General features: G+C 32.4%; 15 protein-coding genes across 19 annotated transcripts in view; 6 read left to right on the forward strand and 9 right to left on the reverse strand.

The window, feature by feature from the left end:
* Positions 1-686, reverse strand: part of LOC145586671 (tetratricopeptide repeat domain-containing protein PYG7, chloroplastic-like) — a 5,020-nt gene extending 4,334 nt beyond the window's left edge. Inside the window, exon 1 of one of the 2 annotated variants that reach the window (XM_081643559.1) lies at positions 282-686. In XM_081643559.1, coding sequence (XP_081499685.1) covers positions 282-518 — 237 coding nt within the window. In that variant the 5' untranslated portion in view covers positions 519-686. The remainder of the gene's footprint in view (positions 1-281) is intronic. The other variant, XM_081643562.1, reaches the window with a different exon arrangement.
* A 4,841-nt stretch (positions 687-5,527) lies between these two features.
* On the forward strand, positions 5,528-6,130 carry LOC145584402 (uncharacterized). The gene has a single exon (XM_081641249.1). It carries the CDS (start codon positions 5,528-5,530, stop codon positions 6,128-6,130), a length of 603 nt encoding a protein of 200 aa, XP_081497375.1.
* A 5,664-nt stretch (positions 6,131-11,794) lies between these two features.
* Positions 11,795-13,275, reverse strand: LOC145585553 (cyclin-U4-1-like). The gene is made up of 2 exons (XM_081642254.1): positions 12,888-13,275; positions 11,795-12,241 (listed from the first exon to the last, which is right to left on the reverse strand). Exons 1-2 carry the CDS (start codon positions 13,220-13,222, stop codon positions 11,929-11,931), a joined length of 648 nt encoding a protein of 215 aa, XP_081498380.1. The 5' UTR covers positions 13,223-13,275; the 3' UTR covers positions 11,795-11,928.
* Positions 13,276-22,679: 9,404 nt separating this feature from the next.
* Positions 22,680-28,512, reverse strand: LOC145585554 (iron-sulfur assembly protein IscA-like 1, mitochondrial). The gene is made up of 3 exons (XM_081642255.1): positions 28,207-28,512; positions 24,159-24,276; positions 22,680-23,098 (listed from the first exon to the last, which is right to left on the reverse strand). Exons 1-3 carry the CDS (start codon positions 28,391-28,393, stop codon positions 22,993-22,995), a joined length of 411 nt encoding a protein of 136 aa, XP_081498381.1. The 5' UTR covers positions 28,394-28,512; the 3' UTR covers positions 22,680-22,992.
* A 1,227-nt stretch (positions 28,513-29,739) lies between these two features.
* LOC145586672 (pentatricopeptide repeat-containing protein At1g02150-like) lies at positions 29,740-32,918 on the reverse strand. The gene is made up of 2 exons (XM_081643564.1): positions 32,415-32,918; positions 29,740-31,401 (listed from the first exon to the last, which is right to left on the reverse strand). Exons 1-2 carry the CDS (start codon positions 32,784-32,786, stop codon positions 30,163-30,165), a joined length of 1,611 nt encoding a protein of 536 aa, XP_081499690.1. The 5' UTR covers positions 32,787-32,918; the 3' UTR covers positions 29,740-30,162.
* Positions 32,919-33,692: 774 nt separating this feature from the next.
* On the reverse strand, positions 33,693-42,095 carry LOC145585555 (dol-P-Man:Man(7)GlcNAc(2)-PP-Dol alpha-1,6-mannosyltransferase-like). 2 transcript variants are annotated; one of them, XM_081642256.1, is made up of 20 exons: positions 41,967-42,095; positions 41,795-41,880; positions 41,644-41,685; positions 41,495-41,540; positions 41,003-41,089; positions 40,660-40,715; positions 40,104-40,221; positions 39,590-39,648; positions 38,645-38,716; positions 37,871-37,934; positions 37,565-37,668; positions 37,328-37,399; positions 36,956-37,042; positions 36,798-36,865; positions 36,406-36,474; positions 36,233-36,315; positions 34,894-34,990; positions 34,341-34,406; positions 34,143-34,236; positions 33,693-34,046 (listed from the first exon to the last, which is right to left on the reverse strand). In XM_081642256.1, exons 1-20 carry the CDS (start codon positions 42,001-42,003, stop codon positions 33,963-33,965), a joined length of 1,491 nt encoding a protein of 496 aa, XP_081498382.1. In that variant the 5' UTR covers positions 42,004-42,095; the 3' UTR covers positions 33,693-33,962. The 2 variants fall into 2 exon arrangements, with proteins under 2 accessions (XP_081498382.1, XP_081498383.1); XM_081642257.1 differs by lacking the exons at positions 33,693-34,046; positions 34,143-34,236; positions 34,341-34,406; positions 34,894-34,990 and adding an exon at positions 35,363-35,958.
* A 2,105-nt stretch (positions 42,096-44,200) lies between these two features.
* On the forward strand, positions 44,201-47,812 carry LOC145586675 (ras-related protein RABD2a-like). Its single transcript, XM_081643566.1, has 8 exons — positions 44,201-44,383; positions 45,208-45,280; positions 45,932-45,979; positions 46,067-46,114; positions 46,286-46,357; positions 46,464-46,619; positions 46,717-46,820; positions 47,502-47,812. Exons 1-8 carry the CDS (start codon positions 44,370-44,372, stop codon positions 47,593-47,595), a joined length of 609 nt encoding a protein of 202 aa, XP_081499692.1. The 5' UTR covers positions 44,201-44,369; the 3' UTR covers positions 47,596-47,812.
* A 359-nt stretch (positions 47,813-48,171) lies between these two features.
* On the reverse strand, positions 48,172-52,965 carry LOC145586674 (RGG repeats nuclear RNA binding protein A-like). Its single transcript, XM_081643565.1, has 7 exons — positions 52,424-52,965; positions 51,572-51,860; positions 51,419-51,484; positions 51,157-51,289; positions 49,680-49,838; positions 49,534-49,587; positions 48,172-48,513 (listed from the first exon to the last, which is right to left on the reverse strand). The coding sequence occupies exons 1-7, from the start codon at positions 52,629-52,631 to the stop codon at positions 48,334-48,336; spliced, it is 1,089 nt and encodes a 362-aa protein (XP_081499691.1). The 5' UTR covers positions 52,632-52,965; the 3' UTR covers positions 48,172-48,333.
* An 11,881-nt stretch (positions 52,966-64,846) lies between these two features.
* LOC145585557 (nucleoside diphosphate kinase 1-like) lies at positions 64,847-67,150 on the forward strand. Its single transcript, XM_081642258.1, has 4 exons — positions 64,847-64,997; positions 65,261-65,309; positions 65,765-65,996; positions 66,817-67,150. Exons 1-4 carry the CDS (start codon positions 64,947-64,949, stop codon positions 66,929-66,931), a joined length of 447 nt encoding a protein of 148 aa, XP_081498384.1. The 5' UTR covers positions 64,847-64,946; the 3' UTR covers positions 66,932-67,150.
* Positions 67,151-69,933: 2,783 nt separating this feature from the next.
* Positions 69,934-75,053, reverse strand: LOC145586676 (uncharacterized). Of its 2 annotated transcripts, none has more exons than XM_081643568.1 (9): positions 74,490-75,053; positions 73,618-73,727; positions 73,168-73,236; positions 72,870-72,985; positions 72,736-72,790; positions 71,475-71,595; positions 70,884-70,931; positions 70,694-70,788; positions 69,934-70,346 (listed from the first exon to the last, which is right to left on the reverse strand). In XM_081643568.1, exons 1-9 carry the CDS (start codon positions 74,569-74,571, stop codon positions 70,245-70,247), a joined length of 798 nt encoding a protein of 265 aa, XP_081499694.1. In that variant the 5' UTR covers positions 74,572-75,053; the 3' UTR covers positions 69,934-70,244. The 2 variants fall into 2 exon arrangements, with proteins under 2 accessions (XP_081499694.1, XP_081499693.1); XM_081643567.1 differs by lacking the exon at positions 74,490-75,053 and adding an exon at positions 74,022-74,226.
* A 2,070-nt stretch (positions 75,054-77,123) lies between these two features.
* LOC145585558 (ribosome production factor 2 homolog) lies at positions 77,124-80,316 on the reverse strand. Of its 2 annotated transcripts, XM_081642259.1 has the most exons (7): positions 80,186-80,316; positions 79,905-79,981; positions 79,614-79,817; positions 78,086-78,331; positions 77,753-77,995; positions 77,538-77,603; positions 77,124-77,408 (listed from the first exon to the last, which is right to left on the reverse strand). In XM_081642259.1, the coding sequence occupies exons 2-7, from the start codon at positions 79,971-79,973 to the stop codon at positions 77,280-77,282; spliced, it is 957 nt and encodes a 318-aa protein (XP_081498385.1). In that variant the 5' UTR covers positions 79,974-79,981; positions 80,186-80,316; the 3' UTR covers positions 77,124-77,279. The 2 variants fall into 2 exon arrangements, with proteins under 2 accessions (XP_081498385.1, XP_081498386.1); XM_081642260.1 differs by lacking the exon at positions 80,186-80,316 and having other exon boundaries at positions 79,905-80,138.
* Positions 80,317-81,883: 1,567 nt separating this feature from the next.
* On the forward strand, positions 81,884-86,953 carry LOC145586677 (uncharacterized). The gene is made up of 5 exons (XM_081643569.1): positions 81,884-82,414; positions 83,340-83,750; positions 84,293-84,385; positions 84,871-85,010; positions 86,285-86,953. The coding sequence occupies exons 1-5, from the start codon at positions 81,974-81,976 to the stop codon at positions 86,721-86,723; spliced, it is 1,524 nt and encodes a 507-aa protein (XP_081499695.1). The 5' UTR covers positions 81,884-81,973; the 3' UTR covers positions 86,724-86,953.
* A 7,077-nt stretch (positions 86,954-94,030) lies between these two features.
* On the forward strand, positions 94,031-100,255 carry LOC145585559 (uncharacterized). The gene is made up of 4 exons (XM_081642261.1): positions 94,031-94,609; positions 94,900-94,985; positions 95,744-95,905; positions 99,867-100,255. The coding sequence occupies exons 1-4, from the start codon at positions 94,241-94,243 to the stop codon at positions 100,030-100,032; spliced, it is 783 nt and encodes a 260-aa protein (XP_081498387.1). The 5' UTR covers positions 94,031-94,240; the 3' UTR covers positions 100,033-100,255.
* Positions 100,256-108,225: 7,970 nt separating this feature from the next.
* LOC145584405 (ATPase 7, plasma membrane-type-like) lies at positions 108,226-117,458 on the forward strand. The gene is made up of 19 exons (XM_081641251.1): positions 108,226-108,324; positions 108,860-108,997; positions 109,136-109,270; positions 110,333-110,512; positions 110,620-110,826; positions 110,931-111,050; positions 111,132-111,251; positions 111,379-111,501; positions 111,587-111,691; positions 111,874-112,018; positions 112,115-112,279; positions 112,368-112,606; positions 112,716-112,748; positions 112,902-112,983; positions 113,081-113,241; positions 116,376-116,588; positions 116,753-116,935; positions 117,050-117,234; positions 117,422-117,458. The coding sequence occupies exons 1-19, from the start codon at positions 108,256-108,258 to the stop codon at positions 117,456-117,458; spliced, it is 2,640 nt and encodes an 879-aa protein (XP_081497377.1). The 5' UTR covers positions 108,226-108,255.
* Positions 117,459-122,233: 4,775 nt separating this feature from the next.
* LOC145584406 (phospholipase A(1) DAD1, chloroplastic-like) lies at positions 122,234-136,206 on the reverse strand. The gene is made up of 4 exons (XM_081641252.1): positions 135,116-136,206; positions 134,601-134,908; positions 122,384-122,483; positions 122,234-122,258 (listed from the first exon to the last, which is right to left on the reverse strand). The coding sequence occupies exons 1-4, from the start codon at positions 136,204-136,206 to the stop codon at positions 122,234-122,236; spliced, it is 1,524 nt and encodes a 507-aa protein (XP_081497378.1).
* Between the last annotated feature and the right edge of the window lie 7,973 nt (positions 136,207-144,179).

The following is a 144,179-nucleotide window of genomic DNA, read 5'->3' on the forward strand; positions in this document are numbered from 1 at the left end:
ATCCACTCCCCCCTATAAACTTTCAAACAAGCATTTAGCAAAAACTCCCCCCCGGTTGGGACCTCACCGAGCTCGAATTCAGATTAGTCAGAGTCTTGTAGGCTATGAGTTAATGGATAAGGTCCCATCAAACAAAGTTATCAACCATAATAAAGCAATTCAAGCAAAGTACAGCAAACACTCTCACAACAATAATAATATCCAAACAATACATCATAATAACCAAGCTACATAATAAAGGACAAATTTAAAGAAAATTAGCAAAGAACAAGAGCACTTACATTGCGTTGAAGCTTGATTAAACCATCACAAGAGCTCAAATTTCTGGGATCATTTGATGAACAAGATAATAACTTGAATTTGGAAGGAGATAATGAAGCTACCAATACAGAAGAAGAAAAGGAAGATTGAGATAAAAACATGGAAGAAGATTTTCCAGTAGAGGGAGAATGAGAGGGAGAATTCACCAAAATTGGGACGACATGGAAAATTTTATCAGAAATTGAGGCAGAAATCATGGTTTATTGTACTGGGTATTTGATTAATTTTTGTGGGTGTTTGAAATTTTGCAGAAAAATTGGGGAAATTTGGGAGGTTGAAGGAAGAGATTGAGGAGGTAGTGGTTAGAGTGGATAGTGTGTGTTAGTGTTATAATGAGGTTTGATTTTCCATGGATAAAAATGTGGATAGCAGGTAATCCACTATTCTCTGTTAATTTATCTTCCATTCTCTTTTTACCTCACTCAAGAAAGTGAACTTGTGGTTGTTACTTTGTTCCCTAATCCATAACCTATTAGAGCAAGATTAGCCCTGTCTTATCTTAAGATTTTTTTCCCATGCCACGTCATATTTTAATAATTTTTATTATTTTATAATTATGTTAAGACTCCTTAAGATTCAACTAAATTTAGATTTTCATTCCTCAGACTCATTTAAGATTTCTTAAATACGTATTATTGTTATTTCTCTTTTTTATATATGATATTTTAATAGTATAATTTGCAATGGTGTAGTAAGTTACATATCTTACATAGCTGAAAAATAATATCAAACCACTAGATACAACATTATAAATAATAATGAAATTACATGAATTATATATACATAATACCATAGCTGTAAAATTTACATTTTCTTATAATTTAAATTTGTTGATGAAAATAATAGCAAATAATAGAATACTTTAGATTAATATAAATACAACAAAAAATAGCAAATAATGGAATACTTTATATTAAAATACAACAAACAATTTTATAAATAAAAATAAATACAACAGTCAATTGCAATTAAATTTACACTTTACATTTTTGTCCAATAAAATTAAACTAAATTATTGTTAACAATAATATTTTTCAACAAAAAAGTTGTGTTTTAATATACGTATATAGAAAAAAAATACAGTATAAAGTATTAAATGAGTCTTAAGTAGGGTCTTGAATTTTCAAGACTCCATTCAAGACTTTGTTAAGAATTTGCTTCATAAATGCATAAATTTTGTGAAGTCTTGTCTTAAGACAATTTAAAAGTGAGTTGCTGATGTCATGTATAGTCTTAAGACCTAGGGCTAATCTTGCTCTTAACTTTCGAGTGCTGTAATTAGAATTAGAGTCGACTAGTCGAGTTGGATCAAGGGCGGTTAATTGGCAACAGTTACCTAAAAATGAGATGAAAAAGCTCTCACAATAAATGTTGTTGTATTTTCGAGACTTCTATTTAACTTGGAACACTTCTCTTACAAGCTGATCCAAACATTTGTTAATACATCTATGATAGATTAGATGACTTAAAGGGTTTTTTTTTTAGGGTTCAATTAATAACTTTTGTTACTAAAAATGTTACCCAACACTGCTTCATTTGCAATATGATTTATCTTGAATTAAATGAAATGGAGTCTTAGATTTAGGATTATATGGATTTCATTACACATAATATATATGTTGAAAAAATTACAATTACCTCAAACTTTATTTTTATTATGTAATTAAGATTATATTTAACCAACAAAGCGATACCTTAACCTGTTATTTTATCTCTAAATGTCCTCATACTCAAACATCTTTTACTCCTAGCCCATCATGAGTTTCAGTGGAAAAATCAGTACTCATATAAGTCATATCCTTTTTGTTTAATGTATTGGTTAATAGAATAAGATAATGTTTAGGGCCTTCAGGCCCAAAACTTCAGGTGTAAAAAAAAAAGTGTCTTAAAATGGGCCTCATTCTTACTGGTCCACTAGAAATGACAATTCTAGCTAGTATTTACTTCAACATATGGACTACGGTCCATTGAGTTTTGGGATTATTCCAACGTATTTGATATGATTAATTGATTATTTACATATGACTTACGGAGTTAATCCTCTTCACGAGGGGTTTTTTTTTTTTTTTTTTTTTTTTTTAATGTAAAAGTATTATATGAGTACTGATTAGATGAGGTATGACCTATTATTAAATAATCTTCTGTCCCATAAATTAAAAAAAAAAAAAATACAAGTATTATGAAATACTTACTACGGAGTAACTATTAAATTTCGAGTATATGATATTTACATCTCTATCAAATTAATAATTGCCTATATCCTCTGTCCCCAATTTTTTTTTTCCTTTTTTTTTTTTTTTTTTTGTTCCATTCCAAATTATGGGTCAAATTATAAAATCTTTGGCCGTAAATTCTCATTAATAACAAGATACTTTGTATGATATAGTAAAATGCGATTTTGTTGGATTCGTGTCATTGTATATTTTATTACGAGTAATATATATATTAAGTTAATTTTATAAAATTTACGCATATGAAAATGAAGTTATATGTGTTTAAAAATATGTCTTACAAACCATAAAAAGTCAAATAGAATAAAAAAAAAAAAAAAATACTAGTAAAAACAGAGATAATATCATACAGATTCGCTATACTCATCTCTATATGTAAACATTGAATGTGCCAACGTGGGTTATAGAAGAGGATAGCGGCTCCAATTGTTTGGTAGAGGACGAGGTCATTTCCTTATTTGTCACCTAGTTGGTTGATAAGTGATATCCACTTAGCACGCAACCACACTAATATTGGAAAACACTACGTGATGTAATCTCATCTCATCTTTTAACTTGTATTTTTCTTCATAAATGTGCATTACTCCGTATTATTCAACACCACCATCAAATGGTAATTTATACTGTACTCCCTTCATCCCTAATTTACATTCCTAATTTTAGTATTTATTCCTCATATAATAGGGAGAAGTATGAATGTAATTTAGGGACGGAGGGAGTATATGGTAGTAAAACTTTTGAAGAAAAAGAGATAGACTTGGACTTAACTAACATCGTCATGAGAATTTTCTAATTAGTTCATGTACAAAATTATCATTTTTATTAGGAAATTTTAGAATTTAACACAAGTCAAAAATCCGAAATTGATTTTTAACACTCCCATATAAAAAAAATAAAAATAAAAATAAAAATTTAACACCAGATTAATTTTAAAAAATAGATTTTATCACCACTTAACTGATTCTGTTTAGGAATCCGTTAAGTGGGGCTATAAAGCCACGTGTCGTTTTATTATTGGCCTTAAAAAGAAAAAAAAATTTAAAAAGAAATTTTTTTAAAAAAAAAAAACAAAAAACCTAAAACTACCTCAGCCATCCCAGTTGTACCACCGCTCTCCCCCAACCCACCACTGCCTTCCTTGAACCCACCACCAGCGACGCGTTTCCTCCCTCTCCCTCCCCCAACCCACCTAAACCCCCCTTCTCGCAACCGTAATCGGCCCCAAAAACCACTAAACCCAAAACCCTCCTTCCCTAAAACGGCCACTAATCCGGCCACGAATGGGCTGGTTTTGGGGCTGAGTGGCCTTAACGGGCCGATTTCAGCCATTTGTGGCCGGATTCGTGGCCATTTTGGGGAAGGAGAGTTTTGGATTTGGTAGTTTTTGGGGCCGAAATGGCTGCAAGAAAGGGAGAGGGGAAAGGGATGCGCTGCCGGTGGTGAGTTTGGGGAGAACAGTGGTGGGGCTGGGGTAGTTTGAGGTTTTTTTTTTATTTTTTCAAAACAAATAAAATGGTGACACGTGTCACTGTGGACCACACTTAACGGAATTTTTAGATGGAAACCGTTAAGTGGTGGTAAAACCCATTTTTTACAAATTTGTCTGGTATTAAATTTTTTTTTTAATGGGGGTGTTAAAAATCATTTTGGGATTTTTGTAGGTGTTAAAATCTAAAATTTCCCTTTCATTACGACCTTTCTTACCAACTATCAAAGGGCCGCCTTACAGAAATTGACTATATATCCCATGACTAAGTATCAAGTCTTGCAAAATTAAATAACGCTTATTTATGTAGAAAATTTTCACACAATTTGTTCATCATCTTATGAAGAAATCCAATGCAACATATCTCACCAAAATTATACATTATTTTTATTTACTTCAAAAAAACATATCACCAATTAATTCAAACACTTAACTAATCAAAAAAGTACACCATACCTTATCTTAACTTTTAACTTCATCATAAAGCCTTCATTAATAAATCTTGGTCTGAAAATTCAATTTCTAAACAAAGTACACCTACTTATAAGAGAATCTCATAGTGCAAGAAAAGGCCAATTATTGAAGTTTCCATTAATACGTTAAGTAATTAATTAACACCATGCAGCTACACAATCTACATCAATGCTATTTTTATCAAGTTAATCGAAAAGGCATACCATATATTGCTTGTAAAATTGGACAATAATATATTGATATGATATCCAATTAATCATTTGTTAAGCTAATAAACACCCATTATCAATCTTTTCTATTGGTGCATAAAATTAACATGGACAACAAACCCCTAATAAATTGTTGAATACAGTCCCAGTAGCTCAGATTCTAAAAGCATCCAGCACGTTCCAGAAGGCTCCTCCAAGAAATCATTGTCCTAGCTGGCTAGGTTGTTATAACAACCTAGGTTGTTATAACAACCTGAATTCTGTTATGGTGTATTATTTAGAGCTAAGATATTATGATGTAAAATATCTAAACTATAAATAGCTGTATTCTACCCATTTTTATGATTATCCAAAAATATACCAAAAATTCCAGAAAGTTTTCTCTCGTCTTCATTCAAACTGTTCTTCATTTTCTCTGTTTCTAACATGGTATCAGAGCATTTCGATTCCTGATTTCTTTCCAGAAGTTCTTTCACTGCATTTTTGATCCTGTTTCTTGCTTAATTCTTTGCTAAAGTTGTGTTGAAGATCGTTAGATTCTTCTGCAAATTACAAAATCAGCTTGTAAGTAGTTCTTTGCTTGATTTTCTGGAGATTTTCTCTTATTTTGAAGATTAATATCGTCGAATTTGGAGAATATTGATTTGTTTGATTGAGGTTTTAGTTCGTTTGATTGATATAATTGAGGAATATTATTGAGGTTTTCCGATCGATTACTTGATTTTGTCGAAGAAAATTGTTGAGGTGTTTGATTCAATTGATTGATTTTTGAAGCATCTGTTTGAATTCTCTTATAACCTACAATTATGGCTGCTAGTTCATCACAAAACACTGATCCTTCTTCAGATCTTGCTTCACCATACTATCTTCATCCTAGTGATTCTCAATATAAACTTGTTCCTATGAAATTTGATGGAAATGCCTATAATGACTGGAAGAGATCTGTTATGATTGGTTTATCTGCTAAGAATAAACTAGGGTTTATTGATGGAACAATTGTCAAGCCTGATGTAACCTCAAGTTTATTCAAAGCATGGGAGAGGTGCAACTGCACTCTCATTTCCTGGTTCATTCAAGTCCTAGATACTCACATTGCTAGGAGCATTCTATACTTTGAGACTGCTAGAGATATCTGGCTTAATCTTGAAGAACGTTTTGGTCAGTCTTCTGGAGCGCAGCTCTATTCCACTCAGCAACAACTTGCTGAAATTCATCAAGAGGATTATGAGAATATTTCTACATTCTACACCAGGATCAAGATGCTTTGGGATGATTTTGATGCTAATGATCCGCTGCCTACTTGTCAATGTTCTCATTGCAACTGCAACATTACTAGGAAAATCCTCAAGTCACAGCAAGACCAAAGACTAACTCAGTTTCTCATGAAGTTGAAAGAAGAATACAGTTAAGTCAGAGCAAATATTCTGATGCAATTTCCTCTTCCTACTATTTCTCATGCTTATCGGCTGCTTATGCAAGATGAAAGGCACAGAGATGTTTATAATTCCACTCATTCTTCTAATACTGAAGATGCCATGGCTCTTGCAGATTCACACAAAAGAAGATACTATGAGCAGAATAATTCTCACAGAATTAGTAATCCTGCTGCAGCAAATCAGAACAACTTCAATAGACCTGGTAACTCTGTTGGTTTTTCTGCTCCTAATAATTCTGGATCAGGAGGTGCTAGAGGACCTTGGAATCAGTACAATCGAAGGCCTCCTCCATATTTTTGTGAACATTGTAAGATCACTGGTCATACAGTGGACAGATGCTGGAAAGTACATGGATATCTTAAAGACAATTGGAAGAACAGAACTGTTGCAGTTGTTGCTCATAATGATGATCAGAATGCAGATATCTCAGAGCAGAAAAATCCTGTCATTACAACTGAGAAATACAATAAGTTGTTGTCTCTACTGGACAAGCAAATGACTGCTGAAACACAAGAGAATAATAATAATGCTGCTACAGCTCTTGTTTCAGGTACTCTTTGCTTACTATCTTTAAATAATCAGCATTGGATTATAGATAGTGGAGCAATAGACCAAATGACACATAACTTGAGTTTATTTGATGAATATTTTCCTGCTACTAATGGTCTAAACAATATCACTATACCTGATGGGAAACAAATTGCAGTTAAAAATAAAGGAACAGTCACTCTTGGTCATGACATTCTTCTTAGGGATGTTTTACATGTTCCTGGTTTCCAATTTAATCTTATTTCTGTTCCTAAACTCTGCAAAGACATGCAATGTGAAGCTTATTTTTCTTGTGACAAATGTTATCTTCAGGGGCCTTCCCTGAGAGTGCCACTGCTGCTTGGTAAACTGGTTGATGGTCTATATTGCTTAGATCAGTATTTTATTGCTGCTGCTCAAGATTACAAGACTATTGATTCCAGTCTAGCTGTTGCTAATATAGCTAGTTTATCAGTCTTAGATTCTGCCAAGTTATGGCACTTAAGACTAGGACACATGTCATTTTTACATCTTAATAAGATTAGACCAGAGGTCAATGTCAAGGCATATCTTGATAGTTGTACATGTCAGGTTTGTCACTTTTCTAGACAACCTAGACTACCTTTTGGACATAGCCAAATTAAGACTGCCGGTGTGTTTCAGTTGTTGCATCTAGATGTCTGGGGTCCACACAGAGTAGTCACTCATCATGGTTGTACATATTTTCTTGCTATAGTGGATGACTTTTCCAGATTCACTTGGGTGTTCTTATTGAAAAATAAATCAGATGTTGCTAAGATTTTCAGAGATTTTTCTGCTTTGGTTACTAATCAATTTAGCTGCACAATCAAATCTGTAAGAACAGATAATGCTCCTGAGCTTTGTGAGGGAGACATGAAACAATTTTATCTTTCCCATGGCATTTCACATCAGTCTAGTTGCACAGACACACCACAGCAGAATGGTGTTGTTGAACGCAAACACAAACATCTCTTAGAAACTGCTAGAGCCCTGTACTTTCACTCTAAAGTTCCAAAGAAGTTCTGGGGTGACAGTGTCCTCACAGCCACTCACTTGATAAATAGAATTCCCTTAAAATGTCTCAATTTTTCCTCTCCCTTTGAAATTCTTTTTGGTCACACTCCTAACTTGGGTTACCTTTGAGTCTTTGGATATTTATGCTATATTTCTACTTTGAAACAAGGTAGATCAAAGTTTGATCCAAGGTCAGAACCTTGTGTCTTTATTGGGTATCCTAGTTCACAAAAGGGTTACAAGGTTTTCAATCTGAACACTAATAGAGTCACAGTTTCAAGGGATATTATTTTTTATGAAAAAAAATTTCCTTATCTTTCGGATTCCCATTCTACATCTCTCATTTCTAAACAAATATTTTTACCTCTAAACACACCTCTTCCAGATATTTTCTTTGATGATTTTCCACCCTTACAAATATTAGATACTTCTTCCCCTCCTTCTCCTTCTCCAGATCCTCTCATTTCTCAACCTGTTACTGATTCTGCTCCTGCCAGAAGATCTGATAGAGTCAGATTTCCCCCAAAACATCACAAAGATTACATTGTTACTACTCCTAAGAGACACTGGTGCAACATGGTTCTGTTTTCTGCTCTTCCTGCTTCCCACTTAACTTTCATTGCAACTCTTGATGCTTTGTCTGAGCCAACTACCTTTGCTGAAGCATCTCAAAGCAATGATTGGATTCTGGCTATGCAAAAGGAGCTTGCAGCCTTAGAGTCTAATCACACTTGGGATTTGATTGATTTACCTAAGAACAAAAAGGCAATTGGGTGCAAATGGGTTTTCAAAATCAAGTTAAAAGCTGATGGTAGAATTGAAAGATTCAAGGCTCGACTTGTTGCTAAAGGTTATACACAGAAATTTGGTATTGACTACTCAGAAACCTTTTCTCCAGTTGTAAAAATGGCAACAATCAGATGTATTATTGCTCTTGCTGCTTATCATGGTTGGAGTTTGTTTCAACTAGATGTGAATAATGCTTTTTTACATGGAACTCTTGATGAGGTGCTGTATATGAAGGTCCCTGATGGTGTTCCTAATCCTACTGGGAAAGTATGCTTGCTCAGAAAGTCATTATATGGTCTTAAGCAAGCCTCTAGACAATGGTTTGCTAAACTCATGGCAGAGCTTAAGTTCCTTGGCTTTTCACAATCTAATTGGGATAGCAGCTTGTTCCTTCAAAAATCTGGTCTTCATACTACTTTGGTTACTGTCTATGTTGATGACATCATTGTTACAGGCAGTGATATGGGTGTTATCAGTTCATTGAAGACTCACTTACACCAAACTTTCACTATCAAAGATTTGGGAAAGTTGAACTACTTCCTAAGTCTAGAAGTTGGGTATTTATATTCTGGCATTTCTCTTACCCAACAGAAATTCACCAAGGAACTACTTGAAGCATCTGGGATTTCTGATTTCAAGAAAGCTGTTACTCCCTTGCCTTTACATCTGAAACTTTCAGCTGATGATAGTGACCTCTTACCTGATCCAGAATATTACAGAAGAATGGTGGGAAAGCTTAATTTCCTAACCAATACAAGACCTGACTTGGCCTATACTGTCCAGGCTTTGAGTCTGTTTCTTAAGCAACCAAGAACTTCTCATTTACAGGCCTTGAATCACACTTCACACTATGTTGTTGCAACTGCAGGCAAGGGTATATTGCTTAATGGTACTTCCACCCCCGTTCTCCAGGCATATTTTGACTCTGATTGGGGTCTTGTCCTGACAGTAGGAGATCTATTACTGGTTAGGTTGTTATGCTTGGCAGTTCTCCTATTTCTTGGAAGTCCAAGAAACAAGGAACTGTCTCTAAGTCTTCCAGTGAAGCTGAATATCGTGCCATGGCTGTTGCATCAAGTGAGATAACTTGGTTAGTTCATTTGCTTGAAGAACTTGATGTTGATCATTTGAGGCCAGTTGTCTTGCATTGTGACAATCAGAGTGCTATTCATATAGCAAGGAATCCTGTATTCCACGAACGTACGAAGCATATTGAGATCGATTGTCATTTCACTCGTGACAAAGTGCTTGAGGGATTAATACAACTTACTTATGTTCCTACAGCAGCCCAACTTGCTGATGTTCCTACAGCAGCCCAACTTGGCATGATTTCACCAATGCCAAGTTTGAGGGGGGATGTTGAATACAGTCCCAGTAGCTCAGATTCTAAAAGCATCCAGCACGTTCCAGAAGGCTCCTCCAAGAAATCATTGTCCTAGCTGGCAGGTTGCTATAACAACATGAATTCTGTTATGGTGTATTATTTAGAGCTAAGATATTATGATGTAAAATATCTAGACTATAAATAGTTGTATTCTACCCATTTTTATGATTATCCAAAAATATACCAAAAATTCCAGAAAGTTTTCTCTCGCCTTCATTCAAACTGTTCTTCATTTTCTCTGTTTCTAACATAAATTACTAAGGTAAACTGTTAAAATTCATTGTAACCCAGTTGTGAGTGTCTCACATTAGAGAAAAAGGAGAGATGGTTCCACTTTATAAAATAAAGGAATTACTCCTATTATTCCCAATTGGTTTTAGTATGGAATCTCCTTAGCCTTATTTGTGAACCAAATTCTCCTCTTTGATCGGATTGTCCAGACCTATTTCGTATTATCTCAAAAATTTAACATAAATTATCATACCGTATGAACTATTGATCTATCCGAACATATCACCCTTGTTATGCTATACAACCATCTAATACAAGAAATTACATATATAGTATTGAGGAATGTGTGAATATTTTATAAGGGGCCATGACATATAATATTCTCTCCGTTCAACAATGATGTTATTGTTTGGAATCTTTGATTTTTTTAAAAAGGAAAGAATCTTCTAAATTTCTCTTAATCTATAAGAACAAATATAGTCATGTGGGATCTAGTTTGATTCGTATTGGTGAGTAGATTATTAATATTTAACTTTTATAATTTTTGCTTGTGTGAGATTAAAGATATTTATGGTAAAAAATGGATAAAATTTACATTGATTTACGAAACATGAACATCGTTTTAAAATGGAGAGAGTAGTATACTATATATATGGTTAGTTACAGTCATTATCAAAAACTATCTATTAGCACATGCAAGAGCTGGTAGTCGATGTACAAGCACATGCAAAATGTCCCTTACTCCCTTGTCAATAATAAACCTTCACAACCTGTCCATAATCAAACCTACATTGTCTTCTCTTCCCTACCCCAAATTTACCTCTCAACCCCACTTATTATTATTCTTCTTCCTTGTATTATTCTCCCTTCTGTTAATTTATATCCTTTACATCTTATAATCAAATGGATCAGATCACCCAAATAGTTATATCTTATGATAATCGTGTTGGCTTATATATGGCGCTGTAAAGTCTCTCCAAATTAATATATATATATATTATATATACGGAGTAGCTCTGATATTCATTCTTTAACACCTACTGGCTAGATGAAAAGAAATAAATTAGACGAACTTTTACAAAGAGAAAGTGATGTTCGTGCTCTAAAGCTAGTTTCTCAAAACAAGTAACTAGTGACGACTAATGACCAAAATCTGTATCAATGTTACAAAATTGAAATATTCTAGCCAATGCCGCACCCTATCTTTGGTTTGAAACTAATTGTAACATTGATAGTGTGATCTATTGATATGTGATGTGAGCCAGTAACACGACAGCTAAAAAATACGAGGAAATTATATTAGTTTTAAAATATATGTTAGGTTGGTTGCTTGTGAAAAGTGATATATAGGTGAATACTTTGCTTAAGGGCTAGGTGCAAAGAGGAGCAAAGGTGGTGGGTACATATGGATAAGTCTCCCTTTCAGCACAAGCAGCTAATGAAGTGTGGACCAAAATAAAAAGGTTTAGAATCTGAGCTTGGTTGAGAAATGAAGACAAAGTATCTTCATACAATTTGGTATGAAAGTGAGACCACATTAAAACCTTTTGAACTTTAATTTCTGTAAAGAAAAAACATAAATTATATACTAAAATTTTCAGATCCAAAAATTTTCTAATTGAAGTAACCTAAAAATTGAGGGTAAGAATTAATCTTAGAGACAAATAAACTGTTGCAAAATTCTCATGTTGCTCATCATTTCCACCAATAACCATTTTAAATCAAGAAAAAAAAAAGAAGAGACAGAGATTATCTCTACAAGCTAAGTACAAATTAAGTTCTAATTAGTAAAAACCCGGATTAGCTAAACAGCTAATTGTCGTTGTGGTTGTTGTTGTTGTTGATGAGACGTAGGCTCATCGTCGTTGAAACACGAGTGAATCATCATAGTAGATGATTTACCCATGATTAACGACGAATTAGAATCGGATACAACAACATTAAGAGGGGGTTGTAGCAGCAACATTTCTCTTTGAAGATAAGAACAGTAGGTGTGAAATGTGTTGGGTGTCACATTTAAATGAAATCCCAAACCAAACAAGAAATCAACCTCTAGGAAGTTCATTTCTGTGATGGTTATACCTCCAATTTTGGCATAATATGCATTGTTGTAATACCTGTAAATTAAAACATAAATTAAAGTTTAGATTTAAGTCAACAAAGAATAATTAAACTAATTAATTCAAATTTATTTTCAAATTTGGTATAATTACAATCCAAAATTTATGCTTAATAGTGGGCCTCATTATTAAGTGCCTCCCATGTGAAAGGATCATATAAAAGATTTTCTTCTAATTTTAAAAATTTAACTCATTTGAGAAAAAGACAGATTAATTTTAGCTGGAATTAGCTGGTCCAGCATTTCCCAATTTCTCACCAAAAAAAAAATTATGATTTTACTACTAATTTCTAATTACAATTTCACAAAAAATCAGTTAATATTCAAAAAATTACATGAAATGATAAATTTGGCATGTTATAATAAATTATTTATTCCTGAAATTCCAAAAAAAATTGAAAACTAAAATGCAAAATCCTGATTAAAAAAAACAAATTCAATTTGAAAACAGAGAGCCAATGATTTATAAACATTTAAACCCACAAAACCATAATTCTATTTTGTTCAAAAACCCATAAATTTGAGCACATAATTAAACCATTTAAACATAAGTTTCTCAAAAAATAAGAAATGAAAAAGAAAAAAACAGAGGAAAACAGAGTAAACCAAAATTTCAATTTATACTAAGAAATTGAGAAACTTACATGTCATCCATGAATTTGGCAGAAATCATGACACTAGTGATCAACAAACGATGAACATTGTAAGAATTGATAGGCAACAATGGCTGTCGTTGCGTAAATCGATCGAGGTAAACATAAGCAACAACAAAGCAAGAAGGGCTGCAATTTGCATACTTAAAAATCCTTTCTAAGTAACTTTGAATAGAGATTGTAGGGCGAGTAAGGCCATGGAAAACAGACACCTTTTGAGGCTCTAATCGTCGCGTGATATCGTTCGACTCCGCGACTCGTTGAAGGAGAGAAGAGAGGAAGGTGATCATGTTTGGTACTGAGTTTATGTTCTCTAACTCAGCCATTGTGAAATGTATGTGGTGTTTTTTTTTTTCTCTGTTTTGTTACTCTGTTTGGAATGTTAAGCAAAGACCCTTCTTCTTAGGGTTTTATATATGTCCACATAATATTTAATAATATAAAGTAACTAACCGGTAAGTTGGTTAAAAAGAGTAGTATTCATTTCTTTTAATTTTTATTTTTATAATAAAGGGCTTGTGTGAATTGATTTTTTTTTTCCATTTAAAAAATAAATAGTCCAAGAGGAAGGAGTGTTTGATACTCTAACAATAGATTATACTCCTGTTTTTTAAATGACACACTAATTTTCTCGCAAAGTTGTAGAAAAATTATAATGTATATAGTGTATTTTTATAGAATTTTTTATTAGGATATATAACAAGAAAAATAAATACTCTGTAATTAATAGGAGCGAGAATAATGAGAAAAGACTAAGAAAATACGAAAAATAATTAAAAATATAGAAGTAGTGCTGTAGTGGAGACTCAAAAGGCGAGATATATTTGAAAATAGTAAATACATTTTTATAAAAGGAAATTGTATCACTCGAACAAATATAAAAAAAGGTTTAAGAAAAATATATCACTTAAAAAAAAATTAAAAAAAAAAAAGAACTAGAGGAGTAAAATCACTGTTAGTGCGTGCTTTCTCTCTCACAACCGTAAAAAAGCGGAAAGTTTTTACGGAATCATAAAAAATTGAAAAGTTTTCAATTTGTTGAGATTAGTTAGTTTGGTTGTACTATATCACATTTGTAATGGATGTGATTTTAGTGTGTAATGATTTGCTTAATTCAAAAATTAACTTGTGAGAGAGGGAAAGAGAAAAGGTGGTAAGTGGATGTGTGGATAGGATGATTAGCTAGAAAGTGGGTGATCACTTTAATTTGTTGTATGAAAAAAGTGTTTATTTTAGAGCATTTTTTGTTTTTTGACGGTGTGATTCTATTTATTCATACAATATAACATGACTATATTTATTTATGAGACATTACTATGTATGTCCTATGTTGCATGTGAACTTAAATCGAAAACATTTTACAGAGTAATTCAAAAGAAAAGAATCATTTTTACATTCTATGACAGGAAGAAAATTATGTATGTCAATCATGGAGGAAGAAGCACAATAATAACTAATAAGGACCCTCCAAAGACAATAATTAATATAAATAAGTAAAATAATGATATTACTAATGGAATAATCCTCTCATTAAGGCAACTTTATTCCATTGGAAAAAAAAAAAAAAAAATTGGTTTAAACTAAGGTGCCCTAGATTAAAATTTTTAAGTTTTGGTTTCATCGGCTCTAACAGGTTTACTAAAATTTAACCGCGGTATTTTAAAGCTATTTTATCAAGGTATTTTAGCTTTCATCTAAATCTAATATGACTTTTTCAAATATCTATTTTTATTCCATATTTTAAAAGTCTTATTTTGGCGTATATGATATGAACTTTCTAATTAATATGATATGACATCATTTTATCTTAATAAGATCAGATAGATATGTAGTTAATAATTCTTGAAATAACTCAATTATGACATAACGTAAATAATAAACGTGAAAGCCACAAAACACCACCCGTCCAAGCGAGTTCAAAACTAAAAACCCTTCCATTCTATTCTTTACATACAAATTACAAGATTTATATTAGCAAACTTCATCATATAAAACACTAAAAATGGTAAAAATGAACTTAATTATGAAGTGTAAAATTTGAAGTAAAATGCATGTGATTACATGTGGGAGTAATTGTGACAACAAAATACAAGGGGTACGTACCTACACTTGTAAAGATACCAATTGCATGTGAAAGTACAGAATCTAACACGCTATTACATCAATTAGCCCTCTATCATATATACTTTGGACTAACCTTTAATTTTGTTATAAATATTTTCCCTTTATAACATTGATTAGCAAATGTTCTTGTATTATTATGCCTAATAATCTTAATCATATAATTAATTAATTAATTAAAGTGATCCAAAATATAATCACGTGACAAAGTATCTTTATTACTTAACACATGCATCTATGTTTATTAATTTAATTAAACTTAATTTAGGCTGATTTAGGAGCAGATTTCAGGTAGGCTGTCATGTTGGAAGATTAAGGAGGAAATATAAAGTGGTAATAATTGTAGAGTAATTAATTTAAGGTAAAAGCTAATGAGTGCTTCTGGGCGTTAGATAAGAGAATTAAAGTGAAAATATTAGAGTAAAATTAACATTAATTACACCAAACGACGCGTGATTTTGTCATGCATTCCTAACTTAATATCATTTCAACCAATATAATTACTTCTTATCTAACGCCGTGAGATGCTTGTTAGCAAGATCCTTAAGTTAATGAATGAAAAAAAAAAATTAATTTAATTTTACAATTAAAATTAAAAGGGTTATGTTATGTTTATAATTTCTGAAAAGTTTGTCCTCTTACAGAAGTACAACTTGATGCCAATCCCAATTCAACAAGCATCGTCTGACAGTTACAGCTTATTTGTTGGGGATTGCTAACTGTACTGATGTACTCCCAAGTTTTTGCAATATACTCATATTTAATGTTGGATTAATAATACTCCAGCATTATAGAGTATCATAATACGAATCACCGTCACTTGTAAAATTACAATTCATTCCATATATAGACCCTGTTCTTTTTACTTTATGAGCAGGGTAGAATAGAGCAAAAATTAGTAGAGTAGATATTAACTGAGCAATAGAGTTGATTTTAGCCCAATAAAACAGGATTTCCAACACACTGCAAAGCAGAGCAGGACGGAGCAGAGCATAACAGCTCAAAAGAATATAACCATAGTCCAATTGGTTATAAAGGACACCGTGTAATTTTGAATTAAGAAATTAAAATCCTACAAATTTCACGAAGATTAATGTTCTAAGCGGCTTTTACCTTTCAATTTTCATGATCTAACACATTTTTAGTTGTATCAAAGCTTTTTTCACCATCACTTGATGTCATGAACAGTCACATACTAAATGCTAGGGCTACTGGCATTCAGTTGAGTGTGAAACTATATTCATGATTCACATTATATCATACGCGAGCCAAAATAAGCATGTACATAGTTATAGGGACAATCGCACACTAATAAATGCTACTCATATTCATTTTGTTATATACGTGTAAATTCATATTCACAATTTCCATTACATACACACGGTATTCATATATAGTAAGCATGATGTGCACATATAATTATTTACTTATTTACAGTAATTTAGTATCCACGTGTTTATCATACCATGCCAATAGATCAATTGGTGGCATATTTGGCTTGTTACTCTTAAAAGTGGAGCTCATCCAAACTATTACGCGCTAAATGTTACTTGTATTCAGTTATGCGTGGAACTTTGTATATGATTTAATTTATATTATTGCACCCAAAATAAGTATGCATGGAAATAGATGAACTATATATACCCACTGATCACCTTATTGTACCAATTTGTTGTAAATTAATCTGTAACAACAACTAATAAGTTACGAGATGGATTTTACAATACAAATGCATCCTTCAAGTAGCATCGACATAAAATCACTTTAAATTTGCTCAAAATTTCTTAATTGTGGACAATCATCCATCATATATCATATCAAAAATAAATGAGTGAATAAATAGAATTCTTAAACATTTTCAATAATAATTAAATTTTGGAAGTTTGCAAACATTATGGTAGATATTTTGAGCAAAATTAACGTTACTATCTATCACAATAAGAGTAATAGGGCCGAAGGCGGGCCCATGCAGGCTTAGCTAATTTAATTTGTACGTTGTCTTGAGCTGCTTTTTATCCCTTTTTCATGAAGGCTACACTAACAGCTACTCTATTTTAGGATCTTGACTCTTGTCTCTTCAACAATTTTTTTTTTTTTTTGCACTGAAATAAAAGATGTTGAAGTGATGGTTTAATTCCAATGTAGAATAATTAATTAATCAATTATCTCAATATTGCTAAAACGAACTAACATTGTCTTGAAAAGGATTTATATATTCATGTCTTCTACATCTTTATTTATTTATTTTTTCTTACAAGTACATTTTATTTAAGATGTGACTTGAAAAGTTGGAAGAAAATGAAATTGATTTGAGGAATGTGTAAATATTAGGGGAATGTATCATTATATGGGTTAGGTATCCAACTCGATATGTATTTAAAGTTTGATATTTGTTTATTATCGTAACTATTGTGAGGGATACATACCATATATTTTAGATTCGTCATTGATATTAACTTGTTCCATATTTCAAAATTACTTCGTACAAATTTTGTAATAATATGCAATATTAATGAATTGTAATGTTCCGTCATTTGTATTCTTTTGGTCCGTGATTAGTTATGAAATTAAAAACAAATAATAAGTATTATAGGGCTACCTTTTTTATGATATATAGTAGAGACGCCAATAATAAGATTGATGAATAAATTTGTTATGGTGTTACTAAAAATTGAATAACATCCACCAAAAATACTACGAATAATAATTGATGAGAAAATTAAACGTATTAAATAATATAACAATTATGAAGATATATAGTGACAACAAATTTCAGGAGGAAAGATTACACCAGGCCATATACAAGGAAAATAATAAAATTAATTTCAAAATCTATTTCAAAAGTATTGTCGGGTCATTTCGAGTTCTAGAATTTATTAATTAGAAACTTATTTTTCTTTCTATTGTTAGTACATCACTATCACATATTCATAATAGTAGAGACTCATAAGGAATAATAACATAAATGATAATGTAATATATACATACATTAATTGATTAATATATGATAAAATTACCCGTATATTAGTAGAAAAATTATTGTCATTATTTGCCTGGATTTTATAGTAGTTATACATACATGATAAAATTGAATGAGGGTTGTTACAAAACGTGATTGAGTTGGATTTTGAAATACCACGAGAAAAGAGTAGCTAGCTTAGATTATAATCTTACAAAATTTAATTTTAATTATGAGTAACTAGATAACCAAATAAATAAATAAATAAATAAAACTATAAAAGAAAGAAAGAAGATTATACTTCGTATAATCGTATATTTATAGAAAGAATCGCAGCTTAATAATATGGAGGTTGACACCTAATGGCATGGGTCGTAAATCTCAACTATGTAGTTTGGCAACCCACCATGTAAGACGTGTGATTGTGAATTTTTGTAATTACTAGCTAGCATTATGACATGTATGAATTTACAATAAATGATGCCCTAAGATAATGTTTTTTTTTTTCTTTTCAATATACTAAATTACCCATTCATTTGTTTGACCCCTATCTTGGAAAAAAGACAAAAGGGCCAAATTACATAGACTCAAGAGTTGATTCTATCAATATGAACACGATGATTAGTAGGGTTATTCTTAGATCAATAACTATACAAGAATAGTGGTTATTAATTAGTGCAACAAGACATGTAATACATACACAATAACTATACATTATAGATAATCACACCAACACATCAGATTAGGTATATCTTCACAACGTCTGCAATGCAAAGATGAAGTTAATTTCCAATGTTTTATACTAATTGGAAAGAAATTTTCAACATAACCCCAACGGTAGGCAAAGGGAAAACAACTCACTTGTATATTGAACTTGAGGACTATACGTCTATACTAACTCTAATTATTGTTCTAATCCACTTTCCTTATTTGAAACAAATTCTTTTCGAAACACTAAACACAAATAATAATAAGAAAATTTATACCAAATTCTCATTCATTACTAAGACATTCATTTTTAATTTTTTTTTTTTTTTAAAAAAGAAACAAAAAAGCTTCATAACTAGTCATAGTATTTTATGTTTTTTTTTTTTTTTTAAACAAGTTTCAAATATTTGAATTCTCTATTATTTGTAAGGGTCACAAATGAGTGTATTAGTTTGGGAGAGTTGTAGCAAAATGGAAAGTAATAGAGGTCAAAAGCAAAGACCAACTTGGCGGCACGTATATGTATATACATTGGTGGGAACATCCAAAACATTTGAGGATGACATGTCTAGCAAGCAAGGGTGCCTTCCTTTTGGTAGAAAATATCTCTTTCGACAAGAAAATCAATTGATATTTGTTACTCTATCATATTATTCATATACTACTTCATAATTAATTTTTTCTAAAAAAGGTTTTTTTTTTTTTTTTTTTTTTTGAAAATGAAAAATGAATTCTATATACTCAATAATATGAAATACTTCGAAAATCACATCAACGGATCAATGACAAAGATTATATTGTAAGTACTTATGATAAAGTATGTAAGATTAATATAGTTTTTGTCCGTATATTTAAGATACTCTTGGTGAGAATTAATTGCAATAACATGTATAGAGTATATATAGACACGTCAATATATATAAATAGTTAATGCACTTTTAAATTGCCTCAGTGGACTTTTTATAAAGTAGGTACAAAGTATGATATTTGATAGAGGTAATTGATTTAAATTAAACCAATTGATGAAGTTTCAATAATCAAACAATTGAAGCCTACAATATAATGTCATTTTCACAATGCACCGATTACTTAAATTAGTAATCATCATATGTAGTAAAAAAACTCTAGCAAAAATAATGTGAATAGTTATTTTGCTTAAAGTTAAGTAAAAACATTATCAAACTAAGTAAAATGATGGAGAAGAAACTCAATTCAAACGGCTTCAAAAAACCTCAAAAAAAAAAAAAATCAATCAAGCATTCAAGCATCATCTATAAGCTTCTAACTAAGTCGTAACCAAATATAATGATTGATAAAACACGACTACTTCATCATACACAATTGACCTAAAAGGTTGGTAACCCTACTAAAATTATGATAATTACTTACCAACATATTAAAATTTCTTTCTTTACATGATTATTTGTAAAGGTTGATAATTAAGTTTTGGAATCACTATTTTTCCATCAAACACCTCTCACAATGCAAGTCCACAACACACATATTTTAAACCTCATAAATCCAAGGAGATCGATATACGTCTACCAACTTAATTAAAATTATAATTAAGTAGCTAACCAAATTGAAATTGGCCAATAAAATAAAAATGAATATAAATAAAAATTATTTGAATTAATTTGACTAATTATATGTTTTTTTTTTTTGTAAATTTATGCTCCGGCCCTCCATAACGTAATGTGAGGCCTCCATGCTTTGTTACCAATAAACAAAACGTCTCTCTCACATTTCTAATTGTTTTCATGTTTGGTGATATTTCATAAACATCCTCATTATTTTGAAGATCAAATAACATTGACATAATGTTTAAATTAATAATTTAAAAATAATATATGTTGATTGAGACCAAAACAAATCTAGCCACATGTTATGGAAATACATTAATTTATACACTATATAAATTAATGGTGAAGTGGTCATATTGTTGTTGAAAATCCTATTAAACGTGACCCATCACGTACACAACCTAGGTACTTCAAAAAAAAAGGATCCCTTTTTTTTTTTTTTTTTTTTTCTTCTTAGAGAGAATATTTGAAGGGGTATCTACCATTCCCAATACTCCACGTTAGGATTTTTGGGATGTATTTTCAGATTATGTTGTACGAATTAAATTAGAGGCAAAATGGGATCAGTTATAAAAGGAAAATACTAGTAACTAGTAAATAACTTTATATTTTGTTTCTTTTTCTTTTTGGGTTGAAAACATAACATATAACATACTTTCTTTGTTAAAACAAAATGAAAAATTAATTTAGAACGAACTAAACAAAGTTATGTATGACAATAGTTAGTTTTGGCGTATATATGTTATGTCAAAGAAACAGTTTTGGTTTGTACCATGCATGCACAGGCTAAATACTGTGGTAAAGTCTTGGTTGTATCTTGTGTATGGTACAATGCAATCGGTTGTACATACAAAATAAACAGAAGAAAACCATATTAAACTATAAGGTACCGTATCAATTGGGGTGGGGGGGGGGGGGGGGGCAAAGAGTTAGAGAAATATGATTGAACATAATAAAAGTTGGTAATTGGTATATGCTCCTTTAAAATCCAAACTTAAAATGAATCTGGACTAGTGTATGTGTTATGTGCATAAATACAATGCACCAACAAGTAGCATGAAATCAAAGAGCCGCCCAAAACCAACTGGATGCTAACTGTAAACAGACGAAACCATGCATTATATATGTTTATTATGTAATTAATAAAAATGATCCTATACTATGAAATGAATTTATTGATGTTACTTGTACTACCATTTAGCCACTCAGAAAAGCAGCCTTAGAACGTGCTCAACATGTAGTGCTGCATGTTTTCTACTTAAACAAGGAATTTTTAAACTAAAATGTTGTTCAAACCGACAGAAGTTGTTTACCTTAGCCAAATTTAGAACTTTGAAATTGTGGTAAATTAGGCCTATTTTGTAAATTAATGACCATTTCTTTCCCTGTTTCTTGGGAGGGGTTGTCGATCTTGACATTTTATAGGCTCGGATCAAATAAAATACTACTTATGAATGTTCCTTGTACAATATTTACACTATTTTTATACATAAATAAATGATGTCGATGTTTGATTGTGTGTGATTATGTTTAATAATAACTTTGTTGAACTCTTCTAAAATAGTGGATGATCGCTCCAAAAAATAATTTTAAAGTTAGTATTAGACTCTACAAGGGAAGGGATGCACCGAGGGAGGGGAGGATCGAGGGAAGGAGTGGATTGAGGAAGATTCGAATTTCATACTATAAAAATTCGACGTTTAATTTTAGCATGTTATTGAAACTTTTCTATAATTAGTCAATTTAGAAGTTTTAGTTTTCGCGTAACTTTGATGTCAAACCTAAGATAAGGAAGAAATATACTACGTACATATAATTGCGACTGAAAAGTAAAAAAAAATTGAGATAAAATCAAATAGTCCAGTAGACACAAAGTCATGTGATCTTTCAAAGTTAAAGTCACGAGGAGTGAAAGATACACAAAATATGCAGACATTGCGGCATCAATCAAACACCTTCAAAAACAGCCACCCAACAATTAACTGGTAATTAACTGTAAACGGACCACTCTGTGTTTCTATTTACATTATTAAACACATTGTTATAATAATTCCCAACAGTCACTTGTTAAAGAAGTGAAGCTCTTTTAACCATTCTGTATTTATTTTATTATTAATTCATGGCATTGAAAAAATAAAAATACTTGTATAAAAACAAAGAATTACATGTAATATAATAATGAGTAAACTTATGTAAACAAACCAATATTTCTGGATAATAATCTTCAATATATAACCTCAGCTCGTAAAGTTCTCACAGCAGAATTCGATTCTACTATAATCGCTCTTGTATCTTATTCATCTCTTGTTAGAAGCAAGCATACTTTGGAAGAACATGAACATATCTGTTGTACGGATTTAGCTGTCGGATTACTAGTACAATAGTCTGGAAGGAGGAAGGGGTGCTGTTAAATTTAAAAAAAGGTAATGAGAAATCCACTCCTCCAATAAACTAAGCAGGATCATCAAATAAGCTGATCACAAAAATACATGTACAACAGGTTTTTATTATTCTGTATATACAACCAGCTGAACTTCACAAAATCACCAGAAGAATGTACATACATTACTTTGTGAATATACTAAAAAGAATGACAAATTTCTTCTTCCTGTTGCTGTCAGATTCTTTTTTTAGGCTACAACAAACAGCCGAACATCAAAAAAGGAATCTCATTTCGAGTAACAGTTAAGCAGATTACTTAAAAAAGTAGTCAATCATTAATTGTCTAGCCGCGGCCTTGTTTAGCAGCATCTGAAGTGCTAGTTGTCATGAATGATTCTCCACATCCACATTGTCCTTTAGAATTTGGATTTATGAAAATAAACTCTGACCTGCAATGTTAATGTAAAAAGGAATCAGAAACAAAGCTGTAACACAAAGTGAGACAGAATGCATAGCAGGGCAAAAGTTATTTATTTAACAAGGAATTAAAGTTACTAATAAGTCTAAAACGTCATACAAACTGCATACCCATTATCTTAAAAATCAGTATTGATAGTGCTACGAGTCCTTGACAAATTAAGAAAGAATATTTATTAAACAAAAAACGAAGATTATTGAATTATACTATCTACTGCGTGTGCCATGTAACAATTTTGGAAATACCACTGATAATTGCAGTAAATCAGATAGAAGCTTCCTCAAGACAGCTCATGTGAAAATTTCATATACCAGGGTTACCCACTATAAAGTATAAACCAAACAGGAGAAATGCATACGAAATCTGACACAAGCTATTGAAACTTGAAGTTGGAACATGACTTACATGAGTCTTTACACCACTACACCTAGTCAAGATTTTAACCTATCAAGATCACAGTGAAACAGCCACCTTTACCCCTTTCATCCATCCCCTGCCCCACAGCTCGTAGATAGAGATGAAATGTTCATAATACATCAGCATCCAAAATGAATCCTCTGAAGCAAGGTTTGGAGAGGTCTAAAGGGATGCAGCCTTATGCTTCTAGTCCTAAGTATTACAGAGACTTTTATTCTAAAAAATTACTTCGTACAATATAACTTCATCTTCTTTATTAAGGTAATAAAGGAAAGCATATTTGTGCAAGTACAGGCCAAACTCTTCCTTAAAATTGGATCAAAAGTAGATAGATTCATATATATAAATAATAATTAATGGTCACATAACAGAAAATAACAGCAAAAACATAGCACCAACATTGACACTAAAACTAAGAAGAGGTGTATCAAATATTATAAATCAGATTTCTGCTCACTCTCATCAACCAGGCAGAGTGGTGCCAGTATATTTATTATATTGGAGCAAATATTAAACAGAAAGTGTCGAAGTTATGCATCCAGTCACAAGATACAAACCGTGTATAGAAATAAGTTGCAGCTCAGTCCGTTGACTGATACTTTAAATATACACACCTGAGCTTGTCATCAACAAAATCCATTTTCGTGCCTATGACATGCATAAGGGCTTTGGGTTCAATAAGGATCTTGACTCCCTTGTCCTCTATTAGCTCATCAAACTTCCCCTTCTCATCTGAACATAAATGCATAGAAATCAATAATCCTTAATGAGAACCACAAATCCAAATTCAATAGCAATTGTCTTAGTTACATTCTTTACAGTTTCAAGCTAGATGATATTAACAGTAGTCAGCAACAAGATGTGCTCAGCTAGCTATTTCTTATAGAAAGAACTTTCATCCTCTAACAAACATTTGACAGTTATGTTGCGCACCATTTCACTAAATTGCAGAGACTAGTTAAGTTTCAGTCAGATTATAGCACACACACGAGGATTCTACTTTCAATCTTAAGAAAAGGTTCATATAAGTCTTAGAAATCATTAGGTACTATAAAGAAGATGCCAATATGACAAAATGTGACCAAATGATGGACAAATAGCTTACATCTAAGTAATGACAAATGATGGACACATAGCTTACATCTAAGTAATACATCTAAGGGGCAGCTAATATGCTCCAGCTAAGTACATACATCTAATTAAGAGCTTAAGTGCTTAACATGAAGTTACAATGCACTCCCTTCGTCTCAATTAATTTGTTCTAATACCCAAATGGCATGACTAACAAAGAGACTGAAAAGTAGAGAAAAGAGAAAAGTGGGTGGATGAGAGGACTGACTATTGGGGGAGGAGGTAAAGAGCAAATAAATTGGGACGCACTTAAAAAACAAAAAAATCGGAGCAAATGTCATATCGACAAAAGGAATATATGATTTCAACACAAATCCCAATGAATTAATAACACATGCCCATCCGTAAACATACGGGTTCAATAACAAGGAAAAAACTTGTTGGTCCATTAGAAACAAATTGATGATTCCACTGTGACATTGGACTTAATGATGGTTAAAATAAAGTATTAAAAATTCAGAATGGTTGAATTTGACCAACAAAATACCAGATTTACGATTGGACGGTGGTGGTGCTGATGGGAAGGAGGATGACAATAGTCGTTATGGAGTCGTGAGTAGAGGAGGGGGTCTGAGATGATGTTATGAATTACTTACCTTAATTTTATAAGAGCCTAACATAAAAGAGTTCTGAATTATATTCTGCACTTGAACCAAAAATAGAAAGAAAATAAAATCTACTAGAAGTCTTAGAAGTTAGAACAGTTGACCAACATAAAAGAGTTCTGAATTATAAATCTTTCTTTTACAACTAATTATTACTAAAAACCATAAAAATCTACTAGAAGTCTTAGAACAGTTGACCAAGCCTTTTGTATTTGTTGACAAAGGAACATCTGAGAAACATTTATAGTCAGACAACATATGGAGTTATGGACATTTGTCCTCTCTGTACAGCAACTACAAGAGCACTTTGTGCAATTCAAAGTTTGTAATTCACAACATTGTAAATTCACAAATTCCAAAGCAAAGAAACATAAAGGATGGGGAGGCTCAAGAGAGTAGTTTTATTCTTAACGATATATAATAAACTAACAGGAATACCCATATGAGCTTGCATTTGTTCAGAATGCTTTTACATTTATTGATATTACAGCCACATGTAGCCTTCAATTAGGGACTATAGCAATTGCAAAAGCTACTTTGCCACCATCTACTCCAGTCTTAATCCATAAAATAAGTTTCAAATTATCTCTTGCAGCTTTCCACTACCAATGCAACATAATTCCAAAATAACCACATAGCTAAACCAAACTCATTCTCACGACTTTACACACCTATTAGTAGGCTTGTTATAGTTTCAAACTAACTTATATGACCCCGGGAAACACCCCATGCATTCACTTTGATTTTGGAAAAAGTTTCCAAAATTGTCTCAAAAGCGCGGATTATAGGCTTGAGTTTTGGACAATTTTAGACTTTTTCGACCCAAAGATGAAACAGGTTGGGGTGCGTCCTATGGACCCCACAACACTCCTGGAGCCATTTGAGTGGCTGGAACTGTGCGCTTTGCCTTTGAATTGCAATATAGGAGTTTGTAACTTACGCTCCCTTCATTAAATCAAGGCCACCATGGGCCTTTATTTGACCGATCAGTGGTCATATATGACAAGCTTGAAATCAAGCTAGGTAACACTGCTATCTATTCCCAAAACAAAATTAAATGTCTGAAGAACCCTACTTCTGTGAAGTTCATAACCATAAATTTGGCTCCAGCCCCTGATACTAGATCTCCCTTTAATTTATCTTCAGTTTCTTACTCCCTGCCTAAACCATTCAAAAACTCCTTTTACAATTTTTCATTTCTATGGTTTACCAGGAACATAGGAAGCATCGAAAATATCATCTACAGAGTATTTTCCTATTCCTAACTTCAAACCAAAACTTTTCAATTCAGTGCAAAGCCTCATTTATACTGGTGTTACATTAATACTCCAGCCAAATTTCGTTTCAAAAGTTCCCTATACTCAACAAATCATGGTACTAGCACTAAAGCCCATCACATTGCCAAGGGTCAATATTAAAGCGAACTACTTTTAAATTAATCAAGGATATTACTGACATATTGTTGCTAAGTATGTAAATACAGCAATATTATGAAGAAATGAACAGGATTTTTCCAAACATTTGGCTTCTCAAAGTTCAGTTCTCAAACATTCATCTAATTAATACATACAAAGCTCATTTCCCAAGCATCTATCTTACACATTTTAGCCTCTCATAACGAAAATTAAACAAAGAAACATCTCAATCCATACAGTTCAAACTTCCAACAACAATAGTTCCATCATTGAACAAAATCACCATCTGTTCACTCTTATTCACACTCAAATGTTTAACATTTTCTTACTTATTGTAGGTTCCCAAGAAAAGAACAAACTAAAGGCCAATTAAGATTTCCAAACCTCAATATCATAAAACAGAAGTCAGAATCCAACAGTTATCTCGAAGCTTTCTCCAACAAATTCAAAACTTCTAAGTTTTAACATCTAGAAGATCATGCCTGTCCAAGATCCATATGACTTAGTAATATCATGCAAGTCTTACATCTATGCAGCAATCACTAGGTAGCATAGATAAGTAGATAACCTTAGCATACACAATACACCGTTACTATTATCCCAGAATTAAGACTAAAATGATTGTGCATCTAATTTTCACATCTCAACTTTTAACAGTCAGTAAAGTAATTACTCTCCAGCATATATAGTTTCCAAACTTGAAGAACCTATGTTCACTAGGTACATGCACCAGGAAATTGACCTTGAAAACATAAGTTAGCATCCTCAATCATTGTAAAAACTCCATATTCATCAGTTCAACAGATTAAGAAGCAGACAAACAGCATCGCCAGCCACTTCACGTCTAAATTGAATTCAAAACGTCTTCCAAATTTGAACTTCCACTTGCAGTACATGCTTGTCAATTAGGACTATCCAATTAATATAGAGGGACTCTTGCATCCTTTTTGGACCCTACGCCCGCTTATAAGACATCAGCAACAATCAGCAGACACCACACCATTAAAACAAACTAGACAAGATTCTCCCTTTCTTAACAAGAACATCACCTCTTCTTATATACCATAAATGACACACCTAGCATTGCACCTGAATCTCCTTCTTCAGGCCACCCACCACAAAAATTTTAATTCAAGCTTGCATCATACTAAAAATTTTATTTCCATAATCATGCTATCTAGACACAATCGATAAAGCCCAAGCTGGCCCGAAAAGCCCGTTTCTTTGACCCCATACCCAATCTACCCCTTCCCCCACCCCCTTCTTCAGCGCTAACAATACCCAATATAGGATTTGACAAATCAATCAACCCCAAATCCTCATTTTTCATTGTCTCATCAAAATCAAACATAAATCCTAAAACCCAATTAAAAAAAATATATATATAGAATTGGGCAAAACAAAGAATCTCAAAAGCCCAATTCACACAACAGATTAAAAATGATAAATAAAGCTAAAATCTAGCCAATCTGCAAATACCCATGAATCAAAACAAAGGAAAAAAAGAGTACCAGCATAATTGAGGGTGTAAGACAAGCCGTTGCAACCGCGAGCTTTGACGCCGAGGCGAAGGAAAGGGCGCTGGCGTTGTTGGAGAAGCTGGCGGATGCGGGTGGCAGCGGTGTCGGTCAAGGTCAGGGCTTGGCGGCGGATAGATGGGCCAACTCTTTCCGCTGCTTTTGCAAGAATTGCTGCCATTTTTGTGACTTCTCCTTCTTGTTTGCTTGCCTCGAAGATGGAGAATGGAGATTGTGTGTCTACCACAAGCCTACCGAATTTTTTGCGGTAGTTTGGTTAGATGAATTTAGAGAATCTGATTTTATTTAAGGCGGTTACGAGAAAACTCAACTCCTACGCTAGCTTATTTGGTTAAAATTTTGGCTCGTTACATTCGATAAAGTTTTGACTAATTTTTTTTGTGCTTAAAGAGTCAGAAGGACAATTGATGAAAATCGATCCCAAGATCTCTTAGAATCGAGAGGTTAGCTCTAATCACTTAAGCTATCTCTCACTCTTTATATTGTTTAGACTTTTATTATACGATATATTTGAGACGAAACTGGCCTTAACAGCACGAACTTTTAACTAGGTGCAAGTAACAGCATGAATTTTGACTAGGAGTTATAACAACACAAACTTCTTCATTAGGTGCACAAAATATCATAAATGAAGCTCGATTACAAAAATTTGGTCGAAGACATGGTATCTAATATTTTATTATCATAAAAAATCGTTTGGTATTGCGTGCCTCGATTTGTATGCGGAAAAAAAATATTATCAAACGAGGTTTCGGAGGTTGAATTAGTCAATTTTGAGATCAAATTTAGCAAAAAAATTACAAAAATCATCGATTTGCATGTTATAAAAATGTCTCATTGAGGTTTTGGGGACCTTGAGGACTAAATTTGATATTAAAATTTTCAAAAAGTTAATAAAATATTAAAGATTCCACATATTCAATAAAATTTCTGATCTTAGGTTTCATTTATGATATTTTGTGCACCCGATAAAAAAGTTAGTGCTATTACGGTTACTAGTCAAAGTTTTTAGATGTTGCTCCTGAAAACTTTCTTTTACTTGTATTATTCTTTTATTTTTTTTATGAGCGTCTTAAATTTTTTGTACAAGATTAACAAAAATGAAATTCGTGAAGATAAATTTGTGTGAGTTTTGTAAGTAAGTGAATAACAAAAAGTCATAAAAATTTTAGTGGAAAACTGATGTGGCAAAGTCTAAAGAAAGGAGTCGAGTCTAAGGGATAAACTTACCAAAGGCAAGAATTTTGTTATCATGCCTCTCATAATTTCATATTCTAAGACTTCTAGTATTAAAGTCGCATGAATCTTGCAAGTTAAGAAATCATTGACATCATTTGACAACATCAACATTTAAAGGATGCAAGACTTTCTTCTACTATCCTGCAATAACATAAAGGCTATTTTCAATTAACCTTTGATAAACGTGCCTCTTTGTGATAATTCAACGCATAACTTCGTATAAATTCCGATACTCCAACATGATAATCCAAGGGCCAAAATCATTGATACAAGAATTACTTTTACTAAATTTCAAAATTGTGAAGGATACACATTTAACTAATCCTTCATTTTGGAAGTCCGAAGTATCAGTATATTTCAAGGTTCTGCAATGAAAGAGCTCATATACATGACTAGTAAACTACATAATCCATCAACCATACTTTGTAGCCCAACTCAATTTAGAAAACTACGCAACCTAATTACTCACAATCCAGTAATTTGGAATTTTTGATACATATTCAAACAACATTCCCCCGAGAAAATGGAGGTTGTGAGAGGTAAACTGATAGCCTATGTCATCTCATCATGGTAGAAGCTGCAAGAATCGTGTGACTCTGACCTCCCTGTGCTTAGAAAACTAGCTCTCACAACAATGCACCTCATGCACCGTTCATCTCTATACGGAGTAACTGAATTTCAGATTATTAATTACTCCGCAACTGAGAACAGCATTTCAGGTTCTTCGCTCTCCATCTCTTCAGCATCTTTATTAAAGACAAACTGCCCTTCGTCCATGCCAATATCAATGTCACTAAGTCCAACTAGAAGTGACCTATATGATTCATCTTGTAAACAACCAAGTTGCTTCAATAATACAATGAAGTCCTCTTTGCTGGTATGGTCAGCTTCTTGTTCACATAGCTCTATAAATGCAGACACATTAGGAGGTTTAGGCCTCCAATTTGATGGACTGTCAACTAACACCGCTTCCCGGAAGCAAGATAATGCTTCAGAAATCCTTCCCTCTTTGATATGACCTTCACCAAGAATCTCCCACGAGCCTGAATTTGGCTTCCCTCCATCTTCAACCATGTGGTCAAAGAAATTCTTGACTTTCTCAAAAGGTTCTTCCCGAACATACCATCCCATGAGAAGATTCGCAACTTTAGGGTCATATGAAGCCTTCACTGAAAGCCATTCTTCGTAAATTTTCTCAGCTCCCTCAATATCAGCCAACCTGATAAGTGAAGAGATCACAGAATGATAACCCCAATTTGGGACATTTGAAAAAGTTGATTTATATGTGTTCCAAACACGGTAAACCTCTTCTTTGTTTCCCAAACTACCATAGAGACTTATAAGATAATGGTAAGGCATCCTGTCTCGTCCAGTGATTCTTGTTTCGAGGTCTTTAAGGCATTGTCCTGCTTTTTGAAGCATTTCCAACTTGATATAAACAGCAGCTACTGTGCTGTAAGTAGTCCAATTAGGAACAATTGTTGGTTCCAACTTCATTTCTTCAAAAACTTGTTCCATCCCTTCAGCAGAACCATACGAGCCTCTTGCAGACACCCAAATATTGTAAGAGTACAGATCAAGCGGTATGCCTCTCTGCTTCATTTCAGAAACCAGTTTCTCGACTTGGTCATATTCGTTGATTTTCATGTAAAAAGTCATCATCACATTAAAGGGAAGAGGGTGATTAAGGTAACCTTTATCTCTCATTCGCCCCATCAAGGATTCTGCTTTGTTCCTTACTTTTGCACCCGCATAGGCATTGAGGAGAGCTCCAAAAATTCGGTTGTCTTTGAGTGTCTCAGGTACCCTTGCAAAATATTCTTCGGCACTTGCAACTCCACGAACTTTGGCTATTAGGTCTAGTTGGATAGCTGTATCACTGCTGGTTATTTTGTATCTCTCTATTCTGTTACTCATCCATTCGTAAACCTGGACATGTAAAAAATTTATTAAGCTACAATTAGCCCAACAAAGGTTCAAAAAACAGGAGCCAAAAAGAATTATACGTGAGCATTTGAATAAACCCTTTTACAAATTTCCAATAAATACATGCTGAAGAGCATGGAAGGACCAAATAATCGAAAATTGAACAGCTACATGGCAAGCGACAATTGCCCAACATATAGGTATCTGGGGCCATATGGAAGGAAGTTAATTTGATTGATCTGGAGCTAGAAGTACAGCTTTCCACATCTAAAGTAGTGCACATGAAAAGAGTTTGCTCTAGGAGTAAGAAGAATCAACCAAAAACCCCTTCCATTTAGGGAAGCCTTATATTGTATAACTTCCACATTAACACATAACTTTCGATATACCTGATATTCCTTACCCCTCCTCCTGTCCTCCGAGAAGAGGAAACTGTCCAATAGTAATACTTCCGCGATTTCTATGCTTTTTTTTTTTTACGAGCATATATAGGAAATGCTCAGATGAAATGACAATAAAGCAGCATCACCAGACCAATTGCCAATATCGAAGGGTACAAAAGTCACATTATTGTAGTTTTATGCTTTTATTAGTCAATAAAATCCTTATACTTGTGTTTCAAGGACAAGTCCAAACTTTAAAATTAATCAAACAATTAACCTAAGCATATCCCTAACCCTAACCTAATAAATTCGAAGTTCTGAACCATAAACAAAAGTCAGTGATGTAGACAAGATTCGACCACGCGTACCGAGTCTTTACCAACTAAGCTAGTTACCATCCACGCAAATGAGGATAAGTATATACAACTGTTACATTACTCAATCTTTGCAAATTTCTCTTACCAACATGCCCACAATATATTAATTCAACAACCTCAAAAAATGTTATTTCTGTATCAAAATTTACCACCACAATCTAAAAATTCAAATACAACTATAAGCAAACAAAATTCAACGCATAAAATAATTTAAATAAAACCCAAATCCAAAGCTTAAAAAAAACAAAAAAATTACCTCAAGAGCGAGCTGAAATCTCTTAAACTTCCTGAGCTCTCTAACAATTCTACAAAGTTCCCATTTAGTTAACCTCTTACCTTCATTCTCAAACTGATTCAACACAGAAGCAACCCCAAACTCTGGGTTATCCATCAAAGCAATCTTCCTATAAATATTGTTCCATTTTGGCATTGGTCTCTTTTCATAGTCCAAAGTTCCATGACTATAAACTTGAGGAACAGAGCATTTTACAGAAAATTTATTAAGGGGTTTAACACTTGGAAAAGAGATAAAGGAGCGAGACCCAGATGGGAAAGAGAGAGAATATGATGAGAAATTTGAGGAGAGAGAATGGGGTGTTGAAGGTGAGAGTGCAGATTGAAGAATCATCTTTTGGGGTTTTAGGGTTTTTGATTTTGATTTGATTTTGAGAGGAAATGAAGGAAATTTGTGTTTTTGGTTTGGTAATGGTGAGAGCTGAGTATTGAATAAGGGGAGAAGATAGAGTGCACGTCATCAGTGCTTCAACTTGGGTGTGGTTTTGGGCTCTTTTATAGTTCTATGACTTGGAGACTTCAAAACTATAGAAATAGAACCCCTTGGGGAGTTAGGGTATATACCAAAATTGATAGTCCATCCGATTCGGATTAATCGTAACAGTGTTGAAATTTGATGAGATAAGATCAGATCAAACCATAAAGAAATACTTTTGATTCGAACAATTAATTCAAACCATAAAAAATAAAGTGAAGAGAGCATAACACAAAAGCATAGGTTGTCCTATTGTAGGATAAAAATTGAGCTTATATAATGGTAATTGAATTTGAAGCTAATGGAATTTTCTCCCAAGATTTTTTTTTCTTAAAAAAAATGTCTAATTGAAGAAACTTTGAAAATATTTTCATATAAAATGGAGTCAGAAGACTGATTATATATTTGTTTACAACAAAGAGTGCGATTTTTTTTTTTTTTTTTGAAAGAAAGATAGAGCATATATTAATTACGAAGAGAGGTCCAATTCCGCCAAGTAATATAAAGTAGAGTTTGTAAGGTTTGTGAAACAATTTAATGTATTTTTCTAATCCTAATAATAAAGTGTTGCAATTATTAAAAAAATGAATGAAAAAGAAAAGTGACGTAATTATTATAAAATGGAGTATTAATTTTGGTTTGCAAATACTCCGTTTGATTTTAAGATGAAGATTACGACTTTACGAGTATTAGTAGTAATAATGAAATTTCAAGAAGGTATTGAAACTTTGGGTAAAGGAATTTGTGGACATCCAATATGGAGTATAAAAATTTGCTTTATGAAGTCAATTTTATATTGGGTATTTGACACATCTACAAACTTTGTTGTTTGTTCTAAAAAAATAAAATTAAAAAAAAAATAAAAAAAACTCTAAACAAAAGGAAAAATTAACATTGTCTACATTAAGTAAGACTAGAGTCATATGACATGGGGAAACCAGAAACAGCTCTACAACTCGAAACTTCACAAGCAGCATTAGGAAAAATGCTTAAGAAAGAGTGGGAACTGATGAATCGATTCCTGGAATGAATTCATTAAAATTTACATCCTGGGAAATTTCGGCCCAAAATTTCCATGTTGCTCATAAATCCGTGAGCATACACCTTGGGTTCTTTCACCTGCAACATATACATAAAAGAGTCGTACATCATTTTAAATAGCCTTCAAAGTACATCGTTTCTAGGTTGAATCTTGCATCATTGAAAGTTTCCTACCAGAACAACAGGTGGAACACTCTTTCGAAGGTTAACCTTGGAAAATCCTTCCACTGCGAACAAGCATTGATATCCATCAATATGGGAGCGCTCACTGGCAAAAAAAAAAAAAAAAAAAAAAAAAAGCATTAGAAACATCAGTAGAATTGAATAAATTGCTTATATTGAAGTGGCACATCCAGAGAATCAGTTACTCACTTCAGAAGGTAGGTGAAATTTCTATGATAATAATCTTGAGAAGCTAAATTCTCCTCTTTGGAGTACCTGCATCAAAGAGCACAGAGGAGAAGTTAAAATCCTGTACAAACAGGATGTCAACAATACATACTTCTGCAACGATTCTTAGCACCCACCTCTCCCCCACATATAACTATAAGAAAAAGGTGTCAAGACGTTGGGTTATGAGGGGGTGTCGATGAAGCTCACACCTCCAGCAGTCCAGCCAAGAACAATATCAATCAAGAGATCACAAAACATGTAACACTTTCTAATCAAGGCTACAGTTTTTAGGAAAATAAGGGCTACCAAGAAGAAAATTGTGGAGGGCGTCAATTATCATGAGATTAGAAGCATGGGGCGTGCATGGCTAGCAGAAATTTCCAAGACATAATTGATTGTCCTTGTATTTAAGAAGGAATAAGGTGAAACTCAACTTCCAAATGAAAACAAACACCCTCCCCTAATAGGGTACGAACCATATGCCTTTCCTAATAGAAAAGTATAAATGAATGAGAGGCTCAGCAAAGCGTACCTCCACGGATGACCGCTTTCACAGAAGCGGGTAATTCCATTCATGGCTGAATAAGTGTCTATGTGAACAGAAATTTCACCAGTGCGGTTCAGATGACCTGCCAACACAACCGAAAGTTTCAACATGAAAGTCTGCTCTAGAAGCAATGGGAGTTCATTCATATGAGTATAGCTGAACATGTTTGATAGCTACCACGGGACAGAATCCGGTACAAAAGATATTGGCCACTCTCTCCCTAGGGAAAAGCTACTTACAGAACATCCCCTTCCTACCAAAAGAAACTAAGATACCTGTTCCAATACCCAGGGATATCAACTAAGTCCCAGCCTTCTAACCACAAATTATAACCCTACAATTTGATTTTTCCAAAACAATTTGCTTCAATGGTCAGCAAATTGTACTTGATTGACTACAAAGAATCAAAATGGTGTAGAAACTGTAGATGAAATCAGAAGAGGTTAAACGGGTAATGAATTAACAACTTCGAACCTAAATCCTGCTACAGACAGCCTATAATGGTCACTCTTCATCAAGAGCAACTGGCACTTATAACCCTTCTTCCCAGGTTGAACTACCCTCTTTATTTGGCAATTGGCCATGGCAATATATGTCATGCAAAATGTAAATTTGTCTGCTCAAGCCAACAAAAAGTTCAACACAAAAGTGGTAATTACACAAATTACAGCATGTGAAGTTCATGAAGCTTTCACGGGACATATATAAAACTTATAGCCATTATAGGTCAGCAAAATAAAAATAGCAGGACTTTTGATTAAGGCAGTGGAAAATCAGTTTAAAACCTTGAAAAAAAAAAAAAGGGTATGGAAAAAATACTTTACACTTGGTTCAGTCCAGAACAGAGATAAATGAGGAGCAGCCTGATGGGGTCTCTTAATGATGATTATGATGAACTTTCATTTTATAATTTGTAGTGGTTGAGAGGCCATGCAAACAAAGATCATTTTCCTTCATCTCTCTCCTACCCTCACACCCACCTCCCCCTTTTTTAACCAATATTCTCCTTCTCTCCTCCAACTGTAAACAGCTGAAGATAAGCAATGAGATCTGAAAGTAAAGAGCACAACATGACACCATGAACACTAGATAACTGTGTTACCAGCAATTAAGACAGGAAAAGTAAGCCAAGACAGCCAAGACATGACAAAGAATAGCTTTTGTTGTTAAAACAAAAACAGTAAGATTGGCATAAAGAAAGAGTAAAATCTCCTCTTTGTGTAAATTATGTGATTAAATGTTCCTCTGACACAAGTTCATCCACAGGAGAGAGAGAGAGAGAGAGAGAGGGGGGGGGGGGGGGAGTGAGAGAGAGAGCACAAACCCTTTTCATGAAGCTTCCTTAGAGCATAGCCACTGGGATAATTATGGTATGATGCCATGAAAAATAATATTGTGCACCCTAAACTACAGAGTGGATGATAGAAAAAACAGAATGAGCAAAAGTGTTTCAGCTATAACTTTCTAATAACTTGCTACTTCTATCATAGAATTTACCTGATTAAGAATAGGCCAAGCATTCCAAAATAAATCAACCTCCAAAAGCTCTTTTTCCTGTTATTGTATCTGTAACACAAAAAAATAATAAATTTAAAAAAAAAAAAAAAAATACTATCAAATATACGAAGGAACAATATGCCATTATACCTAATACCTTAGAGACTTCATTTAGAATAAATTACATGCAAATTGCAAAAACCAAATTACAGCCTAAATAAGTAGTTAAGACAGCACACTTTTAAGTAATAAGACAGGCAAGCATGTATTCCATAACAAAGTCAACTGCGGATTTATTTTCAGAATTTAAAACACAGATCAATCTGCTAGACACGTCCAAATTTTACTCAATGAAATTTATGTAACAAAAGAGATAGAACCGAAAGCCATACATTCTGCTTGCTGATATTGCAGCAGTCATGTTAAAAACTGGAATAGAACTAATGACAAATCGTAATTCCTGCAACATTTCAAATTCACTGTACTCAGATCCTGTAGATAGCTATAAAGCCTATAATTAAGCATATGAATACATCCAAGAGAAGCATACCTTGTGAGGTAATTTGGAATACAGGATCACAAAGGACAAAACTGGGAGCAGATAGGGTAAAATCCTCCTATCAAGTAACAGACCAAGCTGTAAAAGGAAGTCTCAAATAAGATTACAATAGTATAAGGGATCTAGAATCAAAAGAGTTGTAGTTGAACAGAAAAGCTAGCAGATAACCAATTACAAGGTATACATGCAATTATGCAAAAGGGCTATACAAAAAAGTAAAAAACTAACAATCAAAGGGACTTCTCATTGCCCATGAAACTTTCAAAACCTAGTAATGATATCACTATGCAAATCGAAACATCATGAAAATATGAAATTGTATGGATTTGCAGAAAGAAGTATATTTTTCATATTCACACTCACCAGAACGAGTGGATATGCCGCAAGCAGTGACCTGGGAAGTGCTGAAGTGAAATACCAGTGAATTGAAGAGACCTAAGGCGATAGTATTAAGGACAAACTATGGAAACAAGGATTCAACTAGTGTATATAGATGGTCCTAAAGCTATATGGATCAGTGACACCCAGCCTACCACAACACAGCCAAAACAGAGAACAAAGAAGAGGGTGGGGGGAGGTATTTTACTGCTGGAAGGATACACCCCATTCAGAGCTCCGATTTAACACAGAGTTGAACCAGAAAACTTCAAATTCTGGCCAAACAACCCGTCTCCACATTATTGAATCAACTAGAACGGTAAGACCTGCAAATATTGTGCACAAAATCAAAAGGTTAGCCACTGGTTGATAATCATCAAACACCCTGTAGGTACATTACTCGTTTACATCTTTATTTGTTCCTGGGAGGTGTGTAAAAGGAGATTAATGTCAAACTTTTAGCGAGGATGGGGAGCAGGGGTAATTTGTGATGCTCTATAAGATATTATCAGAGGTAAAGTTACTTACCTATGGAAAGTATAGCTGCCGTGGAACAGCATTTAATTGCTTTCCACAATGAGACTGATCTGCTCTGCCATTGCATAGAAAATTTTGGTCAGTAAAACAATGAGTGAAACAATTTGTAACTTGTAAATTCTAATTTGCAAACCACCACCATAGGTAAAAGTAAATTCAGTTTAATGTTTTGAAATTTTCAATAGCTAAAGCATCGCAGCTGTTAAGGCTAAGAATGCAAGTCACTTAATATTCCACTAAAATTGTGCAATTGTCCTTGTAATTGCTAAGATCTGACAATTAAATAATTATCTGCCAATAAATTTAGGGCCAGAAATGCAGTCGATATAATTCAAAATATGCAGCGACGCAATAGTTCATTAGAAAAAAAATCCCTCTTGTCAATTGATCACCATTTCACTTCTGATTTAGAATACACATAATTTCTTTTCCTTACAACAAAGCATCATAAATGATATTGTACTATGAAAGACAAAGAATGTAATCTCTTAAAATTTATCCTTACCGTTACAATGGCAAAGAGCTTATTTCAATTAGATATATGATGGCAAGTTAACTGTAAGTTCAATTGGAAATAATTACTAACATGCAAAACTGATGATGCACGAAAATACATGCCAAAATCAAAAACAGATAATTGAATAGTGCTTGTTCTTCAACAAGAAAGCATATACGATGGATATCTGAAATAAATAAAAGATAAATAATAATCACAAAAGGAGAAAAAATGTATTTAGAGTTCTTTAGGGTCTGCCGAAAACATACCAACAAAAGCTGAAGACCGATGGGGCAGGCTAACAGTAACACATCACATCTGAAAATCAATGTTGCAATAACCTGACATAGAGAGAGCAGAACGCTTTATTAACCCAAAAAAAGAAACCAGGGACCTGTAGGGGCCCAACAGTTTCCAGCATGGCTTCCACTGTACACAACTACACAAGATCTAGGGGAATTCCAGATCTACGCAGCCTTACCTCTAAACAGCGTGAAATAGTAGAGAGATAATTTCTTAAACAAGCTCCTAAAATTGGGAAGTCAACTAGTCATAGGATAGAGGGAGTAAAAGGATGGATTCACGGAGCCTATACTACAAATCTAAGAAAAAGGAAAACTGACGTTACACAGTTAAAAAATGAGTGCATCCATGACCCATAGAATATATTGTGAAATGTTTGAAATACCATATAGCTAAAAGTAAAGGATTATAAGCTCATGTATTATCCAAGGAAAGAGAAAAAATAGTGAATCAAACAGGTAGAGAAACAGAGGCACACCTAGAACATTAATAATCAACTGTTCTACAAAGGTGCTAGGAAAAAAATTTGATGCCCAATTCAGTAATGGGTGGGACCCCAACCTAAACATTCTCCATTTCTTTCAAAATTAAAAGACGACAATCCTTGCAGTATCTTTTGCTCCTCCATCCTAAAAGAAAACTTATATACTCCAGAGAAAATCTTGCGCTAGAGAATTTCTTAGTTGGGTCAACCTTAAATCATCATATGCTAAGACTGAAAAAACTAATGGATAAAAGAGGTTTTCCAAGCATTTGTGTTTCATGGATCCTGTTAAATCAAAATATTGTGCAGCCTCAAGCCCTCAAGGACCATCACTGAAAATTGAACCTTTTCAGGCTTAATATCACCGGACATTGACCATAGATGATTTATATCTCGGGATTGAATGTACACGGCAGGAAAGACGCACCAGAAATTGTAATGCTGTATAACAGCTCCCCTTTAACCAGTAACCATACGCCATATTGACTGCAGTACAAGTGACACATCAGTTCAGGAAGTGAAGCATTCAGCTAGTAACTTGACTAGTAAGCAGATGAAAAAAACTTAGGCATCCATATCTCAAGCATATTTTGGATTCAAATTTCAAAGGAAGAAATTAAAGAAAAGAAACAAGCTCCTTATCCCATGCAAGGAATCATGTGAAGTAGAAATGACCTCAAGGTCCTTAAATGTATGGTAATAGGATTTTAATCATATCACCATCACCCAATGCAGTTGACTACTAATCATGTACTAGTTCTTTCCAATTTCCAGTCCAAGACTACCCAAAATTAAATGAAGAATCATAAATGATAATGTTCACCTCCATTAGAAAGAAAAATGATGAGGAGAAAATTAGACTTGAGTGAAATATGAGGTTCACCTAGGTCAATGATGGTAAAGGAGAGACATAGAAAAAGATAGATATAAAAGGTACTCACCTAAACCCAATGCCAGTATGTTTGGAAGAGGACGTGTGCTGTAAAATAGCAAGTGAAACTGAAGAGCTGTTAACAGTACAAAGAAAGCTTCTACTTGGAGACCAAACTTGCTTCGGATCTGTAATAACAAAGCAAAGTTCAGAGTAAGTAATTGGTAGAATTCAGTTTTAAGATACGGAACCAAAGCAGAGATTTATAAAATCTAAGCTAGTAACAATGGTCTAAAGCATAAGTTCATAACACATGGGATATTATATGCAACTTATTTAATTTAGCATTCAAATTTCAGTCGATATGTTGGCCTCTCGTCTAATATACAATAATTAAGGACACTGTTTAATCAAAAATCTCAAGAAATATTTAATATACTACATGAAGGCGCCCACCACTTTCTAATTTTATCATCACTTGGTTATTAGATCCATGTGATTGACAAACACATCACAACTTAGATTTAGTAGATGCAAAGGTAAACAAAGATCAAAAGACAAAATGCACACAAGTAAAATCAAATTAAGTTTATAAAAATATGTAACAGTAAGAAGAAACTACATACCTGAAGCCGGAAAAAGCGTAAGGTGGAAAGTATGATGCAGCCTAACACCAAACGAACTAGACAGAAAAGAAAGAATCACAAAATCCAAGTCATGGACAAGACTATATAGGACTGGTGAAAGACAGATATAATAAAATATCAAGAATTACATGAGTTATTCAAAGACAAGCACAACCAGATCCAGCCATCCAGCAATATATAGGTAGTTTCATAATTAGTGTGTCGTGTAAACTAGACTGAAGAAATGACAATTTTTTAAAACTGAAAAAAAAACATTCATAGTAATTGACGAAAGAAAGAGAAGACGGACTTCAGCTATGTATTAAAGATCAAAGAATCTCACCTACAAAGAGACTATAGATCTTAGGCAAATGCAGAAAATTGATGAATGATACAAACGGAGATGCCAAAATTGACACAACCCAAGCACCTACCAACAGAAAAAAAAGATAACAATGTTAAGAGAAAATTTTCTTGAAACATAACCTATGAGTAATCAAACTTTGAGACTTGAATAAACTGACGAGTTATTAGTTTATTACTTGAATAAATTCCTCTCTTTAAAACATCTTATGGGGGATTCTCAACCCCGCCCCCAATCTAGGTAAAGAAACAATCTTTAGCAGGAGCACTTAAATATTGAAAAAATTTACAGCTTATGATAGATACTTTTCCCCAATCATTTTGCAATATCAAGAATAATGTGATTTCCGATCCATGAAACAATAACAATTGTTTAAAATTGCAAAAAATCCATGACTTTGGATACTAATAATACACAAATTTCACTACACAAAACAATGATCAATAGGCAATAACAAACATCAAATCTCACCAATGAAAGTCCTCGGAACGACACCGGGAAACTCCAAATGATCATACTGTTGTAAGTGAATCATTAAACATTAAAATTAATCAATGAAAAAGAAAAATTAGCATAATCACTGTAACCTCAATGCACAAACATCACCCAAATCAACATACCTCAGCCAAATGCTGTCGATTATATAGTATATCATGCATTGCCTATTTAATCAAACAATTACAACAAACAATTAAACCAAAAAAATGGATAAATTGGGTAAAATTAACAAAACCCACAAATTAAAATTCTGGGTTTTAAGTGTTATAATACCTGCATATTAAAGCTTTCTTCAACTTTAGTATAAGGTATGGCAAATACAAAGAATGCAGCTACTGCTCCCAAAATCAAATCATACCCTTAAAAATTAATACAAATTCATGTGATTAGCATAATTAAAACCCTATTAATCTTAAAAAAAAAGGGATCATAAAGTTAATTTTACCGTAATTATCAAGGAATTTGGCAGATTTGCGAGCCATTTGAGCAGAGGCTTAAACGTACAGTGAAAAATTGAAGGAAACGGAGTGATGGAATAGTGTTGTTGTTGGGTCGAATTCTGATGGTACTGGATGGAGAAGGTCTGGCGCATAGCTCCTATATGCAAACATTGCATATAGGATGGCAATGTAGTAATAAAGTTGAAGTTGTAGTTGGAGTATAAAGTACCATTTGATAGGTAAATAGTACCATTAAAAGTTGTAGTGGTATAAATATTATGCTAATAGTACAAATAAGTATGTAAATGGTACATCAAAATATTATACCATTGTGAGATATAATAGTAGTACTTAGATCTAATGGTACAATATACATGCATAATAGTACAAAAAATGTACCACTGTAACCATAAAAAGTACCATTCTGGATGTCAAACCTCAGCGCTTTTCCACTTTTGCCCTCCTATATGCATTTTTGCATATAGGGACTATGCGACTAGTGGGACTCGTACTGGATCACCCTTTACAACGAACTATAACAGTGAATTTTTGAACTATTTTTTTATGTATAAATTTTGGATTTAATTAAATTTATTGAAATTTTGCATATAACCGCCTTTTAAATCTTGTTTTCTTTTGCACATAACCCTCTTTAAAAGAAATATTACAAAATGTCACCAACTTCAAAAGATTTAAAAAAAAATGTTGCAAAAGGTAAGATTGATTAATACTATTTAGTAGATCAAAGTCAATTTATATCCATGATAATAATTTTACAGATGTTTATATACCAAATTGTTTTACTTTTACAAATTCATATACGGAGTAGTTTTTATACACGCTAAATTGTCGTTTTAAAATAATTTGGAACAATGACAACTAAAGTTTGATGCTCCAAAATTTTACACAATGCACCATGTCATCATGTATTCATGTGCAGAATTATTAACTTAACAATACATTATACATGTAAACATATTACAAAAAGTTTTGGAATTTTTTTTTTTTTTTAATTATGAGTTTTTACATTTGGAGTGCTTATTTGGACCAAAAATAAATACATTTGGAGTATATATTTTGCATTGTTTCTTTTTTATTTATTTGTCATGGTTACGTAAATCTTGCATTTATTGCTATTAGTTGGAAGCAGAGGCAAGACAACACCGGTATGAAAATGTATATATATTACAGAATAAACAAATATATCAATAATAAATGCGTAAATAATTTAATAAATAGATATCGATGCTCGTGAGTCGTGAACACTTTCTATTTAAGGTCGATTTCATGAAAATAAAGTTTTCTTTCTTCTCATTGTTCCTTAAAATTGATTCTTATAGGATCAAGTATATCATATCTCTAATACAAGTACACTTCTAGATATTTGTGGATCATTACTCCATGTTTAAGAAACTAACAATATCTTTATTATTTCTAATATATTCACGTCATTATATTTATAAATCTAGTGATAGAAGAAAACACAGAGTAATAAATACTCCCTTCGTCCCTATTTGATAGTCACTTTTGGACAATTTTGACGGGAATTAATAAACATGAATAAGAAGTAACAAAAATATATTGAAAAAGTAAATTTACATTGGGTATGCAAAAAATAGAGAGAGAAAGTAATTAAAGTACATGAGAAAGCAAATTTACATGGAAAAGTTAAATTCGCACAAATATTTTTGCAAATTGGAGAGAATTTTGGTAAAAAATTAATATTAATAATACTTGAAAAAAGCAAATGTGACTTACATTTTGAAGCACCAAAAATGAAATAAGTGACTATCAAATAGAGATGGAGGGAGTACAAGCATATTAAAATTGACTTTTATATTTCTTTTGTCTTTTTTCTATAAACGCATAAACTCTTATCCATCTCACATGCTGATGTTTATAATATTCCGCAATATCCTCATATAGGGTTATAACGAATAACAAAAAATGATAAATTGTTAACCAATTAAACCACTCTACTCATCGTAGTTTGACTTCCACACAACTTCCATTAATTAGCGACGAAGTAACTTTATCTGTGCGACACAAGGAATAACAAAACGAGGCAACTACTCTTCCACACCTCAAATTCTAATTTTCTTTCAAAAATTCCAAAATCAATATTTTAATTTTCATCAAAATACAAATAATACAATAAAATTAGGATTACAAGACGTCTCTTTCGTGCCATCTTCGTTACTTCCCTCTTGTTTATATTAACTCCCTCACCTTCTTATTCTTCCTTTCTCTCTCTTCAATTCTCTTTCTCTCTCCTCTTTCTGCTGACCTTCCTTTCGTCGGAGATCCGCAATTTTCCAGTCGATTTTCGCCGGCGAATTTCTTATTCCGGCGAGTTTTACGCGTTGTTTCCTTTCTTCTTGATCCTTCTTCAATTTTACTGTTCAGTCATGAATCCCGAGTAGTAAGTTTTCTTTTTTAATTCTTCGATTTGATCCGAATTTTGAGGGTTTTGGATTGTTTTGATTCGTAATTTTGTGGAAATTAGTTGATTGTGTGATTTTGTTGATTGAGGTTTTGATTGTTTTTGTTTGTGATTGAAATTGTCGGTTGATCTGTGGTGTTATCTGTTAGATTTGGATTTTGTTTATTTTTTTGGTGAAAGATCGCTTGTTTGAGTTGTTGGCAAAGGTGAATTTTGGTTGAATTTTGAAGTTGGAAGGTAGGAGGTATGAATTAAGGAGAATTCAGTTCATAAAACATCTGTTCAGCGTAATTATTGTTTGTAATAGCAATGAAATTCATGATAGAAGGCTAAATCCTTGAAAACACTCTATTTCGAGGCGGAATTTGAACTCTTTCGTGAAATAGGATTTGGTTGGATTTTAAGAAATATTGGGAAAAGAATAGCATTGTGTTTGATTTGTGGAAGCATTGAGGACGTTTCGTAGTCGGTGTTGTTTGTCGGAGTTAGACTGTACATCCACCAGGCACCAGCTGCTAGCTAACTGTGAACGGATGTCGAGTTTGAAGTTATTGAAGACTCGGAGAACTATTAAGGGCTTGTCTAACTAAGGTGGAGAAATGCAATTTATTGGGTGAAAAAGTCAGTTGATGAATTTGATGTTCAATTATAGATAAAATATATACTATAATGTAGGTAGAAGCCGCTCCCTTCGGCGGCCCTTTTCTTCTTACTCAGTATTTTGTCTTGAAGTTTAGTGATGTTGCAAGCTTTTTAATTCTTGTGCTGTCATTTACCTTGAATGGTGATGCTTTTGATTGCAGTGATTACCTTTTCAAGCTTTTGCTTATTGGAGATTCAGGTGTCGGAAAATCATGTCTTCTCCTGAGATTTGCGGTAAGCTTCATAAGCTCATATTTTATGATCATTTTATGGGCGTTTATGCCTTTTCGTTGTAGTTGCTAGTTGTTGTTTTATAATATATGGCGTCGGACTTAGAAAAGTAGAATGCGAACTGTGGTGTGGAAGTCATTTCTGTGCTTTTATTATTAGGAGACAGAGGCTTATGAATTTAGTATGCCATTTGTTTATCAATCTGCAACTCTGCAAGAGAGTGCTTCTGATTTGCCCTCCTTTTCTTTCCGGCTTTTTGTAAGTTTGTAGCCACGTCTTCACATTAATATTTCTCAAAACTTATTGTGCATGTGCTATCTATAATGTTGAAACCTACCTCTCTTTTTTCCCCATCCGTTGGACCTTTAACTAAAGCGTCTGCTGTCTCAAACCCCAATTATAGTTATTTGGCTATTATTGAAATTCTTTGATGCTCAATTTTTTGATAAATGATTCCCTAATCTTGACTTTACGAGTTTTATATGGAAGGGTGTTATGCCATCTTGTGTAATTGTGAATGTGATTTTGCCTTTCTACCCACTTGACTTACACCTCGGTTTTGTCGTGAGGCTCTTGCAGCTGTCATAGTAGATATATATTGTGCACAGCTCACTGATTGTCTGTTCTTACATCCACAATCTATTGTTGTTGCAGGATGACTCATATTTGGAAAGCTACATAAGCACTATTGGAGTTGATTTCGTGAGTGTTCTCTGACCCAGCTTTTAGTAGTTGATTTGTTCTTTATCTTACTAGCTTGATCTTATATAGTTATATTTGTGAATGTAGAAAATTCGCACAGTGGAGCAAGATGGAAAGACCATTAAACTTCAGATTGTAAGTTTATTTTTCTTCTGTCTGACATCTTTGTTCTCTCAAAGGAAAAAAAATGCATTTACTTATGGAGATAATCAAATCCTTTGAGTGGCTTTCTTGGCATGTACGTACATGTCTAGCCATCCCTTAAAATAAAACATCTAATGTAATAATGCTTTCTCTGACATCCAGTGGGACACTGCTGGACAAGAGCGTTTTAGGACAATCACTAGCAGCTACTACCGTGGAGCACATGGAATCATTGTGAGTTAAATAGCTATGCTTTGGCTTAGGTGCCTCTTCTAATTTTTTTCATGATTTTAACACCCCAGCTGATTTACTAACTGGAGTTTTATGTATGACATCGTAGGTGGTCTATGATGTGACAGATATGGAAAGTTTCAACAACGTGAAGCAGTGGCTAAATGAAATTGATCGTTATGCTAGTGACAATGTTAACAAACTTCTGGTTGGAAACAAGTGTGATCTTGCTGCCAATAGAGCTGTACCATATGAAACTGCCAAGGTTACTAAGCTAACTCGTGTTTTGTGATAGGATTATTTTCACTGATCAGCTTAAATGGGATTTTAACTCTTGATTTGCACCTCTCTGTCTTATACAGGCTTTTGCTGATGAAATTGGCATACCTTTTATGGAGACCAGTGCAAAGGATGCTACTAATGTAGAACAGGCTTTCATGGCTATGACTGGCTCTATCAAAAACAGGTATATACATTTTCCTGATCTTACTTACATTATTGTGGTTGCATACTTGCATGTATAGTTCTCCCCAGGAATGAGCCCTTGGTGAAATTTACCATGTGACTTAACTAATTTGCAAAATCTTATGCTTTAAAAATGGGAATTTTAAAAACGGTTTTCTGTAATTAGTTGCTCTTAACAAGTATTTTGCACATGGTATCAATGTTTGATGAACATATATACTGAATTTAGAAAACCTTACATAGGTAGGATAAATTATGAAAATGATTTTAGAATTTACCAACTTTTCTTCAAACAGTACATTAATCAAGTATTACAACATGTTATGATGCTTACCATCCCTAGCCTATATTCTTTAATGTGATGAAGCACCTGGTAGTGCTTGTGTAGTATTATCTGATCTTTTCTGATCTATTGCGAATTTGTCCTTTTGTCATTGAGAATTATTCCAAAATAATGATAGTGCAATCTGATTAGGGTTTAGGATAACCTATAGTGGAATGTTACCTTTTGCTTTATTAATTAATAATCTCAATATGATTAATGGTATTTTTGAAGTATCTACTTTTTTTTATGCATCTCTTTTTCTCTTCTTTTCGTGCTTCTTTCTTTTTTTAATCTTTTCTTTTTTTAAGAAAAATTGTTCAATAGATGACTTAGTTTTTATATACATTTTGATGACAGGATGGCCAGCCAACCCATGAACAATGCCAGGCCTCCAACAGTTCAGATCCGAGGTCAGCCAGTTGCACAGAAGAGTGGGTGCTGCTCTACTTAGGGGAATATTATATTTTGGTGCCACATTGTGGCATGTAAGAATCTGATTTTGCTGCAATATTATTTGAAATTCAACATTCATCAACGCGGTCTTATCTAGGTTCCGTGTTTTTAGCGGTTTGCAATTTGTTAACTTGAAGATTCTCATTCTTTTCTACAAGTAGATTTGTATAAAAATGATGGATTTTACTGAAAATTTTAGCATGAATTTATTTACCTATCATCAACTTTCTGCAGTTTCTATTCCTCTGTAAAAATGATTGATTTTTAGAATTTCTATTCTACCTAATGTGTACATGAGTTGCCATTATATTCCTCTGTAACCTTCACCATACCTTAAGAATTGAGGTTGCTTATTCGCCTGGTAATCTACCAGTAATACCCTACTGCCGCATAATTTGCAAACATTTAAGAAATGAACATACATGTATGATTGAGGGACCAAAAAGACTAAATCTATTTCAATAACAAAATTGAGCGAATGATTTTGTGTTTTCGTGCCTTATACTGCCTTCTAACAACTAAGACCCATAAAAGCAAACATCAAATACAAGAAAAAGAAAAAGAAAAAAAGAGGTAACAGAAAATAAATATACAAATTGAAAAAACATGAAATTTTTCCTTAAAGTTGTATTTGGTACAGGACACTCACAGCTGGAAGTCCTACTCAAAAAAGACTTAAAATCAAAGGGCATACAAGTAAAAGCCCACAAAGAGACCAAAGATCATAGCTACGGCCTCACTTGCCACCTAAAGTGGGGAACTCCCCAGGATCTTCAATAGCTGGAGCAGGCGAATTGTACACCCTGTTACCTCCACCACCATATCCACCACCTCTTGAGCCACGACCACGTCCCCTGCCACGACCTCCAGATCTCTCCCCTTCAGCAGGCTTCAGAAACTCGTTAATGCTGACAGACTGCACCATGACAACATAGCCAAAGCTGCTATGTCAGCAACATGACCTCAAAACAAATGAAAGCAAAAGACAAGAAGAAAGAGAACAATGGTCAGCCAAAGACTTTTATTAGGTTTCCCACTTGAGAATTATTGATTTTAGCAACAATTTAACGAATTTGGGATCTTTAGGGTATCTAGTCAATGAAAAAGATGTTTCCTGGTTTGATCCCACATCAGGGAGTAAGCCACATTTTTCTAATTCTCAAAATTCTATGATTCCACAGCAAAATAATCTGGGTCAACCAAAGACATTTCCTAGGTTTTTCCACATGAGAACTATCAAATTAACAGTATTATACGGATAGTGGGATCTAAAAATTCCCGGGTCAATGAAAAAGAAATTTCCTGGTTTGACCCACAGATATGAGTATGCCAATTTCTCTAATTCTAAAATTTCTATGATTTCCCTAGTCAACTAAAACAGAGATGATAGATTCCTTCCTAGTGGCCAGTGCTAAGTTTACATACTACTAATGGTAAGTTTTTTTTTTCTCCTTAAAACTCAATGTCGTCCACCTACTTGAACTTGGCTCTAAGATGGAGTAATATGACTAAAAAACTGGCTCATAAAGCATATTAAAATGCTGAGCCACATGACAGGCAAGATTGTCTTTCCAACCAGCAAGGCAATCCTTGGAGATGCCTAAAGATTATCCATGATTTACTAACAAGTAATAACCAGTGAAAAGCAAACAAGCAAGGATGCACAAGGACAAGTCTTATGATGAAAGTGGAGAATACATGTAGAAATGTATGACAAGCCCTACTTTCAAAAAGACACCAATAGCCATATCACAGTTGCTTTATCTTTACATCCTAACAAGCTACTCAACTGTCTCCACCCAAACAGACACGAATCAAGGGGGCTTGACATAAATGGAATGTAATGTATAGAGTAAATACTGTAAAGAGCCTAGTAACCTTTTTGCAACCAAGAAAATACAGTGAAAATGTAGCATACATATCTCAATAACATTACCTTCTTCACTTTCTCCTTTTCAAGTGATTCCTTCTTCTTATCCTTGTCAGAACCCTAACAGGGAGAAAAAGAGAAGATGAGAAAGGTGTAATACGCGTTAATAAAGATTAAAACAAATGCACTTATGTTGGTATCAGGAAGTTTACCAATTTAATGAAAACTGATTCTTCCTCTTTCTTGTTTGAAAGCTGCTGCATGGACTGGAGATCTTTGTCAACCTCCACCTTCCGCTCCTCAGTCTTGAGTGCTACTAGAGCTTTCCTCTTCTCTTCCAGCAGCTTCTCATACTCTTCAAGAGTCATCTCCTATTAACAAAACATTATAAAAACACGAAGTATGTTCAACATTCAATCTGCAATGATGACTAGTTTATAATAAGCCTCTTAGACCCCTGACTACCTTAGCTCACAGTATTGAATGATTTTCTGTCTAAAAAAACTTAGTATGTTAAATGAATCAGCTAACTATCAATCAACCTTACCAAATACATCAGTCTTTTCACAATACTCAAGTAATAAAGTGGAAAGGTGGGTTTTGTTTCATAATTGTTGCCATATTCTGATGCAACTTCTTCTCACTCACAATCCACACTTATGTCCCACATGAGGTGGGTCTTGCAAGATAAAGGAAGTGAGTACATTTAAACAAGGCAAAAGGCATTTCCTCGGCAAAATTTTAGCATGCTACAAGCGCAACATCTTTTTTGTATTAAGATCCAAGCAAACAATTGATAAATCACACCACATAGCTAAAGAAAAAATGCCCTACAAAACATTTCTTTTTCATTCCTCTTAGTTAATTGAAAATTTTCTTCCTGGAGTTGATTATATGAATACTTCATGGCAAAAGCCAACACACATGAGTTTTGCATTGTAAGAATTATTATTTTTATAAAAAATAAAAATAAAAACACACTCAATGAGCTACTAATACAGAGTACCAGGAAACCTCGGATGGACACCAGATAACATTTTGTTTTTACTTTGTTGGCCTTTTCAGTAATCATGCTTACATTACCCTATTCTTTTCCAGTATAGTCATATTGTATGGATATTACCTGACCATCGAAAGACCCTATATCGGATCACTTTAATGAATGAAAAAACCTCCCAAGTAAAAAATGTATGATGCTCCTCTATGACGTTTGTTGAGAAAACCATATTAGATGGGGAGGGAGGTGATAAACCAAAGGCAAGATACAATGATTTTCGAAATCAACATCACAAGTACTTGAGGATTCTAAGCTCAAAAATATCCGATAAGATGATTTATCCTCTTCTAATCCTTTTATATTGAAACAGGATTTTTATAACTATGATATCTCACCTTACCTTATAAAACAATTTGAATAGGTAGATTGCATAATCACACTAAAAAACATGGGCAATAAATGCAAACTGATCTTCAAACAATAGTCACCAATACTAATCCGTAAGCAAAGACAATGTATGCATTGCAGGTAAGGAAATGCGCAGTTAGCTAAATTTATATAAAATATCCTCAAGCTGAGTAGATGGGGGCAAAAAAGCAACTCCTGAGTATTACCAGATCAAAAATTTAATGAAAAATAAACTCAACCTCAACTTTATGAAAAGAAAATAGTGGCACTAAACTGACATATACCTTTTCTTCTGGTTCCTTTTCTTCAGTCTCCTCTGGCTGGCCCTCCTTGTTGCCTTCAGCAGCATCTTCTACAGCTGGAAGATTCTCAGTGTTCAAATTCTTCTCATTTTGTTCTCCAGCTTCCTCAGTACCACTGATAGTCAATAGCATATTTAGTAGCAAACATAGCAAGAAAACAAAAAAAAAAAGCTCTAAAATCCAGGAACAATATTGAAGTAGTAACATAGGAGAAAACAATGCTGCAAGTGAAAAGAAATCTCACGGAGCAACTTCTTCTGATTCAGCACCCCAGTTTCCACGGCCAAATCCCTCACGTTTGACCTCTTGGCTGGAAGGAATAGAGGGAATGTATGTTTGTCAGCAAGAAATCAACAGGAAAAGGACACAGTTACACAGGCAGAGAAGGAACACTTACCCACGTCCAGTCCCACTTCGACGTTCATAGGTTCTTCTTGGTCGGTCTCCATCTCTCCCCTCCTCATTGTTGAAACCACCACGGCGACCACCACGGAAAGGGGCACGCGGCCCCCCAAAAGGTCGCCTTTCCCTTCCTTCTTCACCCCTGTCTCCTTGACTGATCGCTCCAGTGTTGTTAAATGCATTTTCATTGCTCGAGTAGTCTCTATTGTAACCACCACGTCCACCACCACCACGACCACCTCCACGGCCTCCTCCACGTTGGTTCTCACTCTTTGCCTCCCGAACTACACCAAATACACAAGAGCCAACGTCAATGTATGGAATAAAAAGCAAAGCCCAATGAGGAATGGATAATAAATACCAAATAGACTCATTATAACCACAATAAACATTGGATTATAACTCCAAGGCATCAAATTGGAGTTCAAAATTGCTTACCACAGTTCAAACAATACTTCAACTAACTTCTCAGTTAAACATGAAGATCTCCAAACATAATTAGTTTCCAAACTCAATCAAGCACACACCTTTTAAAACACCAAATGCTCAACACAAACAATTACAAACAAAAGATTAAAACCAAACATACAAACACCACAAGATAACACAAAACACAATCCAAACCAACCACAAATCCAGAGATTACATACAACAACACTGCAATCTCCAAACTTACAACAAGCCACTTCCTAAAATCATATCATATCAATCATCAAACACCAAAAACAGCATAAAACAATCCAATTAACAACAACCCAGATGCTCAAACCTAAATTACAACCAACAAATTACCAAATCAATAAACCATTTGAACAAAGTATAGCCACAAAATCAATCAAAATCTCACCAGCTCGAGATGGGGGCAAAGGTTTGGAGGGCAATTTCGCAGCCTTTTGTTGCTGCGATTGAGCACCACCCTGAGCTGGGGTTTTCTTCGGCGCTACAGCCGCCGCAGCAGCCGCCTTCTGCAGCTGAGCTGAAGCCTTTTCAATTAGCTGCGAAGGGTCATCGTTATCGTTGTCACCCAACAAATCAAAAGGGTTCATAGTCGCCATTTTTTCAAGATTTGAATTGGGTTTTTAGCAAAAATTAATAAAATGCTACAAACCCCAGAAAATCAAATCAAAATTAAGAACAAAAAAAAGGGGGAAATTAATTTGTTTTCGATACCATTTGGGAAATTATAATTTAGATTGGTGGGATTTTTTCAGGCAAAAAATGTCACATCCAAAGAGAGAGAAGAAAAGGGGATAGAGGAAGAAGAGGAGAGAGAGTGAAGAGATGAGTGACGAGGCTCTAAAACCCTAGCCGCAATGTGAGTAAATTAAGAGAGAGAAAGGGAGAGAAGAGAGAGAAAGTAGAATCTCAACAATCTGAAATTTATCGTGTTCTATGGAGCTCAATTTTGCTGTCAAATAATTTTGAGTCGTATGTTTGTTCTTGTTTTCACTGTTTTTTTTTTTTCTTTTTTTTCATTTTTGACAAATTGTGGTAAATTCGTGATTATTAAAAAAAAAAAAAAAACATTCCTATAAATAGAATATACTATAGGTGTTGATGATGATACTAACAAAATGAACGATTAACAATAAAAGTGTATTATATTTCAAAAAATTAATCATACTGAGATAGAATTTAATAGAACTAACAAAAAAATAAGATGTCGAAAGGGACATATACTAAAATAAAGAAATGATATGACTTTCTCAAAAAAAAAAAAAAAAAAAAAAAAAAAAAAAAAAAATGATATGATGATCCTCTCTAAGTTTGAATATTAACCTTTTTCACGTTGTGGTTTATAATTTGTTCAAACTACCTCTGTTTTATATTAGGGAAATTCTACATGGTGGCCTCAAAGTTTTAGTTTTTCTACATGGAAGACGAAGTTTTTTCCAACTCTCTTAATTGACCCCAAGGTTTTGAAGAATTATGCATAGTGCCCTTTTTTTAGGTTTTTGGCTAACCTTTACAATTAAAATGGTTAGCCTTTTTTTATTATTAAAAAATAATTAAATTATATTTTAAATAATAAAAAAAATGAAATTTTAAAAAAAAAAACCCAAACCCACGACCACCCTCCCACCACCACGTCCACCATCCACAACCCCAACCCCCACCCACCAAGCCTCAGCCAAACCCCACTACCGGCGCCACCTCGACCACCCTCCCTTCCCCAACCACCATAACCCGACGACCATAAACAGGCTAAACCCGTAACCCAAAGTCCCAACCTCCACCCTTCGAAAACCCCAAAAATTGGCCGGAAAAGTTCGGCCGCCCCTCCCCCACACCTTTAAAAGGTCAACGCTAGGGTTTCGTGTGTGTGAGGAGGGGCAGTCGGACTTTTCCGGCTTCTTTTAGGGGTTTTCGATTAGTGGGGGTTGGGTTTAAGAGATTAGTTAGGGAAGGGGAAGGGAGGGAGATCGGGGTGGCTAGTTGACGCCGAGGGAGTGGGGTTTCGATTCACGCCGGCGCCGTCGAGGAAGGGGGTTAGGCGCGCCGGCGTTGGGGGCAATGGAGAAGGGGGTTAGGTGCGCTGGCTACCGTGGGTGGCTGGCTGGTGGTTTTCTTTTTAAATTTTTTATTTATTTATTTTATTATTTTTTTCACATATGGCTAACCAAAAGCTAAAAAAAGTTAGCCAAAAAATCAAAAAATGGGCACTATGCATAATTCTTCAAAACTTTGGGGCCACTTTAGAGAGTTGGAAAAAACTTCGTCTTCCACGTAGAAAAATGGAAACCTTGAGGCCAACATGTAGAATTTCCCTTTATATTATTTACAACAATTTGACATATAATTTATGGAAAGTGGCTAATCATTGCAAATAATATAAATCGGAGGTACTATATTCAAACTATGACATCATTAAATACGAAGTGTATAGCTCCATTTTCATGGTAATTTATAAAGTATACTTATTAGTCATATATGGTACAATGATACTTTATGATATTGTTACCAAACTAGCAATTAAAAATCTAATTCTAAATTATACTTAAATTCATGCGTAAAATTATCACAATAGGTAATTCACTATTTAAGTTGACACGATGTTGTTAGCCTAACATTTTAACCACTGTTTAAGTTGCTCTCCTTTTGCTTTGTGTAAAAAAAAAAAAAAAAAAAAAAAAAAAAAAAATTGATAGCTTGATGCCAAAATCTTATATATATATATAAAGGGGAGTTTTTTCCCGAGTTTTTAGAGAGCCACGTAGGATTTAATTTTCTTAGAGCGCCATGTAGGATTATAAATTTTTGTTGTAGCCAATCAAATAATTTTCTTTTAGAATTAAATAATTCAAATGCCACATAGGAAAAATTGACAAATGAAATTTTAAAGTTTAAATAATTATATATTATAGTATTATACATTATCAAAAATTAGAATTAAAAAATTAAAATTAAATTACCTTATTTATGATAAACATAATAAGTATGAACGTAAATTTGCTTTACTTAAAAAAAAAAAAAAAAAAAAAAAAAAAAAAAAAAAAACACTACCTTATGTACGATAAACATAAGAAGTATATGATAATGATAATTTTGCTTCATTAAAATAAAATTACTTTATCATTACTATGTGGTTTTTTATATAAAAATACATGTATATGAAAAAATATTTTAGGAAGTTAATTTTAAGTAAAGATAGCTATGAGCCTATGGTCATTGGTTGTTGATAAGATGCGTGGGATTATTTCCCAATTGAGGAGCAACGAAACCGTGAAGAAGAAAGGGGGTCTGACTTTGAGGATCTTTATATCTTTTTCTTTAATTTTAATTTTCTTTTTCTTTTTATTTTATTTTTATTTCTTTGCCTTTTCTTTTCTTTTTCAATTTCTTTTTCCTTTTTCTGATTTTCTTTATATTTTCCTTTTTAGTAAGTTAGTTCTTTTATTTTCTTTTTCTTTAATTTTCTTTCATTTTTATTTTCCTAGCTTAGTCTTTTTAATACCCATTTTTTGGGTTCACCAAGTTGGATTATTATTGAAGTTTTCGTTTTTTTTAATCTAATAATTTTTCTTAATTATTATATCATCAAAATATAATAGTATAAAGGATAATAGATAATGACAAATTTTTTGTATAAGCTTCAAAGATAGATTTTAATAATAAAAAATTAAAAATATTTCATAATCTTATGGTAATACCCTACTATTATAAATTGACGTATAATGCAAAATCAATCGACATCAAACAATTTCGTGTTAGTAATTCTTGTCAAATTTAAATCATACATGGTTGGGTAATTCATAATTTAACTTATATATATAATTGTTACTTACATTATATAATTGTTACTTACATCGTGTTTTTATTTGAAATACTTTATGATTATTCGCTTATGATTTTATGTGCTATTTTTTTCCAACAGATTTAATTTGATCAGAGAATTAAATTCGAGCAAAAATAATTGGAAAATCAAAGTACGAGTTTCTCGGCTGTTTCACGACAAACATTCACTGTGACGAAAATTATTGAACCAAGTGTACTTAAGGTAAGTTTTGATGAAAATTATTGAAACAAGTGTTCTTAATTAACATATGTTTTTCATTTAAAGTTTTGAAAAAAAATTCTTAAAAATATAATTATTTTATTATTCTTTAGAAAGGACAAGGAAGATGCAACAATGAAAGAAAATCATACAAGTCACATAGTTAAGGAAGATGGAAAACGTTCTCATGATGAAACTGATAATTATAAGGAAGATGACAACGATTCCACCAACAACTCAAGCATATTAGGTATAAGGTATGGGTTTGGAATGACCAAAACTCATACCCTGTGTTTGTTTCTTGAAATTTCATTTTCCAAACCCATACCTCAAACCCCCAAGGTATGGGTTTTTGAAACCCAAGGGGGGAGGTGGGTATGGCTCATACCCATACCTTTAGGTTTAAAATTAAAAGGAAAACTATCATTCATAGATAAAAACCAAACACATGAAATCAAGTATCAAGTTTCAACCCCATACCACCCAGGTTTCATTCCTCATTCCAAACCCATACCATTGTTTGAACCAAACATCCCCTTAAAAAAGTGAAGGTATATACTCTTTCAGATATTTGTTGCTTTGCTAGATATTTTCTTTTTTTTTTTGACAAAAATTTTGCTAGATAAATAAAATACTATTGAATTTACTAACCATTTATATATGTATATATATTGCAGGCTTAATTTCCACGATCAAAACTTCTTATATAAAGATTAAATAAGTTTAATGGGGCGAAAGGATATTTAAACTTCATAAGTATCATCCATAGTTTAGTAATTAAATTCGTTAGATAGTTATTAGAAATTTTAGATTTATGCCAATAATTTATTCGTGAAGATTTTTTTTTCATATTTTTTTTGTATGGAATCATATTTGTAGCCTTTTGAACTATGTTGTTATTTATTATTTATTTATTTATTTAGATGTTTCTTTAATTATTATTACCTAATCTATTACTATTAAATAAAAAATTATTATCTAATAAACTCTTTCATCATTGTTGACCTGACAATTATAGGAGAAGTAAAAAAAATAATTTTGAAGCAATATTTCAATAATTGTTTTAAAATTAGAGTGACACAAATATAAAAAAATAATAAAAAAAAGGTGACACAAAAAATGATAGCTATGAAATATAAAATGAATATACTGTACTTTGTAATTGTATTCAAGTTTAATTATAGTGGTGATAAAGAAAACATATAGTAATTTGTATACAAGACTATTTTAAATACCTATGTATGCTTCACTAAAAAAAAATAAAAATAAAAAATAAAAAATAAAAAATATGTAAGCAATCTTAGCACCGTATAGAGTTTTCATGAGTTACCTAAATTTATATTATTAATTAATTGAAATGATAAATTTTAATAATCTTTATAATTTAAATAAATTTAACAATTTAGATAGTGAAATACACTTTTAAAAAAATATAATAATTATAATAGTATAAGTATGTCATATAATCCTAACTCATCTCTATATAGGAATATTTGTGAATGTCAGGCAGCCACGAGTAAGAGTTTTACTTTCTTTCTTCCTTTTTTTAAAAAAAGATTTATACTTAAGATAATTAATAATTCAACCATTTGATTGTTAATTTTACTCTCTTCAATCGTTTAACAATAAAGTTTTAAAAAATTAAAGGGCAGTAGCTAAAGGAGAATTTTATAAAATATAAAGTATGAAAATTTAAAATAAAATTAAAAAAAAAATTTGACTCAAAATTTTTAAAATGAACCCGTGCATCGCACGGGCTTAACACCTAGTATAAATATAAAATCTAATCTAATATTCTAATATATATATATATATATATATATATATATATATATATATATATATATATATATATAAAGGGGAGTTTTTCCCCGAGTTAAATTTTCTTAGCGCGCCAAAATATATTTAGATAAAATTCCTAATATCAAAAGATAATATTTTATATTTAATTAATTTAAACTGAAAAATCTCATTCATCAATTTTGCTTACGTGTCATTTAAATTATTTAATTCTAAAAGAAATCAATAATCTCGTATTTAATTGGCTACCACTAAAATTTATTATCCTACATGGCGCGCTGAAAAAATTAAATCCTACGTGGCTCTCTAAAAACACGGGAAAAAATTCCCCTTTATATATATATATATATATATAAGATTTTTTTAAAAAATACTAACAAACCGTGTATCGCACGGGTTTCATCTAGTATAAAATATATATGCATACACCTATTTTAGAGGTGATCAATATCGGTCCACCCTGATCCAGCCTAAAAATAAGGCGGGTTTGGACAAGCCAAAAAAAGTATTTTTGGTTAAAAACCCAAATCCGGCCCGAAAAATTCCACTACTTTTTTACAGATTTAGGCACGGGATACGGTGTTAAGGCCCCGTCTGGCCCGATTTTTTTTATCACCTCTAGCCTATTTACAACTCTACACGCGGTCACCGTTGTTTTTACCATATAGCTCTCCTAATGTCCTCAACTTCTGATGATGATTAATCACGTCATCGAATTGCGGATGTTCACGGTTAAAGAAGACTTATAAAATCATTTTTAAAGCTGCAAATGTAAAACTGACAAGGCGCTATAACATGTCATTTAATCATTTCCTACATGTTGAGGATCAAGCTCATAATTGGAGAATCCCCATTTATCAACATTTGAAGGCATCGTAATTCGGATATTACAATTTTATGCCGAAGATGAGCTCGCCTTCAACTGCAGTTATGTATTAGATTGATAGTTCGGTGTTAAATCGACAGTTCGGTGATAGATCGACATATCAACAATTGTTAAATTTCGAAACAATGTGAAATGGGCCTGGGCAACTCGAACAAGGAGGAGGAGAGTTAGGTCCACAAACAAGGCTTTGGAGCTTTCATACTAAAACCAATTGGCAATAGTAGGAGTTACTCCTCTACCTTATAAAGTGGAACCACATCTCCTCTTTCTCCAATGTGGGACACTCACAAGTGATACGCATTGGGTTCCAACACTCCCCCTCACTTGTGAGTTTCTTAGAATTTAGAGCACACCAGAAGGTACAATATAAATCCTCTTTGGGAATGAACATCCAATAGAGGGCCCTTAACCAGTGGCTTGACAAATACCCAGTTATAAATGGCCCAACAAACCTGGGCTCTGATACCATGTTAAATTTCGAAACAATGTGAAATGGGTCTGGGCAACCCGAACAAGGAGGAGGAGAGTTAGGTCCACAAACAAGGCTTTGGAGCTTCCATACTAAAACCAATTGGCAATAGTAGGAGTTACTCCTCTACCTTATAAAGTGGAACCACATCTCCTCTTTCTCCAATGTGGGACACTCACAAGTGATACACATTGGATTCCAACAACAATAGAACTGAAGGATACTCTATTTCTAGCTGCACAAGGTAAGTTAACAATCGAAGAAAGGAAATAATTAAGTTCTCTAAAGGTAACTAAGTGGTGGCCTGGAGACCCGATTTTCTTATGTGTATTGAATGTCTTCTTCTTCATTTGTTGACTATTACATCTTTAACGAGGGTGATTTATGTGATTAAATGAGTTGAATGGTTATCTAAAGTGTTTTCATTTATATGATTTTTCGTAACACATAACTTAGGAAGTATCACATATTATTATGACGTGGCGGTATCTCAAAGTCTTTGATTTTGTGAAAACAAATCGATCAACTCATTTATCTATATAGTGTCAGGATTCAAACACGACTATTGATTTTAGAAGTTTCCCAATAAAAAAAAAAAATGAGCATTTGGTAGGAATACAATCTATGTCAGGCTAGGATAATATTATACAATGAAGACGAAGATGATAAATTAGAAGGTGTCAATATCACATATGGCATGTTTAATTTAAAAGATTCAAAAATAATATTTCTTCCGTTTCTTAAATATTGCACCATTTGTCTTTTAAAGAAGTTTCATAAATATTGCACCATATCTATTTTAGAAAAAAAATAAATTTGTGTTCACACTTCAAATACCCTATATACTCTTATCTTTTAACACTTGATTCTTTAGTTATGTTTACAATCACATGTGCAAATGTGTAATTTTACCTTTCTCTCTCTTCCTTTATCCCACTACGAAAAAAATTGTGCCCAAACCTTATGATGCAATATTAAAAGAATAATAATGGAGGAAGTATATAGGATTGGGATTTCAATTTGAAAGATTTAAAAATTAATGATATGTACTAAATTGAATTATTATTATTATTATTATTTTATAAAAACACAAGTCTAAGAGATCAAGGACTAGTCTCTTGATAAGCTGACATTTTTTTTCCCCACACAATTTTAGAAAAAACAATATAATTAAATTTGACAAGATAAATTCAAATAAGATAAGTTCATACAATTAAAATTGAATCAGATAAATCATAGATTTTTTTTAAAAGAACTGGTTTGGTAGGGTGGTAGTTATTACGTACATAACTACAGAGTAGTTAACGATAACTTATATGAGCACTTTAACAACTAGGAGTAACGATTACTCACACAACAATGAGGTAACACGTTAATAGAATATGCCAAACACATCCATAGCATGACAAGTTCAAGTGTGACACGTTCCAACCGCAATTGACACACATTCATATAAAGAAACCTGCAATACCCCGTATTTTCATACGTATTTTTCTTAATTAATTATTATTTTCTAAAAAGAGTATTTTAGTAAATTTATTATTTGGAGCCAAAATAATATTTGAATTTTGGCGCCAAAAGTATTTTGAAAACTAATCATTATTTTGGATAAGATTTATTATCCATTTATCCTATTCTAAAAACCGGATTATTTACATATTTCGGATAATTTAATTAAAGCAAAATAATTTTTTTAATTAATTAATTATTATGGCCGAAATTACCTAACAACTAGCTAGGATTTTCGGATTTTCCATGTATGGAAAATTTGATTTTTCTTGGTTATTTATTGGTAAATAATTGGTATTTAATTAATTAATTATTTAATTATTATTCTATATTATTTATACAATTATTTTATTCCTTAAAAACCGAGCAAAATATTCCTAAATATATCTAGAGGAATCTGAAAATTAGAGCTATGGTAAACTCCATATTTTTGGCCCTCATGAAATATTTTGGGAGAATTTAATTGGTAAAATTATATTTTTAACTATCTCCAAAAATCTCCTATTTTCCTTAATTCTAATTCTCCATCTTTTTAATATCCAATCATCATATTTTCTTGCCATTCATTTTTCTTAATTATTCCCCAAGTAATTCCAATTTCCTTAATATTTTTCATGACATACATACCTTCCATATTCAATTATACACAATCTCTTTAATATCAAAACTTTCCTTAAATCTTTACTCACTTCTCCAAGTAATCCCTTAAACCCTACTTACCATAATTCTTCCTACATTTTCCTACCATAATTCATACACATGCTAGCCTATAAATACCCCTTTAATTCATGATCAAACCTCACACTAATTCTCTTCTTTTCTTCTCCTCTTTTTACACAAATCATCCCGTTTATCTTTAAAGCCAATTTTCGGGCACTTTTGGTCAGATTTTAGGGTATTGCTGTTTCACTTAAGATTGTTTCTCTCAAAAAATCCTTGAGGTTAGGCTCAAGAATCACCCAATTCGGAGTTATATCAAAGGAGTTATAGCCTCTGCAAGTTCTGCCTATTCTTTCCAACGAAAATCCAATTCTTCTCTTTTCCTTAGTTTCTTATCTTTTCTTCTTCTCTTCTCTTATTCAATTATTATTATCATTATTATTATGGGAGATTTATAAAAATTATTATGAGTAGTTTTAATTATATAAAATTAGATTTTTAATGATGTTTTTGAAAATTAATTTAAAAGGTTCATGTACATATAGTTGGGAGGTTTTAATTTAATTATTTGTGATTATTTGTTAACCTTATATTGATTAAAGTTATATCTATTTGTAGGGTGTTTTTGATCAAGCTATTTGAGGGTTCTTTTGAGGTGTTTTTGGCTAAGCAAGAATCAAGGTACGTTAGGTGTTTAGATACCTTGAAAAAAGATTGATTTGAATGAGCATGTTTGAATGATTTCTTGTGATGATTGAATTAAATTGAATTGAATTATGATGATGAAATAAAAGTATGTTTAAATAAATTGGTTTTGATAAATAAATTGGAGTATCGATTTTATATCATGCTTTAAATGATTAAAATTATTATTCATGTTTGAAAAAGGTTTGATATTGAAAAGCATGTTGAATTTAATAAAGGAGTTTGAATTAATTGAAATTATTGGATTTAAAAGAGGATTTATTGAATAATTGAATTAAATTTATTATTAATGCTTTATAATCATGTTAGTAATCCCACTATGCGGATTTGGTTTATTGATAAGTCCTTGGACTTTGTATGACTGGGTCTTTCCTCAAGAATAGTCTTGTAACATAAGGAGACTAGCTTGTGCATACTTGGGAGAGGAATTGGTTTATTATTGAGGAATTAATTTTTAATGTGAGGAATTGGTTTTAAAATAACTGGTATTGGTTTTATTGATTATTGATATTGGAATATTAAAAATCGGTTTTGAATCATGAGTTTGGAACTATTAGATTAACTATTGGAATTGATTTCAAAAGCATGTTTGCAAATAAATTGAGTTTAATTATCTTACACTTACCGTACTTAGCATATTTTGCTAATCCGTATTTCTTATTTTGTTTTGGTTCGCCCTGTTTACCTTAATAGTAAACAGTGTTGACTAATTTCAGGTGAAGTCAATAATTGAGCATATGGAGTCTCGGGAATGGTTTCACCTAGATTAGGAAATGTTGGTCTTGTGTTTATTTTTGAGTACTCATGACAATGGTTACTATTTTTAGTCTATTATTAAATAAAGAAGAGTTTTGAAGTTTCCACTGCAAAGTATTGGTTTTGTTTAGTAAGTTTGAGTAGCGTTGCGTAATCACGCGGCGGTAATACGCCTAAGTCTATCTCTACGGTATAATTATACGTATTATACTAGTATTTTCATATAGGGAGATTTGGGGGTGTTACAAAACCTTAATTATGGTATATTATTGTTGTTATAAAATAAAAACATGTGGGTTAATACAATTTTAGACATGTACTAATAGTTCAAATGCAAACGAGAGGTTGAGAAATTTGATGTTGAATGGTGTCGAGTGACTTGCCACCAAATCAATATTAACATTACAAATTGTATACTTTGGTCCCCTCATTGACTATTGATGGATATTAGTATAATTTTCTAGTCTAAGAATTTTATTTGTTTTCGTATTGGGAATTTTATAGGAAAATTCTATATGGTAGCATTCTATATTCAAAATTTCTATGTGGTGGCAAGGTGTTTGTTCAATTAAGTGACACTCAACTTCTTAACAATACACTTAGTGACCTAATTAAACTATTTCGTAGCTAGCTCTCCAGTTAACCCCTAATTACTAACATTTTTTTAAAATGACATAATTAATCACTAATATACCCTTTGTTAAACTAGTAATCAAGAATCCTACTACCCCTCTATCATTAAAATCACATTTATATCATCTCAATTCCTCTTTATCACTTACGTATTCATCTTAATCTCATTATAAACCGAATCTTTCTTTTTGAATCTTCGAATTTGTGGGTAAAATTCTAAGGGTTGATCTATGCGACATGCAATTGGATTTATTTATTTATTAAATTAAATATTTTGTCTATTAACGGGTGTAATTCAGTTTAGTATACTTATTGTTCAGCAAAGTTCAATTGTACTACAATCATTGCCAGTGCAACAACTAGCGAGAGCTCGCATACTCGTTCAGAATCACCGCAAGTGTAGTAGCAAGTGAGCGAGAGCACGCACAACCTGCAAACTTGGTAGCCCTGAGCAATAGCTCACTAACGAACGAACTATAGCTCACTCGACTTGAAGCCCCACAACAACAACAACATATCATTGAAACATAGATTTCGAAAGAGGGAAGTTGATTAGAGGGGCTAGTTAATAAAATCATGTAAGGTTGGAAATTATGTGTTAAGTGGTAAGTTAGCCACGAAATAGTTTAATAAGATCACTAAAAGCCTGTTCTGATTTATTGAACTAAAATGATTGGATCTGAATTGAACTGAATTGTTTATGAGAAAAGGAAATTATGAACTGAAATAAAATGAAATGAAATCTATACTTCTATACTTTATTAGTATTTAAAAACTCAAACCAAAAAGACATGTGTCCTCATCCTATTACACTTCTCCATCTTCTTTTCCAAGCCAATGTGCCACATGTCATCTTATATGTTTAATTTTTTTTTTATTACAATATCTTTCTTCACTCTTTCATTAAACCCTTCATCTTCATCTCCCCTCTTCAATTCAACCATTTTCTTTTCTTATTTAATTTTAGTTCCCCTCACCTTCTTTTTCACAAAGCTTCATTTTGAATCAAAGTCTAAAAAGATAAATTTCTTTAATCATGGTTTTTGTTACACATTACACCCATACTAATTTATTGATATTTCATCACTCATCTCTCAATACAATTATCTATGAACAACCCGTGCATTGCACGGGACAGAAGGCTAGTTAAGTTGAAAAAAATAGACCCTAAGTATATTATTAAAAAATTGAGTGTCATTTAATGGAACAAACGTTTTGCCTTAGCACCACATTATTTTTTTCCCCAATCGCTCAAAATTTTCAAAAAAAAAAAAAAAAAAAAAAAAGAAAAAAAAAAAGCACAAGGGATATTCCAATTGTAAACTAGGGTTAGGGTTCAGTATTTGCTTCCCATTCTCTCCCATATATATACTCTTCCTTCCGTCATTTTCTACTCTCCACCATTATACAACCTTTAATCTCTACATCTTTGTACGATTCTTAAAGCAAATTCAATTATGGAGCAAACTTTCATCATGATCAAGCCTGATGGTGTCCAAAGAGGACTGGTTAGTTTCAATTTTCACCCTTTTGATTCAATTTTTCCGATTACCCTCATTTTTTTTTAATTTTTTTTTCTGTTTAATTGGGCTGTGAAACATGATTAATCATTGATTTGATGTCTAATTCAACTAGGTTGATTGAATTTTGAACTGGGTTTTTGAGAAAATAAGTTTTTCTTGTTTAATAATTTGGTTGTAAAATACAGAGTTTGAAGATTTTAGTGTCAGATTATGAGTTGTGATTCTGAAATTGTTTTTTAAACGTGTAGGTTGGTGAGATCATCAGCAGATTTGAGAAGAAGGGTTTCTCTTTGAAAGGTATGATCTGAATTTTACAAACTTGGACCTATAAACAATTGTTATCTCCTCTGTTTTCAGTATTATGTACAGTAATTATTTGCAAGTTTAATTAAAGGGTTTTATTAATACGTTGCTAACACTAGTGATATTAGCTCAAAGTGTGTATATTTGATGCCTGTAATTGTCTCCAAGAATACAGTTATGCTTTTTTATTGCTGCCCCATGTTTGATTTGAGTGATTTCTATATGAATAATGGGTTGACCGAGACTCTCGAACCTGGAACCGATTGGATGAAGTAGAAATTATCTCATGAATCATTGCATGTACTAGTTGTTAGTGGAATTAAGGTTTATAAATAGGATTTGAAATGCTATACCTTTGGTTAATGTGTCTAATTACTCTACTACTGCATGCTTAAATGCTTAAGTTTTGGCTGATTTAGCTGCCTATTGATGTTTGGTCTTATGTGTAGCTTTGAAATTCGTGAACGTGGACCGCCCTTTTGCTGAGAAGCACTACGCAGACTTGTCTGCCAAGCCCTTCTTCAACGGTTTGGTTGAGTACATTGTTTCCGGGCCAGTGGTTGCTATGGTCTGGGAGGGTAAGGGTGTTGTTGCCACTGGAAGGAAGCTCATTGGAGCTACCAACCCACTTGCTTCAGAGCCAGGAACCATCCGTGGCGATTTTGCCATCGACATTGGCAGGTACTTAAGTTGCTTATGCATTAATATTTGCTTAGTAACTTCGATTTTGAAGTATTTCCTGTCTGTTTTTGTCTGTGATGAGAAGGTTTTTTTAGTGGTATTATGCTATCTTCAATGTGTTTTACCTGATGTACTAGGTATAGTAGTGACTTCTGTGATGATTGGTAGTCCTCTCTGCTTAAGAAACACCTGCATATTGATAATTACCTCTATATCACCAAATAATCGACTCTTATCATATTGATATTTGACTGACTATAAGAAAATAGTCTATACGTACGTATAATATTAAAATGCTAATTAATGAAATGTTGTGTGGTTTGATTTTCTTTTCATTGTGTCACTTGTAGTACTAACTGCTAATAGATCAATGCAATATAATTTTGCACTTTTGCATGATTAAATATGTAGTTAGGCACAGTAAGAGTGGTACACTAAAGTAGATTTGGATTAATGATCATCTTCTATTTTTGACCGACACAGGGGTCTTGATGAACGGCATTTATATTGTGTAAACTAAAATTCCCCTTTATTGGAGATGTAATCATTGAACAAAACAGTTAAAAGGACTCTTTTGTTTGATTGAGTCATTTTTACCAAAAAGACTCTTGATTGTCCTGTATCTCCTTGAGCTTTGATTGTACATTTCTTTTAAAGTTAGAGCTTTGTATCATTGTAGTTCAACAATATTCACTTGTGTGTTTTTCCTCATTTTTCCGGGGGAGGTAGCTAATTTTTTTTTTCTTTTTCTTTCCAACCCTATGATTTACTTTATTGTTCCCGTGCTATTTGTTGATCGATGAATCTATGATTTTTGCAGAAATGTCATCCATGGCAGTGATGCTGTTGAAAGTGCAACAAAGGAGATTGCTCTTTGGTTCCCCGAGGGAGTTGTTCACTGGCAAAGCAGCCAACACTCATGGATCTATGAATAGATCTATACCTGCTTAAAATGGTTTACTTGCCAACCTTTCATGTGGAATTTGAACTATCTAAGAGTTGCTATTATCTTGATAAAACATATTTGCCAAATTAGACATTTTTGGTGTTGGTTAATCTTATTAGACAGCTTTTTTTGATTTCGGTGTTCTGTTTAGCGTGTTACTATGTGTTTTGCAGGAGCATTTAATGACATACTATTTTATTGAATGAAATATTCATCGTATTTTTTGCTCTATAAATAGTTTATGCAAGCCGTTTGCGAGTTGACATCTTAATGTCTTGGTGTTTCTTCATCCAGAGCTGTAAAAACCCGTATAAAAAGTTTCTCAGCATGATTTCGTTGCATTAGAAAAAGTAAACCTTGATTCGGTCTATCACCTCTTTCAAAATATAGACTTCAAAAAGCTTCTATTTAATGGCAAGACCGCTAAGATTATTGTTATATCTAACTCTTAGATGATTTTTTTATTTTTATTTTTATTATTTTTTTTTAATATTTTTTTTGACATATGCTTAATCAACAAAACATACAAATTAAGTACTGGGTAAAAGGTTTGTTAACAAACTCGAAGGAGCTTGTATGGGGACGAACAATATGAATTTGCATGGCAAAGAATACTCAAATAACTAATTAACTGATTTTTTTTGGAAAATTTGCAAATTGCAGTCATTTAAAAAAAAATTGCAAATTGCAGCCTAAAATTTCGTATAAATTGTAAATTGCAGTCCGATTCAACTTTTTCATCGGTTTACATGTCGAAAAATCTCCGATTAAGGTTTTAGGGGTTATTTTAGTCCTTAAGGAACCGAATTCAGCTCGGAATTAGCAAAAATTAACGTAAGTGTTTCATTTTTACAGTTTCCCACAAATCGATACATTTTTGTTACGCAAAATAAGGCACTTGCGTTATTTTTTTTGCTAATTCCGAGCTCAATTCGGCTCCCTAAGCACTAAAATGGCCCCTAAAACCTTAACCGAAGATTTTTCGACATGTAAACCGATTAAAAAGTTAAATCGGGCTGCAATTTACAATTTATACGAACTTTTGGGCTGCAATTTGCAATTTTTTAAAAATGGTTGCAATTTGCAAAATACGAACTTTTAATGGCTGCATTTTGCAAATTTTCCATTTTTTTTAATTGGTTTTTTTATGCAAAAGTACTAAAAAAAAGGGCCATGAGTAAATATATTTAGCAGTTGCTGTGGTATTATTGTTTCAAAAAAAAGAAAAAAAATAAAAAACACAGTTGCTGTGGTATTTAGTACGAGTAGTACAAACTGGAGTAGTTGTGTTTTCAGAAGCATAGATTCAGTTTAGTATTGCAGCAGGTGGTACGAAGTAGTACAATTTCCTAAATTAGGTTTTAGTCTTATTGTACCAACATAATCTAAGAACAACATCAGATTAACTCATCATGGACTTGATTTCTGCGGTCCTTTAACAGTTGTAAGCTTTCTGAGCACAATTTTGTAGTGTTTCCTTGTGTAAGTTAATCTCAAGAGCACGGTGGGCTAGGCACCTATAATCTGTGCCAATTCATTCCCTTGCCTCCCTGCGTCGATCATTACCTGCACGACAGTTGTGACTTCATTGGATATGATCAGTTCACGCGGTTCTTATATTTCAGTTACGAGTTGTTGAGCCCTCAAAGACTATCATTCCTGTATTCAAAATGTGCTGTTTAACGCTACAATATGCCAATCCATTTTTTGCCAATACATCTGAATGGTTAGAAATTGAAAGTTTGGTTTGCACCTTCCCGTCGAAGCCTGGAAGGAATATATCCAGTTCTTGAGCTAAAGTGTGCAATCACTTTGCCTCTATCATTTTTCGTTTTCAAAATGCAACATAGCATATACGGATATACCAATATACCAGAATGATGCTTGTCGGTTGTCACCTTACAAGCAGGGTTGATATATACCACTTTCAGGGAATGTGCAGACATCAGGTTTATCTTTAGTTCTTAAAGTAGTCCTGCATGCAAGTATCCGATCTGCTAGATTTTCCAGCAATGATTTGGGTAATTTCACGGAAACGTTGAAAGGAGAAAAAAAATTCAAGATTTGTGAAATTTGTGATGATTTAAGGAAGAAAATTTGGCACAATATTATGATTTATGAAATCAGATGCGAGAAAATTAAGTAATAGAGTACATGTTTGCTGGAATCAATGTTGAATATTGATAGTGGTAGGTTGATTTAGTTTCTGTTTTTGCCAAGGTTCCGCTAAGAAGCACAGTAGGTATCTGATGGTAACTAATCTGTATCATCGCAGTCTCATTGCATACCGAAACACAGAAATCCTGCATCGAATTGGCTTTCTATGTTATCAAGCTCTGCAGTTTAGAGCAGGTCAACAAATCACCCCTCACACACGCCAATCTCTGTATGCCCATCCTATATTACCTCTTCCCAGTAACGTTTCTGAGAAACTTGTCTGTGTTTCAAAGCCAGAGACCCTAAACTTGGGTCAAGCTAGACGTGAGCCCTAACACGAAGAACACGCACGCATTCAATCCCCAATCCTACAGACCCACAATTCTTGCAATTTGCATTGCACAATAACCAACAATAAATAAAAATACTCGTAATATAGTTAGCCCTATTATTAATATTCTAGCTAAATGATTAACATTCACACCAACATGCAAGGACAATATAGAATTTTATACTTCTGAATGAGCAAAGAATTCTGATTAAAATTCAAGAGATGCTCCAATCGTCCTATTATGGTTAGAAAGTTAAGAGCTTGACAGTTCGATCTACCTTTCACACCTTCCCATCAAAGCATGATAGAAAAGATAAACTCGGTCCCTGAGCTAGTGTCTCCAAATCACTCCTTCCATCAACATTACCACTCGCCAATCTGACCAGAGAATGAAGATCAGCTAGCTGCTTCTGCTTCCTCTTCCAGGAGATTGAACATTAACATTCTTGCCTCTAGAAAATTCTAAGAAAAACGCACTAACAAGCGACGACGTGAACATCCAATTAAGAATACCCAAGCCCTAAAAATGGCATATTTTCATTGACAAGATAAAAACTGGCCACACCTATAGCAATTCAGTAAGGTACTAGAACTGCTGATTTATGACCGTGTGTGCTTACAAAAGCCACTCCTAAAATCAAATTGACAATGAATCCGGGTTTCAAGATGGCACACCAAATCTTCTAGGACCAGCACCATCCAGTTAGGTATCAAAGACAGAATTTCCCGTGGAAGGAATGGACTAATTCAATAAGAGAATAAAGGTTTCCAACATCTTGCATCTAACTTTCATCTTAGTTCTCTTGAAAGCTACCTATTTAGAGAGAAGACTATATGATGGCAGGTCTTCAAGCCGAATAATGTCCTCAAGCATCATTTCTTTCTCAAGCTGACGGCGTGTAGCCTTCATCACCGCCTACAAAGACCAAAAAAATAAAATAAAAAAATGATAAGCAAACATCACACACTTCAAGCGAACTAGAACCAACTTAAACAAAGTTCAGTCATTGCAGTAAAAGATAGACAAAACCAAGCATTCCAAGACCTTAAAACATAAGCAATGATATTTATTCCTCTTAGGAAATACAAGAACGGAGAACTCTCTGATAGTAATAGCAAGCTTGCAAGTTGGCTGGGTCCAAAGACGGAGAAGTACAAAATAGAGCTTTAGGCCAAGGCAATCGAAATTAAATGAGTTTTGAGATGACACAGAGAAATGCAAAAGACCCGTTTTCAACTACTGCAAGATTAAAGATAACTTACATTAAAGTCCATGTACGAAGCATGCATCTCAAGCCAAAGATGGTCAAGCAGCTTGAAGGTGATGCAATAGAGCAGATCAAACGCTGAATCATTTTCTGGAAAAGGAAAAGGCAATGTCATCTAAGTAACACTGATCACACAAGTCAATATTCCATAAAAATTGGGTGATTTGTAAGGGAGATGAAATTACCAGATAGGCATTTTAGAAAAATTGCTCCCACCAGTGTTCGTGGCTTGACTGGACAAATGAAGCATGGTTTATCAGCACAATTAGAAAGTTTGCAGTGAGAATCTGCTTCAATTAACCATCACAGAGAAACTATGGATTCTACATTTATTCAGGAGCTATAGTGCAGATGCAGTGTTCAAACAGATAAATTGCATAATTTCAGACACCAACTTATCGAAGGAGAAAGGCCAATGTTCTCTACATTGAACATAATTGTTTATATACCAAAAGCATCGACAGGTATCTAGGATAAATTTTACTAAGAGAAGACAAGTTTGTGGCACCACCAAATCCTATGGTACATGAAATTTATGTCCAATACCATGTCACGTTGCTCTACAACAACATTGCGAAGAAACCTTTTTAAATATCAACATAAAGCAATCGCACGACTCAATCTGGACAAAACATTTGAAATTGTAAGGCCAAGAACTATAAACGTCAAATGAAAACTACAGAGTGATTTCTCTTCAAGTAGCAGAATAATGAGCACAAAAATCAGAACAATCCAGACTGCTAATAACACAGTACAAATTAACAGAGAAAATGCACCTGCTTCAAGATCTAACATCTGGATCAGCATGAAGGTAATATTCACACCTGCTACAGCAAATGGGTATTCCCACATAGCCCGATCTCCCTCCTGCTTACGCAGAAGGTCCTGAAAGGATTTCTAGATAACACAAGCAGATAGTGCATGTCAGCATACCTATTAAAAACAATAAAAAAAGCAGAAAGGGGAGTGAATTTGAGCTGTGAGATAGCTAAAAGTGGCTTGTGTATAGAGTATAGACATGCAATGATGTTCCATCTTTGTAATTATAAATAAATCTCTCCATATGACTAATTTGACATTATGTTCACAGGTAGTAAGAAATAACTAACATACATCAAACAACATTGAGAAGAGCTGATGGCAAAAAAAGGTACATTGAACTTCAAAAGAACCTTACTGAACACCAGGAAAATATATTCATCATAATTTAAAAATGACAAGCCTGTAATAAAATGATCGACCCTTTTATAAATTTGCATTGTACAAGTGTGCATCAATTCTTCATAGATGAGTAATCCTAGAATACTTTCACAATCAAACAACTCTTACTTTAATTTTGTTCATGGACCGGAGCCTAGAGCTAGAGTGCAAGTGTTCTTGTGGCATACCCCAACTACTGCACACCAAAATATCACATAGTTCCTAACAGCTTAATAATAAAATAACTCATGTGCATGAGTGCCCTTTGTGACAAACTGCACTTAACAACCTGATGCTTCCAAGCATGCGATTACTAGTTCCCACTCTCATAAAGTCAACAAGCACTTTCATTCACACCTTTTTATTTGGTTTTCAGAATCCCCTCAATATCTCCTTTTTAATAGGATCTTGTACCATTTGTACCATATCTATTAAAATGCCATAAAATAACCTCCCCCTAACTAAAAATCTGGGGGGAAACAGAGTGAAGTGTCAAAATACCATAATAAGGAGTCAAAGATATTTTAAATGATGAATCAAGATACCATGGCCAAAAAGTCAAAGAGCATTTGATATTGGAGCATTCAGAACTATCCAAGATATATACAAACAATTCTAATCATTAAATGCCTCCATCATTCAAAACACCATGACAAGGCAACTACGGGGAGGCCAACTTCTCCATATCTAACTCATTAAATCCAGACCGAAAGTCTTAACAAAATAAACAAATTTACAACGATATACACATAAATGTTAGTAATGTTTTTTTATAGAAACTGAATAGAGTCAGTAATCTGATGTCTAAAGTGGAAAGAAAAGGAAATGATAACATACCGGAAAATTTTTAGCAAAAAACAACAAGTTCTCCAATGATATAAAGCCACCACCCCTGTTGAACATTGAAAATTAAGTCAAGTACTATGATTTAACAAAACAGAGTTAGACTGAACAAAAGAATGCTAAGATACCTAAAATCTGTGGATGGATCTTTCCCCTGCCATCCCATCTCCTTCCATTGTTCAGATATCAAATCATGAAGTTCTTCACCAGGAAAGGAAGCATTCCACAACGCCCTCAAAGCTTCCTTCGCAAAACACCAACAAGAAACTAGAGTCAGTAGCAGCTTTACTCTCCAAGTCACTAGTTACATGTTAACGTTAGCTAAACAGGCTTGAGAAGACAAAAAATATAGTAACCAATCACAATCGCCACGTTACTTATATTAAATCTCTACGAAAACCCTACGATGGGCATGGCAGGAGGTACCTGATGTTCTGGGTTTGAACTGTCATAGGGAACATCAATACGACTCTGCAACCGTTGCAAGCACTCTTCCTGAAAACACATGAGCCAAAAACAAAGAAACTCAGATATCCTATGAGAACAACTCATACGAGCATGTTCTACAAATGAGAGAAAGAATGCAGCTGACACATAAAAAGCTAAATTTCTAATTCAATGAAACAAAATGTAAATCTAAAACACTTATGACATAAAACTAATTTGTCTTAATATGAGATCTATTATCTGGTACACCACTACTCACACGAGCAAATGGGTACCGGAAACATGACTAGTGAAAAAGCTTCACAACAACTTCGTATTGATATAGCTGAGAAAGGTATCATGTTAAGAACAACAGGTCAATGGTATAAGTGATACTGAAATAAAGGAGAAATATTAATTGGTTAGCTGCTTTAATCTCAAATTAATAACCTGTGTTGGAGTCAAATCAAAAGATGGCCGAGCATCACTATCTCTTCTTTGAGCACAAACACACGAAAGACCTTTACCTATCCAAGCTGTTGATCCCGCAACAACTTCAGCTGCAAACAATAACCATCGCTGATGTAAGACAATGCCAAAAAACTCTAAATTCTAAAAACTACCCAAACAAACACGATCAATTCGACACAAATTGATAACAAAACCCCTTAAATGAATAAACATCAAAATCAACTAACTCATTTTCTCAGACTAATCCAGCACCAACTTTATTTAATTGTTCCGAGCAACAACGAAACCAACCATAATCCACTCAACAGCAGAATATCTACCAAACAAATCAACAAAAAAGTATATAAAACTAAACATTTCCATCTATAAAATAAAGAAATCACCATTTCTATATAAGACTATGGGTGGGTGCAGTTGATCCATATTTTTCCCACTCAAATTTGCTGACAAATGATCAGAAAAAATCATTACAACAACAATTCTTCCACTATTATTACACAAAATTTATTTCAACAAATCGTTAGAGCAGTTAGCCTACCACATACATATTCATATTCATATAAATAATAATTTGTTGAAGACTCAGTAAATGACGAACGTGACGCCAAACATAATAATGAAGACTCCAGTCATTCTCTCAACATTCAATTTCCAGCTAACTCACAGCTTTTACCATCAAATTGACTCAATACTATAAACTAACATCATCAACTATTCAATTACCTCATCGAATTAATTAATTATTACTCGTATTTTTAAATCAACATTCAATGAATTATGAATTAATCATACTTGCATCATTCCACTTGTTATCTACATAAAAGAGGAGAGAGAAAATGGAGAGAGAGTACCGGAATTCGTATGGTAAGAGCCACGGTCCAAACTCTGAGAAATTCGGCGAACAGCGACAAACGAACCACCGCGGTCGTCCATTATCCGGCGAAAACCTTATTTTCCGGTGTAATCGAGCTCAAATTTTCAGTTCATTCCGGCAAATTTCCGCCGGAAAACTAATTATCAGTACAAATATGGAGGAAAAAAATGCGAAACTCTCGCGAGTTTATTCGAATGCAAAAAAAGTGGAAATAACAAAGTATAATGCGAAGAAAACTGCAAGAATCGACGCTGTAAAGTGTCGCTAAAAGAAAAATGACACTCTCCAAGAAATCGAACCGCCAAAAAACGCCGATCTCGAACTGAAACTCAACGCAGAAATCAAGAAATGATTTCTTTGACGAGAAAAAAAAGAGAAAATATTAGCTTCTGAGAGAGAAATTAGGGTTTCGAGATCTGCAATATAATCGCCATTGTTGGAGCTTGAAAGTTTCTCTCTCTTGTTTCAGTGGTTTCTCTCTCTTCAACCTCGCACTCTTTCTCTCTCTATATATGCTCGGAGGCGTTAATTGTTTGTTAGGAAGGTGGTAGTAAAGCGCTGTGTTTTACGACTTTTTATTTTATTTTAATTATTGGTTATCAATACAAATAGTAAACATATGTAATTAATTTATTAATTTAATTATGTATATAATGGATTTCCATCCCAATTTTATGATAAAGTTTCTTAATTAATTGGTTTTTTAATGTAATACTGTAATGATCTTTTTTGACTTGTAAAAAAGGTAATAAAAGGTATGATAATTATTAATAGTGCTTTGGTAAGGACATAATAATGGGGGTATTATAGTCCATGTATGTGTTACAAATTACAAGAGGTGGTGTGATATAAAAAGCAAAGTTGATTGCTTGGCTCTGGGGAATGGAAATTGGAAAGTATGTTGGTTTAAAAATTGGATGGTACTTTCTCCGTTTCTAAAATACTACGGAGTTTATTTTGGTTTGATTAAAGGATTAATTCGTACAGTATATATTAACCTATTAATCTATTATACGAGTACATGATTTATAGCCATACATCTCAATTACCGCATGCATAAGTTAACCTTTTATAAAGCTTTTCGTTACTTGTATCAATAAAGATAACATGCAAATTATTCAAAATTTAACTTGAGATATAAAGTAATCAAGTGCTTTATATTTTGGGAAGTGCAAGTATTGAAATTACATTATTAAAATATAATACCGGTAGCTCTTGCAAAATCTTGTAAATAAAAAAGTAATATATGTTTATTTAATTATAATTCAAAAAATTCAATGCCTTTATTTTAAATTATGGAAGATTAGTCTTAGAAGCATAATACCTTTATTTTATATTGTGGAGTATCATGTCACTTTAAATACAAATGCAATATAAATACAAGTATATTATTAGATAAAATAGTTAATTAGTTTAAAATAATGAATGCAAAACACTAAATAAATTATGGGTAGGGTAGACATGGTCTAACTTTTAAGTAGCCTCTATAAATGCATAGGACACTAATTCAAACATGACACAGTCACATGGTTGACCATGGTCTTTTTCAATGGTGGTCAAGTGTGGTCTAAGACTTTTTCGTAAGAACAAACCTTGAGAATTTAATTTCATTTTGATTTGATGCTAACTTAATTAATATTAACAGAGATAATTGTCCGATAGGGAGGTACTAATTGTGGTCATAATATATTATGATGAGACTGCAATGAGTCAATGTCATCAAAGTAGTTGTCCCTTTTTTGTAGGATATTTATGTTAAAGATAATACTCCGTAAGTTATTAATACACGGAAAATACCCTGCTCATTAATATGAAGTACAAAACGAGAGTATTTTCAATGACTTATAATAATACTCGTATAATTTACTTTAATGATTAGTATTTTCAATCAAACAGTATTGCCTAGGTATATGCAAACTCAATACAATAAAATGCAAATAGCCATTATTGAGCAAAAGACTATCCTTACACATTAGTCTAAAGCTCAATAGGGACCAATGAAGCTAACCTTTCTATTATCATAGACGTAAAGATGTTCCCCTCATAAGCTCATATGATGAGAAAAATATACTCTATATCAAACATAATTAAGACTAATTGTGTAGATTGTAATTTTCAACATTGAGATTTGAAAACCCCTAATTTCCACTTCTAAAGTGCTTAGACCATTAATTCAAGGCGAGTTGACTCATGTAAGGTTCTAGCCTAATAGGGTAGTTTTGCTTGCCTTAATATGAAATATAGCAAGATCGCGATATTCCAAAAATAAATAATAGTAAAACTAAAAAGGCAAACACGGAACATTGTGGCATGCCCCATGATAGATTTAGGTGCATAGGCACCACCATGAGTGTACTAATGATAGTGAGAGGATCTAATGATCTATAGTTAGGTTTGGGATTGCAATAGATTGTAACAATACAGAAGAACATAACTACTTTAAACTAGGGAAGCTAGGGTATCTATCACATGGGTTGTTGATAACATACACCATGTTGGATATGATGCTAAAACCCCACCCCATTTACCCCACCGAAAGTGTTTTGCTTCTTCTTGTTTGCGCATGATCATATATCTATTCTCATAATATATAGTTGCTCAAAAAAGTCTCTTTCTTTTGGTCCACACGCATCCATCATCATAAACCTCATACAAGAATGCTCTGTAATTTCAAAGTTTTCATGTCTAAAAGTAAACATCTTTTGATTAGAGTTGGGATAATTGTGATTACAAGTCAAAATTGTGATTGCGAAGCATGACAGACGTCTCAGGTAGAAACTTCTTCTCCCTTCTGCTTTTTTGAAGCTTGTGTGTCCGCATCCCCTTTGTTCTTCTTGGCTTCTCGACGTTCCCTCTTTACTCCCTTGGCTTTGTAAGGAATTGCCATGTCTCCCAACTAAATATCAAAGATCAGATGTTAGATTGTTGGAAATCACGGATTGTTTCATGAAAAATTGCAAATGTTTGGCATGTAACACTATAACAGGGATGTTTTATAATTAAAACGGAAATGAGTTAAGCTAACCTTCTGATCTGGAATGTAAATCTTTCCTGTCTTCCCCAGTAAAGGATCTCCTTTGACATTTTTCAACTGCATTATAAGAAAATAATAAACGCAAAGGTTAATGAATTAAAGGCATTAAAAAGAAAAGGGAAAAAAAATGATTTTAGTGTTTTTTCTTTTCATTTAGTGATTAGGCCTTATCAGAGGAATGATGCGGAAATATAGTAAAGCCAAACCTTCTTCTTTGTTCGATCTGGGGCAGTCTTCATAGCTTCTTTCCTCAAACCTTCATTAGGAAGACGATGTCGCCTGACTACCAAATCCATGGAAGGGCCAACTTCAACCAATTCCATTCTTGGAACAACAGTTCCAGATTTCTTTAGTCTCAAAGCACAGTGACTGAGGTATACCCTATTTGAAGAAATAGCAGTGCATACGTAAATTCGGTCAACTCCAGCAAGATTCAAATTTTCGATTACCTGCAAAAGTTGTATTCAACAAACATATTATGCCACCATAGTAAACACAATTAATTATAACAAATATATTCAAGGTCTTGGAGAAAATACCTCTCCTCTCAACAATTCTAAGAGAACTTCCTTCAAATGCTTCAGCTCGTCAACACTCTCAAACCCTTCACCAATGAAAGCTATTAAAGGTTTGGACCCCATCTTTGGGGAAATCTTTTTATCATATGAGAAAGATTGGAGTGATCTATAATTCTCAACCCCAACTTCTACAAGGTCATAGACGTGATTATCATAGAATCGCCCCATAACAAGATTGTCAGGCCGCTTTTTAGAGTGAGAACCAAACTGCAAAACAGCAATTAAACAAACAAATGAATTAGCTGGTCGATGAGACAATAAACATCTAGAAGCTGATAATAGCATGCCTTCAGACGGCTTCAGTAGTAACTTGCAAAATAATACAAAAGTATTATTCAATATAGAGCGTATATCAGTAACAAATTTTCTACTTTTGTCTTGCAAAACCACATTAACACACAATACCAAATTTAAGGTCCTCTGTAAGCCTGATTCAGCTCCAGTTCATAAAAATGTGAGGTAACAATATAGCTAAATTTTATAACTACCTTTTCCATGAAAGATAGGAGCCTCACCCAACATAAAGCTTCACTACTAACACAAAAAATAAACATTGTTGCAAAAATTGTTGCAACAATGGATTTTGGGGTACAAAATTTGCAATAACACTGGATTTGGGGTGCAAAAATTGTTGCACCACTTGATGCTGGGGGACAAAATTTGCAGCAAATATTAATCCAAGTGACTATGCAAACACCCCCCAAGATTCATGACCACTAGGATAGTGATTATAAAGCCTTCTTGCAGTTCAATGTGGTTAATTATCCAAGCCCACTGATTTAGCAAGGTCCATATTCTTTATGGAATTTTTTCTTGCTAACAGTTTTAGCCACCCTGGAAGTTCAGAAGTTTTAATTTCATTACATGCAGAAGCAGAGCATTGTAGGGAATGGATGTGACCCAAGGACTTTGTGATTGTATGTTATTATATTCCTTCATATATATTGTTGAGTGCTAGGCTTTGATTAGTTTGATTTACTTTAATGGGTGTTTTATGCTCAATTAGCTGGTTAGTCAACCCAACACTTGACGAAGAGGTGGAAAGCCTACAAATTTCGAAGAAAAGAGACAGTCATAAGAGCAAGTAGATGTTGTATTACGCCATGCCATAGGCATTGAAAAGCACGCCAAGGAACTTACACAGGCAACACAGCTATAGTAAATGGCACACCTCTTACAGCATGTTTGACTATAAATTTCTAACTGGCGTGCATCAATAGTAGCAAGCATGTGTTGACATCAATATTTTCGAAAACCAATCTAACAGTCTAACCACAAATAATGAGCAGTAATAAAAATTAATACAATATGAAGTACAACCCTATGAAAAGGTGCACATCAATATACACAACCATTTTCCACGATCGACTTCCCTTCGTCAAAAACCTCAAATTTAAACGGTACATAGTATAATAGCTACTTAAAAAACTTATATAAACATGGGACGATATCAGAAATTTCACAGAAAACGAATAAACGTGGTACTCACCACGAAGAGGGCGCAATCAGTCTTCTGGGAGAAGAACTCCAAATTAGTCTCACCCCCAGCTTCAAAGGGCCTAATTTTGTCATTCTTCCTAGTATACTTGACTGAATTCTCCTTCTTAAGATGATAAAGTTCAGTTAAAACTGAATTAAGCACATTACTTGTTTTTGTACCATGAACAAACAATGTCTTCTTCTCATTTTCAACCTACCCAAATCAACAAATTCCAGAAATTACCCACCAAAATACTACACAAAAATTCGGGAAATTATAGCAAATCTCAACATAACTTACAAGTTTAGGTGCTCGTTTCTCAAGAATTCGTCTACCTCTGTGAGTTTTAGCTGTTTTAATCTCCAACATTTCTACAACTGTATCAATCAATTCCCATAAATCAACGAAAATAAAATCAAATAAAATGGAATTCTTATATTAATTAGATGCTTAAATAAGTTTAATTCGAGATTGAATTTGCGTTTCCATGAATTTATGGAGTAAAAATGGGGGTAAATTAATGAAAAATAGTGAAATTAAAAGTGCAAAATTAAAGAAGAGGAGAGAGAAAGAGACACTACCAAGAATGGGTTTACAGAGGCAAGCACGGTGAAAGACGGTCGTCGGCTGCGAGCAGGTCTTACTGAAAGAGAAGGAGAGAGGCGTAGGTTATTGTTTTGCTAACAAAGGGTCCAAGGAGGGTTTTTGCTTCTACCACTTGACCTATAATTTCCCCTTTTTATTTTATTTTATTTTTAAAATAAAAAGTATTTAGGTTAATAAAAATTAGTAACTGTAAAGAAAAAATTAAGATAGATTATCAATCTATTAAAAAAATAAAAGTAGATCATCACTTTCCAAAATTTAAAAAAAAAAAAAACATATCATCAATAATGAATAATTTAAGTTTAAAAATAAGGTAAACTAAATCGAGCCTTAATTTATAAGGTAATAATTTAAGTTCAGTATTAAATAAGGTAAAGTAAAGCAAACTTAGTGGACTTGAAAATGTAGTAGAGTATTTCATCTTTATTACTTGCTTTATCTATTCATTAAACAATTCCGACAAGTATTCATAAGACTATAAGCGGTGTTTTTACTGTGTGACAAGAGTTACTTACCAGAGGTTACTTAGACCTTGTTCTGATTTATTAAACTGAACTGATTGGAGCTGAATTGAATAATTTATGAGAAAAAGAAATTAGTAACTGGAATTGAACTAAAATTAAGTTGAAGAGAACATGTGCTTAGTCAGTTAGTGCGTTTTTGCCATGGTTACTCAATCGGTCGGTTAGGTTTTTTTTTTTTTTGAGAGCGATAAGGCCCGGGGTGATGAGAATTAATCCCATAATCTCCGGTAATTGAAAGGAAAGCTCTAACCACTTAATCTATATTCTAACTCTTAGGTCAAATAAAAAAAATGAAGCAGGTAATAAAATATATAGAAAGAGTATTATCTTTACTCATACGAGTGATTGCTAAATGCTAACCAGGGTCCAAAAACTTGCTTTAGAGGCTAGACCAATGACACCAATCCACCATTAGAGCAAGTTTAGCCCCAAGTCTTAAGACTTATGTTTAAGACTTTCTCCATTTTTCTTCTTAAATCTCAATCAAGTCTCAAGTTGTGTCTTGAAATTTTAAGACTTGAGATTGGGATCCACCTCAAGCTTTGTTCCTTAATGTTGTTATTATATAGAAAATAAAAAGAGATTAAAAAAACAAGTCATATGTTTGAGTCTTAGGATTAAAGTGATAAATTTGGACAAGTCTTAGGACATGTTTGGCAAAATATAGCTGTGAGGGTAGCTGTTAGCTATGAAGGTAGTTGTTGGCTGTGTAGGTAGCTTTTAGCTGTCAACAAGCTGTAGCTGTGAAGATAGATAATTTAAGTATGAGTGTTCGGTAAAATAGCGGTTGACTAGCTGTTACATATAAAAATCAATATTTTGTATTAAACTATAGATTAAATTTTCAACAGATACCTCAAAAGCTACCTCTACTTTCAAAAGCTAATATTTCTAACTTTTCATAGAAGCTGCCTTCCCACTAAAAGCTACCATAACCACTAGTTTGCCAAACACTCACATTTTTTTGTTAAATAGTAATTTAACTACGTCAAACCACTAAAAGCTACTCAAACACTAACGCCGAACACGCCTTTAGTGAGTTTTAACAAGAATTTGATGACATAATATTTAATAGGAATCACCAAAAATGATATCACATTCAAATTTTAAGAGTTGGGGCTAAACTTGCTCTAGCCTTTAGCCCATAGCCAAAAGTGCAAAACCCAATTTCCCTTTACTTTAAGATAAGGTCGATTAATTACAACAACTGTTCTCCACCGGCGAAATTTCACCGTCGATATGCAAACTCCGACGAGAATTCTCGACGCATCCAACACTTTCGCCGGAATTTCTCTCCGCCGTCGTCAATTCCCTCTTTTCCACCATCACTCTCTCCACTTCCACCACCAATCAATTCCAAATTCCGCTTTATTCGTTCACCGGAATCATCATCATCGTCATCATCCTAGGGTTTCCTGCAGTTTCAGCGACTCTAACCCTAACCCTAGGAGAGAGAATTGTCGAGGAGAGAGAGTGAAGGTTGATGCAAAGGCGAAGAACAATGTTTGGAGCGTCGATAATGAGGTGGCGAAAGAGGCGGAAGAGAAGGAGAGAGAAAAGGGGAAGAGAAGGAAGAGAAGAGGGAAGAGTGGTAAGAGAGTGAAGAAGGTTGCTAAAGGCTCTAATGTTATGGTTTCTGGTGCTATGTTGATGGAGCTTGAAACTGTTTTGCAAACTCAGGTTCTAATAATTTCATTTAAATTTTTGTCTTATTTTAATTATATTGTGAATTTTTGATGTCAAATTATTTGAATTTTTGTTATTGTATGAAATTTTGGTTGGTTGAATTATGAACTTCGTACTATGAAGTAGTGTTGTTAGTTGCTTTCTTCAAAAAAGTAGTGTTGTTAGTTTTGGGAAAGTGTTATATGATCAAATTGTAGCTGTAGTTTAAGACAATGGGAGTGTTATATTATGATCAAAATGTAGTTATGAGGTGATAAAATGCCTGTGCCGTGATCCTCCGTGCTCCCAGGATCATTATAATCTGCCGGCTAGTGCGTCACACACGTGGTTTTGTGAGGTGTGTGTACACTCGGTTATATATTACGCACCCCTCCTCTCATGTGCACGTGTATTAGATATCTTGGTAGGAACTAGGAAATAGAAACCAGGGAGCATATTATGATTTGCTCTTGTGATGACATAGAATGTTCGTTATTAGATATGGGGTAACTTTTAAAGATGTTTGGGTGATTTTTGATGAAAATGGGGTGAATTTGACTATTGTTGTTTACACCTGTCTTATATTAGAGTTTGCATTGACTCTATGTCTAGTAACAAACAAATTGTTTGTGGTTTTGGGTTTTTTGCTGATGTTATATGATACTCCTTAGTCATAAGTGGCATACATTGTAAAGATTAGGATTTTGTGCAGAAGTAGATTATTTTCAGGCCAAATGAGTTGTCATATTGCCTATTAGGCTTAAAAGACGTGCACAAAAATTTAGTTTGAAAAGTATGAACTTTGAGTGTCTTGTTTGTTTGTTTGGTGGTGTTGTGCTATCATGGCTTGCGACCTTTGGCATTTATGTTGATCTGTTGGAGTCATTGAAGACTTTTATTTATCGATTTTATGTGTTCTGATGAGGGTTATTTTTCTCAGGAGCCTGTTATTCGACCAGCGTGGAACACATTTGTGAGTAGTTTAAGTGGGATTTGGAAGGGAGTTGGAGCAATCTTTTCACCAATCACAGCTGAAATGGAGCCGGTTGACTTGGGAGGTAAGAGTGAGTATTTGTATGACTGCTATACTCTTTCTTGTGTCCAAGCTGTGCAAGCTGGAGAGAATACATTTCAAGTCCAGAGGAAAACCAATTGGGTTACTCTAAATCCTTATGGTGAGAAAGCACAAGAAAATGGAGGCAGTGACAATGGTAATGGTGGCATGAAAGAAAAAAGTCACAAGGGCAAGGCAGATCATATTTTGCCGAAATTTGAGTCTTTTGATTTTACGAAGAGTGATGTGATGGAAGAGGATATCATGGGGTTGGAACCTGGTCTTGTTTTCTTTGAGGTAGATCTCATTACACCATATACACCCCCCCAACTATTATTATTATTATTATTATTATTATATATATATTTTTTATTTTATTTTATTTTTTTAAATACAAAGCATGTTATACTGCAGTAGATGGAGTGTGTGTGTGTGATAACTAATGGAATGTTATACTGCAGTGCCTTATGTGAAGTTGTTGACATAGGCTGCTATGATTTTGATACTGGAAGAAGCTTATCCGCATTACATATGGAAAATGCTTGATTTTCAACGTTCAAACCCTGCTTGACCATTACTAATTTGACGAGCAATATCAAACTGGAAACATGATTATGAAGAGCTCAATGCACATGGAATTTTTAATTTGTTCATTGTCCACAATAATGGATCTCTTTAGTTACAAAATTATATTATTGAGTAGGCTTTGAAGGGCAAGCTTGATTTATTGGCCTTTAGCTTGGAGCCTTGGAGTGTATTAGCTTTCGGTAGTATTATGTGGTTGTGTGCTTGATTCTTTACAACTGGCTGATAAGTTCTATGATTTTTTTCCCCTGCAGGATGGATCTTATTCTAGAGGACCAGTTGACATTCCAGTTGGTGACATTGATGAGTCTGAGTATTACCTTTCACCAACATACAAGTTTGAGCAAGTAGGTTCTGATTCTATGAAATACTTGTGTGAAACGTGATGTCAAGTAGACCTTGTTGCTTTGTTGTAAAAGTTAGCTGTAGGGAGTGGCCAATAAAATAACCCCATGAATTCAGAACCCCAATTCATATAGCACTCATGGATATTTTTCATTCTCTCTTGGCCTCTTGGGATCTGGTTCTATGGTAGTATATTGCATTTTTAAGATATTTACATTTGATTCTTGGAGTAAATAATCTTCATGTCAAATTATATGCCCCTATGGTATTATGCTGTGAGGAAATGCATTGTTTGATAAAGTTTATGGGCATCTATTATGATTGGGGATTTGGTACTAACAATAATACTGTTATTTGAATACTCAAATTCATCGGTCAACCTTTAAACTCTAGATGGTCCAAGATTTATAGTGTTCTTTTAAACAATGCTTCCCTGAATAATATTTGAGTGATTGTCTAACGAGTTTAAATTTGTTTGCTTTCTTAGTGTTTAGTTAAGGGATGCCACAAGAGACTGCGTATTGTGCATACTATTGAATTTAGTAATGGTGGCGCAGACATCCAGATACTAAGGGTTGCTGTATACGAAGAGCAATGGGTTGGTCCTGCTAACTTTGAGGAGCAAAGGTACATGTACCTCTTTTTTTCTTGAGTAGGCGAAGAAACTTAGACATCACTGTCATATTTTTTTATCTCTAATTTCATGATGAGTTTTAGTGTTTTACATTTAGCTGGAATTTTGTGATAATCAGTGAGTTATATTTCTGCTCTTAATTTTGTTCATTTTTTTTTTGTGTGTGTGGGTGGGTTATGACGTGAAGCAATGTTGGACTGATCCTATGACCTCCTTCTTAAATCTGTTTTACATCTTTAAGTTGTCTACTAACCCATTAATATGGTCTTGAAACTTCTAAATGCTGTTTATCTTTGCCTCCCTTCTTTGCATTATAACAGTCAGCATGGTATACTGTGAGTGGAATAGCAAGTGTTTCTGTACAGGTTTGATTTGTTGATCAACGAGTTCATACATAATATGTTTGGGGTCTTTTATTCTAATTGATGCATGTACTAAAAATTTGTGTTTGTCAGTGTTTGTTGATGTTGGTGAAGAAAATTCTTGCATAGCAAAACACTCGAGGCTTTTTGAATGTGATTTTTCTAGGAAGGATGTTCTCTGTGCTGTGCAGCTCTTAAAATAAATCTAAAGCACCTCAGCAATTCAATTTCTCTTTGCTCCCATTTGTGTAGGCTGTTCTGAAATCTATCATACTTCTACACAGTATGACTTGTGATAGAAATTTTATCTGTAGTTAGAAAAAAAGTTTGAATTGCATAAATTATAGATATGTTCAACATCATACTTTCATTGTATAGATACTGCAAAAAGATTTCATGTATCGATTTATTGGTTTTACTGAGGAATATGCTCTAAAACTTCAAAATCAGGAATGGCTCTGTTTTTGGTGGATATAATGAGAAAAGATATTCAGTAAAACTCTCTTGAAAAACTTCATTTAGGAAGTCAGTTTATGCCACAATAACTCACTGTTAGTGGGATTATAGATTTGTATGTTGTCATTTTATCCCACCTAAAAACATGATTGGGTTTATTGCATATTTTGGACACTTGGTCTGCTATATGTGACGGGATTGCTCTAGAATGCCATCTTAAAGTTGTTAGAACTTGTGCTTGCTATGTAGGATTGTTGATATTCTGTATGTAATTCAGTGAAACACTGATAATATGGGCAGCAGACGGGCAGCAGTCAGGGTTGCCCCTATACATCTTTGTATGAAGTATACATAATGTAGGCTTATTCTACATAGTACAGTCATACTACTCATTGAACTTCTTATCTTGAAGTCTAACAAGTCTGTTGACCTGAATCTATTTGAAACAGTGAGGTTGAGCTTGATATGAAGCCATTTTCTCAGAGAAAGAGAACGCGGCCATCAGAGCTTGCAGGATCATGGAAGGTGTTTGAAATGAGTGCTACACCCATCTTTGCTGACGAAACAACAGCAGAGATAAGCAACAATCCTCCTTTTGTTCATCTTTGCATGGAGACCATGAAAAAGAGAAACTTGCCAGAGATTCCTGCTTACTTTGGGGAAGAAGAGATGATAGACATGCAGGATGTGGCTGTTCTTTGGCTCCCAGGTGGTGTCACTGCTTATGTTGATGTCGACAATGATGGAATCCTTTGCATCGGAGTTGGGTGGTACTCTGATGAAGGGATCAATCTTGTAATGGAAAGAGATTATGAAACAGACGGGAAACTCAGAGAGGTCCGGTATAATTCTGAGGTTAAGAGGAGGTGGTCAGAACCTCCTGTGTAAATCTTCTGCTACGAGGTTTGTTACACTGTTTTACTCCTAGTGTAAATTTACCTTTATTTTTTTCTTCTTTTTTCTTACAGTAAATTATTTCCATCTTTCTCATAATATTGGACGGATGGATGGACTGTAACTCTGTATATGTTCCAATCCAATAAGCGAAATTAGATAGCTGTTTTGTGAAAGAGAAATAATATGGTATTGAAGGTAATGAAACTTGATAGACTTGGTGAGTTGGGAGGCTAAAGGGATAAAGTTGATGATATTGCCCAAAGCCCGAAAATTGGCTTGGGCTTATTTTTACAAGTAAATGAATTTCTGAAGTAGCTCGATCATACTTCCAGAATAGCTAGTCACACTCACACTGTCACAAACTCACAATAGTGAATAGTCATTAGTCATGTTAACCTTTACACTTTTGCGAGAGGCTATCCACCACCATACTTCGTCTTTCATGGTTTACGGTTTGGATTGGATTGGCCCAATACACATTAGTTCTTGTCAAAAAAACACATTAGAGACAAATATATAGCGGAATTCGGCTCAACAATTTCAAATGGTTTTTTTTTTTTTTTTTTTTATATATTTTAAATTTAAATTTTATTATTTACTCCATATTTCTAGATGGTGGATTGACAGGTTGTAAGTGTGATAAAAAAGGTAAATTAGAAAAACAACTCAAATTTTTGTATGAAAGCTTTGAAATTGAAAATGATGCATGCTTTTTTGCACTATTCTTGACATACTCTTCCCATTTTCTTGAAGGTGAAAATAAAGTAATTACTATTGTGATCCAATAGAAAAAAATGAACTAAACCATGTACAGTGTCATTTACTAATATTCAGGCACTCAGCTACAAGTTGTTGCCTACTATGACTATACAATTTTAGAATTTTAATTCTACATTTTTATTTTCCAATTTAAGCATTAAATTGCATTTGCGCCTTCAATCAATTACACTAATCATTTCTCCAAAAAAAAAAAAAAAAAAAAAAAAAAAAATTCACTCTCTCAGTCTTGGACTCTCAGCGGTTTTTTTTTTTAATAATTATTTTTTATTTACTTTATTTATAAATATAGAATAATGATGAGGCATTTGATAAAATCTTTGGTGTCTGAGTCATGGGGTTAAAAGGGTGACTACCTTGTAATCTATTCTACAAGTCTACCACTAAAGTCTTTCAATGTTTCCTCTTTTTATATCCAAATAGAAACTTCACTAAAAAAAGGACCTTATATTTACAACAACAGTCTCTTCCTATAAAATCAGAATAAACTTGAACATCCAAATTATCCTGCCTCCATTTTTGAACATTCCAAATAGTACAGTATAATATAATAAATCCATAGTTTGGTGATTGAAAATTAAGTCTCAACCAATGAATACCTTGATCAAGGTTTAAATGAAGCATAATGTTAGAAAATCACAATAATAATAGAATTTATTTTTATTTCAATAATTAAGAGAGTTTTTAGACATAAAAAAGAGGGTTGACACATAGTGGGACCTAGGTGAAATATTGAGCAATCAATAACATCATTAGATTTGTGAAGACTTTTGAGGTTTAATTGGAAATGTTATAATTGCTGCATGGAATTCAGTGGAGTTTGTTCTGTTCCACTTATTATTTTCTTTCTTTTCTTCTTCTTCTTGTCAGTTTTTCATTTTTATTCACTGTTCTTCTTTTGGTTGATTAATTGCTTAATAGTTACTTTTGATTTTAACTTCACACGAGTGAAGGAAAAATCAGTTGTAAATCTTTTTTCCTAGGTTTCAACCTTCTTTTTCCCCCACCTCTTTATCAATCTTTATTGATTTATTGGTTTATACGTTATACTCTCTGTTTTTATTATTTTACTTAACTTGCTACATAGTCTTATAACACACATTTTAAAGTAGATAAAGATACGAATATATCAAAGTAATTTAAACACCTGTTACAGAACAGGATATAAGGATACGAGGTGCATGTATAAATGATTTGATAATTACTTTCTCAAAGTACGTGTTGTGTTATTGAGATGCTTTCAAGTAAGAAATGAATTTCAATTTATAAGAAAACACGAATTCATAAAAGCAACTAAATATTGTTACCCACAGACTAACAATTACCTCATCAATACCCTAGTCACTGGGTAGCTTTAGCAAGATTATGAGAATCATTCTATGGTGTATTAAGCTCTAACTTGATTCTTATACTTTTATTACGAGCAATTTGTGAGTTTCCAAAACATTTTAGTTTAAAGAATAACAATTTAACAGATTGATTTAGTGAAAGTATTGATAGCAAATACGGAGTAACTAGTAAGCTTAAAATTTTAATGACTTCATTTCATGTTAAGTATAGTCATAAACAAAACTTTATTTCATGTTAAGTATAGTTATACTTTTTCTATTGAACAACAAAACTTCATTTCAGTCCATTTAAACAAGGAGGGCTTAATATTTCTTAAAAAAAAGGGGCTTAATATTGAATACTCTCTTTGTATTTAATTACTTGCTCCATTTCTCCATGCACAGAGTTATAAGAGAAATAGTTGAAAGTAATAAAATATGAAAGAAGTGGCGTTGGTGAAAGAACAAAGTAAGATAGTTGAGAAATATTAAGGTATGATAGTTGACAAATATTAAGGTATGATAGTTGAGGGATCCACTAGGAGAGAAAAATTAATAAAATGTTGAAGAAGGTTTTAAAAAAGAAAATAAAACTAGTATTAAAATACGGTTGCAAAAAGAAAGCGGAGCAAATAATAAAATATGAAGGGAGTACTCATCTTAGATACCCTAACCACTCTTCATTCCCTAGCTATGCACTAAATGCTTTTTATTTTTTTAATCTTTGGGGGTTAACCGTTATGTTAGCCGTTAGGTTGTTACTAATATTGAAAGATTCTTCTTTAAGCTAGGTTACATACATCTAGATTTTTCCTACGCAAATTACGGGCATAATTCTTTCTCTAATTGTTAATCATAGGAGTGTGATTTGACTAATAGGCCGTGTTTAGGCTGCAAAATGAAACTTTAATTATTTGGAAAAAGGAGGTACCAGACACAAATGGTTTAAAGATTAGCATAATCTAGATATACATACTTTAAAACATTTTATTGTCAAAATCAAGCCCCATCAAATAGTGAGAGAATTATATTCCATCTTATATTACTTATTCGATTTTACTTTGACTATTATTTTCACTACTAATTACGAAATACAAAATAAGAAATTATTAGTCTTGTTAGATTTGTTTTAATAATGCATTTTATAATATTAATTTTTAATTAGTGATTATAAATATTAAGAAATTTAAAATATTTTTCCTCAAAAAAAAAAAAAAAAAAGGAAATTAAAATGTTTAAAAGTATGTATATCTAGAATTCTAGATTAGGCTAATGTTTAATAGTGATTATAATTTTTTTTTTTTGAAACAAAAGAAATTAAAAATATTTAGTGGTCAAATGTTTGTTTAATTTGGAGAGTTGGATACCATAGAATGTGAAAAAAATAAGTCAAGACAGGACGGGTCTATATATGACTCGATAATCAAACGAGTCACAATTTACAATTATTTTTTTTGTCCTCAAATTATCCTAGTTATTATCATTACTTAAGTTGTCATTACCATCAACAAACTTTTTTTTGTAGGGCCTTATTTCCGTCTTTCTTTCTTTCATATTTTTGGACTCTACTAGGTTGTATATCTCAAATCCAAATACTACTCATTTTAATTAAATTCGATCACTCGACACAAGATCGAGTGTTTTAATTTTCACTGTTGTTTCCAGCTACTCACTTTTTTTTTTAATTTAAAATTCTATGTAAATATAATTCTTACAAAAAAATCCTTCATTTACAATAATGTACTTAATGAAAAAGAGTATTAAAAAAAATACTCATACCAAAATTAATTAGCGCATATATTCTTCTAAATATCATCGATCATATGTTATTTACAATTGTATTTTTAATTTTGAGTCATTTTGAAATATAATATTCATTTAATTTATATATTTGAATTTCGAGTTAGTATTTCTTACATAATTAGACAAAAAAAAAAAGCAGTTTTTTTTTTTTTTACTCGTATATACAAGTATTTGGATCAATAATGCAAGAGGATGGGGTTGATTACACGTGGCCAAGAAAATGACAATTCTATTGGTTTCCTAGTCTATCAGTTGTCAACTTCTGTTTTTCTTTAATTTTCATGTTTAAGTGATTATTTACTTGAGCTTTGTATGTAGTGGTCAAGCAATTCATTATGTGTTTCATTTTTGGGCTACTAGAATAATTGCAAGGTTTATGCACCAGTCTTGTACTCTTGTATGATTAAGTGTGACAATTGCATTGTGAATCGATTTGATCTTTATAAGTAAGCTAAGGATTTTCTCCATGTTATAAGCTAAATAGGGTTTTCTCTCGGATTATGACAATTTTTATCATATAACTGTTGTTTTTATGTGTATGATACTCCATTTGTTTCAGAATCATTCACAGAATTTAATTTGACCTCTTCATTATTTATATTCAAAAACATAGTGTGCATCATACTATTGCATGTAATATATATCTAATTTACAGCTAAACGTTGATGGAGTGTAGTCATCATTGGCAAAATACGTTTTTGTTTTGTGAATTGAATAGCAAGACAACTTCTCATCTTGTTCATCATTTTAAAACTACCATCCTGTTAACTATTGATAGACGTCCATTGTCTTTTGTTTGACTCTACAACTAAAATTATACCAAGATGAATCTTACAAGATCCTACGTATTTGATAATATTTTTTTATACATTAATGTAAAATTATAGTCAATCAAATCTAGTTAAATAAGTTTGTTTCAAAAAAAAAAAAATCTAGTTAAATAAGATGATATTATTAGTGAAATTAAAATCAAACAGATCGTATTTTATAATTAAGTTTAGACTAAAGCACCTTATTTCAAACTAAGAGAACAAAAACTCAATCTGAACGATACCCTATGCATTATACGTACTATTGATTATTAAAACCAAATAACCTCAGCTCAATCGGTGGAGATGGTGAGAAATTCAAATCACCTTATGACGTTGATGCTACAAGTTCAAGCCTCATCATCTACATACTTTATTCTCTGTAATGACTTCCGATATGATCCATTGGTATCATATTACATTTCTCTTGATGGATCGGAGGTGTAAATAAACATTGTTAGGAAAATGGCATTGTCGAATGTTTAGCAGCTATCATTAGATTCTCTCTTGAAAAACAATAGGAAAGAGATTGGTAGCTAGCTAATAGGTTCACTTGGAATTAAGTCACTATCTAAATATAGTGTGAAATATAAAAAAGGTTGATCGAGGGTGCTAATTGCTATTTGTTGGCATTTTGGAGGATATGGATGTTGGGAGGGTCTTTTCAGCAGGCCTTGAATAGGGTTTTTCTGAATGCAAAAAACAATTTTTGATGAATATATTGCTTTTTGACTGTCCAAACATTATTATATCCCATCTTTATTTTTCTATTCTTACAATGTTTGTGCTCCCATCTAGAAGATCTTCATGTTTTCTTGGTAATTGGGAAAAGTACTTTTCTTATACCCCTAATTAGTACTGTAATTATACGGAGTACAAGAGAAGTATTTAATTTAGGGTAATACTTAGGACTGCATATAAACATTTAATATACTTTTCTTTTTAGTGTTAAGTTGAGAATTTATCAACAATTCACGAGTAAATTGGTATAATAAATGTTTCTTTATTGTCAATTCATTCCATTTTTAGCTTCTTATAGGGACTACATATATCTTTTTCCTTTAATTTAATCTTTTTATTTTAGTTTCAATAGTATATAAGTTTGGTTGTATATAGGAATTTCTACTTATAATCTAGTGGTACTCATAAATTAATCTAAGACATACAGAGTACAAGTAGTAGATTATAAGTGTTTTTGTGCAAAACGTTGTAAAATAATTAATTTTATATTTATATTGATGATCAAAATAAATAATTAATTTTATATTTATATTGATGATCAAAATTATACGATAGTGAATATTTTTCATATATAGTATATACTTCGTAAGTATGAAGTATACTCTGTATAACAAATTGTTGCAACTATAACGAGGACAACAATCTTAAGACGAGTATAAATATACCTATTAAAATCTGATCTAGATTAATTGATTATAATATAAACATTGAAATTGATCAATTTAACTCATGATCAATCAAGTACTCATTTATGGCTTTCTCTTGAAATATATGCAGTCTAAAAAATATATCTCTTGAAATATATACTCGTATATTATAAGGAAAATGATTCTAAAAAACTGATCAATTGCTAAAATATGCAGTCTTTCATACCACAAAGGCACAAACACTCGCAAACTCCCTAATTATAAGCTTCTTAATTAATTATTCCAAGAGATCTAAATTAAGGCCAAAATTACTGTAGCAACACCAACACAAAGGCATACACTTAGCATGGTCAAGCGAGCCATGCAACACGTAGCTAGCTAGCCATGGGCGTATGGGCCATGGCCGGCCGGCTGCTCAATTGTGCTAGCTAGCTTAGTTCGTCTTAGATCATGGCTAATGCCATCATTGTTTGTAATCATTACCAAATTTAAGCAAGAAAGCATGAAGAATATTTTTTGGGGCAGAAACCTAATTTACAACAGTAATTCAAATAATGTAAGAAGATATATTATACAGTAAATCATAAGATAGGAGAAGGGAAAAAGATTCCTGAGTATAAGTTAACAATACAAAATAACAAAAGACAACTTGTTTCGGTATAGTAGTATATGATGATCATTTGGACCTTCTCATAATATACGAAGTATATATGTTCATGCATGCATGCATTTTAATTATTTTTCCAATTTGAGTCCTATCTTGTACGAGTACCTTGTAGAAGTATCTTTTTTCAGAGGAAATGCGAGCCTATAATTTTGCTGATGATGTAAATCAAGTTCCGTCAAAGTTAAATTGATTTGATTAGTTTACCAACAAGCTTATAGACCGAGTATATATTTAATTAGTTTCACTACATTGTTATTTTAGTAAATAACTAATGTTATAAGATAATCAATATGATTAATAATTTACTAATTAAGCTATATTATTATACCTCATATTGAAATAATGAAATGATAACTAGTAAATTAGCTACAATTTGGTTGTGAGCAATAATTCGAGTTATTGAATGACCAGTCAGATAACAGTTACAGATAAAAAATAACTATTTTTTAAGAAAAAAAGTATAAATTTTGTATCATGGTAAATAAAAAAAAAAAAAAGCAAAAAGAGGTTAAACAGTAATTTGTGACTTTTATTTTTCTCTTTTTTGAAATAGTATAAATCAAACTAAAGTGCTTGTATTATGTGTGTGTACTAAAATATTCCATGATTACTTTCAAGGGTTTTATTATTACTTCTTGAAGAAAAAACCCCAATATTTCTCATCTCTTCCTCTTTCTCTCTCCTAAAAAAAAGCAAAAATCATACAATATCACTAGTTGATTATTATCATTATATCATGGAAAGAGATCATACTAGAAGTAGCACAAATTTCCCAAACTATGACCTCCACATGTCCTTGATTCATTCAAATAATCCTTCTACTTCTAATAATAATACTAATAATAATCCTTCTAATTTACAAGGGTTTCCTCAATCCTTGGAATTATCTCATCATTCTAATCATGTTATCCTCACCACCTTCTTGAGTCACCAACCACCACCACCACCACCGCCTCCGTATCAGATCACGGATCATCGGGGATCCAATGCTCACAACACCACCGCGGTCACCACCACCACTAAAGGGCTTGTTGGTAATTTTGATAATTATGTCGCTACTACAAGGCAGTCTTGGAATAGTAGTAACAATACTACTGATCAACAGGTTTATATGAATATCTAATATCTATATATAGTATAGTTTTATATATAGTATTTAAATTTTATGACATGCATATATTATGTTCTTTTCATATTGGAAACCCTGGATATATACCTATGTTTTATGTTTATATAAAATTGCACTATTAATCCAAAGTTTTAAATTAATGATTATTATTATTATTTATATAGTACAGTATATATTTTGTATTTGTATGATACATAATTATAGTAGTATATATATGATGTTGTTTAATTTAACAATAATGTATAATTTACATGGAGAATATTCAGGTGGAAGGATCATCAGATCCGAAAGCTATTGCTGGGGACAACTCCAATGGTAATGGCCGCGGTAACGATGGAGCTGAGCATTCTTGGTACTTGTCATCTTCTCTCTAAGCTATATATACTTCCTCTGTTTTATTTTATTGTCTCAAAAAAAAAAAAAAAAAAAAAAAAAAAAAAAAAAAAAAAACACTTAAGAGGAAAAACAAAAAAGAACGGAGGGAGTAAATGAGAAGGGTTATGGATAAGAATTAAGTCTTAATCTACTATCCTTCTCGGTTATACCGTTAATGTTTTTCTACTCCAAAAAACAATAATTATTGGTTCGATTTGAAGAAATACTATTATTTATGCACTAGATCAAATGTAAATTGCCCTAGGCATTGAACTTGAACTTAAAATTCAATTATTAATTGAGCTAAGACAAGTCATTTACATTACGTACAAATTCATGAACTTGTTTTGCATAAGGTGCAACTACAATAAATGCTAGATTCATGACTACCATGTCCATACACGTGCCATGTCACGTTGTATACGGTTCACTACTACATTAGTTCAAGTTTAATTAATTGTCATATTAATAGTTGAAATTACATACTCGGCTAATGTTACATTTAATTTGGACGGTCTGATAAATGATGTGGTTATACAAGATAATGTTTGTGCTTAGTTAATTAATGCTTATTATTGTCAATAATGTTATCTTCTAATACTTTCAATGCAATAAGCGTTTTCATAATCTCATAAGTTATTTTGTGATTTGTTTCTAAAGATGATAAGTTATCGATTATTCAATTTTTACACCTTGTACTATACATTATCAAAATTATTGTACATAATGATATAGGTGGAAGAACTCGAGCTCAGAAAAGAACAAGATGAAGATAAGGAGGAAGCTAAGGGAGCCAAGGTTTTGTTTTCAAACAAGGAGTGACATCGACGTACTTGATGATGGTTATAAGTGGCGCAAATATGGTCAGAAAGTTGTCAAGAATAGTCTTCATCCAAGGTAGTTAAACACATACTTAATTTCCATTGACTTACTTAATTTGCTTCATTTTTAGTTAATTTGTTGAGATTTTGATTGATGCTTTGCTAATTCAAATGTGCGCATTTTACTAGCTTCAATTTTACTCTTCAAAAAATATCAAATCAAACCATCCAATGTTAATTGATGAGTTTTATGTGCACATTAGTACATTACATACACTATTAGATTGGTGTTTAACAATTATTAAGGGATCATTAGTTAGCAATTAGGTTGTCTATAGTACAGTATATTACTGTTAATGACGAATTACTTTATTTTCGACGACATATTAAAGTCAATTGTAATATATTATATATCCTTATGCTATAAGAAATTTCATTAGTAATCTTTAACATTGTAATGCATTAATTCGACCGTAGAATGTACTAGAAATGTCTTTAAGTAACGAAGGAGTACACTAACTGTTCTTTCAATTTTCATAATTATATACTTAGCCTTTTCCACTTACTTTAGTTGTAACAGTTTGACTAAAATTAGTCAGACTACTGCAACTAAAAGAACTAGGGATCAAGTTTCAGGAATTGGATAACACAAGATCTTAAAATGTATGTTATAATTAGTTACGCTAAATTTCTCATCATCCTTCCATAATCATAGATTTGTATCATAATATATCCAATCCCAGTGTCAAATCCTAGAAAATAATGTGTCGCAACTCGCAAGCTAACATATTCACCGCATTACTTAAGAGAAACATTATTAGTACATAAATGTGGCAAATTTGGACCACAATATATGTGTGGTATACGTATATTGTGGTAATTAGAAAGTGGTACACATAGATAAGCACATACTAGAATGTGCACTGCTTTATATATGTAAATATGTAATGCCACAGAACCCCTATAAAAGTATATATACCCCCTCTCAAAAACTCCGAAAAATTATAAATGTAGTATTTTAGAACGCTGGATGAAAATAAACTTAGTCACATACTTTATCAATTAGAGTTATTGACTTCATACCGTTGTTGACTAAGAGGATATGAGATTGATCCAACTACATTCACTAGCGTTGCACACATGCCTTAGTTGTGGGTACGTGAAATTTAGATGATGCGACTATTATTTACAGACAGAAGTAGTACATGATAGAAAGGAGAAGTTGGTGATTGAATTGTGAAGTGTTGGTTATTACCTGCTGATGGACTTAGATAAGATCAATAGCTGTAAAATCAACAGAAGCATCATTAGTATAACTAATTAGGTAGCTTTTAATGTAGGCAAGATGACTTATTAGTTGCTTAATATTGTGATCTTAACTAATTATGCGACTAGCAGGTCTATATTACTTCACTATATAACTATACTAGCTAAAGTCCCGTGCAATGCACGGTTTTTATTAAATTATACTTTTTTTTTTTTGTGAAAGGGGAAAAAAATACTAAATTATACTTGTATAGTAAAGTATAACATTAACACAAAATCTAACAATTATATACTTTAAAAAAATTTATAGTATTATACTACTTATTTGTTCATTTTTATAACCAAATTACCTAAGGAAAAATAAATAAGTAAAAAAATAATTCATTTGAGTGTGTATAGAAAAAATACAATTGTAGAAGGTGAATATTATAGGCTATTAATACTTTTCATATAAACGATAGACAACCAAAAAAAAAAAAAAAAAAGTGGAGGGAAAATTTTCAACTAGTGGATAACATGTGTCATCAGTGGTTTCGCTTTTAGTATTAAGTTATTGATTATTGATGAATATTTTATTTGCTTGAATTGCTTCATCCCAAGTTATTTCATGCCACATACTTTATTTCGTCACTCAAATTATAAACACATTATTTATTTATTATTAGTACACTGTATTTCTGATCGGTTCAAGTGTCTTCAGAAAAATCCCTAATTTTGGTTATTCAGTGCAAAAGTCATATTTAATGCAAAAGTCATGATTATAATCCTTATAATATAGTTCTGTTGTGTGAAATTGGGCATCAATTTATATTTTTTTTAAACAATATAGTCAACCAATAAAATTATATTATTAATCGGCCAAAAAGAGAGTTGCACGATATGTAGCCTGTTGAGTTCATAACTTTGTAAAGAATCAAATTGATTCACGAGGTGTGACGACTGAATGAAGGCCATATGGTCAGGAGTACTGGTAGAAATACTCAAGTAGTATTACACTGACTATAGAATCATATTAGAGGGCGTGCAACTAACAACCATATATAGGTCGTCTTTTTGTACTTGTAGTATTGTTGATTTTAGAATATATCTTACTCTGATTTCAATCAACAAGTGCATTACTCTGATTTCTTCTTACAAAGTTTCAGTTAATCATGGGTTTCGTACGTTCTAAAGGATACTCTTAACACTGTTACACATGTATTTAATAATAGTGTCTTTGGGGATGTTGGTCCATCCGTTAACAACTTATTAACATATCTCAATTTGTGTCTCATCTGTAGGGATGACAATAGTGGGTCGGTTTAAATGGAAGACCCGCCCCATCGGTTTGGCGGGTGATGGGACAAGGATGGGTATAAAATGTGTACCTGCCATGGGTGATGGGGCGGGTATGGATTTTAGGTTAGACTCGCCCCGCTCTGTACCCGCCTTATACCCGCCTATATTTCCTTAAGAAGAGTTTAGAATTTATGAAACTTGATACCCCTTAAGGACCAATCCGCGCAAATTGTAAGAGCCCCAAATTTTTTAACATAATTTGATGTAATTGTCATTAATGTGATATAATACAACATCATGGCAGTGGGTTTGGGATGGTTTTGGGGCGCGCATGAGGTGAGTGTGGATATCCAGGCCAAGTGGGTGGTGGGACGGAAATGGATGTTATCTTCTACCCAGCGGGGCGAGTATAGTTGTGGATATTGTACTAGCCATGGGTGGTGGGGCGGGGATGGGTCTAAGATTTTTAGGCGGATATGAGCATGGAGATACTATCATCCGCATCCAACCCGCCCCATTGCCATCCCTACTCATCTGATCTACTATATGTCTTTTTCATCTTGCCACATTATGTAGTTATATACTTCGTAACTTATATTGCATACAATTACGTGGTAGTGGTCTTTGGAAATATTTCAAGGTAATACACGCGTTTACTAATTAATTATGTGGCAAAATAAAGAAGCGGGATATAATAAGAGACATACAGTGATCAAACGTTCAAACCTAATTAAGGATCTTGAGCATATATATTAATGTTAATGGTACGGTAATTGTAAAATGAAGATATACTCGCCTACACGGTACATATAGAGTAGAATAAATATGTCATACTTCGTATTATATAGCTAGTATTCGTCGTCTAAGCCAAGGTAGGTTTTCCCATCATAATAGATCGATTGATGATTAGGTAGTTGTGGAGAAGGTTTTAGATCTAGACAATGCTTTTAGTGAGGTAATTATCTTAATTAGATCTATAAATCTAGTATTGATGTAGTCTGATTTAGTTAAAGCTTAATTAATTCCTATGAACATAATGCTCTTAAAGGCAAACTAAGTACGACGTAGTTGACTAGCTGTCAAAATTATACTGTATGCTTTATTTAGAGAAACTGGTACACTCAGATGTATGACTGTCATGTTACATACCAATTGAAGAAAATTTAATACGCTTGATTTTTGGTTAGATTTTCCATTGATTTCGAATTGAATATTGTTTTGATAGGCTGTAATTAGGATAGGTGACCTTATAAGGCCATAATTGACCTCCCTTAAGTTATGATCATGGTATTATAGTATAGGTAATAGATATGTCTTCCTAAACCAATCACCGGTTGGTTTGGTCCGACCAGGAAAGGCATGGAAGCACAATTGGTGAATAAAATCACTATGTATGTGTGAATGACATCCACAATACATGATTGTTGTTGTAATCAACTCGATCTAGTTAATTATTATCACGTATTACTAATTACAATAATTCGAAATTACAGGAGTTATTATCGATGCACACATAGCAATTGTAGAGTGAAGAAAAGAGTGGAAAGGCTATCCGAAGATTGTCGAATGGTAATAACAACTTACGAAGGCAGACATAATCACTCTCCTTGTGACGACTCCAACTCTTCCGATCACGATCAATGCTTCTCTTCTTTTTAGTTAATTGCAATAATACTCCTATGTTATTGGTATTATTCTTAGCTTATTCTATCATGTCCATAATCATATTATATAGTATCATATTATACAATAATATGATGCCAAATATTTAGTAGTACGTACGTATTATTTGTAAAGCAAAAAGTAGAGAGCATGCATATGTATAAGATAGTATTTGATTTTCTTTAGTCTTTAGGTGTGTAGTACAATTTTGATAACATATAGTAATGGTGATATTGAGGTATCTGTTGGATTGATTCAAAGTAACTAGCTATTTTTTAGGTGAATTTGTTAAATGTTATTGATAAGTTAGAGTCTTTAGAAGTAAATGGTTAGTGGCTAATTACGTGGGAGTAGTCATTGCTACTGTTAGTGGAGTCATGCATAGTGGGTTAGTTAGATAAGATCATGCTCCTAATTATTAGCTTTAGGTTGTTATTCCATATGCTATTTATATTCAAGCATCTCTGTATTCTCGTAGTGTAGCATTGAGTTAATAAAATCAGTTTTTGTTTTCCTCCATTAATATTATTTCACTTTAAGTCTTAGTTTCAACAGTATCAATATATGTATACAAGTATCATGAATGAAAGTACGTGTGATTCCGACGATGCGCACTAACTATTAAGTGGTTATTGTTTGTCCATTTATTTTCTCTTTAAACAATTCTTTAATATCGACACTAAATTGATTACTAATTTTTGTTCGTTGAGATTTGCAACAAATTTACTAGAGTACATTGAAATGAAGTTATCTTGGACTATTGAAACTTGCTGTATTGCAACAAGACTTTTTTTAGCATTTCAGTAAGGAGGCTGCCGTAACGTATACTTGATACCAGGCTCAGGGGCATAATTGTAATTACAAGGATTTAGTGGGTAGGGTATCATGTGTTACGCCTAAAATTAAAGAAAAAAAAGACGCCAAACAAAAAAGGTAGTACTATTTATTCACTTAATTGCGTCTAACTATATAATATATATATATAATATATAATATAATATAATATATATATATATATATATATATATATATATATATATATATATATATATATAATCAAAAGTTCATACTATTTACAAAAACTGTCATGGTATTTGTTTCTTGTACTACAAGACTTTGTATTAATGCTTAGCTATATATATATATATATATATATATATATATAGAGAGGAAGAATCATGTAAGAACCCTCATCTATATAAGAACTAATCTCAACTATCTATTAATTTTGATCTAACTGCTCAAATTAATCTTAGTAATGGCATTTACGTAATATTAAGATCTTGTGCAACCACTTTTTTTCCTTTCAAACAAAACTACGTTGTTTTGTTTCTCTCAACGCTGCTCCTATTTCTCTCTCCTCACGTTTCCTGATTCTCTCTTCTCAGCAACCAAAATTTCATCAGATTAATCAAAAAAATTCTCAGCTTTTGGATACATTATTATAAGTTTATTAATTGTTTCATAATTATATTTTTTGTTCGATTTTTTAAGCGATTTTTTTTTGTCAAATTTATCGATTTTGCCCTGATTTATTTGTGTGATTTTTATGCTCGATTTTGTTCATATTGTATGCTCGATTTTTTCATTTATGAGATTTTGTATGCTCAATTTTGCGATTATTTTCCTGATTTTTTCATTTATGATATTTTGTATGCTCGAATTTGCGATTTATTTTCCTGATTTTTTATTTGATTTTGTATGCTCAATTTTGTTCAATTTTTTTTCCCGATTTCCTGATTTTTGCGTTTTTTCCCCCTGATTTTTTAGATTTTTTTTAATTTTTTTTTATGATCGTTATTTTATTTCTGACTATGATTTTGTGTGCCATTACAGTATTATTCTTTCGAATATTTTTTTATTGCATATGTGTTTGATTATTGTGAGCTTTGTTTCATTTTTGAATTATGTGTTTGGACTAACAACAAACCTGGAAGCAAACATTGCAACTTTATCACCACTTATTGTTAATCAACCAAAAGTTTCTATTAACAGTTTGGCCTCTCTCAACAAGTCTGAAATCCCAATATATGTCTTAGGAAGTCTATCTGCAGCTGTAAGTGGTGTAGTACTCTAGTATTTAGTATATAGTATTTGCTAGAGTGATTATAATGTTTTACAAATGACCTGATATCTTGAGAAACATTCAAGGTTTTGGGCCCTTGTTTTTGTAGTCATTGGCATACGAGCACTAATATCATATCGATGCTCATTTAGAACTTAATTTCTATGTCGTAGCTAAAATAAGAACATTATGCTTCAAGAAAGGAGTGAGGCTGAGAATTCAAGTAGTGCTTTAGGTGCAAAGCTATCTACAAATGCTGCAACTATGCGTGCTTTAGTAAGAGATGCAGCTGGAAGTATTAGACCAGTTGCATATTTTTGTGCAGAGGAGAAGATAATTCGATCATATAAAAAGAAATTGTTGGTTTTAAACTTTCTTAGTATGTGCGATGAGAAGAGAACAATTATTTAGAACAAAGGAAGCAATGGTGTATTTAATACTTATGTTCTAAAGTTTCTTTATATGTTCTAAAGTTTTTTAATCTATGTTCTAAAGTTATCTTACTATGTTCTAAAGTTTACTTTATATATTCGAAGGTTTACTCTATACGTCCTTGTCTGCCATCAGTTCAGCAAATAACAATGATTCCTCTCAGTTATCATGTTTAGACAGATAATTATTTTCCTATGCATCTCACTGGTGGTCTGCAGCTAGTGTAAAGATTTGGTTACAACAATTAGGAGAGTGCGAAATATCGTTGCTTATTTTGTTTCGAGATGGGACACAAATGAGAGTTCGGAGTTAGTTTGTATAAACACTTTCCCCCAAAGTATTCAAACTTTGGTGGCTTTGAGTTCCAATAATCTTGCCTTCTTAATTTTTCCTAAAAAAAAATACACATTATCCTAATAGCTCAACAGGTAGAGTATTGTGCTAATGCACAAAAGATGTGGGTTCAAATCCTACGTAGGTTCATTTGTATAATGTGGAGACAAGAGTTTGTATGAGAGTATAGTTGTGACAATTTTTTTATAGTCATTAATCATTTCAAGCCAATTTTTTGTTCGTAAAACTTATTGCTAATTTGATTTATTTTCATGTTTTACTTTTAAGTTATTATGGTTTACTTTCGAAAGTTTTTTAGTAATTTAAAGAGATAACCTATGTAGGAATCGAACCTACATCCTCTATGCATTTGCATATTGCTCTTTCAATTGAGCTAATAGGTTTTATCATATGTTCTAAATATTATTTGCAATGTTCTAATATTTACTTATTAAGCCCTAAAATTTTCAATCTAAGCTCTAAATATATGTATTTTCTAAATTATTTTCATGTTCTACATATTATTGTCTATGTTCTAAATATATTTCCTATGTTCAAATTTTTTCTCTATGTTCTAAATTTATTTCCTATGTTCTAAATTTTTTCTATCTATGTTCTAAATTTTTTTCCATGTGTTCTAAATCTTTTCTATCTATGTTCTAAATTTTTTCACCGTACGTTCTAAATTTTTTTGCCTATGTTCTAAATATTTTTTTGCCTATGTTCTAAACTTTTAGTCAATGTTCTAAACTTATTTTCTATGGTCTTATTTTTTTCCCCAATATTCTAAATTTTTCTGTCTATGCTACTTTTTGTTCCTATGTTCTAAATCTTTTTTTGTCTATGTTCTAATTTTTTTTACCTATGTTCTAAAATTTTCTGTCTATGTTCTAACTTATTTCTTCCTAGATTTTATAACTTATGTTTTAAACTTTTTTCTACATATATTCTAAATTTTTTCCTATGTTCAAAACTTAATCTGCCAATATTTTAAAACTTTTCTTATGTTCTAAATTTTTTTATGGCTATGTTCTAAAACTTATCCTATGTTCTAATTTTTCTTCCTTGTTCTATATAATGTTTTCTATCTATGTTCTAATTTTTTTTTTGCATGTGTTCAAATTTTTTTTCCCTATGTTCTAAATTTTTATTCTTATATGTTCTAAAGTTTTTAAGCCCATATTCTAAATTTTTTAAGTCTATGTTCTAAATTATTTCCTATGTTCTAAATTTTTATTCCTATGACCTAAAGTTTTAAAGCCTATATTCTAAATTTATTTTGCCTATTTTCTAAATTTTTTTGTATGCTCAAAATTTCTATTCCTATGTTCTAAAGTTTTTAAGCCTATGTTTTAAATTTTAATTTGCCTATGTTCTAAATTTTTTTCTATGTTCTAAATTTTTTTCTATTTTTTTTACCTTATTTAACATGTTAATTCAGAGGTATCAAACTACTAAACTATTTTTTTTTTTTTTTTTTTTTTTTTTTGCTTTTTACCTTCTTTAACATGCTCATGGAGTTAAAAATTCAAAAATCTCAAATCCATTATAATAACACTTTCTCTAAAGCATTGCTACAAAGAACCTAAAGGAATTGGAAAACTAGAACATATAAGACACCTAATTCATACATATATGCATACTTATATATTGAAATGCTCAAAAGTCAAGTACTACGTATCAGGTTCTCATTGCTTCATAGGATATTTTAGTAGTTAATAATCAACATTTTAACATTCAAAACAAGTTAATTGTTGCATTTCAACATTCAAAACGTTGAAATTAATCTATTAATTTCATTATAATCAAATCAATTAACATCAATTCCAAAATACCCTAAAATAAGCAAAAAAAACCTAAAATTCGTTGAAATTAATAGGTTATAACTTACCTTTGCATCCCGGAACTTATATTAGAGGATTATGTTGTTCTTCACTAATTTTCACTCGTATTTCACTTTGAATCAACTTTAGCGAAATATAGGGTTTCATCTTTGCAAAATTTCTACTAAAATTATTCGATCTAACTTGTTTTGCGCAAGTTTTATGAGAAAATTCATGAAATTATGCAAAAATTTGAAGACAATTGTTGGTTTCTAGTTCAATTTTGAGCAATTTGTTGTTTGGAGGAGAGAGAATATGGTGAGTTATGAAAGTGGAGAGAAGTTTGGACTAGGTTTAAGGAGAGAGAAAATTAAAAAGTCGGTTATGTATGTGGGTGAAATGTTGTGATATTTACAACAACGCCATTACTAACTCTCCATTGATCTTAACCATCTATTTCATTTTAATCCTACGAATTAGATTGGTTCTTATATAAACTAGTTCTCATATAAGGAGGGGTTCTTTATATATATATATATATATATATATATATATATATATATATATATATATATATATATATATATATATATATATATATATAAACTCTCATGGTATTTGTTTCTTGTACTATAGGACTTTTGGGTTGTTTGGCAATCAACAGTTGGCTGTTGGCTTGTTTGCTTGGCTTGTTTGACTAACTGGAAGTATTAGCTGTATGGGTTGGCTTTTTAAGTTATTGTTTAAGCCGGCTGTTTACAAAAGTGTTTGGTAAAATTATTAATGGTTGTTAGCTGTTTATTAGTGATAAAGTGGGCCAACAAACCAAAAGCCAATAGAAAAAGCTACTCTTATTAGTTTTTGCGGAAAAGCTAGCTTAAAAGCCAACAAAAAAGCCAACTACCAAACATATTCTTTGGCTGTTTGATCAAACTAAAAAGCCAATTGCCAAACACCCCCTTTGTATTAATGCTTAGTAATACTTTTTTTTTTTGTTGATCACGAGGGGCAAGTCCTAGAAAAAAGTGCTCCGTACAAAGCTAAAACTAGAAAAGAAAACCACAACAAAACTTAAACTATCACTAGAGCTAAGAAGAATCCGGGATTACCCTAAGTCTAGTCTCGTAACGCTACCCAAATCTCTACCCAAATCTTCCAATAAAATAGCATAAGTATGTACAAAAACATAGCAATACTTTTTGTTTAACAAATAAATTTGTGAAAAGCTAAATGTCGCCCTCGAATATCTAACTAACGCCCACAAAATAAACTAAAATTACAAATTTATCCTTTTTTAATAAAAAAAATTACCCCCTCAATTTACCCCCCTCTTCATACTACCCACCACTACCACCTCTTCATACTAACCACCATTGCCACCACCACCACCACCACCACCACCACCTCCTCCTCTTTTAACCACCAACTCCCTACCTCCGATTTCACAATCTACACAGCCGTGGTAATGACGAGTAAGGACGTTTCAGCCTAGGGTATTCGAAAATTCTAGGCGTTTCTTGGGTTTCGAACTTTTTTTTAAAAAATTATCGCGACGTATCGATTCCGTACTGTTCGACAAGCCTTTGGCGAGCGTCGTGTTTCTAGTATTTCGTCGTTGTCCATAAGATCTAACGAATTTGATTTTGCAAAATTTAAAAAATTTGTTTGATGTACTGTTGAAACCACGGTGGTTGGGGTGGTTGTTCAATGAGCGTCAGTGGCCGTTGACCACTAGAGAGAACGGTGAAAAGTTTAGTGTACAGTAAAAGTGTGAAATTGAGGTAAAATAAATTATTTTTATAATCGTTATTATAAGGATAAATACGTAATTTTATTTTATTTTGCGGACGTTAGTTAGATATTCGAGGGCGATATTTAACAACCCCTATAAATTTTCATTTACCTGTTTTTTTTTTTTTTTTTTTTTTTTTTTTTTTTTTGGACAATCAAGAAAACAAACAAATTTCATTTACCATGTACGGAATATTTAGATTTTGTACTCCACTTTTCTTTTTCTTTTTTTTTTTTTTTTTTTTACAACGGATATACTTAGTATACTAATTTATTCAATTTTTTTTTTTTAAAAAAAATGAATTTCACTTGACGTGGGTTTTTGGTAAGTTGAAGAACTCCCCGCATGCGTTGATAGTGGGCCGGCTAATATGCGACGGAGTACTTCTTGATATGATAAATTGAACCTTAAATTAATTAGAGCTGCCCAATTCTATATTAATTAAGATTCGTTCTTTTTTTTTTTAAAAAAAAACAATTAAGATTCGTTCATGAAACTTTCAAATTTATGGATCATATAAATATCTAGCAACGTAACTTAATTCAAATTATCAATCAAGTTTTGAATAGGAAAATTAATTTATTCATCTCCCATTATTTGATTCATTTTTTAGTGTTAGCTTCATGTTTTTGTTGAGTAACTAATCTTCACAGCATTGATTCAGGTATTATATTGGCTTTTTTTTTTTCTTTCTTTTTTTTTTTTTTCATATATATACTCTGTAGTTTAATTTGGTATAGAAAAAGAAATACTAGACTGTAAATTAATGCAAGTGTTAAATGCACCATTTTATTGCATTTATCACTTATTATAAAGTTTTTTTCGGTTACATGTAAGTTTTATTTATTTATTATTATTATTTTTTTAATCTCTACTCATGTTGTATAGAGAAGAACTGATCAAATAATCGTGCATTTATTCAATGTTTGAAAAATAAAGGAACCATAACATGTATATTCGATATGAAATAAATTGGTCCAAGCCATGGATTGGGCTCGAACATGTAAATAAGATTTTAAAAAATGGTTCCGTTTATCTATATATAATTTTTTTAGAACGTCTAATTATGAAGAAATTGCTATAACATTGTTCGTTTGGCAGATTTTCGTCCAAAAATTTTGTAGAAGGAGAGATTTTGGAGGGCTTAACCATGGCTTCCAAGTTAGAGGAAACTCGTGAAGCTGCAGAAGATGTTGATCTGGTAATTAATTAATTAGTCGTAGTTTATATTTAATTAAAAATTGCAAATTTTCATATGATTTTTGAAATGTTAATTATTTTTTCTTTAATTTGTATGTGTCATGTGTGTGCAGGAAAATGTACCAATTGAAGAAGTATTTGAGAGTCTACAATGTACCAGAAATGGGTTAAGCTCTGATGACGTTGAGCAAAGAATTGCAAAATACGGATACAACAAACTTGAGGAGAAAAAGGTAAAGTGGTAATTTTTTTTTTTATTTTTTATTTTTTGGTTTAGTATACTCATTAAGAGTAAGTCACGCTTCTATCTTATGTTGTCCCAATATAATAAATAGTAAAATTACAAACTTTTCCTTTTTTTTTTTTACCCTTTATGTATCCGCTGAGGTATGGTAGTGCTGGTAGATATTTTAATTCCAGCCTACTGGTACAATTTAACACAAGTTGTAATAGATGAATCCTACATAAAACATGTCTTATTATTTTGAAATAAAGGGAGTAATTAGTATCTATTAATTTGCATGGTACCTTTGGTTGGTTGACAGGAGAGCAAGATACTGAAATTCTTGGGATTTATGTGGAATCCTCTATCATGGGTCATGGAAATTGCTGCTCTCATGGCTATTGCTCTTGCTCATGGAGGGGTAATTACTACCTTCACTCTCTCTCCCTCTTCTCTTTCTCATTACGATAATTTTATGTCAGACGTACCTAATTTAACCAAAAGTTTAAGTTGATTTAAGGGTTTTATGTTAAAAAAAGTTCAAAGCCTTGTTTAACACTAGACTTCTTTTTCATGTATGATTTATATAACAAGTACTTCATAGTTCATACTCCATATGTTATAAATTTCGATAAATTAATTTAATTTTGTTCAAAATTGAAATTAGAGCTATAATCTTATTTATTATCTTCTTACTTCCAACTAATTAATCAAGATAGGTTATCATGAAATTTACCACACCTAATGTCATAAAAATAAAACTAAAAAATGATTGTTCCTCTGCATTCCTTTTTTTATTTTATTATTATTATTAGTAAAAGATATTTTTTGTTTATCACCAGTATTAAAATTCAAAAGACGAGTGTTACATATACATATGTACAAAACTTTAATGTCATAAAACTGAAAATAATTAATGGGTGTATTTTTATTTATTTTTTTAATTAAAAAAACAGGGGAAAGGACCAGATTATCCAGATTTCATAGGAATAGTAGTGTTGCTGCTGGTAAACTCAACAATCAGTTACATAGAAGAAAACAATGCTGGCAATGCAGCGGCTGCTCTTATGGCTCGTCTAGCACCAAAAGCTAAGGTACATCGGTATTATACTTGTTTAGTTTCATAAATATTGCAACATGCTAAGTTTCACGTGTTGAGAAAGTAACAAAATTGTGTCATATTGTTATTGTTACGTCATATTAATTAATTTACAAAAAATATATTCAAGTAGGTCCTGAGAAATGGGGAGTGGAATGAAGATGATGCAATAAGATTGGTACCAGGGGATATTATTAGCATCAAACTTGGAGATATTGTACCAGCTGATGCACGTCTTCTTAATGGTGACCCTCTCAAAATTGACCAGGTTAATTATCTTCTTATATAATTATTGTATTATATATTCTCAAATCTCTATTTTATTTGGTTAATTTTATTCCTTATTTTATTCTTGATCAGTCAGTCAGTCAGCCGGCTAAAGTGCTATACATGTAGTTAAGCATGCAATTATAATGTATATTGTATTTCATTTTCTGCAACTGTCTTAATTATGAAAGGATCAATATAATAGTCTTTCAAATCCTTTCAATATCGTTGAAAATGAAAGACTGTGATAAAATAAAAATTAAAGAAGAAAATTCCTTCTCATGATTAGTACGGATTATTTGTTGTTTTCATGTCCACTAAACTCTATGAATAGTCGAATTATAGATTTTACCAAGACAATATTTACCATAATCAAGACAATTGTTCTTTGTAAGAGTAAATTTTCGTAAGCTAATACAAAGTTCTTTTGTGAAAATTTTACATTAGTTGTTTGAAAAATGACTACCACAATGTTTTAATGATTATATAGTTCATAATTAGCATATTTTTTTCAAGTAATTAATTATATTACTTTATTAATGGTATTAAATATTATAATCGATTATTTTTTTTATTAAATTTTTAGTTTCATAAATGTAATTTTTAATCTTATTTTATGATTTCTCAAAACATATTTATTTTATGTTGGATTAAAATTTTCAAAATTTATATTTACATTGTAGATATTATAAGACTAATTGTTGCCATTTTATAACGTGAAAAAATGAATCAATCATATTATATATTATTAAATAATATGGTACTCATTTTCAAATGACCGCTGTAAAGACGAAAATGATGTAACTCAATTGTCAAACAAGACGATCATCAATTACTAGCTAGCTTTGCTCCATTAGGCTATGTACATATATATTCAAAACCTTTATAACTTGAACTTTACACATGGTTAATATTTTTGCTTAATCAACAAAAATTTATGTACATGAAGACAAATATCTTTTCAAAATCTGTCTTATGGTAGCATAATTTTTAGCAAGTATAAGAAATTTTGTTACTTTTTTTTTTTTTTCTCTTGACATTGGCCTCCCTGAAAATGCAACAGTCAGCACTTACAGGAGAGTCACTTCCAGTGACTAAACATCCAGGAAATCAAGTTTACTCAGGCTCAACATGTAAGCAAGGTGAGATTGAGGCCGTTGTTATCGCAACCGGCATCAACACTTTCTTTGGCAAGGCTGCTCATCTTGTAGAAAACACTAATCATGTTGGCCATTTCCAAAAGGTTACTGTATTTTTTTTTTTTTCGTTTTAATTCTAATTCTGCATTGTTAAATTTTATGTGATCATTGGTAGTCTTATAATGTGCAATTTTTGGTTTTTGGGCTGCAGGTTTTAACATCAATTGGGAACTTCTGTATATGCTCAATTGCGGTTGGAATGCTGATTGAAATCATAGTAATATATGCATTGCACCAAAGGCCATACCGCGTTGGCATAGACAATCTCCTCGTCTTGCTTATTGGTGGGATTCCTATAGCCATGCCTACTGTTCTCTCTGTTACTATGGCCATTGGCTCACATCGCTTGGCACAACAGGTTTATAATTTTAGTTTGTGAATTAATAGTCACGTGTACTATCACAAGTCCTAGGACCATGGCTTAAAGAAATGTGAACTGATAAAGACGGTCTAAATTTGCAGGGTGCTATAACAAAGAGAATGACAGCAATCGAGGAAATGGCTGGCATGGATGTGCTTTGTAGTGACAAAACTGGCACACTGACACTTAACAAACTAACTGTTGATAAAAATTTGATCGAGGTTTTGCACACTTTCGTTAATTAATGTCACAAATTAAGTACTACTCGTATACAAAATAGTGACATTATTAGCTTATTTCAGGTATTTGCCAAAGGTGTGGATAAGGACATGGTAGTGTTATTGGCTGCTAGAGCGTCAAGAACAGAAAATCAAGATGCTATTGATGGTGCTATTGTATCAATGTTGCCTGACCCTAAGCAGGTATATTTTATATACATGTAGGCTACTAGGTGGTCGTTTGGTTGACATATAAATACACGTGAAGTTCCAATTAGTCTTTTATGAAACATGAGTTTTGATCTAAGTTGTTTTATGTTTTTGAGAGAAGGCAAGGGAAGGGATCAAAGAGGTTCATTTCCTACCGTTTAATCCAACTGATAAAAGAACCGCGCTGACTTACATTGATGAAGCTGGTAAAATGCACAGGGTTAGCAAAGGTGCACCAGAACAGGTATAAACATCGTCAGAAAATCTTGGGGGGAATTGTACAGTGTTTACATTGCTTCACAACCTTACTAATATGTCTACCTTAACAGATTCTAGAGTTGGCTCATAACCAATCAGCAATTGAACGTAGAGTACATACAGTAATCGACAATTTTGCTAATCGTGGACTTCGTTCTCTTGGTGTTGCTCGCCAGGTAACCACTGCATGATCTTGTTCCATCAATTATGTGTTTCTAAGCTAAGCGCTTTTGACATTAGTAGAATTAATTATCTTACAAAAGAAGTACAATATAATGTTATTTTTCTTAAACTGCATAACTGTTTTAAGGCATCATTGTTAGTACTTACCATTATATTTTCTTGTAATTTTGTGTAGGAAGTGCCTGAAGGAACCCAAGAAAGCCCAGGTGGTCCATGGGAATTTGTCGCGCTTCTTCCACTTTTTGACCCTCCTCGTCATGATAGTGCTGAAACCATCAGAAAGGCTCTGGACCTCGGTGTCAGTGTTAAGATGATTACAGGTTGCTACTTATATATTAAACAACATTTACATAAACATTTTAACTCAGAAGCAGAGAAATGAAAACTTTTTATTTCTTTTCTGTTATATAAATCAGGGGATCAGCTTGCGATTGGGAAAGAAACAGGAAGGAGGCTTGGAATGGGTACAAACATGTACCCTTCTTCAACTATTTTAGGTGACAACAAAGATAGAAGTCCTGATATGCCACCAATTGAGGAACTTATCGAAAATGCTGATGGTTTTGCTGGTGTTTTTCCTGGTAACTGTCCTGCTTTTTTCAACACACAACCCGGTTTTTCAACATATTATGTTAATCTTGTTTAACTAGATGTTTATTTCAATTGCAGAACACAAATACAATATTGTAAAGATACTGCAAGAGCGAAAGCACATAGTTGGGATGACAGGTGATGGAGTAAACGATGCCCCTGCATTAAAGAGGGCTGACATTGGTATCGCGGTTGATGATTCTACTGATGCTGCTAGGAGTGCTTCTGATATTGTTTTAACTGAACCCGGGCTTAGTGTAATCATTAGTGCTGTTCTTACAAGCCGTTCCATCTTCCAAAGAATGAAAAACTACACGGTACTACTCGAGTACTCGTACAAGAAAATTATTTTCAGCATCATGTACAATAACACTAGTCATAGTATGAATCCTGATACTGTAGTTTCATTTTTAATTTCTCCTGCAGATATATGCAGTATCCATTACAATTCGTATCGTGGTAAGAACTAATTTCTAGTCATTATTTCTTATAACCTAAACACAACTCAATATTACTTCTTCCGTTTCTTTAAAATTGCAACAGTTTGATATGACTCGTTAAATTATGTCATGGTAAAAGTGTATTCTTAATGTGAATGTTGTTATGTGACAGTTGGGATTCATGATGCTATGTGTAATTTGGAAATTTGATTTCCCACCTACCATGATTCTAGTGATTGCAATCCTTAATGACGGTATTTTGATGAACTTCTGCTACAATTATAGTATATGGTTTTCAATTTTCATAAATTGTGATTATTAGATTTAATGAGTGATTTTCATGTAATGTAGGTACCATAATGACCATATCCAAAGACAGGGTGAAACCGTCTCCGACACCTGATCGATGGAACCTCAAGGAAATTTTTACCACTGGAATTGTCCTTGGTAGCTACCTTGCTACCATGACTATTGTGTTTTACTGGGCAGCTTACGACACCAGCTTCTTCGCGGTACCTAAAACCTACTTAATTCTGCAATTCATGTTATATATAACTTGATTGAGATAGGCGGCTAAAGTAGTTGGCTAGTTCTCTGACTTTCAGGCATGAGGCCAGAGGTCGAATCTCATCAAGCACATTCTAGGAGAAATTTCCCTTACATCCCTCCCTTCTAGAATGGGCCTTCTCCCCTACCCAAAAAAAAAAGTTACAAATTGATTATTTGATGAAGTAAAAGTGCTCCTACTTGAACATCTTTATTAAAATGGAGATAAATGATAATGTTTAGAAAATATAGAAGAATTAGAATTGTATTTCTTGATCATAATATTCCACCCAACATCCATATTTATACAAGATCTCTCCTTGAGCAACAAGGAAACCAAAACTTATCTAACTTAGGAAACTAATTATCTTTTCCTAAGATAAACTATAAGAAAATATATCTTGTAATCAAATAATATATCATATCTTTCCTAATACCCCCCTCAAGTTGGAGCACTTGAATCAAAGATGCCCAACTTGCTTAAGAGATACTCAAATTGTGATCTACCCAAGGCCTTAGTTAATATGTCGGCCAATTGCTCATTTGTACGCACATGAGTAGTAGTAATGAGGCCCTCTTGAATAGCATCTCTAACAAAGTGGCAATCCACTTCAATATGTTTTGTGCGTTCGTGAAACACGGGATTTTGAGCAATATGAATAGCCGCTTGACTATCACAATAAATTGGTATAGCACGGGGATGTTGAATGCCCAAGCTAAGAAGTAAGCCCTTCAACCACTTCATTTCACACGTAATAGCATACATAGACCGATATTCAGCCTCGGCGGAGGACGTTGCAACCGTGTCTTGCTTCTTTGTTTTCCAAGCAATTGGAGAGTGGCCTAAGAAGACAAGCCACCCCGACAGGGACCTCCGAGTGAGAGGGCATGCTGCCCAATCGGAGTCACACCACCCTTGCAAAGCAAGTTCACTATCCGACCTTAGTAAAATGCCTTGATTCGGGGTACATTTGAGGTAACGAACAACTCTAAAGGCAGCCTCCCAGTGTTCTTGCTTCGGTGCTTTCATGAATTGTGACAAAACGTGCACCGAGTATGTGAGGTCTGGGCGTGTAACACCCAAATAAACCAAGCGTCCAACTAGCCTCCTATATGCTGCTGGGTCCGTGAGCAGTGGCCCGGTGGCACGTGCCAAACGATGGTTTTGTTCCATTGGGGTGTTAGCAGGTTTCGACCCCAAGAGTCCCGTCTCCGAAATAATGTCAAGAGCGTACTTACGTTGACACAAAAATAGCCCCTTAGAACTCCTAGCCACTTCAATGCCGAGAAAATACTTGAGCACACCCAAGTCTTTCATGTGAAAACAAGAGCCCAAATAATTTTTGAATAATTGTATAGCATTCGAATTATTTCCGGCCACAATTAAATCATCAACATAAACAAGTACGTTTAGTTGAATGGACCCATTAGTGTAAGTAAAAAGAGAGTAGTCCGGGTATGATTGTACAAAACCATATTTCTTCAAAGCAGTTGTGAGCTTGGCAAACCAACACCTAGGCGCCTGTTTAAGACCATATAAGGATTTTCGAAGACGGCAAACAAGATCAGGGTCATCCGCAGTAAAACCCGGAGGGAGTTTCATATAAACTTCCTCGTGTAAATCACCATGAAGGAACGCATTGTGAACATCCATTTGATGTAGTTCCCAATTTTTCGAGGCGGCTATAGCAAGAAAAGCACGAACAGTTGTCATCTTGACTACCGGGGCAAAAGTTTCATCATAATCAATGCCTTTGGTTTGATGATTACCATACACAACCAAGCGAGCTTTGAGTCGCTCAATGCTTCCATCAGATTTGTACTTAATTTTGTACAACCATTGGCTACCAAGGGCTTTCTTCCCGGGGGCAATTTCTCCAAGGTCCAAGTACCATTATTTTCAAGAGCACGCATTTCTTCACTCATTGCTAATTTCCAATCTTCATCCTGCATTGCCTCTTTGAAGGAACGAGGCTCTCTACCTGCTGTTATTGCTGCAACAAAATTTCGATGTTTTGCAGAAAACTTATCACAACTAACATAATGTGCTATAGGATACGGCATACCTGAGGGAGGTGGGATGCTTGGAGTAGGTGAAGAATATGGACTATTTCGAGAAATCCGAGTATGAGTGACAAAATCCTTGTATTTGCTATTTGCAAATTTTTGACGATGCCCACGACCCATAGCATCGGGGTCCGTGGCTGCCATATGCGGCTGCTCTTGTGCAAGAGCCTCGGCCGACTGTGGTGATGGCGCACTGACCACAACCGGCTGCTGCTGAGTGGGAGCCTCGAGAGTGGTGCAACTCTCCTCGGGGTTATATGGGAAAACCAAGTCACCTCCCATATCAATACTTGACTCAAAATTTGGTGTCGAAATATCAATGTTCGTACTCTCAACATCCAAGTAGGGATACACATCCTCAAAAATTGTGAAACCGAAATCAAGTTACAATTTAATTTTGGGACAAAAAGAACATTATAAAGAGTGATTTTGTCCGTCAATTTTGCAACTCCTTCTTTCATGGCCACAACACTTTGGCCATCCGGAAGACCAACATTGCAAGACGGGACATCATGAATGTCAACCAAGCAAGAAAGATCGTCGGTTACATGATGGGAGCAACCGGTATCCACGATCCACTTTCCATTCACACGGTTGGTTGGTGGGGATGAATTACCCATGGTGAATTAAAAAAAAAAAATTCAAGATTTGTTTATTGAAGCAACCTTAGCTCCGATACCATGATAATGTTTAGAAAATATAGAAGAATTAGAATTGTATTTCTTGATCATAATATTCCACCCAACATCCATATTTATACAAGATCTCTCCTTGAGCAACAAGGAAACCAAAACTTATCTAACTTAGGAAACTAATTATCTTTTCCTAAGATAAACTATAAGAAAATATATCTTGTAATCTAATAATATATCATATCTTTCCTAATAATAAATCTAACGAGCAATAAAATCGTACATTATATTATTCCTTATACGGATTATTATTTATTTAACACTTTATTTGTTCAGCGTTTCTTAATTTTTATTTATTTATGTATGTAATGTAATTTGTTTAAATTTATTAATTTGAGCAGGAAAAGTTTGGAGTAAGAGATTTAAATCAATACAAACACAACTTATCAGCTCCAGGAGTTGAAAAAGATCTCAAGGAAAGAATGGCATCAGCTATCTATCTTCAAGTTAGCATTATAAGTCAGGCACTTATCTTTGTTACACGAGCCAGGGGTTGGTCTTTCACCGAAAGACCCGGCTTTCTCCTCGTTGTCGCCTTCCTCATCGCCCAATTGGTACGTAATATAATGTTAGTTGTCACATTACTAGCTCACATAAAATACACTATCAACGTGACAATTAAATTTGGATAGACATATAAATTATTGTATGCTGTGGTACTACAAAAATGTGTACGTGTTCTTTTCGGCTTAACTCGAAATCGTGTAATGAAATGCAGATTGCTAGCATAATTTCAGCAGAAGCAAACTGGGATTTGGGCGGAATAAGAAAAATTGGATGGGGTTGGACAGGGGTAATATGGTTGTACAACATTGTGACTTACATGCTTCTAGATCCTTTAAAATTCGCGGTTAGATATGCAATTAGTGGAAAAGCATGGCATCAAATGTTCAATAATAAGGTACTATACTATACTAACTATCCAGATCATTTTATTAATTACTTCATATACATTTTTGAATTTATTTTTTCTGAACTTATTTTTAAAATAAATTTGAATTTGGGGTGGTTATAGACCGCGTTTACGGATAAAAAGAGCTTTGGAAGGGGAGAAAGGGAGGCAGCATGGGCAGCGGAAAGGCGGACGGAACGTGGTGGGAGGAGGTCTGCAGACATGAAGGGTTTGTTTAGTGAGAGACACTCTTTCCGGGAACTTCATTCCATGGCTGAAGAAGCTAAGCGTAGAGCCGAAATTGCTAGGTTATTTTCCTCTCTCTTAAATTATACTCTGTACTTTTTTTCCGTACTTGTTTTTTTCTTTTTTTTTTTTTTTATAAGGAAAAATTATACTTCGTACTTCAAATGATATAGTTTGTGCACAAAATTTAGTATAAAGCCCGATTTAGAATAATAAATCTTATCGTGTTGAATTATTGTTGTTTTTCAGGCTTAGAGAACTCCAAAGCAACAGCTCAAGTAACTAGAGTGATCTCCTGGCCTATTTCACTACATCATCACTACCTAACTTATTATATTCGGATGAGATGATTTATTCTTACTAACAAATATGTATAACTTGGTTTGTTACTTCGTATTACACTCGAAGTTTTACTTAATGTATTCTTTTTTTATTATTACTATATGTTTATTTTTTGACATTTACTAAGTTAATGGAGATCAACTTTCAATTCATGAATGATCGTTATTATGTAGTCTTGAAGGACATAGCTGAATGAGTGTCGCTTTTGTCATCAAACATTCAAACTAGTGTCGTAGTGTGCCATGTGACACATGGACTAACTAACACACATGTTACATGTATGTTAATCAACATTTCCTTCACGTGTATCCAGCATAACAAAGATTTATCACCATGTTTAAAATTCGAGGAGACATAACAAATAACAATAATGGTGTATTACTATCATGGACTACTAATAATTTGCAACTTATTATTTGAAACGTTTTTGCTCGTTTGATCTCAAATAAAGTTACCCGTCATATTAGCGACTACCACAACCATTTAAGATATCATCTTAAGCATGTACAACCATAACTTTATGCGATACCACCGAACCCATCCGAGCCTAATAGTATAATAAGGATGGGGTGATGAAACGAGGGGTAGGCCGTTACCATTTATCACCCAACAAATAAAATGATGGAACTATTGACCCTTTTTCCTGCACTACTCTGCACCCTTTAATTAAAAGTTCAAATTAAAACAATAAAATATTAAAACAAATATTATCCATATAAAAATAAAATTAAAAATGGAGAGATATTGATGAAAGATTGATAGTCCTACAAAAAAATACCCTATAACTATTCTTGAGAACCTCAATAATATAGATCGATCAACACCAACATTCTGCTGCCTAGGGTTTGTGCTTTTCTTCCCTTTAATTTATTTTACATGTGATTTTAATTAATTTTCTCATAAATTTTTTCCTTCTTGTTATATTTAAATCACATAAAGATTTTCCAATTTTATAAATATATCATAGTCCATTTTTTTTCTTGATTAATTATGTTTTTTTATCGTTGCAAACTTGATTTACTAATTATTTTGATATTCATATTTTTGAAGTTTATTAATAATTTATTTTATTATACATATATGATGATTTTTTTAGGTAGGGAGACTAGATCTATACAAATTATATACATTTTAAATTTTTGTATGTATTATTAATGATAAACATAGGAGATATAATTTATTTTATATGCTTTTAATTTTTCAGGTTGAATATGATGCAAAACCTTATTAAATTTGGACAGCAGAAATCTCCTGCCTCCTGGACCTCTAATGTGTTACCCACGTTCATCAATTTTTGTTAGTTCTTTCCCTTCTAATTCTTTTTTACTTTTTTAATTGCATATTATTATTATTATTATTATTATTTATTAAGGTATGATTACTATGAACTATATTTTTTTGAATAGAACTATGAACTATATATTTTTCCTGTTACATTGTTTTGTTTATTTTTCATCCTCTTTTTTGGATTAGTAAATAGAGTGTTTTTTTGGTGTCAAGTGGGATCAAGGGAAAAGAATAGAAAATGAGTTATTTTTTTAATTTAGAGGTGTGTCTCTTTAATTGTGAAGGTTTGGCGTCTTGTGATTTGTATTGATTATCGATGTGATCGAATTTACAATTTGAATAATCGATTGTAGCCCGAATTTGACTTAATCGAGATGGATTTAATGTAGGATTGATCTAAAGAACTATACATACCAAACCTAATTTTTATAAGTATTCATTTGCGGCTTTTTGTACCTGTGTATGTTTATTTAGTAGGATAACAAGCTTAGAGTAGATGTGTTTAGTGGCTTATTACTTGATGATATTATCATCTAGATCAATTGTTTTAATTTCTTGTCTATAGTTTAGTGGATTACTTGTAATTATTTGTTTGGTGAGTGAATTTGGAGGAAAGCTAGAGGAGTGAGGGGAAGTAAGAGATACGAAATTTTTAGCTTAACAAAGGAGAGTATATAAATGATGAACTATAATTTAATTTAAAAATAGTATTGACATATATTATTCTACACTATTTAACATATGCTCTACTCACTTGATTTTTACATATTATAACTTATCTAAAGTTACGTGAACTTATTTGAATTGAATATAGGTAGCCTTATTGATTTTATCAAAATTTATTTGTACTTATATTTCATAAACTTATTTCACCTTATCTTATTTAACTTTATAAACTTATATAATTTTTTTTTTTTCTAAAATGAGTCAAAAATTAAATGATCTTTTAAAGCTTTTAAAATGAAAATACTTTTTTGAAGCATTATCCTTCTTTCCTTAAAGTTGATCTCCCTTTTCCTCTCTTCCCATATCCTCTTCTCCACAATTAAATACATACGGAGTATCATCAAATCATATTTGATTTAAATCATTTGTCTTTTATAATTCTCTCAGGCCGCATATAATATGACAAAGAAAAAGCAGTCTTTTGAGGAAAAGGATATGTATGCAAAATTGATTTTTACAAAAACAGTCGGAAATAATACGATAAGCTAATTGTATTATATTCATGCGTTCAGTTATCAGCCTTTTGGATAGATTAACTTTGGGTCCTCCTCTACTACAATTACTAAATGTAGTCTAGTACTATAGATTTCATAATATGTACACGGTTGCCAATGAAGTCAGGTTTCTATTTCTAATGTTTTTCCATGAATTCCCCTTTTTATTTTTTTTGAGAGACAGAGGATTTTTTATTTTATTTTATTTTTTTCCTGAGGGACTCAGAGATTTTTGTTTGAATGATAAGAATTGGAATGGTGGATAACTTTACCCTAATACTTTCGGACATTATTGTCCTTCAACCATGTTACACTTGGAAACATGCAAGTTTATAAACCAATAGATATTGAGCTAAACAACTACATAGCTTTTGGAAAACAAGGTGAAGGGGTGGTTATGAGCATGTGTAGGGTGGTCGATCGTACAGAGGTTTTAAGTGAGAGTAATATAAAAAGGCCCCGATTTCTGTATCTAGTAACATATTTTTCCAAAAACATGATTTTAAGGCCCAATTTAACAAAATTTGCACCGGATCACTTTTAGTATTAGCATTTGTAACCCTGCCTTTGACAAGATGTGTGTTATTTATTTATTAGTATTTTTTTCGAATATAAAAAGTTAAAATGAGAGTCTCTAATGAGTTCTGTGAAATTTAAAACCTAAACCATAATGGTGGATAAATTACTATATCACAACTTCACCCCAACCTAATAAAGTGTCTCTTCGTGTAATCTATACTGAGATAGGAAGCCACCCCAATTGTATTGATTTTGATTGATATTATAAGGAATGGTGAGTTATTACTTATTAGTCTTTTTTTTTTTTTTTTTTTATGTGTTTTAACTAGATCACTCATGGTTGCTGCAACATAGTATACCGCATAAGTGTTATATACATGACGACATTCACACAACATCCTCAAATATACTGGTACTAATTAACTTATTTCAATAATATTAATCTCCTTCATTGAGATCTTGCGTATAATTTTAAAATGTTTTGAAACTAGAGGATTTAGCTTGATAAACAAATAGCTAGAAGTTAATAGCCAAAGTCAAAGTTATAGTTGAAGCTCAAATCAAATAGATTAAAATTAACAAACGAGTATGAACACGTTATCATTTCTGCTAAGCTAGGGGTCTGTGTGGTGCAATACTCACCCTCCTACTACAGTAAACAGACTAGGCGTCTAGGCGTTATCTAACTTGTCATTAAAAATTCTGCACTACTATTTACTTTTTCAAAGGGTTATGGACTTACGGTATAAGCGACTGCATGTATTTTGTTATTTTTGTTCTTTTTATTTGGAATTTTTTTAACTTTGTATTTTTACCTTTGACTCTATACTATAAAAATATCAACACAATAATAACCGTGATTTAATAACAAGATCAATATTTGAAATGTGGATGTAGCTTAACTCAATATCAACATGTTCATCAATTAAAAACTTAATTAAGTTAATAGTTGAAGTCTAAAATTGATTTTTATGCTCCATCACATGTATTATGTGTATGATCGAGACACGCAACGCGAGATTATATTTATCCAAATAATTTCCTTACCTTTAATTTTAAAGAAGGGGAAAAAGAGATTAAATACAAGATTTGCGGCCGTTGGTGGAGGTTGAAATTGATAGCAACATTTCAGTTAAGTTTTGTCCAAAATTGAGGCAAATCTGCACTTTTGGTGGTAGCCAATTTCAAGTGATGTCATTTCTATTACATTATTAATTTTTATTTTTATTTGCGGATTTTGCACGTATAAACATATCTGTAGCCGATTTTGGTTGCATGTGTTTTATGGAACAAGTCAATTGAGTCATGGCCTAATTTTCTTGTTAATGATATAATTTTAGTCTTGACCTTTTACCAATTCTTCAGTGCTTTCTTTCAGGAGTTATTGTCAAGGTACGCATAATTGTGCTCTAGCTACATTTGTTGGTGAGGTGGTGACACCCCCGAATGTCGCTTCCTTGGGTATGGCAATATCAAGTTAAATGGTTAGATTCTGTTTTCACCAATAGATAATTCGAGCAAAGTTGTTGTAGTGGTAGTTAAAATTTTATTTCATTCAAATAATAGGAAGGCGTTGGACTCTAGTCACCTTAGTGCTTAATTTTTAGGACTCAATTCACCTAAGTGCTTGGTTCTCTAAATCCTTTCAAATTGAGACAAAAGTACAATCGTCCATAAATATAAACTTGAAATACTATGAGTAGTTGAAACCTAACCACCTATTAAAATTTTTGAAACATGACACACAAAACAGTTTAGATTTAATAGCTTAAGTTAAAATTTGAATATATACTACATTTAATCTACAATTTAACACTAAACACATTTATTAATCCATACATACCAATCAGTAATGAACACAGGGTGAGCACTCACACCATGATTATTGAATTTGAAATTTATCAAACTATTTGCACCAAAATTCATCATGTGCCTTTTCATTCCTATACAAGAACACATGCAAGAAAATCTCAGAGAAAAGCATCATTTAAATAACACAAACCATAACAATTTACACCAAGGCATTAGTAAGTAGTACAATGTTCCCTTTATCCCCTAATTTATTATTGAGTTAAAAGTTTAATCCGTCCTCTATTTCATAAATACTGCACCACATAGAGAATTACACTTGATAATACACAACATTTATTGAGTATTAACATCTATTGTATAATTCTTAGTAGGTAAAAATTCGACAAAGTTTTTTTTTTATTGAAAAAGTATCAATCATTGCAAGTCAAATGACATTACAAATCGTTAACTTTTGTTTATATATAAATCACCATGGGTGTTCAAAACTAAGTGTATGAATGTGAATAGCATAGAATGATAGAAGTTAATTAAAATATAGCAATAATACTTATGGAATGGAAAAGGTACAAACTTTAAAGTATTCTTATCCATTATCCTTTTTCAAACTTTAACTAACCTACAAATTGAATTGCATTGCATCTTTTGTATGTCTTGAAAGCTCCCTATACCCAAATATGGAGCTGCAAAAATATGATCGTTGAAACTCAATATATATAGTTAACAGCTTCAAATCGAAAGGGCTTAGCTAAAGCTCACCGTTTTGTACCTAAACGATCATTAAGCTTAAAAGTTAAGGCCTCAATTAAAGCTATGAAGTGGTATTAGAGTGGGAGATCAGATGAACTAGACAATAGGTGGCATAAGCAGAAAACACCTAAAAAGCTAAGCATCAATCATCACAAATTATTTTCACTTCCTTAATAATTTTTTATTTAAAAAAAAAAAAAACCCTCCCCGTGCCTAAAAAGTATTCTATTATAATCACGTTTTTTTATATAAGATGCCTGAAAAGATTGTCACATGTCCTAAAATACAAATGGTTCGTGCTATTGGTTGTCCTATCATTATATTTTTACTTAGATTGAAACAATGAAGCATTGTGGCCTAATTTTTGAATTGGTGATTATTATTGAAGCCTAAAAAGTATTCCATCCACTTATAATTAAAAATAATATATATAATAGTCAAGTTTTCTATTTAAGATGCTTGAAAAGATTGTCACATGTCCGAAAATATAAATGGTTCTCGTTATTGTTTGTCCTATCATTATACTTTTACTTAGATTGAACAGTGAGGCATTGTGGTCCTAATTGTTATGAATTGGGGAGTATTAGTAAATGGAACTAGATTTTATTTTGTTACAAGCCATAAAAACCCTATCTCAAAAACATTGGAGCTTTGCCTTTAATTTGCTTGATAAGACCCCAAAACACAAATTTAAAAGCAATGCACCTTGGATCAAAGTACACTTTTCTATTATTTCATTGGTGAAGGTACTCCATAATGATCTATGAAAAAACATTTGCATCCATTTTTTTCACATGGCAATAAAATTTTGATTACATATGTAGCTATGATCTAGAATAATAATAAAATCATGTCCAAATAACTGAAATTGAAATACAAGCATAATGTATCTGAAAAAAGAACTTAGGGTTAATTATTATGCCCCTATAAAAAGTAAAGGACCATTAATTCAAAATTAATAAACTTAGAATTTACCTTAATTTTAAAAATAAAATCACCTCTCTTTCAAAACTATAATAGTCTATTATTTCAATAAAAAAATAAAAAATAAAATAAAACTTATAAAACCGGTTCATACAAGGCTTATTATTTTCAGTTTTTGTATATATTCCGTCCTAACTAGGTAGTGGCCAAAGTGCCAAACCCTATCAATAAAAAAAGCCATTAACCGGTGAAAAGTAAACAAGTGAAGAAAACAATTTCAATAAAAGCATAGTTGTTTTTTTTTTTTTTTTTTTTTTTTATAATTTTTAAGGTTCTTTAACACTCAAGCTTTTTGGCTTATAAAAAACACTCCCTTCCAATTGGTCTAGTCAGGTTTATACATTGTTTATTTTGTATGTTTTCCTTTTTTTCTACTCTTATTGTCAATACTCCCTTCTTTTTCTTAAAATATATAACCTGGTCGGAGAAGAACAAAACAAAACAAAACTATTGAAAAATATATTATGCCGTACAATAGTTTATAGTTGGCATAGGATTTTGGTCAAACCTTGAAATCATTCATCTTCAATGTATGGAATCTATGGATATATTAAAAAGGAAAAATTATGTTCTTAGCATGACGTTACTTATAGTTAGTGCACTATTTAACTTTTTATATTTTTTTTTATTTTTTTTTTCTCCTTTATTTTTGGAGCACACTCCTTTTATATTGGGCCTATGAGAATAATTTTGACCCCAACTTTTGCCACGTATGTCATATATATTATATTTGGTGTATAGATCCTAGAAACAGTATGATAAATGTGCGAAATAGCTAAAGTTAGAATGATTGAGACTTTTGCTCTTTTACAAGTAGATAAGTTGCATTTTGGCTGGCCATTAGGGGGGGCTAGATGATTGCAACTTATCCAAATGTAGCCATGGAAATTTGGATACATGGTCATTATAGTTGTGTGCACTCTTTCTATCAACATAGCTAAGGTTAACCACATATATTTTTAGTGTTCACCTATAGCCTTCGAGTCTCATAGTCGATCCGTGTGTATAGATTTCCGCTTCTTATGGTAGGTCCTACATTGTACGGGGAATCTATGATAATTGAAAAAGGGTGATTTTTTTTAAGTTTTCAGCATATATATAAAGAGTATAGTTGTTTTTTTTATCATCAGATAAAGATATTTTAATAAGAATATTAGATGTTTATGAAACATATACTAATCTTCTTTCGAGAGTATGATTTGATGCAATTTTTAGATTTTTGAATTTTTGGAATGAGGTACTTCTCAATATATTTCTCAACTTGTTTTTTGCTAAATTTAACTTTGCTTTGCTGATTATTTATAAGTTTGAAAGAACTTAGCATGTGTTGTCTCATGGATAGTGCGTTTCAAGACGTGTTGTTAACTTTGTTCCCAAAGCAATAATGCCTCTTGTTGAAAATGATGCAAACATAATTTGAAATTGATGTTTTGTCCTTGTTAGAGTGGTGATATAGAATTTCTTAATGCTATTAGGGAAGTAGGTTAAAAAGTGTACGGAAAATTATATACATAGATCTATTTCTATCTATGGCTTTATTAGTGGGAAAATGATGGTTTAAAACTAGCAAAATAATGGTTATTGGTTATTAAAAATTTTCTAATTGACATAGTGATTTGATTTTTTGGGCTCAAAAGGTTGTTATGTGGATTAATGCAAACTAAATAACTGTTGTTTTTCAAAGAATCCCTTATTCTTTAACTACTTGTTAATTTTAATCTTCAAGAACTTGAATTCAAAATTATCTTTATATGGCCGTTAGGTTAACTTGCAAATTGTTCAATTCTCAAAGTACTACCCTTCCTTGCTATCTATCTTCTGAAAACTTGAATCAATCAGAATAATTTCTTTTGTATACATCATCTATATTCTATAGCAATTCATTGTTAACAAATAGAAAAATGAGTTATTGGTTCTTAGCAAATGAAGTCGAATTATTGTATAAGTCTTTATTTTTATTCAAGTTTTTAATCATTGTGAAAATAATATTGGTATAGTAGTTACTTAAATGTTTATATATATCATAATAATAGTTTTGTCTTCTTGCCAAAGATTTATACCTTGATATTTTTAGTAATAAAAAGTAGCCACATTGAATGATTATGATTTGTCAAATTCAATTGTCCTATTTTGCAACATCTTATCTCAATTTGAAGTGGGTTTTAAGCATGTTTGATTCACTACTGTTTGGATTTGTGGTTGCTATATTTTATCATGTGAAGTTTAATTGAAAAGGGCATACAATGTTTCATGATCAGGAGAACTTGCTTTAAGTTTCAAAACTAACATCATTTGTTTGATATGATTTTCTTATTTGGATTAAATTTTGAGATAAAATACAAAATTATAAAGTCTAGAAATATGAAGGGTACATTTTTCGTTTCCTTATAAATGACTTTTAAAGTGAATATTTGTATTATTTACTCCGTGCAACCATATAGATAGCTATCATCTAAAACAACTTAATTATCGAGTATATTATTATATTGCAATATAATTGTTCAAAAACAATTTGTAAGAACACATGTATACACTTACACAGCTAAGTACATAACTTACCATGGGATATACCTTCATAAAACCACAAAATAGTAAAATTGAAGTAATTCATACAGAGTAATGCATATTTGCATGAATGCATGTCAACCATATGGTTGTCTTCAATTAATTTGTTAAGTTAGTTTTAAAAATTGGTAATAATAAATAATTATGTTGATGGTTTGCAGCATTTGCATGCTAGTTATATGGTTGGTTCCAATGGACTATATATGACATTTCGAATTTCGTGGTACTGTTACGCTAATAGTGCCTTTTACCCAACGGGAAGACTATCCAAGTTCCAACATTGCTATTTAACTCTATTAGATTTCATAATTATCTATTGAATGTGTTTGCTTTTTTGGTGCAGATATTCCTGTGCCACAATTATATATGCGGGATTTGATTACATGCTTATGTATGTACTAACTTCAAATATTTTAACCAATAAGGTTAGATGACATTTGCTCCATTGAGTACATTTGTAAGTCTTCTATTGTACTATTCTATAAATGCAATTGTAATGCATTTGCCATAATCGAAAAATGTAACTAGAAAGAGAATAAATTATTAACAATGAAAGTACTACGTATAGGTATATTATTTAATTGATGAAAATTGAAAGTTTTGTGATGAATTTTCAAATTTAAGCTTCTTTTCCATTTGACTTTTGAATTACCTCATACTTTTAAGTTTGAAATATGTACGTAAAACACATATAGGTCTCACGTTACTGTTGTGCAGGTGTTTGTTGGTTGTTTGTTGGTTCACCTGATATAGTTTTATTGTTTTAGTCAAGTGGTTAGTTGATATTATTGGCTTAATGTCGCATATAATTCTAAAGATATATAGTAAGTAAATAAATAACTTTTGAGGTAAAGAACCTAAAGATGATAGTAGATCTAAATTACATAATTGGTATATAAATAGTCGAGAAGTCAATTGATAACCATGTAAAAAGCTATTTTAAGTTGTACATGTATATAATTTGATGAAAAAATGTCCATTTAAGTCAATTATCAACAAGGTCTGAGTTTCGTGATACTCCATATCTAAATAGGAATTATTTTCTCATTGAGCATGAAGCAAATGTGCTTTGGTATCTGTTGCACTACTTCACCATTTGTGTCATTTATTTTTCTGTGTCTACATGCATGGTTTCACTGCACCATCTTGTTGCCATTGGTTTGGAATGTTAAGTTTCAAGAGGATTGTTAACTTTCAAATTTTTTATAATCTAATATGGTCAATCTTTTTACATGTATTGGACAACAACTTTTATGGAGTGTTTCACATTTTTATGGCATGTATCTTAATATATATGCATGATTTAATGGTTTGACTACACTTTCGGAGGAATTGGAGCATACTTTGGTGTAAATTTATTATTATTAAAGTGATTATATCTCACTTTATACGTAACATAAAATTATTAGTCAAAAAGTTTACCATATGTAATTAATTAGCCGCAAAAGAGGACCCCTAATTAAAGATACAATGGATGTGTCATTTGTCTGAAAGAAGTTATAACAAAATAATTACAATTAGAATGTTCTATTTACTCATTGTTATTGTATTTATTTTACTCTTGGTTCTGTGCAAAAACTTTTTGAGTTCAAATCTTTTAAAAATGATGATTTGGTTAGATAATCTTTGATTTAATTTGTCTAAATTAAGTGTCTGTAATCATAAGTTTAACTTCTTTCTTAACAATAATTATGAGAGTTTAACCGTGTGATTTGGGCATGTAGATTTCAACTTTCTATATGTTCACCTTTTAAGTTGTGCAATAAAATTATGTGAATAAATTTAAACTTTATAAAATTATACAGAGTATTTGCTATACTCTTGTAGTATATAAGGTATCTATGTAGGAAAATGATAATTTTAGCCCTAAAGGGTTTAGGTAAGAAGCTAAAAAAGCAAAGATTAAGAAATAACTAAAATCAATAATAGGGTTCGTTTGGTATTGATGTGCTTTTCTGTTTTTTTTTTTTTTTTTAAATCATATGATATATGTCACATAATGAATCAAAAGTTGGTCGAACTTTTTAAAATCATGATAATTTTGAAAACTGATAACAGAAAAGTGGAAACACCTTTTTCTTGTTTCCTGTTTTTGGTTTTTTGTTTAAAAAAAATAAAAAACAAAAAACTGAAAACAAAAAAAGATGTCAAACAAGCCCGAGATTGATGCGTGTTTATATCATAAAATTTCAATTTATACTATTTTAGAAAACGAATTTTATGGGGCTGTCCCAGTTTATCAATTAGATAAACATATCATGTTTATCAAATGGTTCAATTGTAAATATTGAGAACAGTGAAATATGCCAACTCATCACTATTATTGAAGCTTCTTCCTCTTGACCCACCATGCCGACGCCGTTTGAAGCTTTTGACTCCATTATTGAAGCTTCTTCTGCCATGGAAATGGATCGTTGAAGCTTCCTCCTCTTTATCCACCATCTCCACTACCTAATTTTCGACGGCTTCGCCGCCTAATTAAACGAAAATCCTAAAAGAAATGGAGAAATAAAGGGCATGGTTAACCTAGGGATGGCAATCCAGTCCGAATCCGACCCTACTCTGCCCCGATCTGAGGTTAAAAATCCGCTCTGAGTCCGAGAAAAAAGTAATCCGAGTTCGACTCCGTTAAAATAATTCGACTCCGAGTCGGAGGAGGGTCGGAGTCGGATCCAAAAAAAAATCCGAGAAAAAAATTCGACTCCGACAAATGTCCGACTTTGACGGATTATCCGACTCCGACTCCAATAGATAGTGGATTTTTGTGTGGGTCATGGTGGCATTGGGTGTGGGTTGTCAAGGCCCAAATAGCCCAACATCTCAAAGTATATTAAATAATGTAAAAGAAACTCGGAGTCGGGTCGGATCGGAGTCGGAGTCGGAGGTCGGATATTGAAGTCGGAGTCGGATTTCGGAGTCGGATGTCGGATGTCGGATTTAACATCCGACTTCTTGTCGGATCGGAGTCGGATTTAGCATAATCCGCTCCGAGTCCGACCCGTTGCCATCCCTAGGTTAACCCCAAAGGGTACATCTTTTCGGCTTCCTCCATTGATGTAGTTCATTGCACCTACTGATTTCTCCATTGAAGCACTTTGAATCCTCCATATTCCATTAACTTCGTTAACCTCTTTTATCCCCAAAATTACAAAATTACCCGTAAATAAATACAAATGTTGACTATATATTGTACCCTTAAATAAACAGATTTTGTTTATCATATTGATAAACCTGTATTTTCCTCAAATTTTATCCTTATGTAGTTCTGTACCCATGTATGTATGAAAACACTAACATGCATTAATAATGTTGCAATTTAGGATACACTTTTGTAAATGAATATTCAAGGTATATTCTCTAACAACATGGAATTAAAAAAAAAAAAAAAAAAAAAAAAATTGGCTTCTATAATATGGACATATATGATGCTTTTGAATAAAGATGATCATGTTCACATACTTATCTATTAGATTCACAATTTTAATGATTGTTTAGTCATTTATTTTTAACAATTTTTGACTTATTAGATATCACAATTGAGTCATTAGGGTAGATTTTGATTTGGATCGTGTTATTTTTTGTTCTATTGCAAATTAGTTTAATTTAATAAAATAATCATTACTACAAACATTGATTATCGGGTTGGGTGTGGTTATGGTCATGGAGAAAAAAATGATTTTTAGTAGAGTTCAAATAATTATCAAGTATGGATAAATTTTGTGCTGGGTAAGATGCAATCAAGGGTTTGTTTATATTATCTAGGTAAGAACAAAAAACTTTAATTAATCTCTATGAAATTTGATCCCTAGAACATTACTTAGATTGAATCCGTCCTACATAGTATGTATGTTTAATATGCATGAAGCTAAGTACATATTTACGTGGGGTCAAATGCCTTAATTAAAGTCTAAAGCTTCCTTGTTTTCACAGTTGAAGACAATAATTATAGTTCGTACACATTCTTCTGTTTTTCCTTTGATTGTTTGGTCAAGTTGAGACGACTAAGGAAGGATATATACCAGAATTTATATCATAAAGGTCTTCATAGACTTCAAATAGCCAAGTTTTCAATACGTTTGGAAAACATTTAAAACTTGATTGCATGTCTATTATTGTTGAAGAATCGAAATTCTAATTTGAGACATGTTACAGATCATAAAATCAATTTACTCATTTTTTGGCACAGTTGACCATGTTACTACATAGTACATAGCATGTACTACTTCCTTTGTCTTAATGAAAACGCAACTTGTTATTAGTTAATAGCGGTATCTAATATTGTATTTTGGTCAATAATATGTTTGATTATATATTTACAAAAATAAATAAATACAAGCTATTTTAAAACTTACACATTGTGACAAATTTATCAAACTCTCACATGATTAAACAAAGAAAAATTTCATATATTGATATGAACTATGAAGTCATGATAAAAGTTTATGAAATTTATTAACCATAAACAAGAGAGATTAGATGTTGAATTTACTTTTGGAATGGAGAAATCAAGTATGCAACCATTTTTTAGAGTATATATGTATAACTTTCTAGGGTTAATGTATTTTTTTTCATAGAAAAGCCCAAAGTCATTGGGCTAGATGTTGGAATTTATACTTCAACAAGAAAACTTCATTTAGTTCAATCATCGAATTTTTGGAGAATGAATTTTCCTATAAATTCTAGTTCGAAGTAATCCAAAACAAACAATTATGTATATATTTATTTCTAATATATTCAATTTATATGACAAAAAATCAAGTTAGGAATTTGTCTCAAATTATATTGTGACAATTTGAATGTGCTTTGGTAAATTGTTTAGTGTTTAAACTATTGGACTTAAGACTTATTTCCGATCTTTTCAAATTACAATTAAGTTAAGTCTAGCGTGTTTCATCACTTACGCTACCTTAAATTAAGTGAAGTCTAGCATTTGTCATCAAATAGTAATGATAGCTAGGCAACTTAATTGCTTGGGAAATTTTGTACTTTCTAATAAACACATGTACTATATTAGGGAGCTCCTTCATCTTTTCTCCTTCGTCGAGTTCAAGCATATCTATAGAGAGGGTAATAGAGCAGCAGATTATGTTGTTTCTTTAGGTCATTTCATACAAATGCATCAGGATATTTTCTCTTCCGTCGAGTTCAAGCATATCTATAGAGAGGACAATAGAGCAGCACATTATGTTGTTTCTTTAGGTCATTTCATACATAAGCACCAGCATATTGATCCTTTTTTAGGTAGTAAATTTATTATTATTATTTTTTTCAGACTTGTTGAATCTTTCATTTTTTTAAAAAAAATATACGTACTTTTTACTCAAAAATTTTATAAAATAAAAAATTATAATATGACAATTAGTGTCTATAAAATTTATTAATCTAATAAAATCTCTATGATTTAATTATTAGACTAGGTGATGATCATCAAAATGATTCACTTTTTGAGTCAAATATTTTTTTGTTGGCCTATAAAAATTGCGGCGGTATGATTGTCATTAATACGAGTACTAAGCAGTTGAACCTTTTTGGTACGCGAACTTCGATGCAAGACTTTTTTTAGTGACTTTTTTTTCCTATAAAATAATTTTGGTGTGTTGCACTTTAAGGAAAAAATAATTAAGAAAGAAAAATTACTCGTATAATTGGCCGGTGGACTGTGATTGGATGTTATTTTCATGTCTCAAATTTTGTACTCGTAACTGTTTCATTTTTCATGGCCGGTGTTATTTCATGCAGTCGTGTAGATTGTGGTTATTACACGGGTATGTTTATTTGACACTTTGACCATATATGATCTTCCTCTGTTTATTTTTTTTAGTTGACATCTTTATATTAGCGCGCTTGTCAACACATGTTTTTAACGATTAATATTTTTAATTATCAACATTGTAAAATTATAAAAAGTGGATATTAATAAATTATACATAAAAATAATTCAAACAAGATCCCACATGAATATCTTTTATCGTATCTATAAACCACAAAAGTGAGTCAAAGCACACGTTCTGTAAATAGTGTAAAAGTCAAACGGTGTCAACTAAAAAAAACAGAGGAAATATGTAATCTTGCACTTTAATAAAATAAAAAATAATACAAGTATGAATATAATAATGTAAATGAATCATCTAGTTATATTACGTAATATATGAATATAATAAAGGAGCTATTGAAAAAAACGCCAAGTTTATTAAATTATCGTTTAAAGGGTTTGGTTTTATATGCATGCACTCACGTACAATAACCTTATGATTTATGGACTTTGCTCCAACATCATATTGTTGCTTATTAGGCTCCTGCTTTAATTTTCTATAGCCTTATGAGGAAGAAAATACACCCTTTAATTTTCTATATTTCGTATGCTATTTGATATACACTATACCTAGAATAACAATGGTCTTTTTGCACCATTTATCATTCTTATTTGACCATATAATATGATTTATGCGTTAAGCAAAATATAGTCATGTGAGATCTTGTTGGATTTGTCTTATAAAATACTTTCACAATATTAACTTTTTAAAAATTTTACTCTTATACAATTATAGATATTTAGCATATAATATCTGCTTTGGGGTGTGTAATTTCATCCTTGTTGCAATATTAATAGAACGGAGGAAGTATCTGATAGAAGTGTTTTTTAATGTGTAGAGCAAGCTAAGGTACCACAGATTTTTACATTCAACAAATGATATACTTGATCGAGGTGCAAGAGTATGTAGCTTGAACAAGATTACAATAAGTAATGAATAATCAACCCACTCGACTACTCGAGCAAGGAGCATACTTGGGTCCGCGTCTCACCAAAGAGAAGGGAGATATTATTGTTGGGGGTTCTAATACGTTCACATTTATATAATTTACCTAAATATTGGTGAGTCAGCAAGGTATATATGCATGCACTCATATATACTGAGAATTACATAAAGATTTTTTATTTATTTATTTATTTATTTATTTTAATTCAAGACTCAATCACAAAATGTTATAAAATTGACAGGGAAGTGTTTTCGTTTGTATATTATGATAAGGATGAAAAAAGACTATCCTATTAAAATGAAGCCTTTTAAATTAAAAGCATATACAAATCGTCTAACTTCATAGGTCATACTCTTAAGAGCGGAGATAAATCAAAGAGTAAGAGATAGTCTCACCCTCAAAAACTAAATTTGGTAGAGATCGGTCATTTGACCAAAAGATCACATACACGGTGAAATCTATAACACACTACTTAATGCAAATACTTTCTATTTTGACAATGTGACATCTTCAAGAGCACAAAGAGTGGAAACTTACGTGTCGTCCCTTGTGAATTGGAGTGATAAAATGAATGAAGAAAAGCCATTTTCGCCACGTGCTAAAAATAATCACTATATTTTTTGTGCCTTTTTCCTTTTTTCAGAGGTAATGGAAAATGTAAATCAATATGATCAAAAAAAGATTTTGTTGAAAATGTATGTATTACGTAAATCAAGTAATTAACTGTCTAGGTGCACTAGATTGCTTATTTATTAGCTTAGGAAATGTGTAGGTTTTAACAAATTAGTATGGATTACTTGTGAATAATTAAGCAATACTCGACCTCTAGTTTAACAAAATGAGAACTTACACTTAATACCAATCTTGGTCACTGAGCGTCCTTTCAAAAAAAAAAAAATCTACACATTTGAAACTATCAGAGTTGTATTGTCAATTATGTTCTCAATTGACCTTATTTAAATTAGAATTTTAATTATAAAATAAAATTGAGATTTTTGGAAGATATCCTTACTAAAATTACGGTCTGACTAATGAAATTGTAAGGAATTATTTTTATCTGTTAGACTAATTTCTAATAAACATAAAAATAGAAAATTAGAATCAAACAATGTCGAATGCCCAAATCTATACGTAAGATATATGTACAATTATTAGCATGTCTCAAAATTGTTTACAAAGCAATGCAAAGATACCACTACTCTCTTTTTTATGAACACTACAACTCTCAGAGAGTTTGTTCAAGGACCTTCTAACAAGATTTTTGAGTGGACAATCTTCCACTAAGTTAAGGTATGTTTTTAGGTCATGACATTTTGCAACATCCATGTTTCCCAAGTAGTATGATAGTTGCTCTGATTCGCTGTTTGCTAACCGGAGCTCACGCCCCACCTCGGCGTACACCCACCACTGTGTGTCCTCCACTCGAAATTGTTGGATCCAATTCAAGCATAACTCCGCCAATTGGTTTATTTTTTTGGATCCACTATTGTTACTAGGAATTCTACTTTCAACTTCTCCGAACCCAAAATGGCTACTATCACAACTACTTTTTATTTTACATGCTCGACTAATGATGTCACTTTTAATTTTAGCAGGACGGTTATTCTTATGGTTAATTTTATTGTTATTGTTATTGCGAGGATTTTTACTATTTTTTTCCTCAATTTCTTTAACAGGACTAGTACTTTTATTATTTATGTTGACAAACTCTTCATTATTATCAGTAACAAACCCGGGTACTTTAGTGATGAGATCACTTGGATTGACCACCCTTAATATTTTCGTCCCTTGCTTATCTACAAGGGAACGGAAGCTTTGGTTTCCCACTCGTGGCCCACCGAAGGATATCACGGTCACGAGTGGGGCCCGCTCGAACGTAGTCTTGATGTCGTAGGCTGCCAACGTAGCGAGGGCAGCCCCGAGGCTGTGGCCGGTGATGGTTATACTAAGAGGCTGCTTGTCTTGGTAGAGCTCAAGGATCCGACTAACCTCCATTCTTATTGAGTCCTGGAGACTGGGCCACATGTCGGTGCCTGAAGTGTATAGGCTCAGAAACCCACTTTCTACCATTGGGGGCCCATCTAAGTCATGCGGGTCCACATTGTCATTATTTAAAGATGTGGACCCGGGGACTGGGACTGGGGCTAGAGTGGCTCGTACGTTCTCTAGCCACTCTAGACACGTGGCGGTCCCACGTAAGGCGATGACCACCTCCCGGCGTCCCAGGTGGTCAATCATCGCCTTATCATTGCAGACCGCCACGTACCCAATCCAGCTGGTTTTCACCGGAGACCAGCTGGATTGGGCCCATTCGGGTACTTGAATCCCCGAAGTAGCCCGGAGGTGTCGGGTAAGCCGAAACCCCGGTGTTGGCAACCCACAATCTTGGAAAAAAGACTTTTTCTTGTACTTGGATGACCCAAAAGAGGGTGATCCAGGATCAAAATCGAACCCCCGGTACGTAGCCTCAATAAAAGACCCGTACCGGAGGATCTCATCGCGAAGATTCTCATCAAGTGGGTCAAGTAGCCCTTCCCAATCCCTCGCCCCCATGTATTCCTTCCAACGATCAGCAACACGAGGCGAGCCCATTTGCCTCACCCCACGACCCGACTTACTCGTAGTCGTGGTCGGTTTAATAGAATGATGAAGGAGGGACTGCTGAGACGACTGAAAAGTCATCATAAGTTGTTGAGTTTGTTTAGTGAGATTGCAATGCTGCTGCGTGGGGACATGCGGTGTTATGCCGGAAGAAGGGATATCATAAGGTAATACAAATGACTTCATAGACAGCCTCATTATATATAAATATATTTGGGCTGCTACGATATTATTCGTACGAAAAAACTATATATTATACGATCTGATGAGATATTATATGAACGAAATAAAGTTATTATTGATATTGATGAATGATGATATTTTTTTGAGGGGATTTTACATATAAGCTAATATTGAGGAGTAGCTGTTATGTAGCAAAAAATAATGTTTGGGAATGAAGAGTTTAAGCATTGCCAAATTTATAGGAGTGGAGAGGGGTAGAGGAGGAATAGGCGTAAAATGGAAGAAGAGTGTGATTGTGACTAGTGTGAGAGTGACACTAAACGAGTAGAATCTCATTGGTTGAATTTTCTTCAGTCTTGATTTTTTTTTAAAAAAAAATCATATACTATATTTTTCTTTTTCTTATTAATTGACATGTTATAACTTCGACGTTATTCATTATTACAGTAAGTTGCTTTGACATCTTTCTATGATTTAATTTGCACTAAAAATAATAACAATCAATGTATAATATTTGCAAGTTTCAAATTAATCACAACAATTTTTTACCTGAATCGTGGGTTTATGTCCAACATAGGTCGTTAATATTTGTAATAATACATTACGGGTAGTACAAAGTACATGAAATTCATATAATTTAATGAAAATATACATGAAAACTAATTCAAAAATATTTTACGTGATATCTAATTATTATTATTATTATTATTATTATTATTATTATATATTGATAAAAATAAACATATAATCAATGCAAAGTAAGTGATGAGCATATTGATATTGTAAAGTCAAATTGTACGTGTTACGATTGATTTTAGACTTTTTAATCTCGATTTTTTTCCATAATTTAACATATTTATTGATTAATTGAATTTATTGATGTTTAAAATCATGCATTATATTCGTGTCAACTACTCCGTAATACAGAGTATATATCAAACGGTGGAAGTAGGAATTTTTCTAATAATTTAATTTTATGTTGCATAATTTTGTCCTTAGATATCATTTCCTATATATCCTATATTAATGGAAACTCTCATGGACCGAGTTTCTAAGTCAACTGCCAAGTGCTAACCTAAAAAATTTTGACATTTTGAGGACATGCAACATGCATGCTTCCATGCATGTAGGAGAAATTTCCTTTCAATGACAAGTCAGTATTTAAATTTTCGAAATCTTTACTTCGTAAAATGTAATCTACATATGAATAAAAAATATTGTCATACATTTAATAGATTAAAATACTCCGTAAAAGATAAAGATGACTAAAAGATGACTAACGACTTATAACCACATTGGCCTACTTCGTTTGTTGACTAAAAGCTTATTAAGCTGATGGTCGAGGTCAAGAAATATGTTTTATACTCTATCATCGATCATAGGAGAGTCTCCTCCTCTGTGGTGATGAGTTCGGTTCAAGTGTTCAATCCAATGATCAAAGACATATGATCTCGATAGTTTCTCTTTTTATTAAGTTTTCTTTCATAAAGGGAGGGAGTCTGTAAAGTAACGTAAAATAAATGATCTAATTAAACCAAAAGATTAAACTGATGATCATAATAATTTCACATGTGCTGTAATATAACGCGCCAGATTGAACTTAGAAAAAGGGAGTGGGATGAAAGAAGAGCGAGTGTGCGTAGGGGTGAGCGAGGGTGGGGAACCCACGCACGTACTGTCCACCACGAAAATGAGAAACAGAATAAACCGTTGGTGCTTCTAAACGAACAAACGATATTATTCGGAAATGGTGTCCTATTATGCGAATGTTAGGCTATATATTTGTACACTATATAGTTAGTTAACTAGGAATGTCACAATTTGGAGATCCTATTCATATTTATGGCCCGTTTAACGTTTTTCTAGTAGTAAATGTTTTAAACACTGCAGTGTCCTACTCCTCTGTCCTCCTTTCATAATAAAACAAAAGTATCCTTCTATTTTGATAAAAAAAATAAATAAATAAATAAATAAAATAAAAAAATATTATACACATCCAGGTGTAAGATGTACCAAAATTATTTTTAACTCATATGATTATTAATTAAAGGGTAATGCTACACATAGCCCTTAGGACTATATATATAAGCATTAAAAACACTCTTGAAAATTATATAAAATTGGGAATTTATGACAAAAACACGCATAGATTAGTGTAATTAGTGTGTTTTTGTTATGATTTTCTTAATTTAAACAATTTTCAATACTCCCTTCGTCCCTTAATATAAAGTCTCTTTTGGTTTTTACACGGGAATTAAGAAAGTTATAAATTCTTTAAAATTAATAATTAAAAGTACATATGTGCATGTGGGGTTAGAGAGAGAGAGAAAGAAAGAAAAGGTAGTTGGGAATGATTAAAGAGATAGAGAGAAAGTGTTGGGAATAATTGATGTTAAAAGTACAAAAAAAGTAAAGGAAGAAAGATGACAATTTATCAAAAAGAGGGTAATAATGTCAAAAAAATACAACCTTTAAATAGAAAGAGGCATTGTATTTTGGTTTACCCAAAAAAGAAATGAGGCTTTTGTATAGAGTAGTGTTTTTAATGCTTATATATAACCCTAAGCATTTAATGTTTGTATTAAGGGCTATGTATAACATTTTTCTTAATTAAATAAGCAATAACCATTCTCATTTAATCATCAAAATAAGTTTTAGTAAGTTTAGATAAGTGAAAATTAGTTGAATTGAACACACCCTAAGAATTTAAAAAAAATAACTAAAAAAACTTATATTTTGAGTATAAATTATTACTCCCTCTGTCCCCAAAACTTCGACCCTTTTGGCCTAATATTAGTCCCAAAATGATTGACCCATTTGCATTAAAATACCCACCAATTTACAACAATATTCGTGCAAAATTAGCTTCCTCGTATAAAATTTTGTTTTTCCATGTATTTTTAATACTTTATCTCTCTACTTTTTTACAAACCCCATGTAAATTTATCTTTAATTCCAATATGTTTTTTTTTTCTTTTTACTTAAGTTTCTTAATAACTGCGAAATCAACCCAAAATGGTCGAAATTTTGAGGACAGAGGGAATATAAGACTACATGATGAATAAATTACTATATGAATTTGTACATATTTTTTAAAAAATCTGATGTGGTGGTAATTTCAAGCTCAGATTTTGGAAAGTGTGTCGCATCATAAATCATAAAAAGTTTCTTTTTCTTTTTGAAATTAATTTAATGAGAAAGAACGAAACATATTCAAATAAAATTAGACTCAATTCACTTCGCCTTATTTTTGTTGAAATGAAATTATTTTTACAAATTCTCTATTACGTACTCCGTATATTTTTTCTTCTAATTACAAATTATTTATATCGAGCTAAACTTATTTTTACTAAGCTGAATTTATATATAAATTATTAATTTTTTTTTTTTGAAGGGGTTATTTTTAATTAATACAAGAGTATTACGTAGTATTTTGTAAAGTAAAATGAAGAGGGGTTTATTAAACTATCCTCCTTTCACAATTCAACAGTGAAGTGAGCAATTCGGCTGACTGTACGTTGGAGAATCTAGTTTTCCAACAAAAGACGAGAGATTCCAATTGTTTCGGCAGGGAAATATTTTTAGGGATTGAGGATGGATGGTAAATGAATTGCGCATATACTATTTATACGGGACCTAGCCTAATAATACACGTCCCAAATTCATCCATTTATATTTTCTTCATTATGATTTTATGCTAATCTTTATAATATGACTTATACTACAGTATTTGTCTTTCTATAAAATCATTATTCAAGCTTAATTTGTTTGTCTTGGACGGAATAGATTTTTAGAAGAAAAAAAATTCAGATATTTTTATTTTTGGAGAGTGAAAAATACTTACCGTTTTAAAAAGGAGAATGTTACAGTTTCATTCCTTTTATTCCTATAGCATTTTTTCCGCTTTCTATATATGTTACAATATATACAAACACTATCGTACTAATTAAGAAGATAAAAACTATATAAATAAGTGTTGAACAACCAACTCAACCAAAAGTTTAAGTTTATGGTTGAGACCCACGAATATATTTTGTACTATATTACTCCCCCTCACACAAGAGCCCATTGGATTTGAGGTGTAGATATAGTATGGGCTCCACCATACCCAACGTTTTTTAATATTCCACTTTAAAAGAAGAGGTGGATGAGATTCGAACTTTTGACCTTTGTATCATGTTGATTCTGATACCATATTATGTCACGCTAGCTCTGATACCATGTTAAAGGATCAACTGAACCAAAAACTTAAGCTTATGATCGAGACTCAAAAATAAGTAATTTTATTACGTGAGAGAGAAGGCAAGCGGGTGAGGAGCGATGAATACAAATAAGTAATTTTATAAAATTATGTCAATAGTTAGAGATTTTGAGGTGGTATATTACATTTTTACAATGTGTAAGAAAATACTCGTATTTTTCTTCTAAATTCAAAATAAAACCTGAATTTTCTTTCTCATTAATAGTCAATTTATAATTTCCACACCTATAAAAGCATTGAAAATAAAATTTATGTGGATTTTGGGGGATGACTCCATGGGAAAAGAAAAGAGCAAAAGATGGGAAGTTGACAAATGGCGTTGACGAATGTAAATAGAGCACACGAACTATTTGTGGGGTGCAACTACCGATTTTATATATACTTCATTCAAATATTCAATAGTTATTTCGTATGAACAAGTTCCCTTTTTTTTTCCCCTCTTTTTTTATGTTATGTAAAATACTTTAATACTATTTGAATAGGAATATGACTCAATGAGTCAATGGGACATACTTGATTTGAGTCTACCATACAATTACTGTTTGGTCTGATAAAATAAGTAAATTATAAGGCAAAAGTTAACGAACGAGTTAGCTAAAAGTAGAAGGATTAAATTAAAAATTAATATTAATTACACCGATCGACGCATGATTTTGTCATGCTTTTTCAAATTAATACCACTTTAGGTAATATTTTAAATGTTTATCCAACGCTTCGGGGGCGTTCGTTAGCAAGATCCAAATAATAAATATGTTAGTGAAGGTGCTTTAAATTGGGATCCCTGAACATTTCTTATCTATCCATCTTTTCTTATTTCCATTTTTATTTTTGCATAATTTTATTTAGACATTGACACATATAAGCACGATTGTAAACAACTTTAAAGTAAAGGCAATATTAAGTGCAATTAGTTTATATGGGCGACAAGGTGCTATTTGTATAGTATGTATGAGCTGAGGTCTTGTAAACAAATTTTAAGGTATATTGAACTTTAAACAGCTAAATACCAAAGGTTAAAACAATGTTTTCTGAAATTTATCGTGGTATTAGAGCCTTCGTCTAACATTCACATTTGATGTTTTCAATTGATTTGTTTTTGTATGGAGCATGGTACTACCTAACACTATTACATTTGTTAAGTTTAGTATATATCAAACTCGCAAATGTTGTGTTAGATTATGCTTTATTAAAAAGTTATAGCTTTGATCTTAAATCAAAGGGAAAATTCTTATACATATAGGCATAAAATCCAAACAATGTTGACAATTGGAAGTAAAAAATTCGACCAGTGTGTCTATATCCTAGGCATAGTTTCACAAGTAATTAAATCGATCAAAGAGGAATTAATGATTTAATGGAAAATAATAAATATGCCCCTAAGGGCTATGAATAAGGAGTCAAAAGTAGTAATATTTGATAAAGTCAAGCATGTATTATTTTGATTTACGCGTGAATTTGTCATGAATTTACAAATTATTTCCATTTTAGGCAGTGCCGTCTTAGACATTTTTGGGGCCCGGAGCAAAAACTTAAATAAGGGCCCCGACCCTAAACTACAAAGTGTATTTAATACGTAATTCAGCAATAAAATATTTTACCCCTTATTATTAGATAATTAAATAAAAATTTTTGACGGGCATCACAAAATTTGAAACTAGAGAGAGAAGAGAGCAATAATATACTCCTTTAATTTCATAATAATCACAACACTAACACACATGTTAATGCACAAATTTGACTATATATATTTATTAATCCAAAATTATTTTACATGACAACATATGTTTTTTTATATATTGGTAAAAAGTATTGTCAAAGTAATATAAGCATATGAATATTGAATTGCGTAAAAGTCGAGCAATATATTACAATTATCACTTAACGGACTTACGGACGTACTAAAAGATTATTAGCATGGTTATGGATATAATTAGTGATAATAAATAAACTAAATATTTCTCATATATATATCTAACATTTAAAAATTCATTTTATTTTGTAAAAAAAATAAAAAATAAATACAAATAAAAAAATTCTAAGATGTCGGGGCCCACAAATAGGGGGGCCCTGAGTCGTCGCTCAAGGTGTTCCCCCTAATAGACAGCCCTGATTTTAGGAAGTATAATAATGTGTTAAATATAACCCTAAGGGTTATGTATAACATTATTCTAATTTAATTAGTGATAAAATTGTTTAAAAATTGCGTTGACAGATAAGTTGGAATTCAAAGATGAAGGCTTTTGTTGGTTATGAAACTATTATTTCTTGCCGCGTTTAGGATTTAAGAACGTTAATTAATTTGGGGTTAATGGGATGTTGCTACAATTTTTTAACTTTTTTTGGAAAAAAATATGTGAACTTTTTATCGTAAATATTTAATCGTATAAAGATAGTGCTTTTTGAAGGGGTATAACTGTATAAGTACGGTTTTATATCGTTTTTTTTTTTTTTTTTTTTTTTTTTTTTTTTTTTTTTTACTGTTTATTTGCATGAAAAACTCATGCTTCTAATTCGTGCCATGTGCACGCGTGCGGTCCTCTTATGTACTATACTCCCTTTTTAGGGGACTATTCATAAAAGTACTCAATATTTTGTTGAATGATATTTATAGTATGATTGATTTAGTTATTTTAATGTAATTGCAATAAAAACTTGTTATATATGTACGACATTTACAATCAAATTCTTAAATGGACCTGGTTCACACTAATTTATTATGGACCATTAACATTAGAGATAATATAATTGTTTTATTAATAAAAAAAATAGGTCACTATATTAAAATAAAGGTTATTATGTTGAAATAAAAGTTAGTGTGACATTATAAAAGCTATAAAAGGTTAATTTTTTTAATGAAATTTTTAATATAATAGTCAATATGAATAATAAAGATCATTATATTAAAATTAGGTCACTATTCAACATAATGTCGTACTCTAAGTTTATAATAACATTAAAGGTGACTCAAATTTTTAAAAAAGGCTACTATGTTAAAAATAAGGTTACTATGTTAAAAGTAAGAGTCACTATATTGAATATAATGCCAGTTACGTGTGAATAAACCTTAGGTCCACAATAATATTATTGTGAACTAGGTCCACGCAAGATTTTCTGGACAATCAATATATGTAAATATATGTATGTTGTTGTATTAAATATTACATATAATATATGATATTATGAAAATATAAATTTAGTTTAATTTTGTTTATATTTGTTATCCTAGTAAGAAATTATAATCAATGTATTATGAAAATTGAAAGTAATACCATTAAGCAATTGAATTGTGCCAATTAGTACGAGTTGATTTGAGTAACATTGCTATTTATAGAATCTTTAATATTACTTAGAATCTTTAATGTTACATGTATTTGATGTATGTTTATAATGACACTCTAAGTTTTAAAATGACACTCTGAGTGATGCAAACCCTACCACTAAAGATGGGCACGGGCCGTGCCCGTGCCGCCGCGGGCCGTGCCTGGCCGTGCCGGGGTGGTGCCCGTGCCGTGCCGTGCCGTGCCGGCTCCGCGGCGTGCCGTGCCGTGCCGTGCCTGGGATTGGCACACCCCAGCCCACGGCACGGCACGGCCCACGTGCCTAGCGGGCCGTGCCGTGCCGGGCCGCGGGCCAAACCGTGCCGTTTTTAATTTTTTTTTTTTTTTTTTTTTTTTTTTTTCTTAAAAAAAAAAAATAAATGTTAAAAAAAACGAATTAAAAACAAAAA

This window comes from Chenopodium album, chromosome 16 (assembly GCF_948465745.1).
Source record: "Chenopodium album chromosome 16, dcCheAlbu1.1, whole genome shotgun sequence".
In the NCBI taxonomy this organism is placed as follows: Eukaryota; Viridiplantae; Streptophyta; class Magnoliopsida; order Caryophyllales; family Amaranthaceae; genus Chenopodium; species Chenopodium album.

Coding starts and splice junctions, on each gene's coding strand:
- LOC145584402 (XM_081641249.1), top strand. CDS start 5,528: ATGGCTGCTAGTTCATCACAAAACACTGATCCTTCTTCAGATCTTGCT.
- LOC145585553 (XM_081642254.1), bottom strand. CDS start 13,222: ATGGCTGAGTTAGAGAACATAAACTCAGTACCAAACATGATCACCTTC. Junction 12,242..12,887: donor GCCAAATTCATGGATGACAT/GTAAGTTTCTCA, acceptor TTTAATTTACAG/GTATTACAACAATGCATATT.
- LOC145585554 (XM_081642255.1), bottom strand. CDS start 28,393: ATGGCAGCAATTCTTGCAAAAGCAGCGGAAAGAGTTGGCCCATCTATC. Junction 24,277..28,206: donor TTACACCCTCAATTATGCTG/GTACTCTTTTTT, acceptor ATTTATGTTCAG/ATGAGAAGGGGAAGTTTGAT. Junction 23,099..24,158: donor TTTGTTGATGACAAGCTCAG/GTGTGTATATTT, acceptor TTAACATTGCAG/GTCAGAGTTTATTTTCATAA.
- LOC145586672 (XM_081643564.1), bottom strand. CDS start 32,786: ATGATTCTTCAATCTGCACTCTCACCTTCAACACCCCATTCTCTCTCC. Junction 31,402..32,414: donor GATTTCAGCTCGCTCTTGAG/GTAATTTTTTTG, acceptor TTACATGTCCAG/GTTTACGAATGGATGAGTAA.
- LOC145585555 (XM_081642256.1), bottom strand. CDS start 42,003: ATGGCTCGCAAATCTGCCAAATTCCTTGATAATTACG. Junction 41,090..41,494: donor CGTTCCGAGGACTTTCATTG/GTGAGATTTGAT, acceptor TTCTGTTGGTAG/GTGCTTGGGTTGTGTCAATT. Junction 37,935..38,644: donor TCGGTCTTCAGCTTTTGTTG/GTATGTTTTCGG, acceptor ATGCAATGGCAG/AGCAGATCAGTCTCATTGTG.
- LOC145586675 (XM_081643566.1), top strand. Junction 46,115..46,285: donor AGACCATTAAACTTCAGATT/GTAAGTTTATTT, acceptor TCTGACATCCAG/TGGGACACTGCTGGACAAGA. Junction 46,358..46,463: donor GTGGAGCACATGGAATCATT/GTGAGTTAAATA, acceptor ATGACATCGTAG/GTGGTCTATGATGTGACAGA.
- LOC145586674 (XM_081643565.1), bottom strand. CDS start 52,631: ATGGCGACTATGAACCCTTTTGATTTGTTGGGTGACAACGATAACGAT. Junction 51,485..51,571: donor CGAAGTGGGACTGGACGTGG/GTAAGTGTTCCT, acceptor TATTCCTTCCAG/CCAAGAGGTCAAACGTGAGG. Junction 48,514..49,533: donor AAAAGGAGAAAGTGAAGAAG/GTAATGTTATTG, acceptor GTCATGGTGCAG/TCTGTCAGCATTAACGAGTT.
- LOC145585557 (XM_081642258.1), top strand. CDS start 64,947: ATGGAGCAAACTTTCATCATGATCAAGCCTGATGGTGTCCAAAGAGGA. Junction 64,998..65,260: donor ATGGTGTCCAAAGAGGACTG/GTTAGTTTCAAT, acceptor TTAAACGTGTAG/GTTGGTGAGATCATCAGCAG. Junction 65,310..65,764: donor GAAGGGTTTCTCTTTGAAAG/GTATGATCTGAA, acceptor TCTTATGTGTAG/CTTTGAAATTCGTGAACGTG.
- LOC145586676 (XM_081643567.1), bottom strand. CDS start 74,106: ATGATTTTTTCTGATCATTTGTCAGCAAATTTGAGTGGGAAAAATATG. Junction 73,728..74,021: donor CATAGTCTTATATAGAAATG/GTGATTTCTTTA, acceptor TATTGTTTGCAG/CTGAAGTTGTTGCGGGATCA. Junction 71,596..72,735: donor TTTTTGCTAAAAATTTTCCG/GTATGTTATCAT, acceptor TGTGTTATCTAG/AAATCCTTTCAGGACCTTCT.
- LOC145585558 (XM_081642259.1), bottom strand. CDS start 79,973: ATGTTGGAGATTAAAACAGCTAAAACTCACAGAGGTAGACGAATTCTT. Junction 78,332..79,613: donor CTGATTGCGCCCTCTTCGTG/GTGAGTACCACG, acceptor GCTGTTTTGCAG/TTTGGTTCTCACTCTAAAAA. Junction 77,604..77,752: donor CAGATCGAACAAAGAAGAAG/GTTTGGCTTTAC, acceptor CTTATAATGCAG/TTGAAAAATGTCAAAGGAGA.
- LOC145586677 (XM_081643569.1), top strand. CDS start 81,974: ATGCAAACTCCGACGAGAATTCTCGACGCATCCAACACTTTCGCCGGA. Junction 82,415..83,339: donor AAACTGTTTTGCAAACTCAG/GTTCTAATAATT, acceptor TATTTTTCTCAG/GAGCCTGTTATTCGACCAGC. Junction 84,386..84,870: donor CAACATACAAGTTTGAGCAA/GTAGGTTCTGAT, acceptor TTGCTTTCTTAG/TGTTTAGTTAAGGGATGCCA.
- LOC145585559 (XM_081642261.1), top strand. CDS start 94,241: ATGGAAAGAGATCATACTAGAAGTAGCACAAATTTCCCAAACTATGAC. Junction 94,986..95,743: donor GATGGAGCTGAGCATTCTTG/GTACTTGTCATC, acceptor ATAATGATATAG/GTGGAAGAACTCGAGCTCAG. Junction 95,906..99,866: donor AAGAATAGTCTTCATCCAAG/GTAGTTAAACAC, acceptor TCGAAATTACAG/GAGTTATTATCGATGCACAC.
- LOC145584405 (XM_081641251.1), top strand. CDS start 108,256: ATGTGGAATCCTCTATCATGGGTCATGGAAATTGCTGCTCTCATGGCT. Junction 110,513..110,619: donor ATGTTGGCCATTTCCAAAAG/GTTACTGTATTT, acceptor TTTGGGCTGCAG/GTTTTAACATCAATTGGGAA. Junction 112,984..113,080: donor GATTGCAATCCTTAATGACG/GTATTTTGATGA, acceptor CATGTAATGTAG/GTACCATAATGACCATATCC.
- LOC145584406 (XM_081641252.1), bottom strand. CDS start 136,206: ATGAGGCTGTCTATGAAGTCATTTGTATTACCTTATGATATCCCTTCT. Junction 122,484..134,600: donor TCATAAAAAAGAGAGTAGTG/GTATCTTTGCAT, acceptor GTTCTTGTATAG/GAATGAAAAGGCACATGATG. Junction 122,259..122,383: donor CCTGTGTTCATTACTGATTG/GTATGTATGGAT, acceptor AAATTTTAATAG/GTGGTTAGGTTTCAACTACT.